Consider the following 143,444-nt stretch of genomic DNA (forward strand, 5'->3'; position numbering starts at 1 on the left):
TTTTATCCAAGGTAGAGAGAGTTCTGCTAATTTATTTGACTAAAATGAGAGCTGGTTGAAATCCCTCAGCTGTGCATTATTGAGTAACGTTAATTTTCTTATTTAAACAGAAATTTTGAAGGACCTTGGGGAGAGGTGGTGTACTGGAGAACATCTTACTTGCTTGGCACCTGACAGCTAAAAAGTTTGGAGGTTTCCATGAACACGAGGCCCCTTGTGCTATTAACTACATAAGGAACAGCGTTATGCACTGAAATAGGAAATGCAATTTTCTTTTGATCAGCTTCCAAGATTAATAGCTGTGCAAGAATCTAATCCTTTCAGAAACCCAGCACAAATATTTCCCTCTTGCATCTTACAATAGAAAACTATTCAGGCAAAGTGGCTACACAAAAAATTAGCAACTAATTTGAGCTAATTTGGTGATTATGATCAAGCTGCAAGAAAAGAATTGTAGACAGAAGAAGTAGCTGAGAGTTCCCCCTTAATAAATGGCAGCCCAAAACTACCCCTGGCACTGACAACACACCGTAAGCCAGGATGGGCTCAAACCCATGGCTGCTGCTCTCATCAGCATGGTCACACTTTCAATATTATAACGGGGAGTTTCTGATGAGCTCTTGTTGGTGTTTATAGCACGAGCCCAGGCATAGCTCATTCTACAAGAATACCTTTGGCAAAAAAAAATTAAAAAGAATCAACATCTGTTACAGCTTTTTGACAACTTATTATTGCAGTTAAGTGGTTTCAGACAGGAGACAAGGTAATTTCCCAGAATTATCCATTGGGTCAGGACCCTCCCATCTGAACACCTATGGAGAAGAGAGCTCCCACTGTTCCAGCTCTTGCAGAACATGAGCATGAGAGGGAAAAAATGCCCTTCCCCCCCCCTTTATGATAAAAAGGAACTTCCATACTTCTGTCCTTTAAAACTTCTAGTGAATTTCTTTGTAGTAAAAATACACGGAAAATCTCAACTGTCAAGCCTGGTCCCTGTACTGGTCCCTATTCTGGCTGTGAAACCTGGAATTCCCCGAGTGCCCACTACTCTGCACTGGAGCCCCCGGGATGAGCATTGCTCTGTGGCTTTTAATTCTGTGTTATGAAGGACCCCCACCCGATTTATGCTGGCTTGACACACACCACCCATGACAAAAGTCCCTCTTCCTGCTCTTTTAAGGACTTGTTTCTCATCCTCAGAAGCAGTGCTGGGTGGTTGGTTCACTCCGGAGAGAGTCCAAACACCATCAGTAGTGCACCAGGTCCTCTGCTTTTTCGGGAACCTGTTCCCACCATGGGGCTGTGCAGGTGGCTGTGGGACAACAGGCCTACATTCAGCATCCTTCAAATCAACGCTGACTTTGGTGCTGTTAGAGCTGAGCCTTCGCCCTCCAAATCTTGCAGCTACACTGATGCAAGGCTGGCATAAACGAGATCAGAAACATTATTCATCGCTTTTAGAAGCCACTCGGCTGTATTTTTCAAGAATCATGACACACTCAGCTGAATTTTACCAAGAAATCAATTATCTACTAGCTATTACATTTATCAAAACAGGTCTCCAGCGAAGTAAATCATCCCCACCTTGCTCAAGCTGCTAGCACCAAGCCCATTACACAAGCACACCTCCCATTAGGGTGGATGGCAATATATGAACCCGGTACAGCTGACAGACATTTGCGGAGGATAATTATGGAGATTGCTAGAATATCAGTTACTCTGACATGTTAATGGTTTCTTTTTAATTAGATACACAGGCACAGGGGTGATTGCAAATAATTCAGTTGTTGCTGAGCTGACATTTCTCTACCAGGACAGGTCCCCAGACGCACCTCGCTCTGCACCAAAGAGCAGCCCACGGAGCACGAGAAAGTCCTTCAGCAAGACCAAGGCTGGGAGCACCATTTGTGAGCCAAAACCCAGCCCTACACGCCTTGTTCATCCCAACCTGCCCTGCTCATGGCAGTACCCCTGCCTGACCCAAACTGGAGACGAGGCGGATGGGGTTTGGGTCACGATACGCTGATAAACCACAGAGTTCCCATAAAAGTACAGTCGGTGTGGTGTGCGAGCTGCAGCGGTCACACCTGTAATTACTTAAGCTACAGTGAGTGGCAAAATGCCTTGATTTTGTGAACGGGGTGTCAGCAGACCCTGCCTTGCCTCTGCAGGGATGGGGTCCCTGGGCAGTGGGGAGAGCACGATGGGCATCAGCCAGGGTCCCAAGAGCAGCCTGGCTCTCGGGTCTAGCTTGTAAGCTCCATCTCCACCCTCGGGAGGTTGCCTGCCCAGTTTCCATGCCAGAACCCAGCAAAAAGTGAGAGCAGAGCCACTGGGCACCACCTTGTCGCCTGCCCTCAGACCTGCTGCTCCTGCCTCCGGAGCAATGGGCATGGGGGTGGTTTGGGCAGGAGCTTGTTGCCTCCTCTGGACTATTTTTAGAAAGCAATTAGAAAATAAATAGGTAAATGCTCTTTTAACCTCAGATATGAATACCTCAAAGAATTACCTTGCCATTACATGGGATTTATGTTTCCAGGCATGTGGATTTTCCACAACCGCCCAGCACCAGCAGAAAGACTCGCTTTGTCGGGTCTCAAGGTCACCAAATTGTTGGTTTACGAGGCTCCAACTGAAGCTGCAGGTGTCAATACACATGAAAGGAAGATATTTGTATACGGTGACACAAGGCCTTTCCACACAAATATTTCAAATGTTAATTCCTTATTTAAAATCCGTTCTGCAGACCCATTTTATTTTCACATCCTATGAGCCAAATTTCACAAAGTTCAATCCCTTTCCCAGCAAACTGGCCGGCGAAGCAGCTTTCAGCTCACTCGAGGCACCACAGCTGTGGCACTGCCACAGACCAGAGCTGACATTTTCCATTTTCCCAGAAATTTCTTCCTTGCAGCCCAGATTGAATGGCACTGGGTAAAAGAGCAGCGAGCTGCAATGTTTAACCCTTTGGTTTTAGGAGCAGGATGCAAAGCCCCCTGAATTTCCAGAATGGAGGCTAGCTTTATTAGTTTTCCAGCATCCCATGGCAATCCCATTGGATCCATATATGGACCTCTACACAGAGGCCATGAGTGCAAAACCTATATGTGCTTTAGCTTCTCTCTCTATTTATTTTTTTTAACTTAAATGGGAATAATGGAGCATGGCATTGAGGACGAGGGGCTGGCCCAGTAACTGCCCTTTGCTAGGATTTAAGGAGAAGAAAACCTCCACTCCTCTCCACGTTGCCTGCCACAGCCTCCACAAGGACAGGAGCTGCTCTGCTCAGCACCAGCCATTCTTGCTCAAAGACAATCTTCTGTTGTGCAGACATATAATTACTACATGTGGCATTCATAAAAACAATATCTTTTTTTAAAGCAATTTGTAATATCAGACATTGCAGCCCATTTTATTTGATGGAGCCTGACAACTTTGACCAAAAAATTAGATTTCTTTAAGCTGCAAATAGTCTTTAGCGGAAGCGGATTCAAATACAAACTCGAGTTGCCTCACACTATGCTGTGAATCACAAGGGAAACATAATTCATTTGCAGCAGTTTTCAACAAGAAAACTTGGCAGTCTTTCAGCAAGTTTCATAATTGCTCTATTTTAAACTTCAGCTCGGAAAAACGCTTGAGATAGCTCCTAGTTTTATTGAAAGGTTAATTTCACACCTACAGAAAAATATCAGCTTTCCATTAGCTCTAACGGAGTGTTAAATGCGAAAATTACAGGCCCCTCGCACAAACGTGCGGGGCCTGGCGCGTTTCTAACCCGCGCTGCTTTTCCATTCTTCCCGAGCAGAAGCAGCAGCGCAGTGGCAGAGGAAAGCAGCCCATGTTTGAGGCCAGGCTCCTTTCCCGTGCCTTCTTATCGCCCGTGGGCTGCTGCGAGGCGATGCCAGCACCACAGCTGGGAGCTCAGCGCGCAGGGTGCTGCTGCACCGCAGCCCACGCTCATCCCAGGGCAAAAGGGGACGTTTCCCCGGGACAAGCTTAGAGCCAAAATCCCAGTTCTTCGCATTTGTAGCAGTGGTTTTGGTTATCCCTGACGGGTGCAGACACTTCCTGGCTCCTGCAATCGTAACTTCTCGGAGCAACAAGTGTGTGAGTGCTCGCTGAGGGGGCGGAGGAGCCGGGTATATAAAGGAGCGAGTTTGTGCAATCGCATGCTCAGGGAAAGCCAGCAGGAAAAAACATAGCTTCTGCCTTCGGGAGAACTATGATTCAGTCACTACTTCATGGGGTGGGGTGGGGGGGAAGAGAGTCACGCTGAATTTTAAGTACCTGAAGTTCAACCTCACCATAAACTGTCGAGGGAAGAGGGGGAGGCAGGGGTTAATTAACCCCAGCGCATCCCGGTGCCACGGCTCTCTGCAAGGTGCACAGAGGAGTGGATGGCGCTCCCTTGAGCGGGCAGGGTGCCCTGGCATTGCTGCAGACTCCCCAGGGTTAGGGGACATGCTGGGAGCACAGGATTTTGGCACACACGTGGGTTCCCAGGATCCCCAGGAACAAGTCAATCACTACCTCATAGAAGAGACCTTGAAAGATCATCAGGTCCAACCTTCCACGGGAAGAGAGAGCGCCTAGATGAGATTCTCTTTCCAAATGCATTTGGTCAGGACGATAGATAAAGATGTGGAAAGCAGCAAGGGGCAGCAGCCCCCCGCCGGCGCTGAAGCAGGACTCCCCGGGCTGCGTTGCAGGCCTGGAGGCACCCTGCCTCTGTCAGGCTGGCACAGGATCTGCCAGGGATCTAAGTATTTCTGCCAAGGAAGGTATCAGTAAAATAACTGAGTTTCCTCTGGTTGCTTCCTTTCTTGTTCTGAACAAGTTTCTAGTTTCTCCCCATAATTATAAAAATAAATAACTCGGATGTCTTAGGTTCTCTTGTCTAGAAGCAGCAGGAAGGAAATGTAGCTTCTGAAAGAAGCTGCTGCCTTTGTAAAAATAAGCTTTCTTTTAACGTTTACAAGTTATCAGCATAGCAGAGGATCCTGGCAGGGATGAGCCGTTCTGCAGGAGATGGATGGGCGACTGCTGAACAAAGGCTTGCACAATTTGGCTGAGTTAGTTGAAAGTAGGAAAAAAAAAAAAAGTTGAGTGCCCAGCGAGAGCACCTCCAGGCATCGCTCTGCACATCCCAGGTGAGCACCATCGCTCATCCAAAAGGCAGATAACCTTTCTGCTGCTATCTGACATTCAGTCTCTGGCCTTTAGAATTGCTGCTCTCCTGATCTTCCTCGTGTAAATCATCACACTTCCCCTTTTTATGATATTCTAATTAAGAAAACTGTGATAACAGTAACTAATTATGTCCATAACACATTTTGAAGCGATCTCTCTGCCTGTCAACACTCAGAGCTGGAGTCTAAACTTTGGCAAGTGTCCCAGAGCCAAAAAAGGGTACGGAGCAAGATGCCAGTAACCTCCTGTCATTAATCTCAGATGAAGAAGTTCCTATGAACAACCAGAGACTTGTTTGCCGTCAGGCTCCCACATCCTTGTACAAGTTTTCTGATACAACTCCACTCTCCTAATAGCTCACTCAACCACAGTCTCTGTCGTTTTACTATCTCATTTTCCTGAGCAAACAGTGCCCTATGGAAACGAGCATAAGGATTGGGTACTGGGATGCACCACCAGCAGTATTTCATCTTTTAGGAGACACTGAACTACACCAGCCCTTTAAAACATGGCAAACAAATCAATGCAAATAAAAAGCTTCCCCAGACACACACAAAACCATCAAGTTCTGCAGCTGGAACCTCAAGGTGACAACATCTGTCATCCAGCTGGCAGGGGCTGCTAGGCACGTCGCACCAGAGGAAGGCTCCCCAGGCTGTGTTTTCTCCCTGCGGTCAGAAGGGAGAGCTTCCAGAGCTCCAGGAGAAGCCAGGACACAGGGATTTCCATGTGGGGGGGGAATACAATTGCATTTTAGCATTGCGAGACTGCGATGCTCTGCAGCCCGTGTACCTGCTTGAAAACAAACAAACAAACCCCTTACATTTCATAAGTTCCAGTAACGCTGTAATTAGCAGACACTCTCACATCTGCCTTGCTGGGACATCACAGAGGTGGTGGTGAATACACCTGATGGGAGACCCCACAAGCTACCGTCAGTGCCAGCAGGCTTCCCCTGCCTCCATCTCCTGCAGCAGCAACACCCCCACCTGCATCAGCAACACCCCCACCTGCAGCTGGAGCCCCTGCCCCGCTCCCCGTCCTGACTGGGACTTCTGCCCCTCACCACGAAGCCCTGCAGGCGTCTGCAGCCACCTGTCTTGGGGACTGCTGTATTTAAAATGCTGTAGAAACGCCTCCTGAGTTAATAACAGATATGGGGTCCAAGTCCCCCATAACATCTTTGGTCACTGAGTTTATACCATTTTTTTTTCCCCCCCGGTTTAATTCCTGAGAAAGTCATCTAACACATTCCACATTGCAACATGAGGTGTGGGCTGTCTGAATGCCCCAGCCCTGGGCTGTACCTGTGAAGTCAAAGGCAACCTGTCATCCCGATGACCACGGGGTGAAACTGGCTGCGCTCTGACCATTTAGAGGCACTCCGCACCACCTATAGCGAGGTTTAATCTTATAGCTATGTCAGACCTATGACTTACATCTTTTCACAGGACATTGATCACGTAGATACACACGGCCTACAAAATACATGCACGGCACAAGAGGTAGCAGAAATAAATACTGCGGCACCAACATCCTGTCTTATTTCAGCCTGCCAGCTTACAAGCGACATCGAAGAGGAGAGCGACGAGCACCAACTTCGCAAGGCCTCTTTGTATAATGCAATTGTATTTGACAGTGCTGCCGGTTGGACAAACCTCAGCAGTTTTGAGCTGAACTGTTAGGGTGGGGACTTGAGCAGCTCCGCAGTCCTGCTCAGATAGCACCTGGTAGCGTGCTCGGTGCTGCGCTGAGCGTGCTGCAGTTAGAGAGGGGCTATGGGTCACGTCTTGGGGGTAAACTTCTGCCACGTCTGACACAGCGGGGCCCTTCGTGACATGTAGAAAGCAGAGTTTATTAAAAGGACTAGATAACGAGCCTATTAACGGCGTTAATTTCACTTAGGTTATCATGGTTAAAAACCGCACAGCTTTTGCCAAGCCTGCAGGTGCAGTGCAGTTCCCTAGAAGTGGCAGGGGCGAATCACGTCCAGGCAGAAGCAGCCTCTGGGGTGGTGATCAGGGCACTCGTCACATCCTTTACAGCTTGCTTTAAGGAAGAAATATAGACCCATCCTTCTGTGACACAGGATGCACACTGTGAGCTGGATTTCAGGGGCGACACTTCATCACCACTTGGCACACAGCAAGCTCTGCCCACGAGCTAACACGTTTCTGTATGAACTAGGGGCAATATCGGGATGCAGACTGACCAAAAAAAGCTTGCAAGGCAGCCATGAAAAAATAATAGCCAGCACAAAGATGACCAATCGTTTCCTTCTGATGCTGTTTTCCAGATATTATCAGCAGATTTTTAGTTTCATTTATACCATTGCAATATATATCGGGGATACTTGCATGTCTCCTTCATGTTCACCCCAAGAACAATTTTACATGGTCAGAAGTTTTTGCTAAGAAACCTTTTCTGGGGATTTTAACCATACAATGGGATGCAACTCAGCATCTGTTCCCTTGGCAAACTACAAGCTCACATTTGTTTGGGGATATCAGCAGCTTTATTCATTATTAAGGATGATTCGGATGCCAAAGAAAGATTGGCATGTCTGAGAGATGCTCACAAATTGTCCATGAGTTTTAACACATGCCTCCCTATTTAAAGTTTACACCAGAAATATGGCATCGACCATCCTCTTGTCCTTAAAAATATTTCTAATTCATCAGCGGATGGTTTAGATCAAAACCAGAAAGCAGGAACAATTCCAGTGAACTGTCTGTGAGCAGTCCCTTGTCTGGAGGATACCCATCCATAAGTGATGAGCTGTTGATCACACTTTTTAAAAAAAGAAAAATACAAAAGTGCCTTGCAAATGACTGCTTATTGAGAAAGAGATCTAATTTGCAGCTTATCACCTGGCTGTGTCAGCTCCCATCAATAGCTGCCACCGCGTTACTGATGGATGGCACTTCTCCTCTAGCCCGTGGTGCTGCTGTCGTGATCCTGGGGGAAACCTGGTCAAAAAATGATGCTGCCGCTATCCAGAGCATTAGAGTTCTTTGCGCAGAGGAGCACAGCCAGCACTGCTGAGCCCTGCAGGCTCCAGTGGCCCCATTTCAGCCCGGATACGTCCAACTGGCCCAACGAGCAAGGCAAATGGCCACGGTGGCAAGGCAGGGGCAGCGAGCCCAGCTCCCTCTGCTGTGTTACAGAGGGAAGAACCGAGGGCTGGGCAGGTTGCTCGCGGGGACAGCCCTGGCCACACACCACTTCAGCTCTCTTATGTTCAGGAATCGAGGGAGAAAGAGTGAAAGCATTAAAGCAGCAGCTCTTCCCAAGACAAACAGCTGAGCTCTGCAAGAGGCAGAACATATTCAGAGAAGGCACCAAGAGACCCTCCCTGAGAAAAGCATGGGGCTGACCCCTTCCACACAAGGTCCCAGGAGGTCCCATCTGCTATAACCTCACACCGAGAATCTCTTTTGAGACACAATTTTATGCACCTTTTTCAGCCATATGTTTGAATATTTTCCTGCATATAGAAATCTGCTTCACTATCCTTTTAGGATAAGCTCTTTAACTGATGACCTCCACCCATATCGCCTATCTTCTGGCTGCAGCATTAAGACATGAACAGACTCAAAGTCAGCACGAGAGCACAGCTGCATATCCTCAAGCGCAAGCCATAAGCTTGCATTTGTAACTTTAAACGCTTGCATGCATGCACAGCTAGCTCTGATTTACTGGGACTGCAGCCCCGGCTCAACAAACCCAGCCAGCTTGCATCAGCCGTGCTTTAACGTGCTCAGCTGCGTGCTGCAGCAGCAGATCGAGATGTCCCTGCCTCTGACAGAGGGAGGAAGAAACCCCACAAACCCCACAAAGCCAACCTTGGATGTGAGTTAGAGCATGCTAAGTTAATTCACTTCAACCGCAGGGAGGGCAAGGGCCGGCCTCTCTCCCAGCACAAGCGTGTCCAAGCATCTCATCTAAAGTTAAAGGCCTTGCTATAATTTTTAGTAGGTATCTTGAAAGGAGTTGTGTGAAGATGCAATATTGCAAAGTCTAGGTTATTAGTATTTACCTTTCAGAAAGCTTTTTCAGAAGCTGTTTACACAGATGGGAAGGAGAAAAAAAAAGTCATACACAGGGTAGGTGCAGAATCTGTTGTGTATGAGACTCAGATCTACGCAGTGATTTGTCTGGGTAAAGGTTATTTAATTTAGTGAGATATGTTGTGCTCAAGTGTTTCAATTAGAAACCTGCTCTGAGCTGAGGATCTTTGATTACACAAAGAGGAGAGCAGTAATCACTTGGAGTGCTGCACACAAGGGGTGAGCAGCCACACAGAATCGCTAATTTGTGACTTCTTTATGCACTGCAAAACCACACACCTTAATGCTCTAGATAGGCCGCTTTATGCCACGTGACTAAATGCTCCGTGTATGAGCAGACAGCCATTCTCAGCCAGGTCATTTATCTTTCAAAACAGCAACCCAGCAATCTCGCCCTCTCTGGCTGGAGCTGCTCTCTCTAGGCACAGGCGTCCCAAGGTGGCTCCATTTCAACCTGCATCATATGAGAACATGCTGTGGGCAAGTTCAAGCAGACAGTGACACTGTAAGTTTGCCTCTCAACATGCAAACCATGACAATTGTTGTGCGCTGTGAAAGTACCAACACGTCGCCATGCACAGCGGCCACAGGAGAGCTGCTTCTGGAAACACAATGAGTCTCCTGTAGCCCAGGATCAGACCTCTATTTCTATAGGTAAAGTGTGGGAAGCCCGAGCTGCTCAAGGACTGATAACACACTAGAAAAAGTCAAACAGAAGAGGTACATACATGCATAACTATAGTTGGAGCAACATTTCTCTATATCCACCTCTCTATATCACCTCTGTCTGACACAGATGCTGTGGTGGTGTCAGAAGTGGTCTCAGCCTTTTTTTGCCACACTTCACACAAAGTACACTGCAATGGCCGTATTGTACTGAGCTGCAGACACACAGCATCGCCCCGTGATATCCTCAGGCATGAAAGAGCCCGGCATTGAGCCGGGGACCCAGCTGTACCCGTGGGTAGGACGCACGCCCGCCCTCAGCACCTGGGAGCAGAGCCCCACAGCCTGCTCCTGTCGCACAGACAACTGCTCGCAGTCCTATCACAGGGGGAGAAGAGAACTGAAAAGCCACAAACGCCTTCTTCAGAGGCGAGCCCAGACACTGCTGTTCTCTTTATGGCAGTTTTTAAGTGGTATCAGCATGCACCATGCTCAGCGGTGCAGCTGAAGTCTGTTGTGTCTGGGATCAGCAGACAGAGCTTTGCCTGCTGTCTTCACTGCTACATTAGCATGTCTTACATGAATTCATCAAATTAAGAGCCCTGCAGTAAAGCAGAGGAAAAAAAAATTATTGGAAAAGAGCTTAAGTATTCCACGCAGCTTTGCTTTGGCTACTTTGGCCAGCAGAGCAGCAGGCACACAAGGGAATGGATGGGCCGAGGTCTGGGCAGGAGGGCTCCCCGAGCACCACGGCACAGGCAGCCAGGAGCTGGGCTCCGACGTGCATGGAAGCTTGGAGGTGGGGTGGTGCACGTGCTGTGGGATGCTTGTCCCAACCAGTGGGCACTGGGGAGGGTTTGCAGCCTGCACCATGAACACAGGCAAGCACCTACCAGCAGAGCACTGGGAGCTGGGAGGTGGCTGGGCTAACAGCGCAGCACCAGGACCAGCAGCCTCTGTTCTTCTAAATAACATAAAACCTGTAAGTTTTTGGTCCTGTATTGCTAGGCAGGTTCCCCAGTCCCAGACCATACCTCCCCAAGGAGCCATTAGCTAATGAGTAATTGAGAGACCTGATTTCAGAGCAGCATCCCAGAGCTCACTCGTGTGCGCATCACGTGGAAGGCAGGGCTTGGCTCCCACCACACACACCTGTGAAGGGGGATCTCTTGAGAGTGAGCTGATGGCTTCTGTGGTAATTACCTTCAGGGAGATGCAGTTACAATGCAGCAGCGTATTACAGAAAAAAACAGCAAAGCAGCAAGTCTCTGTTATCAGCAGGGCCCCCTTTCTCTTTATTCTCCCTATAAATTAACAGACTCTAAGGCGGAGGAGTTTCTGAACGAACAACACATCAGAAAACATCCTTCATTAAATATTTGATGTCTTTTGGATTCTAACTAGCAGGGAAGGAGAGAAGACGACATTAAGTTAGGAAAACGGATGGGCTTGTATTCTCACACTCTTATCACAAAGAAACTAGTCCTCAGCTCACAAACAAACAAACAAAAATACATTTCAGAGACGCTAGCCACAACTGCCGCTGATGGATGTCCCTGTTCTCACTGAGATCAACACCGTAGGCATGAGGAATGACTAGCTCAATACTGGATTTCAAGAGAGCTCTGGGACAGGAGCCAGGGTGTGGAGACCTGTTGGCCTCAGCACCTGGCAGACCGGGGGGAGCTGCATCACGCAGAGCAGCAGCAGCAGGAAGGGACCAGCAGCAGCAGGAAGGGACCAGCAGCAGAGGTTACCCCATAGGGGGTAACCCCCCCCAGACCCCACACTGGGCAGCAGAGACCTGCCTCCTCCAGCAGGCATCCGATATCTCAGGACATCAGGGCATCGCCCCTGCCATACCACAGGCCTCCAACATCCAGCCCAGCCCAACCTCACAGCTATACCCTGCGAACACACCGAGCTTTCCTCCTAACCCAGCTCTGCTGCAGGGGCAGCTCCTGCCGTGCTCTGGGGGTACAAAGAGCCTGCAGCTCCCCTGTGCTCCCAAGGGCTATAATAAATACTGGAGAAGAATTAAGCATTGCTGCTTCATTTGATATGCTTACCCACTCTTTCCCTCACGTATACTTGAGCACTCTCAGCATTGCTTCTCCTCGGGGTGCATTCAGCAGAAGGCTTTAGGTGCTCATTAATTAATGCCTAATTTGTGTGGGCCTCTGCTTACAATTCTTATGCAAATTGCTCTCAAATTGCGTTCTGTTTTCAGCTGAGCTGAATCCGAGCACTAAAATACCAGAAGAGGAAAGACAAATTGGGGAATAAATGTGCAGGTAATAAAGCTTCTCTATTTCTCAGAGGCTTTGCAGTACCCTTGGGTCATGTGTAGTACAAGCATAAATTTAGAGAAAAGATAAAGAACATTGTAAAGGCTGAGTCTCAAAAAAATGCAAGTTAAGAGCTGCTGATGGGAAGAAACTGCTGCTAAACACTCATTGATGTGTCGGCTATTAATGTGATGTTTTTACATAAACTGATCTTCCTCCAGGAATATGATAGATTTTTACCCAAGTAGAAAAGAGGAGCTTCTCCATATCATTTAATCACTGTGTGTGTTGCCCAGCATTAATACAGGATTTGACAAAGCCACCTTTAATACGATCTCTTTTTAATTTGTGGTCTTTATTACAGCTTGTTGTAGCTGCCTAATTAAAGTTTGTCAAGGAAGTAATCAGCCTTATTTCCGTAGTGAGAGCAGTCTAATAAGAAGGTAATTTTGCAATTTGTTTTCTTTAATTGATTAGACAAAACCCTATAAAAATCCTCATAGTCAGGCACAAACCCAAGGAAATGGTGACACCAACTGCAGTGTGTGAGGAAAGGGGATGTTTCACCTCTGGTGGTCTGTCCCTGATGTGGTTTTCATACATGTCAAGCACAGGGATATTTGCAGCTCTCAAGAAGCAAACTCTCTCACCTAAAGCCTAACCTGCATGTCTCTGTAAGTGCACGTGGTTTCCAAACAAACCCCAAAAGAGCATCAGGTGGAGGCTGGACCCAAGCACAGAACAACTAGCTCAAGAATAATCCACCAGCAGATGCGGGAAATGGGTCAGCTTTGGGCACAGACTTCCCCCAACAGCCCCAGCGTCAAAATAAACCACGCTTGTACTCCTGGAAAAAGGAACCAGAGAAACGACTGGAGGGCTCTGGGACACTGCTGGAGGAGAATGAAAGGGCTCGGGGCTGGGCTGTAGATCTTTTTACTTGTCCCCACTGAAGGAATATTTGGTTCATCTCCAGTAGTACCCAGCTTTGTTTTTCAAACTCAAGCAGAGGGCTAGTGTACATCGATATATCCAGACAAAAAGTTACGCTGACTTTAGCTGCTTTTCAAAGATCTCATAGTTCGTTTTGTAACACTGACTAACACTTACTGAGCCTCACAGCAATCATTTGCAGTAAGGCAAGACTTTTGCTAAGGATCATTTACCGTGACACTTGTTCTCTTTTGCCCCGGTGACAGCAGGGTGCCCAGAGGCTGCTTAGTTTTGGTGGGTCGCGAGGGTGGGGAAGCTCCTGAGATGTCATTTATTGATCATTCAGGACAAACACAGGTTTGGTTTTGCCCACTGATGAACTTCTGCATTTATTCAGCTGCTATTTTTACTGGAGGGTTGGAAACTATCCCACCCGAGGAGCTGCTTTCCTCCGATGAGAGGTCCTGGCCTCATTGATTTCAGCAGCAGCTTCATGGGAGCGTGCGCTGTGCCTTGCGTAGCTCTGGCCATCAAAATCCAGCAAATGGCAACTCAGAAAGCCAGATCAAGGGTGAAAGGGAAAGAAAGGAAGAAGGACGAACGAGGCACCGCTCCAGCTGTGCACAACCGGCCTCTGCTACAGGCACCCAGCTCTGAACTTGGTTCAGTTTGGGGGAGCACGGTTTCACCCCCTCGGTATGCCTGGGAGGCTGGGGCTGGCTCTTGTTATGGCTACACATAACATAAACTCACTCCTACAATAATAATGAATAAAAGATAAGTCCCGTGGCTTTGAATCTATCTAAGTCTAATGGCTGATTTGTGCAGCTGGGGATTGGAGAGAGAGCCCGATATATCTGGCTGCTGAACATCATTTGCTGTTTACCTTTGCTGGAGGAGGACTCGGGACCAGGGCTATAAACACTCGGAGGGTGAGGGAGCAGCAGATGAGCGAGGAGAGGAGAGGAGACGTAGCTCCGCTGGAAACCTTGTAAAGCACTGGCTGCAGTAAAAGTCAGTGCAGGAATTAAAAGCTGTCAGTTCAGCAAGCCATAAAAACCCACACCATTTCTTCTTTATCTAGCTTCCCTGACTGAGCCTGAAACAAAGAGCTTTTCTTTTTTCCAGGAGGCGTTTCAGAGTGCTCCTTTGTGGCTCACAAACCATAGCACTTCGGAAGGAACATAATTCTGAGACAAAGCTTTTCATCCGCTCTGAAGCGAGCTCCCGAGGGTATGCACCACGTAGCATCTCTCTGAGTCAGGGCAGCACTCCTGAAGAGGAGATAACTGCTGTCTTGGTAGGCTGACATGCAAACCTGTGCCCCCTCCGCGGTGACCTGCAGAAATCACCGCAGGAGTGCACGTGGCAGGCAGCTGCCAAGGTGCTTTTGCGGGCATGCAGCTAGACCAAGGTGGGAGCGTGCAACCCAGACAGGCTTTATTTTACATAAAAAAGTAACACAACACTTTGAGGGGAGAAGAGACAGGGCAACATGTCCCTCAGCAGGCAACGTTTCAGGCCTCAGACAGAAGGCCTTACTGAAGGTGCAATAACAGCAAGCCCCTCAGGGAACATATTTCTCTTTCCTAAAAGTTTTATGCAGTTTTGCAGGCACAGTGTTTGCGGCCTCAGGGTCCTGGCAGAAAGTTCTCCATGCAAAGCTCTGCTGTGCTTCACCCCCCGAAAGTCAGCGGGCTGGGGTGTGAGAGCTCCCCTGCAACCTGGGAGGGCGCCTCGGTGGTTCGGCTAAAGCAGAGTTTCAAAACCTTCCAAGTCCAGCAGGCTCTACTAAAGCCAGATATGAAGTAAGTCTCATGGGGAGAACCAGTAGCTCTAGGTGAGCTAATCAGAGTACGAGAATGAAGCTGCCTCTCTGAGACAATAGTTGGAAACAGAAGCTGAAGATCTGAGGCTGAAGCTTTCAGCCCAGCTCTCCTGACCCCCATGGCTCCTCTGGCAGTCATTTGAAAGCTCACAGACCCGCAGAGATGACTCAGGCTTCTCCAAACAGAACTTAAGACATAGATCTGAAGTCTGCAGAGCCTACCTGAACAGTACAGCTGCAAAAATCCCAGTCCAGGCCCACAGAGGTCAGGTTTTGACTAGCTGCTCTTCACGCTGCCTTCACTTCCAGGAGTGGGATCGGATATTGATACGATGCTCACACTTGCAGAAGGGTCTGTAGTTTTCATCAATTTAGCTGCCAGCTCGACTCCTGAGCACTCGTGTGGGCTCTGCTATGAGAAATCGATGATGAACTCCCATCGCTTCCAATAGGAGCGAGCTAGGAACAAAATAAAGCACAACAGTAGCCTTTTAAGGAAGCTTTTAGCCAGCTCCCCGAGGATGAAGCCAGACATGCTGTCTACGCCAGATCAGCTTCAAAGCCGTCAGCTGAGAGTGCTCGGGGCAGCCACAAATAGCCTGAGCTGATAAAAGAGCACCTTCCACAGCCGAGCTGCAAACTTCTGCCTACTCCTACCTGTAAGAAGATGCTGGGGCTCTTCCGAGTGCACCCCCCCTGCTTTTGAGCATCGGGCAGGACTGTCAAGGGCAGGTACCCAAGGACTGGCACACAGTTCCAGTTCTGCTACATGCACCGAGCACTCACTGTTTTCTCTGCACCTCTGGTTCTTTCCCCACCGTTCCAATATCTATGCTGTTGAGGAATTACTTCTTACTCTGGATTTTTGCTGTGCTGCGCACAATAGGCTTTTGATGGAAGCCAGGCACTCTGGATGCTAGTGCACAACAGGGACTGCATTAGAATATGAAGGATTTGCACATGGTGAGACGACTGAGTGAACTGATCTGACAAAAGGCTCTTAAGTCATTAATTCAAGTCACGCAAGATTAAGAAATGTTTCAGCAATAACAGAAACTGTGTTAGGACCTTAGCGATTTCAAAGAACACTTTCTTAATTGGCTTCACAATATTGTTCCTTTTGCCTTTTTGTTGTAACAGAGGGATATTAATAAATTCATGTTTTCAAAGTCATCAGCGGCTCTCAAACAAGCTTTTCAGGGCTATGCCATGATTTCTTTACTTTGGTGATGGGAAAAGCCTTCTAGGGACTCTTGCATTCAATCTGCCTTTCTACCCTGGAGAAGGAGCATCTGCTTTTTCCATAAGCTTTCACAGAAAAAGCAAGGGGCTGGGGGAAGAGGTTGGGCTCACATTAACTGTACAAAGCTGCGATGCCCACATGGATGAAGCTACCAGAATTAGGCCTCGCTTTGATCTGTGAATATTTACCCTCCAGGTCAGGCCAGGCCCTTGCCCTGGGACCAGCCCCACCACCCGAGCAGCCCTTTCCCTGCTGAGCTCCATCCCCAAACCCATTCACATTGCTTCTTTCAGCTCCATTACAAGCTGCAGAAAGACACAGACCTGTCCTCTCTAAACAGCTGGCTGCCGTCCTCCTGCCACAGCTTGACCAAAATCCAATGCAAAGCATCCTCTTCGTTTCTGGAAGCACTAAGAACCTTTTCATGCCAAGGAGTTAAATCTGGTTACACAGCTGACGTTAATTTCCCTCTTTTAGCACCAAAGGTTTTCATCCCATCCTGTTTTATATATATTTTTATGTACCAAAGCTAAATCACTGTCACCTTTTCAAGCAAGGGAGAGGAGAAAAGGAAAGGGGTTGCACTGTTTTGCTGGTTCGCCCAGAGGCCTGCTAAATTCTTACCGAGGATGCTCTGTTACTGGCGTGCGAGAACGCTTTTTGTGCCCCGGAGGACTATTACGGAGGGCTAAATGCTGGCTGTGAGGCAGGACCTTACAGGAAGGAATCAAAGCAAGCATGAGAACGATGAGCATTTAGCACCAAGGCCCTGGCCCTAACCACGCAAGGTGGTAGGTACCACCCGGTTCCAACACCTGCACTTCATCAGCTGCCCTTTTCCCACTCCCCTAGTCCTGACCATCCCTGAGCTTATCTGCTCTCTCTCCTCTTCACATTTTCAGGAAATAACAGGCCCAGCTGACTGACACGTTGAACTAAGTCACCCCTCTGGTCACACGAGCACACCTCTGCCAGAAGACGCATTGCAAAGGCTGGACTTGGAAATTCCTTCCGCAGTGATCGCTCATTGAACGGGCCAGCTGGAGGAGGAAATAAAAATAAATAAATAAAGCTCCATCCAGAAGGCTCAGCCTTAAGGCGAAAAGCACGTGGATTAACTCAATTCTCACTGAAGGCTGCAGCAGATTGCCCCACGGGTGGCAGTGGCACACCCCACCACGGGTGCTGCTCCACGGACCTCCCTGGGGGCTGCAGGGCAAGAGTCGACCCCGGGCTCAGCCCCTGGCACAGACACGAAGCCCTCGGCCCTATTTCACAGCCGTTCCTGCCAGGACACTGCCCACAGACACTTTCCCTGCACAGAAGCGAGGTCAGGCGGGTTTGGACAAGACTTTATTCCATTTGAAAGGGAACAGCAGAGGGGATTCAGGCACTCGGTGTTATCTCTGTGCGTGTTTCACTCCCACTTTCCTTGTAAAGTGCAAAGCTATTTCTTCCTTTAAAGCACCGGTCATTTGGTGGTTTTCATGTTTTTGATCTCCTGCAGCAGGTCAGACATTAGAGTGAGACTGACCAGCAAGATCATGAAATCTTCAAAGTCAATTTTGTTCTCTGTCTCCTCATCCAGGGCAGAAATTACTTCCTGGTATTTTGGTTTGTTTTCCTGGCCCTATGGAGAATTTTAAATGGAGAAAAAAAATAATTAAGCATTAAGTTCCTTTTTTATTGTATCATCTGTAAAGAAAAAAAAAAAAAAGCATCATTTTTCGTTTCCTATATTTCTATTCAGGATTTTATGTTCGCATGCATATTAGTTTTTCTAAAGTTATCCCCAAAAACTCAAACAGAAATATTATTGTAATCGGACAGGAAAACAACCAGTCCCCAAAGTTTCCTGGATGCAGAATACATCTTTGAGAAGATACCTAACCACGACTGAAAATCTGGCAGTGATGAGTGCAGCTGGTAATTGCAGCCTTTCTACCACTTGACAAAACTCCTGTTCTTTTTGGTTTAGAAAGAGAGAAAAAAAAATGCAAGAAGTTTGCAGCCACCAGTACTTCTGTAGCTGGTTTTCCACCACAGCTGGCTGCTGGTTTTACTGGGGGGTGGGCGATGGATGGCGAGGTGCACATGGCTCCGTAGCACGGGGTCAGCGCTCTGGCAAACTCCCAAATCCCTAATTAAATGCAATGGGTTTCTTACCCCATAAACACACAAATACCTGTCATTATATGAGTTTTTTTTTGTTTTTGTTCATTTGTTTGTTTGCAATTGCCCTACTTTATCAGCAACAATATAAGCAGGCACGTCAAGAGTGATTTATTGCTGATTCTCCTCCTTTAGCCCCACACCAGACTCAGGCTCAGCACAAAGCAACTAATCCAAAGGCGTTTTTCCCAAGCCACCAGCTCCTCACCTAGGATCACCCCGTGGATGGATGCGCACACAGCCCGAGATGCCCACTCGCCCAAACTCTCACCTGTATGAAACTCAAAAACTGGGTCTGCAGCAGGTTTTTGGTTTCAGCTTTGCTGAGTTTGCCCTCGGGGTCAGCAGCGTTGTTATACACCAGCGCAGCAGTAGCAACAGCTTTTTCAAGGTCTGAGCCTTTTTCTAGAGCTAGGGGGAAAAATGTTGCCAGCCTATCAGGAGAAGCAGCGTTTGAGGTATAATTGAAAGGAATGTGTCAGAAACATCCTGAGTGGGTGGAAATCAGCGTAGTTCCATTAAAGTTAATAAGCCTGAAACTGTTTGCACCCACAGAGGACCTGGCCTAGATTTTATTTGGAGTGGGCCAGCAACACACCTCCTGTCCCGTGGAAACACACCCGAAGGCAGGTTTCACGTGGCCGGGGTGGGCACCAGCAGGGATGTAGGGTTGTGGGTGAGACCTGCCCGGCTGTCCCCTCCTGGGGACCTGCTGTGCCATGGGGACAGGCCACTCCAGACGCCTCTTGGGTGCGTGGGGACCCCCTGGGCCCTCTAGCAGGGGAAATGCGACCCAACAGATGTGCCTGTGTCTGAGTATCAGCGACAGAGCTGCATGCTAGTGTTGCCATGTATTCAGGATTCTGGCTAAAACATTTGGCTGGGTTTATCCCCTCACTCCTAAACCACTTCCTAAAGACCATACGTTCCCAGCAGGTACCAGAGGTGGTTTGGGCTGTGATTTTAAGGGAAAGGCAAGCAGAAGAGGAGACATGGATGAACGCTGGGGCATCCAGGGGCAGTGAAGGGTCCCCTTACCTTTTATTGATGCCAGCTGCTTGGCTATAGGTATGCTGGTAGGGAGAGAGAAAGGACACACAGTTATCACCTGGTGGATGGAGCATGCATATGGTTTCTCCATAATAAGCTTTCTCCCTTTCATTTTATGTAATCCCCCAGAAACCTGGGGCTTCCCAAAGGAGACTGTCTTTCCTTCGCAGCAGGAAGATCAACATCCCTCACAAGCGGCGCACAGCATCACACAGCTCCCAGTTCTTAACCTAAGCAAGTAGCCTGGAGTTTTTATTAAAGATGATAATTAAATAACTTGATCACTGGAGAGAGGCACTGCAGCCTGCGGTAGGTCTCTTCCTGGAGCTGTTTCATGTTCTGAAGAAGTTTCTCGGTTTTGAGCCCAGCCCCAGGGAAGCACAGAGGGCTTTGCCGTTCCCTGCCCAGGGGTCCTCCCGCTTGGGAGCAGACACCGATAATAAATTTAACATTTTTGCAGATAAATAGATCCAGATAAAGCCTTTCACGAACAAATCACCAGAGATACAAAGAGCAGAGCAGTCACTTACCGCTTGGGCATCCCCGCTGCGGCTGGAGGGCTCTTCTGGGGGGCAGCAGGACTGACGGAGTAGTGCTTTGTGCTGGGGACGCTGGCCTTGCAGCCACACATCGTGAGGGCAGGCTGTTTGTGATCTCTAAGCAACTGGAGTAACAGCAAACAGGTGGATTCAGGCTCTGCCCCGTGCAAGCAGCCTGCCTGCAGCCGTGCCCCATCAATAATGTAAGTGCTACCTGCTGGTCACGGGACCAGCAAATACGTGGGTCTGAACGGCCTCTGTGACGTTGGCAAGCGGAGTGGCTCTGTATTTTCTGGGAGAATTTAACAGAAACAAACCAGACTCAGATGGAGCCTGAATCTGTGGGGATGTAAAACTGCACCAGGACTAACTCAGCCACCAAAGCAGTACCCATTATCATTTCAATCAGAAGCCTTCCTGGTGTTGGGCTAATGTAACTTGCCCTGTGCTACGGAGAGAGCTGCTCCTGTAGACAGTCAGAAACCAGGTGTCTCCCAAATCCTGACCCAGCATCGTCCTAGGAGAGCACACTCCTGCTACGACATTCGCTCCCCCAGCGCAGCACAAAGCGCTCTGCTCCTGCCCCAGCTACTAGCACAGCAGCACCCAGCACCACGCCTTGGCTTCGGTTTTTCCCCGAGCAGACACCGCCTGCCTCCAAAAGCAGCACCGAGCCATCTGGCAGAGCAGTCGCGCAGCAGAGGAACTGGAAGGGCTCTGATGAACTTTGTTATTTATTGGCATGGATATGGCTCTCAGGAAACCCACAGCTTGTCACACCACCCATCTCTGGGCACGTTCTTGCCGAGCATCCTTTGCCTAGAGGTGTCTGGACAGGGTGACGGTGACCTAAAGGGCCGAGCAGCTATTTTCATCCTGGGGGGTCTGTTAAAAGGTACTGACTTCAGCTACCTCGTCCAGCACATCCTTCCTGGGGAAAAGATACAACGCGGTGTCAAAACTTCCCAGAATGAGACTTTATGTAACAGGACACGCAAAGGAGACTGCAACAGATGGCCTAGAGAATTAAAATGTTTTCCTCGTTTAGTAGAAGCTAAATTACTGAAGGCTAATGAATAAGGATGTTCACCACCTTACTGTTCCTGGATTTTAATTATCTTAAAAAGCATGGGAAAAGAGAACCTTTAATTTTCCATCTAAGAGTGTCATTACTCAAACAATTCAGAGCCTTTTTCTGAGAGGTTTAAGCTGTCTTAGATCTCTAGTGCGTTCTTTAGGACTGGCTCATGAATAAAACAGAGCCTATAATTGCAATGACGCAGCCAAAACACATATAATCAATGCTCATTATCCCATCAATTAACACACTAAAATTAAACAAGAATTCAGGCTTAGTAATCTGCCATAAGCTCTTAAAAAAAAAAAGTCTTGATATCACGTTGAAGTGATAATTCCCTTTTACATCTGTTGAACCATACAAGAAGGCATGAAAAGCCTTACATCCTGGTTAATCCACAGAACGGGGGTGTTTGGTCTCAGCATCCGAGGTAAAAAGGAGAGCGAGGAACAGCCCCCGTCGCGTGTTTATCAGCTACAGGCAGTGCTGGGAGCTGCCGAGCAGAGCCAGCTCCCTGGGTTTTGGGCTCTTTCCATCGCAGATCAGATTTCAGCTCAATTTTATTTTATTTTTTTTTAAATTTAGCTGACTTTTGGGAGCCTGTTCTCCAGAGCAGGTGATTTCCTTTGCTGGGGCATTAGCAAGCCCAGGCAAGCCTGGGAAACTTTCTCTCTCTAGGATGTATTAATTAGTGTACACAGGAGTGTTAGTGCATTACAGACACAGGGTAGCACAAGGATAACCCTTGCTTTTGCAAGCGTTGATCAGCTTTGAAGACAGCAAGATTTTGGCTGTATGTGTTGGTGCAGTATTCTGGTCAGCAAGGTGCGAGGGAGCGGGGCCATCTGTTCTGTATCTATTTTGATCCACTCTATTTATGTTTGAGATATCCAGGTGCTTCTATCAGGCAATTTTTAGCACATTTCACACGTTAACAATACTGTCTGCATAAAACATGCAACCTGATGCTTACGACTACACAATCTTTACGTGCAGTTCAGTTCGGATTTTGCAAGCGCTGCAAAAAGCCTCTGCCTCCCCTTCCTTTTTGGTGCTTTCCCAGAGTTTTCCCGTCCCTTCTAAGAACTTCCTGCCATTCAGGACGACTTATGTTGCAACACACTTGTGTGCATGGTGTCCTGGCTCCCTTAGCGATGCCCCTACAACAGCAGCCAGAGGCAGGTGTGAGCTTGCCCGTGCTGGGGCAGGGGCGGTGGCACAAGGGAGTGCCTAAAGCTGCAGATGCTCTCGTGCCCTTTTCCAGCCAGCCTTCGTTTTTGCAGCAAACTCCCAGGAGCTGCAGAAGAAGGGTTGCTAACTTGCACCCAGGGAGCTAACAGCCTGATTTCTTTGTGACCAGAACGTGGTCGTTTTGATCTTGCCTGACGTGAATTTTTTCCCCCAAAGGGTGAGGACTGGGAAGCCCCCACGCGATGCTCCCAGGTCTCACTGTGCAGGCTGAGCTCCGTGGGCTCAACCCCAGCACCGTGGTGGCTGTGGGACCACGGCAGCCTGCTGACCCCCAGCACTGCAGCCTGCTTTGGGGACATTTCCGTGGAGCCTGCACCTAGAGACAGGGACACTTCGTCTCTAGAGGGAAACAAAAAAGGCAGCTCAACAGAAGGAGGGTAAAGCTGACACCAGCCTCCTGCTGAGGCTTCCTGATTGCCTTTATTGAGCTCACACGCTGCTAAGCATCCAGAAGAAAACAAAACCCAAGCCTGCGCAAAACCTGAACCTAGGAGTGACCAAGGAGAGGTCCCCACCCGGGAGGCACGGACACCTCAGCCCACCTCCCTGCCCCATGCAGGAGATGGCTGCGTGTGGCGCTCAGCCTGGGGTCACGAACAAATAAAATGTTAATGAATCCCACTGCTGAGGCAGAGCAGGTAAAATGCCATTTAAGAAAAGCTATTAGAAACAGGCTGTCTGCAGGGAAACATCGTTTGTCATCGCACGCCCAGGCACTTCTCAGACGTGGCACATAGCACAGGCCAAAATCTGCTCGTGCTTCCCGTGGGGCTGCCGGGGAGCTCAGCGGCCGCAGGGGTCCCTGGCACGCAGGCACCCAGCTCCCTCGGTGCCCTTGAAGATCTATCATAGAAAAGATATAAGGCACGGTCCCAACAGTTTTGGTATGGCATTCGTTTTCAGTGTGAAGTCTGAAAATATTATTACCAAATAATCTTCCCTCTGAGACACATTTGGCTAAAGGAAGATTAGACTTTAAAAAGGCAGCTATACTCATTAAAAATGGAAAATCTTATTAAAGAAAGACACAACAATAAAAATGTTAGAAAAGAAACTGGTTGCTAAATGCAACAAAAGGGATGCCCCCCTGCTCGACTACTAAAATTTTATAGAAAAATGCTAACAAAATCCAAATCTTCACACTAAGGACATATGCGCTGATGGACGATGGGACAATCAGTGCCAGATATTAATATTGAAACACGGATTGTTGCTGCTCTTAGAAAATTCCAGGAGGAGAAGCTCTTGGGTTTAGTAGCAAGAGGGAATAGAAAGTAATCCTGGAAAAGAATAGCTGAGTCAAGGAGAGCATAAGGTAAGTAGCCCATCCATTCACATACATGCAGATTTTGACCTGCAAAAAGGGAGCAAAGCAGGCAGCAGAGGCAGCTGGTACCCAAAGCCATGCTCCCTGCCCTCTCCAGCCCCTCTCCTCATCCCATGGAGGGGATGAAGCTGCAGCTCTGCAACATCCTTCCCTCCCCAGTCAAGGGCAATGGGGAAATCCCCAAAGAACACGTGAGCATACCTCTTGCTTGGTTGGGAGGCGCACGGAGAGAAAGTCCTGCGCTCCCACCTCCCTGTCGTGCTCACAGAGGTACCTGCCTCTCCTCCTCAGCGCTACACTTGGTAATGCAAATATGCTCCCATCCAGGGTAACTGAGAAATGGGCTATAAAGAGAAACACATGGGAAAACAGGAGGGACAGCACAGAAGCTCAGCTAACATTTTTTTCTCCCATGCTGACCTAGTTATTTAACTAACTGGCAGAGATACTCACTAATGATGGAGAAGAAAAGCAATCGGTCTGCCAGCAGCAGTTTCACAGAGGATGCTAGAGTTTACTTAGCTATTTGTCTTAAAACCAGGATACATCAAATAAAGTCTTTGCTGTCTTGCTGCTTGACATTCTGCTGTACAGTCACTATTCCCTGTTCAAATAAACTTCCAATTCCTCAGCGATTGCCAAAGGATGTGATAAGACCTGAATCCAGATGAACACAGAGGAAGCATTCAGAAACATTTTCTTATGTAACACAGACAAGTACATGTATCATTTTTGTTTTCACTTGTGCTACCGCCAGAGTATATTAATCTGAGGAGCTGTAGATGAAGAGATTTTCCATCCCTTCTAATTCACAGTGAAGACTAGTCCCTGAAGGATGTGTCGGACAACCACCAGCTCATCTGTTCTGCGTGGCAGCAAGGCAGTAGTGTACCTGTGGCCAACCAGTAAAGCAAAGGACAAGTCCTTCATGAAAACATGTGCCTTTTTTACTGCTTTTGTCAACTATAGCACTAGCTCTGCCCTTCACGAGACAATCTTTGCAAAATCTTAGATTAGGGGTTACACAATTAATACCCAAAATAAGTCTACGTCTCACTTCCACCAGGAACAAACCTCAGCAAAACTCAAGTTTCTGACACTCAGCATAGAAAAGTTTGGAAATGGGACCCTAATCACCTAGGTGGAAAAGTTGATGAAGAAAAATTTGGATCACACAAAAAGCGTACTCCTCTACCTCTAAGAGAGAGGCCTTGAGTACACAAGTTACGATAGTCCCAATCAACTAATACAAAGTGGATTTAAAAAATAATAAAAAATTATGAGGGAAAGTAGGATGAGATGTGAAGAGCCCATTCCCATCCCTCCCCACTAGCACAGATTTCAATTTCTTTTCGCTTGCCTATATTTAACTTTTTTCCAAACTTAAAAATGAAGGAACAAAAGAACAGAAAGCCAAAATAAATTTTTTCAGACCCAGAAAATTGAATTTTGATCCCATTTGGAATACAAGGACATTTAGTTATTCAAGTTTGTCTGTTCTTCAGGTTGAGAAGTGGCTTTTCCAGCAATCCACAGAACTGGTGTAGTTAGCACAGCGCAGGGCTAGTCCTACTGACAGATGGAAAGAGAGGCATAGAGGTGGGCAGATATTAAATTGCACAGTTTAATTTTTGTTTAAACTTATGATAGTGACCTTTAATGACAAGTATCTGTAGAAGTGTTGTACTCCACTGAACATTAAAACAAACCTCATAAAGGTGTTGGAAAACAGTGAGAATATGACCAATAAGGTCAAGCACAGAGATAATATTCTATCCATCTTTTTAGTTATTTTGCAGTGACATTTTAATATTATCATACTCTGAAAACATGCATTGTATGCAATAACTTTATTAGGGTCAAATAGATATCACAATATAGATTCATCCACCGAGTAGCCATAAACTGGTTACAACAATCATAGAAGAAACTAAGCTGTTTTAAGCTAATATGCTTTCAACATTACAGCTCATACAATAAGATTATATACTGATACACTTTTATTTAGAAATGCAGATGATCAGTTTGGATTAGTATACTGTGCTTCAGGCTTTAATTTCTGTCAATGCATCCCATATGCCGTAGCGAGGAAGGGATTAATTTTCCAGGGAGAAATCGGAACTGGCTATGAACCTGGCTCTGGCTATTTTAGGGCAAGTTCCTCTGAACCTGGGTTATTTGGTCAATCCAGTTACATTCTCCAGTAGCACCAAGCTAGCGCTCAGAGCAGCAACAGAACAGAGGGATATCTAACAATCTCTGAACAGCACGGATAGAAAGACTGTCTTACAAGAAGAGGGTAGAGAGGAATATTTAAGCTTTGTAAGGTCACAACAGTACACGCATTTTTCATGTTTTGCTGTACTGAGCAACAGGGCATCTTCACGTGGTTTTGTATACTGATATCTGCACCTCTGTTATCTTAGTTAAATAAATACCTTTGTAAACATATAACACAGTTACTTGGTCCTTATTCTCCACAGCTCACATTAAAAGATTCACAAAACATCCATAGAAATAGTGATTTATAGAATGAATACTTAGCTCAGTTAAATGGAATAAACATTGGTTAGGTACCATATATATTACTGAATGCCATTTCAAGGAAAAACATTTCTGTTACAAAGCATTCAGAACTTGGGTAAGCCATATATTCAACTCTGCAAAATATATAAAAGATGCATACTTCTTTTAAACGGACATTTAACAAAGTGTAGTGGCAGAAGTTGAGAAGTTCCATTTTCACAGTCCAGACATTTGGTAGTATGAAACTGCTTATCCATGCACTAAATTACAGATGACTCGCTTAATTGAAATAATAGCAAAATCTTATGAAACAGAAGATATAATCAAAACAAATGCTCTGAAGAGTCACAGACAGGCAGTTTTGAAAATGTTACATGCATGGATATACAGAATAATCAGTAGAAATAACAGTAAAACACTTCTGTTTGTCACCAAAATGCAGAAGGAAATTCAGTTATATTACGCATATTAAATACTACGGACTTGTGGCTACAAAATGCTTCTACCATCTCAACACATACAAAACTACCATAAAGTTATCTCTACAGAACATACTACAACACGGACTCCAGGTCACCACCCGCAATGTGCACATCCTGACATTAGTCAGGGGCTAAAAACGTCAGCCCCAGCCACAGGCCACCTCCCGTCCACCTCAGAAGGTAGGGCAAGATCTTCGATCGACACTGAACACTGCGTTGTAGTACTAATTTGTGTGAAACCCTTAAAAACCTGGTGCCGCTGAAACTCGAGACCTGTTAAACGCTCTGTGTGTGAGGGATGTAAGAGCTTGTGCTTCGTGAAACCTTAGATTTGATTAGCGAAGGAGGTTGGCCCGCTCTGGCCGTAGCTCTGGGGCTGGCCGTAGTCACCCACCTGCCCATAGGAGCCCGGCTGGTTGTAGCCCCCGGCCGGCCCGTAGCTGTCTTGGTTGTAGCCACCCTGGTTGTAGCTGCTGGACTGCTTCTCCATGGTGTCCGGAGGGTGCCGCTGGCCCGAGGAATGCCAGCCCGTCTCCTTAAACACAAACCAAATGTTGCCTGCCCACAGGATAAAGTTCAAGAATCCAAAGACCTGGATGGGAGAAAAGGAGCTCATCACCCCGCAGCCACGGTGCCACCACCCAGCCTGATGGTTGGGACCCTGCGTGGTCCTTGGAGAAGTCAGGGCCGTTCCCAGTCAGTCCTTCTCCCCAAATCTGCCAGAAAAGATCCTCAGCTGCGGAGCAAACACCTAAATTCACCTCCGTTAGCTCTAGCTCGCTAGGTTAAGTGCGTTTCCCCTGCTTTTTAAGAACAAGGTTGGGATTTTCGACCAATTTTTTGTTGTTTGAGAACATAATTTAGCTTAAAGAAACATTGGAAAGATAAAATGGGAAGAAAATATTTTTAAGAGAGAGAAATTAATTGCTCAGCTGACTTTAAATAATTTTGTTCTTTAAACATTTTCTAAATACTGAAATGACATTTAAATATGCCATTTAAACACAGAGATTGATTTATATTGCTCTTTTTGAAGATTTTTAAAGGAATCTGTCAGGCACAAAACCTTTCCTTCCTTAAGGACAGCACAGACCCCTTTTCCAAAGTGTTGAAGATGGGTGGCTTACAAGCAAGCTGTCTGACAGACACGCTCGGAAAGGCACATTGCTTCCCCCAAGCTCCTGCCCTTCACTCCTGTCCCACGGCACCTGCTCTGAGTCAGGCTCTACCTTTCCCCACAGCAAGCTTCTACTTGCAGTGACAGCATTTCAGCTAATGGGTTTGCATCAGCTAATTTAGGTCAAAACACGGGTGAAAGAGCTGAAAATACGTTTGTAAGGTAACGGTGAAAATAATCAAATTCACTTACAACGGAAGTGTTCAGGCTCGACATAACAGGACTGCGAACAGGCAAGCATTTGTTGGACTGCTGTTTGCAGGCTGACATCAGTAATAGCACCTCGTCTGGGTCGGTCGCAATCTTTACATCTGACAGTCCTTTAGCCCAAGCAGATGAGCCCACTAGCCACAAGAATGAGAAGACCACTGTCACAATGAAATCCTAAAAGACAAATCAGTTGGGAGCATTATACTGGTGTGTCCATTGAGAAGAAAAACAATTTAAAAAAATCACCAGAAAACTGAAAGCTTGAATCAGAGGAGAGAGAAATAAATAAATAAGAGCTTGTTATTTTGCAACAGGTCCTGATTACCATCATCACCTACAGCACTAATTTTCAGAAGAGCTTGGTGTGCCCTGTGGCTGCCATCAACATCTCCAGCCAGAGGGCAGATCCTTACAAGCACGTGGACGATATGCAGGGTGCTGAGCTGCCTTGGAAATCTGGCTGCTTGGGAAGTCTGGTGCAATTTAAAAATGCAGATGCCCAGGAAGGAGCTGGGCCCTCCTGAGGGCTGTCCCTGGTGTGGGTTTCCAATGGGAAGCGCTTCCATCGGCAGCGGCATCTGAGGCAGAACCTGGAACTGGCTAATCCTCAGCTACCAGATGAGGAGCTTTCTCACAAGCTACAGGTAAGGCCAAATGTCCCTGTTGCATGAACTGTGCAGCCGCTCATTATGACGAGCAAACAAATAAACAGAAAGCCTTGCCAAGCACAGAGACTGCTCAGCTCCTCTGTCCCGGCAGCGCTTTTGCTCCTAATTCCCATCGATGAGAGAAGAGGGGAGAAGGTGCGGCGGTGCCTCCAGGCTGCAGCGACTCCCGGCAGCTCTGCTCTGAACCACTCTGCTCACTTTTCCCTCGAAAGGCCTCAGGAGCACGCACAGGCATAAACTTCTCCTTGTCTTGGCCAGAACAAGTGGCCAAGTGACACTGTTGCTGTGTGGGTTTGGGGGGGAGAAGGGGGAGGAAGTGTGATTTTTCAAGCTTTCTTGTGTCTTGCTAAAACAGAAGAGCCTTTCTGCTGTCATCTCTCATCCCATCTGTCAGCCCACAGCAGATGGTGGAGGTGCCAAAGTCTAACATACCGCTGACTGCATTGCTGCGGCTTGATACCCCAGCTCCCGTGGGGGCTGCTCTCCCTTTCCCCCTACAAAGTAAAGGTGTGCGAGAAAGGAGGAGAAAACGGTTGTTAAGAACACGGCGTTTAGGGTCTGTATCCAAAGAAATAAGGGATCCCTGGGAAAAATCAGTCTCCTTTTCTACAGAGACCCTGACATTTGGGGATTGGGCTCTCCGTGGCACGAAGCGTGGACGCGAGCCTCTGCGATGGGAGAGGCAGCAGCCGATGAACCAGCCGCAAGAGCGAGTCCCGAACAAAGGACCGCTCCGCTCACGCAGATGGGATTAAATTAAGCGTGCTTGGATGCTTCCCAAAGGATACATCCTTTTTTTAAACAGTGCCACAACTTACTCTCTGCAGGCCCGTGTCTGCCACGGCACTTTGAGTTCCTCTGACCTCCCTTGGTGCTGCCCAAACGGGCCCTCTGGGAGAGCGTGCTGCGAAGGCCGGGAGCTGACAACTATCTTAACGCCCAGCAGGACCCGGGGTAGGCAGAGGCACGTAGCCCACGGTGTATTCTCTCCTCGGGGAGATTTCCAGCAAGAGAAATTATTGTACGCTTTGTGTCCTCGCACTAACGGAATGAGAAATTATTTCCTAGAGGCAACAGCTCAATTTAAAATATTTTCCTAAAAATTCCAGCTGGTAGAGATGCCAAATACTTGCCAAGCTATGAATTTCGATGGTGTATGCTTTTTTCTTGCTATGAGGCTTGACGTGTTACATACCTGGCTGCCAACCCCACATATAGGTTCCCATGAACCCAATAGACTAGGATGCACCAGTGGTTTGGGGAATACTTCTGTTAAACAATGATGAATTCTCTCTCAATGTTGCCATGCTGTTATATTTTGCAAGTGAAATCAAGTTCTGGAATCAGTGCATTAACAGTAAAATAAACAAACAGCAGGTAGAAATTCAAGGGAGAGACAAACAGACCAAAACTAATGCAATATAGAAGATGAAACTTGCTAAAAAGAGGAAAGTTTTAAAGTAAGAAAAGCTCTCCAAGCAGGTGCCTACAGCAGAGGGGTTCAGACCTGCTCTCCAGCTCACACCGTCAGGCTCCTGGCTGAACCCTTCCTGCTCACAAACATCACTTGTGAGCTGCTCCAGCACTTCCAGGTAGCACACGCTGAACCTTGGTGCTGCAGTCTGAAGGATTCAAATTGCTTCAAAAACTGCAGGGACTCGGGTCAGCGTGGTCTTCAGCCACTAACACAAACCTTTCTGCTCCAAGTGGAGCAGGGAGGTTGGAATTTGATGGTCTTTAAGGCCCCTTCCAACCCAAACCCTTCCACAATTGTGACTGGAGAATTTTCTCCGTCTCTTCCACACTGCAGGGAATAAAATTTATGATGAGAGCAAACTTGTGTCTTCCCTATTTATTTTGAATCTTTGCTAACCTTCAAGCTTTGGCTGGGACTTGAACCTTTCTTGTTTTCAAGTGGGTTTGGATTCCTGGCTGAACATTTTCACAGCTCTGGGTGGAACAGAGTTACAAGATAATGACATGCTGAAAATAAAAGTGAATTTCAAGCTAAGCTGTTCTGTGGCTTAATGTTTATCTGGGGAATTTCTCCTTGGTAATTAAAGCCAGAGTGCCTGCATACTAAAACAAATCTAGCATTTGAATGTTTAATATCCCCATAGCATGTTTCCTTTTTTTTTTTCCCCCTCCTTTGGAACAAAGTAATTTTTGTAGTTGTTGTCTTGAAACGATGCCTACAGATCTCTTTGGTGTGTATTGTGGTATGGTTACTGTATACTTCTAATTGTGAAGTTTCTTTTCCAGATCTCAGCTGAGATACTTTGGTCTGCCTACAGGTGCCTTTGGGAAGAAAGCAAAATAGGAACATGTAGGAGAAAGCAGAAAACAAGATTTAAAATATGCAGAATATCCAAGGAGGGAATTTTTAAGAGCTTGAAGTATGCACAGCAAAAAAAATCTTGCTGCCTTATTCACACTGAAACTTCCTATTACCAGCTTTGCAAAAAATGCCTAATTGGGACAATTTTATCTATTATATGATTTAGAATAGAACTGTGAATATGCCTTTTCCTCTCGTGGTAACCAACACGTTTCTCTTTGCTATCAAACCACCGGCTTTCGCCAAATTCCTGACTTTGGGGGCAGCAGTGAGATGTGGATCCAGAACCCCAGCACCCCGCACGCCCTCAGCCAGCCAAGCCCGCCTGCAGAAGGCACTGCTCCGCGCAGCAGCAGGTGCCTTCCCCTGCTCTGAGCTGCTCAGCGCCTTCAGCAGTCCCCAGGGACCTGTAACCCACATCCCTGCCTGCCCTGCTGTCCCTCCCGGCCAGCGCGGTACCAGGCAGGACAAACCACTCCAAAGCCTGGCTCTCACAGTCACGCAGGAACCACCCCACCGACAGGGGTCCACAAGAGCCCCAGCCTGGGACAGCAGCCAGTGGCCGCAGGTGACAAACACCTTACAATTTAGCTCTTTTTTGGTAGCAAAATGTGCTTCATCTTTTCCGATGTCACTCGTACCTCTCCCCAAGGAGCCCCGAGCACACGGGTGAGGCGCGTGCTGCTGCACCCCAGGGCAGGGCAGCGGGCTCCCCTTGCTCTTTGTTTGCCCCTTGGTCTGCCCAAGGTCCCACCCAGGGTTTCCTGCAGAACCCAGCTTTGAGCCAGTTACGCACTTCTTGTCGCGGTCTGCGGCCCTGGGAGCTCTCTGAAAGCAGAGACACGTGGGGCTCTTTGGGAGGCACCCGCTGTTGCAGCAAGGTCAGGGAGCTTTGAAAAAGAGATGACAGAAATGGGCTGAAACAGCTCTTTGAAATGCAAAGAGCTACTCAGGTTATTCACATTTTGTTGTTGTTTTGTTTTTTACTAAAAAGGAATTCGTCTTTGTTTTTACAGGTGGCCCTCTATTCTTTGCCTATTTATTTTCTAGAAGGCAGAGCAAAGCAGAGGAAATTAAACATGTTTAATCAAAGACACCTCCAAAGAGAGAATTAGCAGCATACTTTACTCACTTGGTCCATGAAACATGTAAAGAACTAAATGGCTTTCTGCTTAATGTGATTATTCACGGGACTCCAGATGCGAAGGATCTCATCTCCTTACCTGTAAGCATCTTTATGCACTGCAATCATGAGATTATCAAATCACTACAAAAATCAAGTATCTCTTTCCAGGGTTACATTAGTTTTTTTTTTTTTTTGGCTAAATCACTTTATGCTCTTATATCAATTGATTGGGATACTAATCAAGAGATATAAACATACACACAAATGCATCTGATTTTTCCCTCTGCAACTTTAATCCCAGGTAAACTCCCTTCATTCCTTTAGGAACTGGCAATCCAAGGTCTTCTCTCAGCTTTATCTATCCAGGATGAAACCACCCAAATTATCTGTCTGTGGAGCCAGCAAGGCAAGATGAGGGCGCACACGTTAGCTACAGCTGTTGCTCACTGCACAGTGAATCCAGACAGCCACAGGAGGAGCTAGCGGCTCCTCGTACTGGGAATATTTCCCTGCCATGACATCTCACTCCTCTCTGAACATTAAAATATTTTTCCACAGTTAAAGTGCTGCTCAGCTGAGCTCTCAGCACAGGCGGTTGCTCTTCTCTGTATTTGTGTGAACAAGGCGAATGCAAAACGTTTGTGACTGAAATTCTCTCCATGAGTTTCCTGTGACCAAGTGCTCGTTTCTTTCTTTACAGTCATATGGTCCGCATTCAGTCAGGCCTGCTGCAATTTGGGATGCATTGATAGTGTTTTACTGCCTGTGCAAGGGATTTTTGATTTTATTGTTTTTTTCTCCTCTCTCTACTTCTATCATACTTATTTTTCAAATCCTAAGAAGTTGTCAGGAAGAAAGGCAGCCAGCTCTGGGAGGGTGCAGCCAAAAGGCAGATGCCACCCCAGACTGAGCAGATACCAAGCCAAGAGGAAGTAGAAGGCTTAAAATGGGAAGGGTTTTAAATACAAAAAGGGTTTTAAAATTGTGATCAGGCACTGCAGCAGAAGCAAGGACAGACAAAACCATCTCCGAGGTCATCACTAAGAGACAAAAAACCTGGTAGCCTGGCAGCGCTGCCTGACCCACTGATCCGCTCTGCCTAGGAGGGGTGAGCGAGGACGGCTCTGCCTCCCACACCGATGCGCTGGGTGACTGCTGGTGCAGCTCCAGCATGCACAAAGCAACCCAGATCTCTGCAGAGATTGTCTTTGGCAGGAACAATCTCAATCAAATATCTGATTTGTTACAGGTGTGATCTCGTTGGGTGCTTCACTGCAGGATAGCATCTTCCCAGAGCTGGGAGATGCGTCGCCTACCTCCCTTGCACAAGGTGTTACATCCCTCAGGTGAGCCCTGCAGCCCTGGGGAGCTGGTTTGCACTCCAAGTGTCCCTTCACCCTTGAATCCCTTCTGGCTAAAGCTGCTTTCTTCTTCTCTGCCTTAGACCCTGCATTTTCCTTAAATCTTCACCCCACAGGACTCACACCTTGCCCCAGGCAGGCTGCAGATATCTACAACCATTGCAGTGGGCAGCCTCTGAGGAGACCACAGGGGATGTGATCCAGTTGAAAAGGTTTTTTTTTTTTGTAAACAAAACAGAGCTGGCAGCACAGAGGAGATGCTGGAGCACACAGGACTCCCTTCCTGGCAGGAGTAACTGGACATAACCCTAAGCCACAGCCCAGCACCTCTTAGCCCGGCTCCTGCCCCAGCAGGAGTTGCTTTTGCTGTAGGGCACAGAAGCACCTTTACATTCAGAACAAATAAGGTCATTTAGGCTTGGTTTAAAGACTGGAAAACTGCAAACAGCGGCTTTGGTAACAGACACCAGTTAAATTTAACCTGTAGATTCAATTACAATCCATTACACAGAACAAATTAAATCAATGCCACGCTGATGCTGTAGCGGATTGCACTGCGCATCCTGTGACAAACACGACTGCAGCAGCTGTGTCAGGAAAGTCCTAGACAATGGCAAATGGCAGCATCATAAGCTGACATATTAGCATTATTTACCTTGTTCCTTTTTCTATTACGCAGAATAGCATGGTTGGTCAGAAAATAGAATTATTTTCCACAATAAAGTTAAAATGGCATCTCTCTGCAACTAATCCGTTGATGAGACAGTTTGAAATGAGATATTGCTTGGTACCAACTGAATCAAGCAAAGCAAGGCACTATTTATTTACTGTTTCTAAAGGGACCCCTTCATCTTGCCCAGTTTACCTCTCCTTTTTCTGTGATTTCCCTTCCTTCCTCCTTAATTTTTCAGGGTGAGGGGGAAATTCCCAAAGACTTCCAAAGGAAGAAGCTTCATTCCCTTTAACGCAGATTGAGAACCTTTACTTCTGTATCAATTCATCACTTTTCAATGATGCAACCTTAAATTACTCACATTTTCTTGCAGCAGAAAATCTCTCTCTCAAAACTGCCAAGATTACCTTCCTACAGTATTATCTTTCACCTGCTGTTACTGGAGCTATTTCCTTTATCAGGTACAGACTTTTTGAGCCGGTGATTTATTTTCCTTCCTATTATGTTTTCCTGATGTTATTTTTTGGTGGCTTTCAGTCATTTGAGAAACAGGTCTCACCCAAACACCTAGTTCCTGGGAGTGTTAAACTTCATATTTTCTGAAACAGAGAATCAACTTTTTCCTTAGCTAAGCCCTGAGTAAAACTTTGCCTTCTGTTTGAATTGCTCTCTTTGCACCAACACTTGAGCATGGTATTTCCTTTCTTTAGTGTAACCTTATTCTTGTGACCAAGGAGGAGAGTACTCCCTGTAGCAGTGTGATGTGCCCCTAAAACTTGTGCATGCAGGGACCTGGCCAAACTTGATGCAGCTGAGGATTTGTGCACAAGTAAGACCAAGGGGTCTGTCACAGGTCGTGATGCACTAACAGGTAAGGGACACCTCAAACAAAATAGCTGTCATGCGTTTCACAGCCTTGATTTATAAGAAAATGAATACATAGCAGCACTCGCTTCTTGTCATGACCCTTTCAGAATCAGTAAAAAGAAAAATAAAGGCACAAACAGGAAAAGGTTGATGGGTGCATATAGTGATAAGTGGAAGGTGAGGAAGCTCCTAAACCAGCATGGAGACAAATGTACTGGGTGCTCATGGTAATTGTGGAAAAGCCTCCACATAATTCTCTGAAGAAAAGTCAATCGGCCGCACCCAGCAGTAATTGCACACTTACAATTAGAGGTCCCCTGTTGTTTTCACGGTACTTGTTCTGGAAGAAGATGTAAACCACGGTGGCAGCCAGCGAGTAGAGGAAGGCGAAGACCGCAATGGTGACGAAGAACTCCGCGGAAGAGGAGAAGTCCCCTATCAAGGAGAGCTTTTCTCGGCGCTTCCCTTCACAAGTGGGAGCATCAAAATTCACTTGATGCAACCTGGAAAATATTCCAAAGAGCAGCAGGTGAAGCACAGAAATAGAGAACCATTACCTGAATAAAGATACATCGATATTTGCCGCTTCCCTGTCTCATTCCTGATGCACATGGATCTCCTGCTTGAATAACCGGCCCCACGAGCAGCCTTGTAGGCTGTGCTCTCTGGAGCTGCTCGTACACGTGAGGTTGCTTCTGGGTGAGACCCAGAACCTGCACACATGTTTTCATCAGACTTTTAATCAATCTGAGAGAAAAGTTGCTGTTCCAGTGGTTTGGTACAACTCACCTGCTCTGGGGCTTTGCCATGGCAACAACTGAAAAAGGGTGACACGAGAAGTGATTTGAGTCTTGAATTCTTACCATCAAGGAAGAACAGAACAGGTCTTATCCTCTCTATCAGTACCATGGGATACCTACATTTGGAAACTCAAAACTTGTGTAAAACAGCTTAGTGCACAACTACCTGCAGCTGTTGGGCCGTGGGGCTGTAAGCTGTACAGAGCCCCCTGTGCTGAAAGTTTTTAAAGCTGAGCTGCAGCAGAAATACACAACTCGAGTCAAAGAAACAGCCTGCATGCCTTGGTTTTAGCAATCAAAGCTTGTGCTCACACACCGTTCGCAATCAGCCACCAAGCTAATAGATTTGTGGGTGTCTGACAGCTCCTGCCAGAGCCTTCTTTGCTCCAATAATTTTAATTTCTGATTCAGAAAGAGAAATGGGGTCCCTTGGGTGTATGCGAGCGTGTGCCTTGGCTGGTACCACTGCACGTCCCAGATTAGTATCAGTGGGGACATGGGGCCCGATGAGGGATCATGCAGTTCTGCTCTGAGCTGGGAGAGCAGAAGGGACAAAGCCAGCAGAAAGTCAAAAGCAGCAATTAAAGAAGTTATGATCTGGTGCTGAGAAAGGATGAGGCCTTTTGGGAGATATTCCTCTGCTCAAGGGCAATTAATGTGCGCAGCAGTGAGCCGCCGGCGGCAGCAGCCGTGAATGTATGACTAAATAAAAAGTTCAGTCCCTAGGGGAAAACAAAGAACCCACGGCAGAAATCGCAGAGGATGGATTAATGGACATTGGAGGATTGCACGACTTCTGTTTCCTGGTCTGAACTAAATGTATCCAAGCATGTAGGCAGAACCTTTTCATCAGTGGTTGATGCATAATGCCAGTTATCTGCCTCAGGCACTTTCCTCCCCAAGCTCCTGTCGCTGTAGTAGCATGGGGTGGAATCACGAAACACGTGCCTAGATCACAGAAACAAGCAGTGGCTGCCTCATCTTCCCTGTGAACGCAGCCAAGTCTGATGAGAGCCGCACACATGCGACTGATGCCTCTGAACACATCCGACAGCTTCCTGATGTGATTGCAAAGCTTTGTGGCATCAGTGCATGTGCGTTTTTTTTTTTATTAGGTCTTATTACCCTTTCCTAAAGGTGGAGAAGAGGAAAACAAAGACTTCCTAGTGCCTGCCATGCCCGTTCTGCAGCCAGGAGAGAAAGTGGCTTCATTTTAACCATTGTCAGGACTACAGAACGGGTTGAAATGGATGATGTGCACGGTCAGAAAAGAAAGCTTTCTCTGCTTTCCTCATGCACAGCTGCTTGGGTGCTGTATGGACACAGAACCAAAGTGGGAGACGGAAACCCGTTTCAAAACCCCTTGAACTCAGTGGAAGCCTGTGCAGTATCTGGATCAGCACAACCCCCCCGCCCCAATCCCCCAGAGGAATGCAACACCATGCACAGAGGCTGTGCCAGTGGCCCTCCTCTGGTCTCATCCTTCCTCCAGGACTTGGGGCCAGGTCCAAGCCCTCTGTCCCCTTCCACCCAGAACCCTGGGGTGGGAAGGACACCCACGGTGGTGTGTGCGGTCCAGGGCCCCTTCAATAATTGACTGTATTTGCCCTGCCGTGCTCAGGTGTCCCTGCTGTGCTTTCAGGGCCTTGCAGCGGGCGCACAGGCCGCATCTCAGCTGAGGCAGGCAGGCGCAGGCCGTCCCCTCGCGGAGGGCCAGGCCGTGCTGTGCTGATGGAGCTCCATGGTGCTGTGTTACCACCCCACACTGCAAAAAGACTTCAGAGAATTGCTCCGACCCTCAAGTTTCTTTCACAAACACTATGGAACCAGGCCAAGCTATGTTAAATACAATCCCACTGCTCTGGTGAACAAAAGAACAAGGCAATTCTGACTATTTTACCATGTAAAACAGATCTTCAGGGCTGTTTTCTTCTTTCCCTGGAGTCCTGAAATACCACACTTAGCAACATAATGTTTTACACACACCAAAGGTGAAATAACTTGAATAACATTCCTATCCAAGAGTTGCTGCCCAGTCCTGCCCCTTGGGCTGCCCTTGTTCACCACAGCCCCATCCTGCCCACCGTCAACAGCCCACCAGCCTTGCTGCAACACAGTGAAGGAACCAGCACCACTACCCTTTTCTGTTCCCTATTTTCTTAGTTCTTAGCTGCATCTTAGTTCTGAATCACAATGTTAACATCTTACTCTTGTCTTTCCAGCAGTACTTTTCTGGCCAAGCATCTGTCAGTGATACCAGATACCTTGTATTCACAGAAGAACTTCTTCCATCAAGTTATATTTATTCACTAGCTTTTCTTTCTAGACTTCTCCAGCCTCTAACAGGACGTGCAGTAATTGGTGCCTCTTGGGGACACCACATCTCTGCCCAAACCACTGAGATCTCCGTGCAAATGGCCCCAAAATAGCCCATGACACAGACCTGGGAAGAGGAGGCTGTGGCAGGGATGGGAGGTGAGGGAGGCCCTGAGGTGGTGATGGAGGATGTTGGCTTTCAAGATGCATTTTAAAATTTCCTTTAAGACAGAGGAGGGCCAGTGATAAAAAGTCCAGTTTTACTAATCAAGTCTTCTTTAATCTGGAAGTTCAAATTTTTCCACCAGTGCTGCTGAGTCAGCCTTTCTGGGGGCAGGATTGCTCAGTGATGACTCAAAAAATTAATTGCTTCTACCTCTGCCTCCCACTTTCAATGTAATTCTACCTGTTATGCCTCCTATTTCCTCTGACTTATTCTTCTTTCATCTTCTCTCATCTCTCATTCTTTCCACCCCACCTTTTCTTCCGAGTCATCCTTGGCCAGTGTCTTCCGTCTGCTGCTTTTCCATCTCCAGCACCGCCCCTGCATTTCATCTTCACCTCTCCATTTCCTAGAGGAAATCAGGAGCCCTGAGAGCAACTCTTTGCAATCACATCCTTTGCACTTTGTTAACATCTGAGCAATGCTGCTGGGCTGCATTAGCAGAAGTGATTTTCACTGACTGATAATACAAATAAGAAACACTTCAGTGATAAATTTACCTAATTAGGGAAAAGTCACAGAAATCTTTCCTCCCAAGTTCCTCAAAACCTGAGCCGGACAGTGCTTTTTGCCTTGTGCTGTGCTAAGTGTTGCTATTAATTGAGAAATAAAAACAGTGACTCAGGAACGTGACCTTACAGCCCGCACTCGGCAGAGCATTGCTAGGGGCAGCCTCACTGCTCAGCACTGCTAACATCAACCCTTCACCTGCTGTGGCTGTTTGCTAACAGCACCACCATTGCCAGGCTTTCTGGGTCTGTTTTCCCTCCGATTCACATGAATCAGAAGCAAAGTCCACCAAAGGCAGTCAAGTTGCACTGATGAAGTCACAGTAATTAAGGGCTTGTGAGATTTCTACCACTTGGCAAACTTTCCGCTGCCGTGGGAAATATGATGACAAGACAGCTGTATTGTCTGGCTTGACAAGATCAGAAGAGGGTAGGAATGTTTTACAGTGGAAAAAAAGGATTTTTACATTGTTCCCCGACAGCAAAGAGTGGTTAGGTTTTCAGACACTAATTACTCATACTCTGAAAACAATACACGCAGCCAGGCACGCTGAACAAAGCTACAGCTGCTACATGTGCGTGGGGAACAGAAGTTGTGCTCCCTCCATGCAAATGTGAAGCTGCCTTTCCTTGCTGAACTTCCTTAGTACAATATTCAAGACAATTTGCTTTCAATTATGGCCCCTCTCTTTCTCCAGCAGCCTAGGCCACCTGATGATCCTGGAGCACAAAAGCAGACAGAGCCAACTGCTCCAAAAGCCCAGCTCGTCCCACATCCCATTCTACCAGCACACAAAGGACAAGAGCCCAAGCAGGAGCGTGCACAGGGTGATCTGATCTCCTCTATTTCAGAGAATCTCCTCCTTTAGCAAGGCACTCAGGGCTGAGCCTTGAAACCAACAGAACATGCAATTAACAGCAAGTGCGTGCTCAGGTATTATTGATGAACAGGCACAGATTTCCTCTCCCGGGCTCTGATCAGTGCCTGGATTAATAAATAACAGACAAAGTTCTGCCTCTGAAAATTCTCAATGGGGTTAGTGTTTCTCCATTTCTTTACTAGGATGTGGTGGAAAAAACATGACAAAGAATCTGTTTTGGCAGATTGTCCTATTTTCTGAAAATAGCATCTTGTAATCCACCCCCCCCACACACACCCGTCTATGACATGCTTGAACAAAATCTGCAACACCCACACACGCGCTTGCAAAAGCTCAAAGATCCATTATCCTTGCATCGGGCTTTCTTTCCCCCTCACTTATTTCTGGCAGTCACACTGTCAATTGTATTTACTGTCTGCAAAGCAATCGGAGAAATACACCACTAGAAATTAGTTACTGTAGGTAGCGCCCGCGGAGGAATTTGTTGCAAAATGTTTATCTTGGCTGGTAATCTCCAAAACAAGGGATAAGTGATATTTCAAAATATGGTAGTGAAAGGCTGAAATGCACGGGACAAAGCTGCTCTAGCAAGACAAGAACGTGATGGGAATTTTTGCTTTTCTCTCTCTGGCATACAAAGTAAAGGCATTTTTTCTAGTCACCCCTAGAAACACCGCGGGTCCCTCATTTTGGAGGACTGTGCTGATGTGCTTTCTCACCAGCATCTCCAGCCAGCCAGTCCCTGGACATATGCACCCTCTCAAGGTGCCAAATGTGGATTTTCTGTAGGTTTAGTGGAAGAACACTAATAAACAGGACCCTTTCCTCTCACAGCAGAGCCCATCATTCCCTGGAGATGCTCCCTGCATGAAGAAAAATACTTTAAAAGTGACCTTTAATGCTCAGGTGAAAGCAGAAATCTTCCTGAGAAGGAAAGCCCTTCTCTATAATGAAATCAAGGTCCACTGACTCTTCCAGAGCCACAACATCATTCACAGCACGCCCTTTAAGGAAGGAGCAGTGCACATACTGCTGCTTACTGCAAAGAACATTCCCCCTGGCATTGGACATCCCTACATTTTTGGTGCTAAATCTTGACTATCCAAAAGGCTGCCCACACAGCAAGGAACAGACTTCCTTCCAGCTTTCAGGAGGGTGGCTGGATCTGAGCTCCACACCTTCCTCCTCCTCTTCCTCCCCCAAATCTGCTCTCTGAGGACATACTGCTATAGGAGGGGAACCCTGCAGCAGCAAAGCCATGCTGTGAGCTCTCATACACACCACAAACGCTTGCAGAGGGAGCCACTGCTAAGCAGTTGTCCTCCATCTCTCCATTTTTAAATTATTTTTTGCCAATTATAACCATTATCCAGTAATTCCCTTGGGATCTGAGTCTTTGCATGCAGGCCTCCCGGAGCTGTTGAAGTCGCTCTCTTTGAGGCAGCCAGCCCATTAATGCCACGTTTGATCTGCTTAGTCGTTAATACCAAAGTTCTCTCCAGCCTTTCAAAGTCAAATACCTGAAGTGTTAATAGACCCCTGGGCAGCTGGGGGGATGTGAGGGGCTCAGCCCGGCAGCAGGACAGCAGGTACCATGGTGATTGTTCCCTGTCCCTTTTGCACCTGTGATGTTTTGGCAAAAGCTGAGTTTTCCACCCTTTCGCTAAGAGTGACAACACTTTCTTTCTGAGCCTGCACTGACAGCTTTTTTTTTTTTCCTGAGATAAGAGAATTAGCATTTGCTTGAGCATTCGGTCCCCTACATTTCCCACTGCCCATCTGCCACAACATATCCCAGCACTGCCCGAACATACCACAGCCATTGAAAATTTGTGAGGTGCTTACCCGTATTTCCTAGGTGTCCCAGCAATTTTCCGTTCCTTGCTTTATCAGTCCCCCAAAAAGTCCCTCCCCTCCTTCAGTCTCCCCAGTGTCCAAAGGTGCCTTCAGACCCTCCTTTTTGGCCTCCTCCACTTCCAGAGCAGCTGCGGTGCTGCTTGGCAGCCCTGCTGCTTTTCTTTAAGGAAGCAGAAATGGACTTTAGGACGCTATTTTCTGCCACATCTATCACTACAAAATCAGTTCATTTCTCTCTGGAAACAGGAAAAAAAAATCTCCATCTGACTCAGCAACCCAAGCTTGGTCTTTTGTTTCTTTGCTTTCTAGAGAAAGAAAGCAAGCAGTTTGCTGATCAAAGAGGGTTTGAAAGTATTTCACTTTGAATTTGTCCTCTCAATTTCTCCCCCAAAAAGCCCTGATCTCTTTAGGATTATTCAGCACCATCAGTAGTTTCACACTTACACACGCACTTCATCTTGCAGACATTTATTCTTAACTTCTGTCCCGGACATTTGAACATCCTAAAGACCTACCAACCTATATTCTCTTCTTCATGTCCAGTCAAAATGCTGGAAAATATTTCCCCCTCCATGTTTTGTCTTAAGTTGCCAGGTTCCCAGTCCCCACACACACAGCAGCAGTGCAAACATGTGGCCAGTACTACTTTGCTAGGCCGCTGTTTTTAACAGGACAAGCTGCCAGGCACAGTTGCTGCCTCAACACCACACCATGTGCGCCCAGAGGTGGCAATTCCCCCAGCACCAGCAGCAGAGTGGGCACGCCACAAAGCCTGCCCAGAGCCATGTGGCATGCACATCCTCTGCTCCAACCTCCTCCATCCCCCATCTCCTCTCTCTTCTCTTTAGCACAGCAAGACAGGGGGCATCCAAGGTGCCCAGGTCTCCGGGAAGGGAAAGAACAAAACCATTTGGAGGATGGAGCCTAAAAGCTCTGGAATAGGGACATCCTCATTAAGACAGAGACCTGGCCCTGGTGGTGTCCACAGCTTGGGAGCCCTCTCATGGGACCTGCTTCCAGTGGTTGCGTCCACAAACTTCTTGGAAAGCAGCAAGAGCCTCGCCACACGCTCCCGCAGGAAGACGTCCCAGCCGCGCGCCACTCATAGCAGCGAGCCTCCCCAGACTGCGCCCGTAACAGCAATCCAAGCCCTAGTACTCCATCGTAACACCAAAAAGGAAATCCATCGTAACACCAAAAAGGAAATAAAACGGCTCATTATAGAACATGCTGCTGCAAGCACTCGCAAAGCTGAGTGGGTGATCCCAACCCCAATTCCAAGCCCACATCCAGACCCAGATTTATCTCCCAAGAGACTTTCACAGCTCTCCTCGGAAAGGCACACTTTCCCTTTCCGTGCAAGCAGAGCACAGCAGTCAAAGACATCCTCCACCAGTCTTTGCAAACCCAAATGCTTTCTCAGATCAGGCTTTGTGGTACAGACTGCTGGGATTTCCCTTCGCTAAGCTATTTTCTCAGGGCAAACTGCTTCCTAGCCACCAGAAAGCTTGGCTACTGTCTCTGAAGGAAGGTAACCCTTGATTATCCTTTAGAAATGTCACTGGGCCCACGGAACAGCACGAATTGGGAGGCCTGGAAATGTCACAGGCACACGTTAGCATTGCTGCACCCACAGCTGTCCAACTGTACCCAGTCCCACAGTGAGGACCTGAGGGAGCCCACAGCTCATCTGTCCCCCATGTGCTCCCTTCTCCCCCGGACAGACAGGGGAATCAGCTCAGAAAGCAGCGAGCCTGTCATAGCCAAACACGAGCTTCCATATGGAGAAAAACCTATGCAGATCTCAACTTCTAAGGTTATATTGCAAGGAATAGAAAGCATAAGGCAAATTTATAAAAGACAGATTGATCTAATGAGACCATTCCTGGGAGAGGGTGCCCCAGGCCCCTGGGCAGTACATCGACGTGGAGCAACGTGGGGGCTCTGAGCCCCCCTTCCTGCACCCCGCCAACACGATCCACAGCTGCTCTCACCAGTTCATGGCATTTACACCACCTCCATCTCACCTTGCCTCCCACAATCTAATGGGCTACTAACTCCGCATAAAGTCAATCCAAATTCCTGGGTACCACTGGGTGTTCAGCCAGAATCACCCAAAACCATAAATTCTTTGTGCCCTGCAAGAAGCAGGGTTCACATACAGTTTAATCTAGGTCTATAAACCCTGAAAGCAGCAATTTCAGCTTCAGGACCAGCAGACATAAATACAGGAGCAATTACAGAAGGTGCAGCAACATTCATTCCTTTGTATTATATTTTCACATTAACTTTGTATTTTAACTATAATTTTTCCAAGTATATTGTCCTAAGGCATTAGAAGCAATCAAATTCAGTCCTCTGGAGTTTTACAGCATGACTCCAATAAAACTCCCAGTCAAGACATTTTCATTCAAAGTAGAAGTCAGTACCCTTTCTCAGGGACCCTACTGTTCTGGGGAAACCTTCAGGGCTGCTGCACAGCAAATGCAGATTTGGGAGCAGGGGAAGGACTTGTCTGATCACTGCCACCTGGGGTATGGGATCAAATACCAAGCAAAGCCAAAGGGTTTCTGCTTTGGTTATGTCTGTATTGGCAGCATGAAAATTGGCAAAAAAAATGCAAGGGAAGTGGTAAAAAGACTGACTTTTAGAAAAAGCCTTTGTGGCAGGCACAGATATAACACCATCACCATACAATGCTGTAGAGACTACTCATGAATATATATTAAAAATTCAAATAGGAAAAAAGCTGCATATGTTAAGAAATCCAAGAGTGACTTCCACTTTAAGATCAAGTTACAGTTAAAGTATTAAAGACTTTTTCTTACACCAAAACATTAAACATAAAATAGAGCATCTACAAAGCAAAATAAGCCGGTCTGTGGATCAATACCATCCACACTCATCGAGAATCCAATTGCTTTGAGTGTCAAAAGAAAAGCTTCTACAACTCAATGAAGATTTAAGGAGCAACATTCTCCCTTTTCTGCAGCAGACACCACCTCCAGAAAGTCGGTGACATTTTGGTAATTTCAGCAATGGTCAGTTTTGCAAACTGTCCACCAACATGCATGGAAAATGACTGGGTTTTGAAACAATACTGAAAACAAAATAAGCTGACAAAGACTGCTGAGAGGAGAGACTTCCATAGTTGCCTGAAGTCAGCACTGCAGATGACTACTAAAGTTTAAAAACCTCCTATTTATCAGCAGCTCCTTGTCTCCCAGCAATGACAGACATTTATAATCTTTTGGTGAAAGTGTTTTCCACTGAATTCTGAAGCAAGACTTACTACAAATGGGTTAAAAAATGAACACTGGTACATTCTGGCACAGAAATGTGCTAATATTGACAGAGGCTTTTTCCAAAGAAAGATAGCTGTAAAGCACCGAGATCGCTACTTTCTCCTTAATTATCATCTGTAGCTTCTAAGTAGGCAATTTAGGCCTGACTGTCATATTTCAAAGGAAAAATTAGCCTACCCATCGCATGCAGATGAGGTGTACGCTTTAAAGGGTACTCAGTGGAAACATCTTTATTCAAATGAGATGCCTAAAGAGTGAAAAGCTCCCGTAAAATACAACTTCCTTTTCCTTCAGACTCAGGGACTACTTCAAGAGACAGTTTTACTAGCACTCTGGAAATATAATGTGAGATTTAAAATAAAGAGGGAAAACAGCATTTGTTTCACTCACTGCTGTAGTGCAAAGGCATGCATAGACGTCTCCTCCCATCAGGCTTTCCCGTTAGCACTAGTAGGCAACCCTGCTCTATCCCACTGACTTATAAGCCAGTTTTATATATATATATATATATATTTTTTTAAGTCAGAAAGTTAGAGCAATTATAGGGAAATGTGGCGCTGAGCCACTGTTTCCTAGAGTCTCCATCCCCAGCTGGATGCAGACCTGTCCAGCCCAGTCTATCCACTCCTGGAGTTCATCCCCATCATCGCGCTGCAGCCAGGGTCTGAGCAAGGCACTTGGTCAAGACAAGGATCTGCAGAAGCGAGCTATCCACAAGGCAGAAGATACGATACTAGCAGATGACCTCTCTGCCTGGCAGCACAGCATCCTGAAAGCACTGCTCTTTCGCAAAGTTTCATTTAAATCAGCTGCTGAAGCCCAAACACTTCAGTGCAGCTCTGCCAGTTACAAGAAAAATGCTAGGCTTCTGACATGAACAATAAAGTAGCAAAAATTCCTCAGTACAAACTCAGTAAAGTAGCAAAAATTCCTCAGTACAAACTCAGTAAATAAAGCCTGTCAACTAAGCTGGCAATCAAGAAAAAAAATGTTTTTAGAGGATTGGTTAAAACACACCTTAAAAAGATGAATACCAGCAAGAAATATATGTGCACAGCAGGTGTACTACTCAACCACTTGCTGTCAAAGCAAAACCAATTAATAGCCAAGTGTGCAACGAGGCTGAGATCAGAAGAAAAACACAAATAAGTTTATAGGACCTTCACCAGAACCCTTTCCCAAAGAAAAAATACTGCTTCAGGGCACTTGGATGAGTGACAAGTCCAATCTGAAATGGTGGCGGATTGTTCAACTGTAACAAATAATTCCGAGAAACTGATTTTTTTTCTTCTTAAAAATCAGTACTGGGGTGAGGGTTAAGTTGTTGAACATCCAGATATGTGCCAAATTTGCAATAGATACTGTACCAAGCACAGAGCCTAATGCTGAAAAACTTATTAACATGGGACCAGAGATGTTCCAGCCCCCAAAATACAAACTTGTAAAACTTGAATTGCACATACAGGTATCCAGTAGAAAGGCTGCCTTGTGTTCTGAAGTGTGAAGACGTAAAGTAATCCTTTGTGATAAAAGCAGAAGCCAGCAGAAGAAACAAGGAAAAAACCTAGGGTGATCATTAGAAATAGCCTTATGAAGATCAGCTTGGACATGAAAAAGCCTGACAGAATCGTGGAAAAGCTCGGCAGAGCTCCAGGAAACACTGCTGGTGGGGTGGTAGGGTTGGACTACAGGTTTCTTTGCACATTACAGCGTGACTACAGGGTCATGGATGTGGGCTGCAAGAAGCTTACACGAATTGGTGTACCACTTTGCCACAACTCTTCTCCAGAGGTTAACATGCTTATTTGCATTTCCCTGCTTCCTTTTCAAAGAGCAAACAAATCCATGCCCAGAATTAAACTGGAAAACACTTTATACTGGATTTAGTTTACTTGCTTGAAACTCTTGACACTTATCAACTAGCCATGGTCTAAGCTGCGCACCTTCTAGGAGAAGAAAATGAATATCCTCACACACAGCAATGAGAACGAAAGCAGCTGCTAGTACAGCTGCACGCTTTTCTACATCCTAAGTCCTGCTGGAAGGTGCAGCTTAAAAAGCAGCGCTCAGGTATGTGACTGCTTCAGCACCACCGCTGACAGCTGTGACAGTGCTGTGGTGTCAGATGCTCGGCAGCATCCCTTCTTCCACCCACACCTGCTCCAGTTGTCAGCCAATAATCAGAAAACTGAAGGCACTGGAAAGGAAAATGCCATGTGAATACGGACTTACTCAGACCCAGATGCAAGAGAATTGGTGGGAAATTCATCCTACCTACACAAAGCCTACGTGCCCATGCAGGCAGATAAGCTTCAGGATCACAGACCTGATGAAGGAGCCTGAGCTCAAAGCATCTCTGATTTTTTCCAAGGGTATCAACTGCTCTGACAGGAGACATTGCCTTTTCCAACCAAGGCCGCTCCTGTTTTTAGAGCATCCCCTCTCCATTCAGTGAAAGGAGCACTAGAAAAAAGTGGAAAGATCAAATTCATGAAAAAACAAAACACCCAGAAACATTTAGATAAAACTTATTAAAATGAAATCAAGTTCCACAGGCAGCGCTGGGCCAGATTTTCCATGCACAAGTCTGTGTCTGCTACCCCACGTGTTTTTTGCATGTTCCTCATGTTTGCACGCAAAATGGGCAGCCTGCAGGTACATTCACGCCACAAGAATATATCCAGGTGCTGGCTCTCACATCCCACACTGCTCAGAGAGCACCAGCCACAGCTGGCAGCCACACCAACAGCTCAAGGGCCATCTACAGCCTCAGTCCCAGCTGGATCCCTCCTGCAAATAAATCTGATTTTGTATCATGTGCTACAATTACTCAGCAGCATCTCTAGTTTCCTAATAAGCAAGACCGGGAATTGCAGATCTGGCCACTTCCTTCCAAAAGCAATGGTCAGTGTGCCTGTTAAAACACCGGGAGATATTTGCTGACTAGTTTTCTCAGTTTTATTAACTTTTTGTATAAAGTACTACTCAATAATCATGCAAATTAAAACCACTTTACTGTAGGGTGTATTCTGTAATGAATGCTGAAGAAATGACCTATTTGGAAGTGAATCACATTACAGATTCATATAACTCAATTTTCAGGATCCATCTCATGCATACTAAGCAGAAATGAAAGAAAACACAGACAAGTTGAAGGCAAAAAGTAAACATTTGTAATACCAGGAAATAGGACTTCTGGGGTAATAAATGTGTGTCAAGTCACAACAACAGTTCAAGGAATCAAATTCAGTTTCTGCTGTTTGGAAAACGCTACATTTTAGAACATGTTAAAGTAATAGATGCTATTACATCTGGTTTGTACATACTCATAAGCAAAACAGCATGTGATTTCCCAAGGAACCAAAATAATTTCAGTCCTAATATACTGGGTCTGAGATTGGATTATGCTTTTTTTTTTTTTCCTTAATCATCTCAATTCCTTAAAGAAATCACTTATGCAGAAGTGAAAGGTTTCTAGAGTGGTCCTGACATCTTTAAAAACAGAAGACTGTGGGTGTTCTTTTGAAGTAGGATCTAAAACACAGGAGCACTTCATACATATTTTTAACCTCACTATAGTTTTCAAATGTACTTGAACAACAAAACCTCCTCCTCAGTTACTAGTGGTCCTACTTTAAAGCATTAAGGCACCAAGAGATGCAGACAGGCAATCAGTGTAATTTCAAAAGAATTTCAAAACTGTCATTAAAGTTTCCTTCATTTGCAGCTTAGTTAATGGCTACTCCACAGTTAATGACTACTTTATCCCCTTTTTTCTTTTTTAGGTCAGTGTGCCTTTTTTTTTTCTTCCCTTGCCTGCCATGGCTCCCTGTGCTGTCCTGGCCTTTATGAGGCTCTTCGTGCCCACAGCTGCTCTTCTTCACCGAGTTCCTATTCCCCCGTGGTTCCTATGGCCCCATCCACACCAGGTCCAGCCAAATTAATTCCTCCTGCCCACCCAGAGTCTAAATAGTGTTGTGAGCAAAATTCAGGAGCCCCAAACTGGAGCTTCATCAGGAGCAACCTGCAACCGAACCGCCCCGACCCAAAGCGTACCTGAATGGGTAGGCAAAGGCTATGTCGATGTTGAGGTCACTCTCTGACTTGTTTGCACAGTCCACACTGAGGCGCAGTCCTCCAGAGTACCCACCGCATGTTGCAAATGCAAAGATTGCAAAAAGCTGTCGAAAAAGAAACAAGATTTTTATTTTATTTCATTTTGGCAACCACCGCAAGCAGATCCGTGCAGCAGCAGCTGCCCCCTTGGGTGAGGTTATCCATCACTCCATGCACTCACAGCTTTGCCATGCAATATCCCTGCACCCTTCCCAAAAGCCAATACAAAGAACCATAAAAATTGAAGCTCTGTTGCTTCACATAGACAGAACCATCACCGTTTGTCTGTGTCGGGCATCTCAGCCCTCCCCTCCAGCCCCAAAGCCCACTTGGGATTCACAAGACAGTCAGCTATTTAAATCACCCGGCTGATGGGCAAGTTTGGACTAGAAGAGAAGGATGAATATTGACTGAGCATAACGAGTCAGTGCTGACACAAATAAAACGTGGGCAGAACTATTTATAATGAGCAGGCAGGGATAGCAGTAGTAGACCAAGACAGTTCACATGGCCGTCATCCCATTGTACAATGAAACAGAGTCATGTTGCCCTTATTCCATTTAATGTAAAACTTGGGGAGAAAAAAAGATGACTTTTCGATATTTTTCCTAAATTACTACTATAACTCAAGATAGACACAACAATGCCATAAACTGAAGCTCAGCAAAACAGAAAAAAAATAAAAATAAGACATAGGATAAGCTCAGGCAAATTGGGCAGGAATAAAGAATTAGGGTGGTTCTGATGCAAACCCACAACACATCTTAATTTTCCAGGAGAAGGTAAAGGAGGGATTGGGCAGGCCACAGACACATCAGTATTTATAGTTATTTCAGGTGTTCAAACAGAGGAAGAAGAAACCTCACTGATGCAGACTGCCTTGGAATATCCAGAGCAAAAGCGGGGAGAGCTTACTTACACAACTGTGATCTAAATTAAAGGACAGGCTAGGCTTTGTTCCCATTGCATCAGTATAGACCTGAAGTAAGTACATCAGCTTTAACTGAGCTATTCTGAGATCTGCAGTGGGTCAGATATGGTAACAAGTAACCCCCCAGTCACAGTCACAATTAAATATACTAGAGGCGAGAAACCCAAAGGAAACAAAGTGCATGCATCTGGAAAAATATCCAATACACAGCTTCCCCATCACAGATGTACACTTCAATACCATTCACCCACCTTAAGATGGCTAAGGTTGGAGCCAGCAGGGAGCAGACCATGCTTTGAGAGAAGAAAGGAGGGCAACCAAAGACACGGTGCACGGATCAGTGCACACGACTGGAAAAATAAGGCAAGGTGCCACCCTGCTACTCACTTCCACTGCATGTCACTAAGGGGCAGATTTGCAAACTTTACATGTGGAACAGCACTAAAATCAGTATTAATCATCTCACTGCAATTTGTGAGGCAATGTCAGAAAACAATATATTAAGGAGAACAGGAGAGATTAGGGCTGACCTGCTTTCTGGCCTAATTAATGGAGTCGCAAATGCAAGTGTTTTGCAGATGCATACGGAGCCGCAAAGATTAATGGCTTGCGATAAATAGAGAAGCGAAGGGCTGCAGTGCAGGACAGGCCTACCGTAAATGAACAGCCATCACCTGCAGCTCTCAGCATGGGGACAGGGAGAAGAAAGATGTGCAATTCAGTGCACCTCCTTTAGTGGAGTATTGGAAATTAGCTTGTGTGCCACCATGTTTATTCACCAGGGCCAAAGTGCCACCCCAAAACCCACAGCCCAGACTGCTCCTTCTCAGAAAGGATGTTCTCCTTACGGAGCATCTTCAGCAGCAGACTCAGGCCCTCACAGCCTCAGTCCCTTCAGATCCAGCACCACTTACCCTGAGTGCCACGAGGCTTTTCGGATGCCTCCTCTTGCTCAGCAAACCCTTCCTGCTGCTCCCCCTGCAGCCACATCCCACCAGGGCTGCCCACCACTTTCTATCCTTGCTCAGCACACGCTATGCTACGAGCGCCCAGGCAGCACCCACAGTGTGGGAACAGGTGGGGAAGGGAAAAGAACCAGCTGGAGATCTTTATACCCAGCTCCAGCGAGGGCTGTGCCAGCCCCAGCCCAGCTCTCAGCTGCAGCTGGGTCAGATGCTGCTCGCAGCTGTGCGCTGAGGCCACGCAGCACCTTTTGGAAGCACATTTAAATTTTATTTCATGGGGGAGCAGGGCAAAGACTTTAAATCTTGAGTATTTCCCCAGGGTGTCTTGGCCAAGCAGCAGGCATAATTCTCCTCTTGGCAAAGCAACTCTGTGTCTTTCTTTCCCCCCCCCCAAGTTTTGCTGCTTTATGTTGCCAGTGGAGCGCCTGGTGCATTAAGGCAAGATTTACTTGGTGGGTTCTGTGCGTGCTGTAATTCTGCGGCAGTTGCAGGAATGCTGTAAACACTACTGTATTTTATTATATCAGGATTTGTGTAAATGGCAGTTGTAAACCCCATAATGGGAGCTTTATGGGCCAGATTCAATAAAACCTCCATCTGCAAGATAATTTTATTGAATCTAGCCTCTCTGAAATTGAAAAGTTTATGGAGAATGGGAAAGCGTTTCCCTATGTTCCTATTTACTCTTTGCCTATAAATCCACGCTCAGCCCTTGTCCCATCTGCACCGTGCATGCATATCGCTTTTCCCCTTCACATCAGATCAATCTCCCAGTGCGTGCTTACCTCTGGTTATTTGTTATGTGCCCTCTGCCCTGAAGGCCAACACCGTGCCTGCCTTCCCCGAGGAGCAGCTGGGAGAAGCACCGTGCCCCTGGGGCATCACATCCCTGCCCGTGCATGTTGCCCACCTCTGGCCCAGCCCCGGCTGGAAGCCCCTCCGTGAGATTTTGGACACATTTCTAACAAGGCAGCACGTCTCTGAAGATGGCAGTGCCTTTCTGAATGGCACATAGATGTAGGTATTAATACTTAATTAATCCCCTGCTTTTCTAACGATGATATTCTCCCCATGACCTTGCAGCCTTGCCCGGTGCTGTTGGCATATTTTTGTAGGGAAGCCAGGTAAATCTCACAGCCTAGCTTAACAGAAATTTATTACGGCACTGTGCAGTCATAATGTCTTTCCTGTTGAATCAGATTAGCACGTTTTAAAGATCAGCTGGACACTTAGCACACTGAGAAAAAAACAGCAGTATAATTCCCAGCAGAGCACGTGCAGCTCACATCCGTCCAGGGCAGGCAAAGACGGGAAGAGCAGCCCATCGGCTGGAAGCCCTCTCTTCGATTCCAGCCTCAGTGCAGTGCCGGCAGCTTCTCTATTTCCGCGGTCAGGAGCTGCTGGCCACCCCACGACGGGTTCCCCCTGCAGCCACCCGACCAGAAGCACCTATTTGCACGCACGCATCCAGGTTTTCATTTCAGCAGCCCCTGGAGCGAGGCTTCGGCCCCGCTCCCCTTGGTGCCTGGCGCTGGCACCCCCAGGAGCTGGTCCCAGCTGTGCTGGGGCAGGTGGCAGTGCCGCAGCACGGGACCCCAGGCACCGCTCCTCCTGCCCCAGGAGTGACAGACAGGACGGTTTCCTATTGCTTCTCAGTGCTTGGCTTTCAGACAAGTCCCCTCAACAGGTTTGCCGTGAGGATCAGAAGAAAGCAGAGCAGCTCCCGACGAGGCGAGCTAAAAGGCTTATGTAGAGCACGCTGCACTAAAACATCCTGTCGGGAGGATAACGCTGTCATTTAAAATTGATGAAACTTTTATATAAGCCACTTGCCTTGCCTGGGATCACACCAGCCCCGTGCAGCAGCCCTTGGCAGCTCGCTGGCAGATTTTGCGGGGCTGGCTGGGGATGCACCCCACGATGAGGGCTGGTCCTCAACGCTTCCGCTGGGCCGGGAGGACAAAAGGGAACTGAAGCTGCCGGAAACCCACCAGGAGAGCTCCTGGCCCTGGGTCCTGCCTCGGTGCTGGGAAACCGAGGGGGAATTCTGACACTTGTGAAGAGCAGCAAGCAATTCTTGAAACGCCTCCTCTTTTATTAGTCACTTTACACATCGAAAGCATTTCACAAAGACATGTATTTCTGGCAGGGCTTTTGGAGGTAAGACTTCCCCATAATATACACACTGAGAAGTGTTTGCCAGAGCTCCGTGGCTTTGTGCCTCCTCTGCTCGCTGGGGCCAGGGGGAGGGAGCACCCCAGTGCCCTGCAGCCAGCATCGCCCCGCGTGCTGCCTCCCTTCACTTGGATTATTTATTTATGGAGCACAACCGGCAACTGAACATCATTATTAAGACTGCAAAGGGGAGATTCAAAGGCACTGAATGACTCTACGGGAAAACATTTACTGCAGAGCTGATGGCCCAAAATATGTCACCAGTGAAAGATTGGGGAGCGCTCTCTCCTCCAGTTGCCTGCCTGCTTCTTTTTTAAAATCTGGCATTTTTCCTGCGTGGATCCAAGCTGCAGACTTCCTGGAATCACTTCTCCTACGTACAAGCCTTCGTGCACTGGAGATTATCAGATTATTGACTTTGGGATTCCTAATTATATCAGTTTGACTGGTTGATGAATTGGAGGTGGATAGCACTGCAGCCAACGCAGCGCTGGGGGGGAGGCGATGACTAGCAGGGCTCATTTTCCTCCAACGACTATCCAGGGAGCGAGCTGAAATATATTCTCCTCCTGCTGAAAAATAAAGCCTAGAGCAATTGTCCACTAATTGCCAGGATTTAGTGTGCCCTCTTAGAAATAACCAGCAGCACTGCAAAAAGCAAGCCTGTGCCTGCCCAGACCTGGCTTGCTTGGACCAGGAGCCTGGGGATTAGGGAATATTTGAGGGTGTGGGGCTGGAGGAACCCCACGTTGGGAATGTTGTGTGCCCCATCATTGCCTCACTTTTAGCACGTTGGTGAAAGACGGCTCAAGCAGCTATCCCACATCCTCCAGGATGTGGTGGCAGCTGGGACAGGACTTCTGGGGTCACTACTGGGGCTGGGCACGCACAGCTTGTCCAGATCTCACACAAAGCACCTCATAGCTCTCACTTGGGTACCAGGCTTCATTTCTAGTGCATTCTGAAAGGGGAATGGAAATGCAGCTACAATTGTGTCGGAGGAAAATACTTGCATCGACAAGTTTGCCTGGCTTTGCACTGAGCTAAGCAAATCAGGCTTTTCTCACACAGTGTGGCGAGGACTGCCATTGCCTAAAAACACCCCGTCCTCCATCGCTGAGGCTAGCAGGACCCTCACAGCAGGCTCCAAAATGTCCCCATGTGGCCAGGCTTTTCCCTGGGCCATTTGGGGCAGCAAATCCCTGGACTGGATTTGGTGGCACCTGCGGAGACCGTCCTCAGTGCCGCTGGGCAGGAGCCCTGCAGCGGGCAGGGGCCCTGCAGCACCCTCTGTTTCAAGCACAGCATTTCACTTAATGCCTCGTGTTTTTAAAATTAAAAAAAAATACTTAATTTGATTCTTAATGGAAAGATTTATGGAAATGAAATCGGGGTATTTTTAGTGAGTGAGGACCATGTTATAATAATTCAGTTCTACAATACTTTAATCCCAAGGAGACAATTTTCTCTCTTTTTCTTTGAAGAAAATCTTTATCTATTTTACTCATCTTTCATTGATTATTCTAAAAATCCCATTTAGGCCCGCCACATAATGGTATGGTAGTCTTTTCTCATTATATTTTAATGGAATAAAACCCAACTGTATATGAGAGGATTAGATAGCCATTCGTTGAGGTAAAGAACATTGTTCCTCCAGATGGCCAGACAGAATCTGTGTAATGCCTTTCCTATTTATTAAGTTCAAAATGTAATGCAAGCTGATGAGATGTTTCATCCAGTGTTTAATGGGTCAGCCATAAAGTTGAAAGCTAATGCTAAGGTTGGCAGCTCGCACGGAAGAGTTAACTGGCAGAAAATAAAGACATATTTCGACATCTTCTTGGACTTGGTGAAATGAAAAGTTGTCAGGGAACAAAGCCACTTGCACAAGCAGGGCAGAGACGTTAAGCTCTTCCAGCCCCTCCAACCACTTGCCAAAGGTTTGACATAATTGAAGACATCTACAAGGACCTGCTTCATTATTACTATTACTATTATTAGTAGCCTTATTGTATAAATTGCCTTTTGCACATGGGCAGTGACAGGTCGGCAAGGAAACCACAGAACTAAATGCGCCGATACTCACCGCTGACAGATTTACGAGTACCTGAGTAACTAGTGGGTGTGCACCTGCTTCACTGGGGATGTATCACACACAGTTGTAGCTCTCCCCAGCCAACGCCTGCGGTCCTTTCCCCCCCAGCAGCCTGGAAGTTACAGCTCTTCCTCTGCTGCCTTCCTAACTCCACATCCCTACCCTCTTCTTTTAAGGAGGTGGGAGCAAAAGCGAGACAGATTTGTTTAATTTGTGCATGCGATCCCTGAATAACTCATGTTGTGACATATGCCACTTCAGCGGAGACGTGCACTCCTTTTTGGGCCTGAAGACTTTTCCAGCCTGCTGGCACAAGAAGGCAGTTGTGATGCTCTCGGCGGGGATGTTCACTGCCACGGTGCCCCAGCACCAGGAGTGGCCACCCCCAGGCTGCTCCAGTTCACGTGTGAATGCAACTCTGTCCCTGCTCCCTGGTGAAAACACAAGATTTTTTTGCAGGCTTTAGAGTCTGATTATGTGGGATTTGCTATGTAATGAGTGTAAACATTTAATTATAAAAATGAAAAGGTTGGACGGTTGCTCGTTTCCTTGCTTGCCTGGTGGGTTTAAAAACATCTGGGTTTAAAACAGCCCACCATATAACATAACTGCATACGGAGCGTGATCCAAACCATTACTAAGGCGGATTTACTCTCTCCAATAAACACAGGGATTTACCTTAGGGCTGAGCGGTGTCCACACATGAAGCACTCTGAGAAAGTGCCCCAGAACCTAATGTCACTGACACCCCTGACGGGGGTCCCTTAGGGGCTCAGCAAAAGCCATGATGGTCCCATACCTCCTGCAGCATCGGATGGCAGTGGGATACACATGCAGCTTGTAAAAAAAAAAGTGTCGTACATGGTAGCTGCACCGTCTGCCCTGGGACAAGGCACCTTCCCCGTCTGCTGTAATTGCTTCGTCAGCCAATTTGCATCTTTGTTCTTTCCACCCGCCCCAGCGCTGCCTGGCAGACCTGAGTGCCGGAGGAGCATCTTCCTGCTCTGATTACAGCCTGCCACATGCGGCACCGAGAGGTGGGAGCTCTCCTTTGACCAGAAAATGCGCTGACGGCTGGGTGCCCGCAGCGCAGCGCAGCGTGGGGGCTGCAGCGAAACCCTCCCCGGGTCAGGAGCAACTCCACATGATTACCACAGGAAAGGCGCCTGTCCTTCAATCACGCTGTATTATTTATGACCTAATGATTGCCCATTGACTAGCAGGGATTATACGTTGGCTGAGATGTTTCTGGGTGAATGAAAGGGCATTAACCTCATTATTATCACGGCCGTGCTCATCAGAGGCCATTAGCAGCTTCCTCTCGGCTCCCGGCGCTGCTGCGAAGCCACTTGGTGTCATCTGCTCCCTCTCCACCCGCCGCCCCACCAGCACGCATGCCTGCACTCAGCTCTGTCTCATTTCTCAAGCAGACTTAAGGAAATGGGTGAGGATTATTTCGTTTGGGAAGGCATCCAGAGAACCCTTGGGACGAATAATCCAGCGCAACAGCTTTGTCCCATGAGGATTTGAGAGTGCTTTCAAACTGCTAAGCAATGAGGCCTCACGTCCTCCTCACATCCCCAGCAATGCTCCCTGAAATGATGGCTGGACGTTTTTTTTCAGTCTTCCAGCCTCACAACACCCTTACGAGCAGGACCACGGGGAACAAGGCTCTCCTTTAGGAAGTCACGGCTGCGTTTCCAGGCAATACGTGTGTGCAGCCAGTCCTGGCCACCAAGACCCACGGTGGGTGTCCTGACCATCACAGAGGTGCCCTTCTTGCTCCAGCCCAACCTCCCCGTGGCATCCTTTGTGACACAGGAAGGCTCGAGCTGTGCCCAGGCTCCTGTGCAGGACCAATCCCCTCGTCTCAGAGCAATTTTGGATGGAAAATTCCATCAGCGCCAGCTCCGACCTCAGCACCCGCCTCTATGCAAAGGGCTGGAAGAAGAATTTGCTCCTGGCTAGCTATCAGCACACATGGTAAAAATAATTTCTTTTCTAATAATTAAAACGATGGGCTATAAATGAATGCTTGACTTGTTGAGCTCTGGGAATTCACAGGGAACATTTTGAGCAAGAACCGTTTTCAACATTAAAAGCTCCCTTCCCTCTTCTTTTCCTCCACTCCTCTTACACTGTCCCCAGAGATGGCATTGCTCTCCTTCCTGACACTAGATCATAAAGAGCAACACCAAAACATTAATGTTTTTAGGGAACAGTAATAACAGTGTCCTTAAATTGAAAAAAAAAATAATAAATATTCCATATCTCACTAGCTCTTGACACACTTCATCTGGCCAGCTTAAGCTGTCCCTGTTTCCTCTCCATCCCCACCCAGACCATATTCCTCCACACCTCTTCCTTGTCTCTTTTTCTTTCCATGCCTTCTCACTGGTGTTCCCTGAAATCTGCAGCTATACCTGTTTCTAAACACACACAAAAAAAAAGATAGAAAAACTTGGCAACCCCCTTGCCTGAACGCTCCCCATTTTCTTCATGTTTCAAAATACTTGCGATTCGGAAATAATCAGGCATGCTTTTCTTTCTCTCAACTGCCAGCAGCTGCTGTGTATCTTCTGTGCCACTTCCCAATGTACTTCAAATCCTATCAGAACCCAGAAAAAAGCAGGCACTTGTTCAAAACCCAAATGCATCAATATGGTTTTGGCTGTTGCAATCTTTATACCTGCACTGCTGGAGATGATTATCCAGCTTTTGCATCTGCAGATTCAGGCCTGTGGAATAAAACCAGGGCCGATAAAATAAGGAAGCAAAGAAAACACAAACAGAAAATGAAAAAAGCAATTGAACATGCTATAAATTCAGGATCAGGTAAAAGCTAATTATGGTCATGTTCGCTAGGAAGAAGAGGGCACAGTGAGGGAGATAGACTTATTAATTATTTGTGTTATGGTAGCACTTAGAAGCCCCAGTCCTTTATCTGGGACTAGCTGTGCTATACATGGCAAACACTCAAATATCTCCGGGTAATTGCACACATTTTTAAGAAAAATGTGCAAATGCTCTGTTCTTTCACCTTCAGCAGCCTCTGCTTTGTTGTTGCTGCTGGAGGAGTCTAAGTTCACCCCTGGCCTCGTGCCGAGCAGCTCGCTGGATGCTCTCATGGGTCCAAGAACAAATAATTCAGCACGGAGGCATCCTCCACCCATAGCCAAAGTGGGCAAACAGCAGCAAAACCCTCACTGCGGGCACAAGGCTTATCCATCAACAACCCCATCCCCCGGCCTGGGGGGCAGAGCGCTCACTGTTGCCAACAGGGATGTTTCATCCTCATTGACTCTGTGCAAGTTTGATTGCTTTTCTAATTAAGATACATTTTATGGTAATCTACCAGGCCCCTTAGACTAAATCACTCAGTTAATCTGTTGTTAGTGCCCATATGTTTACAGCTTTCGAGCCTGCTGCAGCATATTTGCTTTGCCAGGGTGCTGGGGAAGTTTGGTGAGAGATGAGCTGCGGCGTGGTCCTTCAGGTGGTGGGACAGCTTCCACCCGGAAAGGAAAGGAAAGGAAAGGAAAGGAAAGGAAAGGAAAGGAAAGGAAAGGAAAGGAAAGGAAAGGAAAGGAAAGGAAAGGAAAGGAAAAAGGGATACACTGCAGAGACAGAACCCCATGCTGATCACCTGTCTCTTCCCCTGTATGCACAGAAGGGGTCAGCACATTTTTCTCATTTTCCTTTTTTCCCTCCAAAATCATAGTTGGACATGACAGCAGAGGAAGGCTGAAGACTTTCACAGTATTGCCACGTCTCTGACCCCAGACACCGAAGCAAAGAGGATTTTCATCGCAGGCTCAAGGGCTCTGAGCATCCTCTCGGGCAAAGGACCGTCACCACTTTGCAAACCAAGGGTTTGGTTTGACTAGCAAGAGTCAGCCCCCTCCCCACCTGCACCAGACACTGAATGAAGCAACAACTGAGCGAGTGCTGTACCATGCTGCCCCTGCAGGACCCCAGCCTCCCCCCCAGCCCCCAGCCCACCACAAGACCATGCTGCATCAATGAGGGGCACCACGCTGCTCTCTGAAAGGACTCGTGTTCAGCTTGCTGAAGGAAAGAGAGCCCAGAGACAAAATCAAGAAAGACCAACCTCCGGGTCAAGTTGCCATCTGCCATCCTACATACAGGGAAATATTTTCTGAAAAAAACGGTCATATAATTGTACAAGAACCCTTAATCAAGAATGACACGACGAATAAAACACCACCTGCCATCACCAGCAGTGACAGGCAGCTGCTATCCAATACCAACAAAAATACCTTCCCCCCCGTGGAGCACCTATTGATCTGAACGGGATTAACAGAGGTGAGGAAAGTATTCATTAAGTCTTCCAAGGACTTGGCTAAAAAAAGAATATCTGGCATTCAGGAGGAGATATTTAAGAAATCAATCTTTTAAGAGCTTAAGGAATTTCTCTAGGAACTGACTGAGCTGCTAGGTGCCACACAGCCAACGAGACGCGTCTCAGAGGAGAAGCAGCTCCCCAAGATACCTCCCCAAAAATAACATTTTAGCTCCCCTAAAATAACATTTCTACCTCCTTCCAAACCCTAATACACCTGCCAGAAAGAGACAGCAGCTCCTCCACCCTACTGGCACAGCTCTCGTGGTTTCAGCCCTGGAGGTGTGTGAAGCTCTTTGGGCATGGTCAAGAAGAGGTGGCAGAGGATGCTCCGAGGGGGGCTCAGATGGGGAGAAGCCACCCCCAGACCTGCCACCACCAGGGAGCAAGAGGTGGAGGAGGACCACACCTTGCAGTGCCAGGATGGGCGAAAGGCGACAGACTGAAAACCGTGAGCATGGAAGATTTTTGTATGTACAACATAGGGAGTAGGGCAAGCTCTGCTGTCCCCCCGAGTTTGTCTTGGCCGTATCCTGTAGAGAGAGCATGTGGGGGCTGGAGGGATCATTTCTGCTCAGCCACAACGTCCTCTGCCAAGTAAAAGCCTTGCAGCGATGGACGTAACCACACGGCTCACAAAGGGCCTTGCACTCCTTCGGCTGCTGGTGAGGGTGAGCCCTGCCCTGCCTGCAGTCACGCCAACCAGCCCTGGCCACTTTTCCTGCTTCAAATCTATAAAGACAAGCCGAACCATCTTCTTAATTAACCACAGCATGCCCAGCTTTCAGGGAAGTCTGGCACCCCTGCTATGATGAGTTACACGGCACAGAAACCCCAGCCCTTTCGTTCTGCAGGGCTGGAGGCAGGAACCACGCTCCTCGGCTCACGTCAGCCAGCCCCTTCCCCTCCAGGGGCACCCAAGCGTGCTCCTCGGCCACCTTCCTGCTCACCTGGAGGTTGCTGCCCTGAGCCACACGCCTCAGGCTCGGCAAAGCTGGAAATGCTTAAAGCAATCCTCAGGCAGGCAGGATTATGCTTAGAAAGTGTGTGAGATACGTGCTGCTCACTCACGCCCTCCACACCTGAGAGATTAAACGACTGGGAAAAAAAGATTAGATTGGGAAAGCGACAATTATGGTTACGCGCCTTGGCCCCCAACACTGTGCCGAGCACACACGCTCATGGGAAGCTATGCAGCATAAATACACACGGTGCTTACGAAACAGCAATCATGTAAAAATGGAAAAAAAAAAAAACCTGAACCGGGCGCACGTTCGTCCTGTTTTGGGGTGGGAAGCGGAGCCCCAAGGACAGGCTCCCTGCTCCAGCAGCCACCGCGCAGCCCCCAGCAGGGCTCGGGAGCTGGCTGCAGAGGGGGCACAGCCCCCAGTGCTGCCTGCAGCTGCTGTGCACACAGGTGGGAAGGCAAGCGCAACTCCTCCGTCTGGAGAAAAAAAAAAACAACATTGGAACAATTAAGCTTGCCCAAAAGCAGCTTAAAATGACTAAGCAGTTATTGCCAATTTGAAATTTTGCTCTGGAAGAGTTCAGCCTGCGCTGCCAGACACGTCCTTACCTTCTCTTATGGGTTTAATAAAGCCAGTTACTCTCTTACTGGAGCACACTTCAAGCATCTATTAGCATGCCCTGGTATCAGGAGAGTAGGTGGATTATTCCGGGTATGGTGTGTGAATTTTCCGAGCAGGTAAATACTCGAGCCTGTTCTCACAGCAGCTCCAGCTCGTGGAGTTTTTAAAGACTTGTGAAGCACCGACGTGATCAACTCCCAGGGATATGATTCAAGTACGAAAGAATCAAAGTGCCGATAAATTAATGAATATAAAGCAGCGAATTCAAATGTTTATCATGCAGTCTGGAGGTGTTACAGCTATACATCTTGTTTTCCTCAGCCTGACTGTTACAATCACTGTCTGGCATTGCCCGGAAAGCACACGGTGAGCTATGGTGGGGAGAGAGAAATAACTGCGCCTCGCTGTTATTTACAGGTAACAAAGAGGTCTCCAAGTTAGCCGAGAGCGCGGAGGAATGAGGCTGCGGAGCTGTACAAAGCAGAGGCAGGGAGCAGAAAGTCAGAGCAACAGTCTACTGACCTACATTAACGATATTACACTCTGAAAAGAACGCTATGCTCTTAATTATTTTAAAGATTTTCTTTATTTCGGTAATACGTTTCGGTGAGAGCACGTTGCTGCCCACCTGCCGTACTTCAGACTGATCTCTCCAAGGTAATGTGCAGTCAGATATTCATGCTTCAGGTTGATCAATACGAAATAGCTCTTAACTGATTTTTTTTGTATCAAATATTGCTGCATTATTTTCGAGGAGCCTTTGGTTAAAAGTGCCAGAAGAAACATGACAAGCGTTACGTTTGACATTCCTTTAATCCTCACTCTCCACATTTCTGCTGTAAAATGAAGTGCAAAACAAGTTTTCAAAGCAGGCACCCCCCCCTGCAATGCAAAATACAAACCAAAAATATTTCAATGTATCTAAAAACCATGGAACAGTTGGGCTCAGCATGAGAGTACAAAGAAACCAAAGCTAAAACCAATTCGGTGGGCTTTGCAATTCCTTTAAAAACCCACTTCTCCCCCAAAACAGCACAGTTACACAAATAAATAGATATGCATATAACTTACCGGAGCAAATATCACCATACACATTTACAAAAGGATTTATAATCCAACTTGCGTCTCCTGAAATAAAGCAAGGTTTGTCTCATACTAAAAATAAAGGCTCCCAAAAGCTTCTCGCAGTGGAGAGGGAGAGAGAGAGGGAGGGAGGGAGGGAGCGAGCACCAGCTCCTTGCCTCTCTTTTTATGAAGCAAATAAGGAGAGCAAGAAAATCAATGCTGAGAGAAAGTGAGCTGATATACCAATCAGGCAGCAGCCTCAGCCTTATTTGCGGAGGGATAGCAAAATGGTCATATTATTAGACAATGACTACACGCAGCCTAAGTGGAGAAATCTAATACTTTCCCCGTGGCGAGAGGCTGATTGCTTTGTTGTGGTGCAGGTACCACCACGGCGTGCTGAGATGCAGCCCAGTCCTCCCCACGGAGCATGCAGAACGGCTTTGTTCCGCGTGCACGCCCTGGGGAAAGGAGCACCTCGCCACTGCTGGGCTGAAGTTGGGCTCAGCTTAACGAGCCTCCGAAGCTGACGCTTGCAGGTTGCCCCCGGAGCAGCGCGTCTTCGCGGCTGGCTTTTGGGGGCTCTTTGCTGTGTTTTTTTGCAGACCTCCCTGCTGTGCCTCTCAGACAGCTGCCTGCAGCTCCAGCAAGGAGCCCATCCAGAAAGGGGATCAGACCTTTCAGGTCACGTTTACCGTAACGTGCACTGAGCTTCTCCTGTGCCCTCACAGAACTGGACCTCCAGAACATCTCCCTCAAACTCGTGCTTTTTCCAATTCTTTTGTGTCAGAGAAAACCTAGGGGGAACCCACGGGTTCCCTTCCACCAAACGGGAAAAGTTCTGCGCTATTAATTTACCCAGACCAAACCTTCACCGTGCCCCTGTTTGCTGGAAGGAGGAGGAGGAGGAGAGCGCAGCAGGAGCTTAGCTCACTGCCTCCGACACGCAGGCATCTGCTCGCCAGCGGCACTCATCTCTGGCAGCTGCACACCGGGTCTTTGGGATGCTGCCACGCCTGCCGCCCCGGCACCGAGACACAAGGACCCCACAGCCCGTCCCCGCAGACCCCTCACCAGGTTTCAGACCTTGGCACGAGACAGATCCACGGCTCCTTCTCTTTGCAAGGAGCCCGGCTCTCATCACAAGCCCATTGCCCCAGCGGTGTTTTGTGTAAGTGAGACCGTGAATCACACTCCATGCTATTTTTCCCCCCCACCCCCCAGCCCTGATTTATCACTGTTTTGCCCTCTTTTCCAGACTCTGCAACAAACGCATGTGACTTAATAGATGAAACACAACGTGAACTTTCTCTTTTATTTGGAGACAGAAGTTACACGCTGGCGTACAGAAACACCTGCTGGCTGACAACAGTTCTCCGCAGAGCAAAATTTGAGCGCATGTACTTTTCCGTAGCAGTTTGGAATTCAGATTGTGCCAGGAGAGCTGGAATTCACAGGGAAAAACATAAAGATAAAAACCAAGGGGACTGAATGCACCTGGTAATTCAATTTGTCCATTTGGGGCTGGCACTCCCAGCACTGGATGCTCACAGCCCGGGCACAGAGGATGCTCACACAGCCCCTGACGAGCTCCGAACCTCTGGGCCTGTTTCCCACGAGTGGGAGCCGCACCGCCACGCTGCCAGATGTCCCTGCTGGCACCGCGGCCCTGCCTCTCCAACAGAGGCGGCTCGCTGCCAGCCAGCGCTGCAAGGAGACATCACGGTGCCGAGCGAGTTCTCCGGGGAGAGATGCTGAGGCGCTGCTCCGCAGCTTGGTGCGTTCGAACGGAGGGGAAAAGCATCTGCCCGCTGCTGTGCGCGCTGCCTCCCCGAGTCGCAGCCACCCCGCTCAGACAACCACGGTCTTCTGCGTCGTGCTCAGGTCTACGGCTGGCACCGAAACTCGCTGCATCTCGCGCGGACCAGCCTCCTGCTGCACGGCGTGACCGTAAGCGAAACGCAAGCACCCCTCGTTCTCGTTTTCTGGTGGGATCATTTTATCTTCCCTCCCCACCCCACCTCTGGATTATCAAATCAACAGCTACACAATTGCTGCTACTTAAAAACCTCAAAGAAGTCTCCGGAAAAACCTTGAAAAGCGTCCAGTAAAATAGCTTTGCAGAGGGGCCCCCGGGAGCTGCCAGGCCTTGGCCCTCCAAAACAGATGCCCACCTGGGTACCTGCGCAGGACGCGAGGGTGCAGGTTTAGCCAGAGCACGATGGGTGGCAGCAGGTGACGCCCCATCCTGTCCCACAGCTCCTTCAAACAATGCTGCAACACAGACTCCGTGATGGAAGGAGACCCAAGCTTGATTTTTTGTTTTTAATCCCAAACTGTGACACGCCATGAACGGATCGGGTCTAACACTGCTGACAGCAGATGCATTGGTGCTTGCTGATAAGGCAAAACTCTCATCAGGATGCAGCAGGCCCCACACTTGCTTTGGCTTTATTAGATTCCTTTGGAAAACTTCGTTTGAAATATTGGATGGGACACTTTACATCGCCAAGCATAAAACCAGGCTCTGCCAGTGTCAGCACTGCTAGGACACGTCCCTCTCCGTGCTGTATCAGAGCTTTCCACTTTTGATTAAGCTGGGAGTTTCAGAGCAGACTAAAATGCTTCATGGGATTTGAGCTCCAAACTCCTTTTAGATACTTTAGATACCACCGCAGAGCTGTACACATCCAGCAGATTTCTGCCAGCTTTGCTGCACCACTCCAGGGTCTAAAGAGCCTCAGCCCCTGCCTGCAGAGGGTTCCTGGCCGGAGCAGCTGGAAGGGATGCAGTGACACCAGTGACCGTGAGGGCTGCAGCCTGCTCAGAAAATCCTCCTCCCCTGGGACAGAAGCAGACTTGGGAGGCATCCTCAGGAGGACAGCATGAGGCAGGGCTGCTCTGCTCCCATCTGCACTTTGCCATCTCCCCTCACATCCCCCAGCCCAGGGCAAGGTGCCTAAAGCCCACGTGCTATGATGGGAAGGGCAAGGAGGGAGCCCAAAAGTACAGGGTACACTTAGACCCTCTTATTGCTGTGCTGCTTTACTCTTGGTACATGAGCTCATACCACCCCAGCAGCCCTGTTTTACACATCCCACCACGCAGGACCTATGCTGAAAACCTTCCAGCTCATGGCACCACGGTCCTCAGCTCTGCCCGCGGCTGCATCATGCCTGCCTGGCCAGGCTAAAGCAGGAGCAGGCAGCTACATCAGTGCCCATGCCACATTTGCAGGACCTAATTAGCACTATCAGAGCCTCCATCCCGGCTGTGCTGTAATGAAAACATACCTGAAGCAGCCACTGCAGATAACCCACCAGCCCAGGGAATACTCACAAGGGCTGCCCTTTTGCCAACAGAGATTTTTCACATTTCCCTCTCAACCTCTATTTAAATTTGGGAAGACAGAAAATTAACAAAGTCTGAGATCTAACTGGAAGCCGTTTGTTTTTCCCAAGGAAATGGAACGTTTCCTAATGAACCTCCCCTCCCCCTGCGCCGCCCGGCTCTGGATGCAAATATTGCTGCGAGTTTATCAATCTGCGCCTTGTTTCACGCTGTTTGCAATGCTAATGAGTAAACCAATTTTGACATATTATGTAAGCCAGTTTCTGAAACAGAGATTCTTGGCAGGCCAAATGTAAACACAGACACCCTCTTGCATCCAATTTAAATGAGCATGTTGCTGAAAGCACTGAGGGCTTGATTCTGTTGACTTATTCCTGATTTACTCCAGTGCAAAAAAAAAAAAGTGGAAAAACAAAAAAAAATACCCTTCAATTCAATTACTAGTGCAGCAGCAATTTGCAAAATGGATCTAATTTTGTAACACGGAAATATGCTGGAATAAGCTAATGCAGGGTGGTGACTGGGGCACCGTGTGAGCATCAGCACAACACACGGCCGGGAGCACACATGCCATTCCAGATGGAGCTAATGGAGGAGATGACAGCTCTCCCCTCCCTACCTCACCAACCAAATCCAGGTCCAGGTAGGGGACAACCCAGAGGGTGACTCCTTTCAGCCTCCTGGCTCTTCCACCATGGCTTTGCAAGAGGACCCTGCACACCTTGGCAGCTCCATGAACCACTCGTCACCTTGTCCACCCAGCCTACTGTGAGGTCCCCAAACTGGCACCTGGCCCCAGCACCGGGACAGCTGGACACCCTGATGGATGGATCGTATCCAACCTCTGCAGGCTGTCCGAGCAGCAGAATGACGTGCTGGAAGGCACACAGGTTGGATAGCAGGCGGCAGTGCCCGGCAGCGCTCTGCCCAGTGACAGTGGAATGAGCTGATGCAGATTTAGGGGTAGCAGAAAGAAGATGGGATGCATTTTAAAGGCACCTTAAAAACAGCTCTGCTAGAGAGCTGGACAGGATTCATTAGAGTGAAGATGGGCTGGAATCAAATCTCTAATTTGCACTTTTCACAATACCATCTGGAACATTTGCATCTGCCAAGAGCACAGCGTATTTCTGCGGAGAAGCAGAAGCAAATGGGGTTGCAACATACCTGGAGGTGGCCTTTACCCCTCTAATGGATCTGGACATCTCCAGAGTGTTTTAAAGCTAAAACACAAGTGTGAAGCTGAACTGTGCTGCTCCCGCCACAGCAGAGGAAAAGAAATGAGATGCTCTGCTGTGAGGTTGGGTGTGCTGCTGCAGAAAATATTTATTACACGTGTCAGAGATCCTGCCAGACATCACAGCTACAAAGCCCAACCCCACGTTCAATCCCATGTCACTTCACGACATCAGGACCAGGATGCCATTAATCATACCCGGCTCTTTTGCATCATAAAACAAACGAAAGCGTGAGGAAGAATACTTTTAGCCTCCAAGCAAATATCCCATCCTGAGCTTTCAACGATGACAGCAAACCTGAGAGCTTTTTCCTTCATGCTGCGTAGCACTTTCAAGCTAGGATCATAAGCAGCCGAAATGTCACACATTTGCTGGCTCATCAAGTTCCACCCTGCAATTTTGGAAGTACACAGTTGCTAAAGTAATTCAAGGTTTTAGCATCAAGTTTTTTCTCATGCCATGACTGTACATGAAAAAGAAGAGGACAGTGCTCGAAAACAGGGCAGCTGACAGGTGAGCATCACTTGGGATGGAGACAGCAGGGAGGTGAGATGCCAGCACGCACCGCTGCAAAGACTGGGAAGAGAAGAAGCCCTGCGCACCCTAGAGACCATGCAGGACCTTGTCCAAACTAGTCGGAGCCCAGCTCTTTGCCAGACATCTCCCACCCCTCTAAGCATGGACGCTTAGAAGTCTGGCTGCTACTCCTGGCAGCTCCCTTTGGAAAGCCCTCACTGCCCATCCAAACACCTCCTGCATTTCTGATGGGGTTACTGCCCACTCCCCCAGCCTTCTTTTTCATGTTGCTTTCCGTGTTTTCAGCATTAAGTACTGTTTCTGCACTTCTAAAATACCAAAGACTAGAAAAACACAGAACAAAAATAACCTGAAAGCCAAACGGGCATGGATTGGATGATGAAAACAGCATGGAACAGGAGTGAATCAGATTAATTTCTATTGTAATTTTTGTAGCTATTTAACAGGAAGAATGAGAAAAAAATCTAATTACTGTCAACCGTAAGTTTTCAGCTTCCCAGCCAGCAGAGTGCTGTTATTAAACTACTGCATAATTGCCTCTTTTACTCTGCTTCCCACAGAAGTTGTGTTATTTCACTCATAGTTAAACTCATAATATTGGCTTCATAACTAATCCTGTCAATTGAAATCCCCGGGCTGGTGCAAGGATAAAAATAGCCGAGTTGCTTCATTCCTCAGCTTTCCTTCAAAGCCCATCTCATAAGCACTGGGGCTGCAGTTCAGCAGGGCAACGTCCCTCTGACCCACAGCTACCTGCAGGAACATGTCCAGCCGGGCACAGGGATGGAGGTGACTGTCCCCCTGTGCTGGGCAGGACAGCTCCTGCCCATCTCTGCCTCCTGAGGACGAGAGCCGAGGTGAGATGTTTAGCATTGCACAGCTGAACCTCACCTCTAAGCCCAAAGCTTTCTGCCCACCCTGGGACTTCAGGCCAGCACTGAAGTTTAGGTGATGCTTGCAAAGGCTGCAGGTGCACAGAAAGCATGGGTTTTTGCCTTCTCCAGACACCGAGCACTAGATATTCATCTCACACACAAGACCGTGCCAGGGCACCCAACTCCATACTCAATCAAAGAAACTCATTGAGATGAACGATCACCAAAAAGAAAAAGATTTGTCTGCGCACTTACTCAGGAGACTGCCATAAAGCACTGGACCTTTACCCATCTGAATTTTGGAAGTTCAGGCCCTGCCCGAACCCCCATTTGCTCCTTGTGCGTTGGGCAGACCCTCCCTGCTAACCCCCAGCACCGTCCTCCCCTGCAGACGCGGTGTGTTTGCTGCAGGAGAGCCAGGCTCTCGCAGGACTTCACACGGCGGCGCATCCTCCTGCCAGCGGGATGCTTCCCTTGCCCAGGACACACAGCAGGGCTATAACCTCCATCCAGCTCAGGTTTGGGCGAGGTATCAGGGCTGGAGAGGGTGAAGGAAGGTGGCTTTGGTCTCACACCCAGCCCTACTATCCCCAGCTCTGTCTCTGGAGACACCAGCCCTGTGCCAGGGATGCTCTCTGGTGGGCACGCACAGAAACTGCTGAGAGCAGGCAAGGAGCAGATGGGAAAGGATGCGACATCCAGCACAGGTGCCTGGCCAGCAGCTGCTTCCCCTGCAAGCCCAGGACTCCAGCTTCACCCTCAGACAGAGCTGCAGAGAATAGGAAACAATATTAAACCCCTCTCCTAGGGCTTCCACATGGACCTAAAGCAGCTCTGCAGTTTCTGCATTTGCCTCCACCCCATTCAGCTGCTTCCTTGGCTGCAACTGATGCACAGCCCAGAGCACAAAACAGCACAAAACACTCCAGCTGCACCCCGGGCCTGCAGGGGAGCCACAGGAGATGGCTTCAGCTGAGTGCTTTCCCTCCTGGCAGAGCCACCAAGCAGCAGTACCACCACCTTTGCTTTCCTGGTTGAGATGAGAGGATAGAAAATAATTTGTGCCATTGCACAGTCCCTCGGTGCTCTCACACAAACCAGGACCGCTCCCAGCAAGCCCAGCCTGGAGACCTGGATGCCCTCTGGGGCTGGGGCCAGCAGCCCCCAAGATTTAAAATAAACACAGCCTCATGCTGTGCTTGTTTTCTCATTCATGTTTGTGCAAGTGGACCTGCAGGCTGACGGAGCTCCTTGACTAGTAAGCCTCAGAGATGCAGAGAAGCTGTGCTGGTGTCACTGAACTGCCAGTGCCTGGCCTCGGGGTCAGGCAGCAGAGCCCGCAGCCTCCACGCCTGCTGGCCATAGAAAGGATGAAGAAAGAAAGGGCCCAGGTACCAGGACTGAAGGAAACCCACTAGCCTAAGAACTGTCCCTGCACAGTTCTCTAACGATGTCCAAGTACAGGAGGAGAGGAAAAGGCAAAGAAAATTGAAGCTGCCAGATACGTGGGCAGCAAAACCCCCAAGAGGAAGAAGCGCTGGTGATGGGACACCACGTGCAGACACCCAGAGCACCACAACACATAGGTGGTATAGGCCAGCCCGCCTCTGCTAGAGGTGACAGCAAATGCTCCCTCTTTGGATGCTCAGCCAGGTCCTCGAGAAGACATGGCAAAGCAATCGCTCTTATAAACAAAGGCCTTGATATCCAGGTGTACGTCCCTGGGCAGCAATTCTTCAGTGTCTCAAACGCTGCCAGGGGCTTCTGCTCTTCCTCCATCTCCCCAGACTCCAGTGCCTGTGGCATGTCCATTTAGTTTTGTCAGCTCTTCACCCCCAAAGAGAAGGGGGAATGAGAGTCCCAGACTGCCCTCTGCTCCTCATGACGTGAGGCAATGTGTTTTGGCGGCTTCCCATCAATCACCACAGGTCCTTCAGGAGGAACCTGGAAGAGGAGAGCACAGGCCGCGTTAACACTAGGTAAATCAAGATTTTAAAGAGTAACTTTCAAATTTACAACCTGGTTTGAGCATGCAAGAAAGCATGCACAAGGTCTCGCTATTCCCCAGATTCAAGTACTCTAGGTGAAAGGGTAAAAATGCATTTCGACCAATGATTTGGCCAGGGGAAAAGGAAAAGTTCATTTCTGCTTCAATAGCATCTGATTAGCACTGGGATTTTAGATGCAAAAGCAAAACATAGGCCTTGCCACCAACTTCTCATTTTACAGTTCAATCAAAGAAGCCAGCTTTCCTTGATGGCTGTAATTAAGGGTTTGCATGGAACACAAGGCCTGTTGTGCTTGCAGCTGAGCGGGGAGCCTTTCCTTTGGCAAATCTTGCATGCCTGGGTGAGTCTGCAGGCCACATCTGACTAAAAAGAGTTTTCAGCCAGCTGTTAACAAAAGTCTTGTTCCCAGATGTGGGACATCCCACTGCTCCAGCTCCCTCAGATCTGGGATCCGTCCCCCACCACACAACTACATCCATCACAGGAGCAGGACACAGCTACGTTGGGTCCTCACCACGCAGCAGACATGACCATGTGCCTGGGGGCAGGGACTGTCTGCACGTGCCCATCTCATGATGTAGGACACTTGGACTTCGGTCCTGCAATGGATGCCCTCCTCATCACACCCACAGCAGTAGGTGGTCCCGGGGGACAGGGACCACTGACGATTCCCCATGTGGAGAAAGAGGCTGGAGGGCAGTAGTGGGTTGGCCATTTGGTGAAAGATTCCACCTCTCTAAGCGATGCCCAAGCAGACGGCCACTTTCTTGGTCATGCACTGCCCTATCTCTTCAGCTCTAAGACACGTTGACCATGGAAGGTCATGAGGACTTCTTGTGTAATCCCAACACTCAGTGAAACCAGCCACGCCCATGACAGAAAATAGTATTATCCTTTTTTCCTCTGGCTATATCTTACCAGAATCTGCAGCAGCAGGGGTCTTCCGAACATCAGCTTCAGGAGGGTCAGGTGGTGAGGTACTGTATTTCCCCTGTGAACGAAGGGGAATGGTGCATTTTTTAAGTTCTGCGTTAGGCAGCCGCACAAGTCCTCTAGGTGGAACTTCCCTGTGGATCGCAGGAGACTGTCCTTGTCCAAGCATCAGAAGGTGTCTGTGCAAGTCAGCTCATTGTCCTTAGACTTATGCTTGAATTTCATATTCACAAAAATGTGCAAGTTATTATTTCTTGATGTGAGGAACCCCCCAGGAGCACTCCAGTTTGCCCAGTCTCACGCAGTGCACGCAAGCTCTCACCTATGAGCTCTGTGCCAGTCTTTTCCAGTAAATGAATCTTAAGCGAGCTGCCCAGTATCAGGAACTCCTTCTGAATGAACTGTGGTATATATAAATCCATCACACCCCAGCTGTTTCAGGCTACCTCTGGTGGCTCTTTGTAGCTTTCTACCCCATCCACCAGCCTGGCAATTTACTAACTCTTATTCTCCAGGCACCTCACTTCTCTTGGTAGAAAAGCAATGCCTGCTGCTGCCATCTAGATGAGCTCCACCTCATTAGCTCTCTGTTTCATTCTGAAACTTGGCTGAAAACTTATTTGCTCTTTTTCTGCTCACACCTCTCCGTTTCCCTCTCTCTGCTATTATCTCTCTAATTATATTATTTCATCCTGTAATGAATGTAGCGCTTGTAGGAACGATGCTCTGCAAAATTACCTTCTATTTGCATTTACATCTGAGCTTTTATCTTTACACAGAATAGATAAAGAGGGATGAGGAGGGATCTGACAGTTACCAGGAAGCAGCTGTGGCTGAACTTTTCACCAGCTTTTGAATTACTAATGCCTTTTTTTTTTTTCTCTCCACTCTCTCCTTCTCCCCCACTTGCATTTGTCACCTTTGGCAGGAACCCTCTGCAGCAGCCTCTCCTTCTCCAGAGGCACTGACAGGTCCCTGCTCAACACAGCCACCTGGGCCACCACACCTGCAACCACAGTCAAATTTGGTTAAACAGGCTAACAAGCCTAAAATCCATGGGGAGGAGGAAGGAGCTCAAACAACGTGATCTTGTAGGCTTCATTTGCTTCAGAAATCAACTTGAAAAATACTGCCAATCAGGACTTATAGAAAACATAGGTTTCAGGGAAAAAATGTTAAAAAGAGATCACTGTATGCTGACTAGTAAAGCATCCAACCCCACGTGGGCTATTTGTGAAACAGTCAAGTAGATCTGGTTTCAATGCCAACGTGAGAGCTGCAAGCCCCCATTAAGCTCCGAAATTCAGTATCTTGAAACTCTTCATGAGATTCCCCCACACCATCACTACCCACCGAGGGGTAAAGTGCTTCCAAATTGGATTGTCCATCCCTCCCTAAACAAATTCCCAGCTCCACAAGACGATAATCTCATCTTGGGAGCTGAACCGTGAAGCATGTGAGACAAGGCTGTAAGCCGATGATCAAACTTTATGAAAATGCCCTAGCTCTTATCAGGACAAATCAAGCTAAGACGGATCAGAGAATTGAAATCCCATCATTTCATAAATCAAACCACTGCCTGAGTGCTCCCATTGGCTGTCCAGGAGCACTCATGTTTGAAGGACTAATTGCAAACCAGTATGCTTTTCTTTGCTCTTTTCCAGAAGATAAATTAACAGAGTTATCACAAAGATGCTGTTCTCCAGGCAGCAAGCCACCGCTAAGTCTGCCCAGGTGAGCCCCCTGCATCTCATTTACCTTACCCAGTGCAGTGAAGGATTACAGACACTTGGTTTTCTCTCACCACTGTGCTTGCCTGGTTTATTGCCAGTGAAGCAGAAGCAGCCAGCTCTTCCCTGCTATTAGCATGGGATGTGCTGCGCCCCTGATGCAAGGCACTGCGCTCTGCAGTCCTCGCCCCTCCAGACCAGTGACTTGTTCTTGGGTGCTGGGGCTAACCAATCCCTGGTGTTTGCAAAAGGTTGTATGTACTCTCAGAGGCAACACAGGTATTGTTTATTATTTCTTAAAAGAAAGCCTCCAGAAACACAGGCTCTTTGAAGCCACACCACCCAGTCCAACCGTGCTGAAGCTGGCCAGCAAATTCAAAATTTATTTCTGCACCTTCCTGAGATTCAGGGAGCCAGCGTGCACACAAGCTGACTCACAGCTGAGTTATTTCAGCTGTTGCTTAAGACAGGACTTGCAGACAATAAAGCAAACATCCTGCTCAAACTAATTGCCCTCCCCAGAAGCCAGGCAGGTAGCAAGCTATCACTTCAAACCTCAGCTAGCACTCCCAGGCATCTCTAAGTGCTCATCTCCCCTTGAGGCAATTAACTCCTAACTCACTGACAGTTTCTGTCTCCAAGAAGCAGTTCCCAAATTACTGGCACAGGACTTTGTGCTTGGATCTCCAGCTCCTGTGCTCTTATTCCCTTTCATCTGCAAGGCTTTGCACGGGTTTGTGTCTGGGCGTGTGTTTTCTCACACCAGTGAATTCATTATTTATGGGGCCGAAAGAGCCAAGCTGCTCAAATGGCTGCTCATCATTTAGCTCTTCTGCATGTCTCTCAAAGGTATAATAAACATTATGGGAGAGCAAATATCAGGCTCCGCAGGGTTGCTTGAGTGAAAATAGAGATGTGACCTCGCGGGTGCCGCGCAGAGGGTGTGCCACGTGCCACGCTGTGTGCCAGACCCCATGCCAGCACCTGGCACTGCCGGGTCCCAGCCCTCCCACAGCACCCTCCCTGTGCAGCCCCAGGGGTCTGCGTGCTCCAAGGGATGCTCTGGGTCAGGCACCTTCCCAGCATCACCGACGTGCTCGGTTTTAACAGCTTTGCCAAACAGCACTAGAGGGCAGAGCTGTTTACCCTCAGCATATCTGACACAAGGTTAAAAAAAATACATATAATATATATATATCTTCAGCAGCATCTGATTTCTAAAAGACTCCCCAATATGCAAGTCTGTTAATATGCAAAAGCCACACAGCACATTTCCACCTAGAAATCACAAACACAGGCATTAACAAGCCAACATTGAGCCCAGCTTTCCTTGCTCCAACTGCCTTCCCGAAGCCTGGAAGACCCCACATGCGGGGCTGCCTCTTGCTGGCAGCACTGCCAGCCAGGGCTTCTTGCAATCGAAGACACGTGGTATCTCCAAATAACCTCCATGACTGACAGATAGCAAAGCCTGTGTTCTTCCCATCACTGATTTTAAAAAAGGACCTTGCAAATCAGCAAGCTTTGATCAGAGCCCTGAGATCACACACCACACCGACACTCCCCTGACCAGGCTTGCTGCTAAGCCTCTCAACAGCTGAGAAATGCTTCCGAACAGACACAGTGTTCCAGGCTTTATTTAGCTTTGATTTTGAGAACAGAGAGCCCACAGGAGCCCCCCCCCACAAGGTAGTGAAGCAGGGCTGTTTGAGGGTACTTCCACCCACCCACACCAGGAGCCTCGGTGAGCATCTCCACCAGTGACCACCACTGCTGCCAGCTCACTGCACCTCGTTCATTAGGGACAATAATTCCTAAACCTGCCTGCTCGCCCCATACCATCCCAAAGCCTTTGTCTGTCATAACGTTCCCTAACTTTCTTATTGCACTTTGCTGATGAGCTCCTGGTACCAACTGCCCGGGGCCCGGCTATCTGGGGAGACGTCCAGCTGATGGGCATCAAACAGAGCAGCGGGGAAGGAGCACCAAGAAACCCCAGGTGAGGATGCAGGTCCTAAGAATCCCACTCCAAAGCACTCAGAAATCTTTTTCTTATTATTTCCCCAGTGCACACACAGTGTGCTTTTCTTTATTATCATCAAAATCAGTCACCCTGCAGGTCTGCCTGCTGCCGGGAAGGGAAGCGGAGGAGCCTTATGTGGGAAAGTCACTGTTTGTTCCAGAAACAGGGGAACTTGCTTATGAAGAACCGTAACGCATCGTACTGGAGCACCTGGCCCCGCTTCCTATGATGGTACTTCATAAGGAAACCTCTCCTGAGAGGGAAGGAAAAGGCCTGCAAGATACAGCTCTGAGCACAGTGCATTAGTGGCTTAAGTGACAGCATAGAATAAAGCTACCGATCTTGATAGTCTGAAGAAATAAATCTATTATTAATACTTACAGAGCAGGAAGGAAATTATAGTTATATTGGTTTCATGTCTCAGTCACGTTTTGCCCCTTGCCACAGCTACTTTACACCACATCTTTTCCTCCCGGGCACAACCTGCATTTCCTTCCTCGCAGAGAAAAGGCACCGCATTGACTTATTTTTGTGCGGAACTTGCTTTTAACTTCATCCAGCAAAGCGGGTTGGCAGGATCCTCAAGCAGAGGCCAGGCAGCCCATTGCCCTGCCCAAGGCAGGGGCAGCCGTGCCACTTCTGGCAGATGTTTGTCTAACTTCCGACCCCCAGCAACTGCAACTCCCCAGCTTCCCAGGGCAAATCTATTTTGGTGTTTCTCAATCCTCATATTCAAGTTATATATCCCTTAAAATCACCTCTGCTCATCCCCACCACCACGGATGTAGAGAACGACCCATTCCCTTCCTTTCCGTAGCAGCCCTGGAGAACCCATCCACAACAATCTCCTTGCAGTTCCCTCCTCTTGAGAGTAAACAGCCTTAGTCATACGACTTTTTTTTCCCCACCCCCCCCACAGCCTCTATTCTCAGCTCATTTTTGCTGCGTCTTTCTGTGCTCCGCTTCCCCAGTTACCTCTTCTTCTGAGGGCAAAGCCCAAACCAGGATGCTTTCCCAAGGTCTAACCAGCATGGAAGGACTGCCTCTCCCCCGCCATGAGGCAGCTGCTGTACCCCACACCTACTTGGCTGTTTTGCAACATCACACTTGTTCCTTTCAGGCTAGGAAGCAGCAAGTCACAACCAGAGCCTGGCCTCGGGGCTCCCTGTGGGGTCACGGCCAGGCTGTGCTGGTGAGGCTGCTCCTGCGGCTCCCCAGAGGATGCTTACAGGAAACCAGATGGCTCCAGATATTTTCTCCGCGTCAAAGCCAACCCTTAAATTACCTCAAGGAGCCACCAGCCTCTTTCCCCTGGCTACATAAAAGGCCCAGGCAGATTACACACCACAATTTAATTACCCTAAGAGCTCCCGATCCCCTTACTCACTGGCCACTTTGGCTTGCCTCGTGCACACTTTGAGTCCTACCCTGCACATCTCCATTTGCTCACATGCTGCAGAAGAAGAAGCCAACAGCAAGGAAGAGCTTTAGGTCTGACTTACACAAGCACACAGCCTGTTCAACTTCCACCCGTACCAGCCACTTGGTACAGAACCGCTACTCAGGCTGCCCCCCTCCCTTAAAAGCCATGGCTCAACAAGCCTCTGCAGATGGGATTAATGACGGCCCCTTAAACTTTCAGCCTGGTTAGCCTGGAATCACCTGCACTGAGTGAGGCCTTCAGCTCCGGTGAGTTTATTTCAAGCTGCCAGGCCAGGTGTGGCTGGGTTCCCCCTGCTCGCTGCGGGCAGCTTCTGCTTTGCACAAAACTCGAGCAGCTTTTAGCTTGCAGCTGAACTTCCTTCACCCCTTATCGTGCGTTTAACAATCTGACGTGCAGCTATCTTCTTCAAACAGAGTTAGGCAGAACATTAAGATGGATATTGTTCCTGCTCCCCGAATGATTATAAACAAATTACTGCTGGAAGGAGCAGCATTATATCATACTAACATTAGATCCACTTCTTTCGCTGGCTGTGTGGTTGCTCTCTAACTGCGACTGTGCTTGGCACAGGCAGTAGTGTTCCAGCTCTGTGCTGGGCTTATTTCATAGAATACTTACATTTACTCATTTGACTTACACGTTATCTCCAGGTCTGCTGCAAGTCTCATTCAGAAGCCATAAATTACGAGCAATAAATTCACAAACCATACAGAAGGACTCGCCCTGTACCAAGAAGAACACAAAATACTAGCACCCTACATAAAATGAAGCAAGGCCAGACAAGGTTCAAGCAGCATTACAAAGCTAACGCCCCCTGATGTCCATGACCAAGACTGAGCCTGGTTCAAACCACCCCCAGGTTTTAGTGTACAGCAATTCGTGACTGTAGCCCACATGTACCTGCAAAACCTGCTTGTGGCAGCACATATAGTGGTTCTGTAGCAAAATACCTGAACAGCAGAAGCAAATTTTCATGATAATCATAAATGCTCAATTAGCTTAGACAGGTTTTCAGTGCTTGCTCAGAAGCTGTTTGACTACTTAATAATTTAAGAGTAGAGCAGCCTTTTTGTTACTGCAAAACTGGGGCCTGTCATCAGGTGATAAATAAAACACATACAAACTGCTAACTGAGAAGCATCAAGAAGTCAGAGAACCCCAGGGCCTGGACGGATTTAAGATCAGAGCATAGCTGTCATTTGGCTGTGCCTATCATCACACTAAGTGTGATGGACATGATACCTGCTTAGGTACTATCCAGGCATCCAGGAGGAGCTTGTGAAGGGGGCATGCAGGTGCCATTCCACGGGGCAGTTTCACGCAGCCTGTGCCCATCCTTGCCCCCACGATGCTCCCTGTGCCCGCAGAGCTTCCCTCTCCCGGTGCCACATCCCGTGGTGGGTAGGAAAGGCACCCGGCACGGGGCTCAGAGGTGCGGGGCCAGGACCTTCGGGCTGGGGAACACACTGAGCAGCCTGGGATCTCTTTGCCTTGCACCTGCAGCTCACTTCTTGTCTCATATGTCTGTCTTTATTTATTTCTTTTTTTATTTTTATTTATTTTGAAGAGCTATCTCATCAATTAGGAAAAAGAAAAAAAAAAGGACCAAAGAATATCCAACTTGACATTTAAAAATTGAGAATCACCTTGTAGCTCCAAACCCACATAATGAATGTACCCATTTTCTCCTCTTGTATCGTGCAAGTATTTTTAAATTCAGCTTTCATAAAAACATCTTCCATAAGAAAGAAATAATAAAAAAAAAACTCTTTATTTTTAATATAACAATTTGATTCTCTTTTATGATGTTTGCATAGTTTTGTTTAATTTTGTAGAAAACCAAAACGGAGACTAGGATCAAAGAGAGTGATTTCATTAGAGCTGATAGGTTTTATAGAGCTCCGCAAAGTTCTACCGTCGCCTGAAGATGTTTTAATGCAGGAAAGATCTTTGCATTTCCAGCCTGCCAGTTTCTGTTAAAATTAATAATTGCAGGCATAAATGGGCTGCTGGTTCTTACCTGAGCTGTGATTTTAGCACCCAGCTCGGAGGTGACATCTTCCCGTCTGCAGAGGGCAATTTGGGGCAGGCTTAGAAATGTCAGCCAGGTCCCTGCCAGCAGATGACACCATGGCCCATGCCTTGGATTAACTGAAACTGCAAGTACTTCTCTGTACCTCAGGAAGGAATGAGTGGGAAATAAGAAAAAAAAAATCACCAGTCTCAAGTTTACTTCCGCCAGTTGTGTAGTCTCTAGTTATTTTCTTAAATTTTCTTTTCATTGTTTTTGTAAAAAAAAAAATAAATCCCCCGTAGAAGGATTGTCAGTGACAAAGTTTGACAATATTGTGCAGTTCATAACCTCAGATGTACACAGGCTTAACTGAGGCTTTGTAGGCAGTGTTACTAAAATACAACTAAATTCATTCAGCTTTGGGGTAATTGATACTGTTTGTGGCTAAAACTAGTTGAAACAAAATCAGAGGTCAGACTCTGCCCTCACCTTCACATCCGTAAAGTGCTGGAAGGTAATGGGGGAAACAGGCTATTATTTACAGGGCATATAATTAAAAATTGAGTATAACATTTCCTGAGGCCATGTCTAGGGCCCGCTGCTGACATTACATTCCCGTGTTAGCACGGACACTGAGATGCAGTTCCCTCAGGAGATGCCTGGCATGGCCAAGCCAGGGCCAGGTATTCACACCGTGGAAGAAATCTTTGGCTGCTTCTGGATTTTTCTCCTTGTTTCTCTGGAGCACGATTATCCTGGAAGGGCGAAGTTCAGTCAATCCATCCCAAGCTGGGCTGGCTGTATTGAATCTCCAAGATTTTAGCTAATTAAAGAACTATAGCAAAACAATTTTGCTCTCTCTCCCTCTTTGAGGTTTGGACCCAGGAAAGCAGAGAAGCTTTGAGACTGTCACATACAGGACTCCTTCTGGCAAGGCTGGCCTTGCTGCCAGCCGTGGTTATTTTGGTGCCTGCTCGCGGCTGAGCAGCAGCAGCCCCGGAGGCATTTGATGCAAAGGAATTTGTTCAGAAACCTCACAAGCTAACAAAACATGAAGTTCCCAGCAACCCCCTCTTTGAAGAGTGTTTTTCTTAGAAAACCAAAAGTTATTTCTTTGCCAGTTCTCCATTCCCCTGAGTACCCGGCTCCACCACCAGAGGTGATGCTGGGATGGGACCACCACATCCTTCCAGCAACACCACTCACCTGGGCCTTTGAGCAACCTCCACGGTATTGCTCCTGCTCTAACATCAGCAGATACGGCTTTCCTCAGTGCCTCTGCTATCTTAAGGCCCCCATCCTCTTTGCAGAAGCGTATAAAGAAATGATAAAGGCGTGTGAGAGCCACTCCAAAGTAAAGGCACTTTGAAGCCCAGGCCGCTTTTGAGGTTTCTGTGAGCTTGGCCAGGCTTCCCACTGGGCAGAGATGCGAGAGAGAGCTGCTCCCTGCCTTGGAGCCCGGCTGTGCTCGCTGCATGCCCCCGGCTGTCCAAAAAGAAACGGAGATGCTCCATGTCTCACCAGGGCACCGGCAAGGGGGGTTTTAGGGGAGGTGGCATGCAAAGGAAAGAGCCAAGGCTGCATATTCCCCGGAGCTTACAGCAGGTGAGAACATAGTACAGATATTTAGTGATCTTGTCATTGCTATAATCCAGGCAAAGTCACAGCTGAGTCCTTATGGGGCTTTGATTTTAGAGCTCAGTCCTTGTAAACACGCTGGCTGAACTAAGGGTACGGATAAAGGCAGCGGGAGGTTTTTCTTCTGCAAAAAGCAGGGAAAATAAAAAAGGTTTTATTGAAAAAAAAAACACATCACAAAAACAGGCTTCTATTTAAGCAATTTCTTTCCAAAATTTTGGAGAGGATTTGATTTCCCCTTGAACTTGACATCAAAGCAGACATTACGTTTGGGTTAATAAGCACAAGAAGCGAAACCAATTAAAATATTACTGTCACTGAAGACAGACCTGGCTGGGTATAACAGCCTGCCAGATTTCTGCTGATGTGGTGATGAAACGCAAATATTTATGAGCCGAACGCTGCCTCCACCATCGTTCAGAGCCTTCTGTGTGCTCCAGCACCAAGTCAGGATTACAGCAGGGGAGGCTCGTAGCAGATCAGCTCTTCGCCTCAGCCCCCCCTGCCAGGGGAACAGCAGCAGCCACACTTTGTCCCAGCGCCTCTCCTCTTCATCACAGCGTTAGGCAAATGCAAACGAAAGCGTCAGGCAGGGTAATACCGCTAAGAGTGAAAAATCCGGAGATAACTTTGAAGTGATGAATCCAGCCGCCGCACAGAGAAAGCCTTATTTATCCCACAGCAACGGGGCCCGTGCACTATTAAAAGGAGCAGCCTTGAGCTCCCGGCAGATAAAAAGGAACTCTTCTCCTTTACAGCCAAGGCACAAGAAGAAATTGCTTGCCAGCCTCGCACGCAAAGCCTGCAGCCAAGCCAACAGCTGAGCCTCAGTTCCTTGGTAGCAGCCCTGTGTCCTGGAAGAAATACCCCAGCAGTGCAAAACTTTACCTGAAAATTACACCCACCTAATGAAGAACATATTCCTCCATGTCTATGACACCTATTACTACAGCTCAAGAGGGATTTGTCCTGTTGTTTCATAAATATCACCATTGCCTGCTATTATATATCCAGTAACGCCCAAGTCACAGGTTTGAGTTTAGACACAGAAATGTTCATTTTCTGCATGATTTGAAAGCTTCTACATTATCAGCTACAGCAACAAGTGCAGTAGTTACGGGCTTGTGGCTGTAAGTGAATCATTGTAATTCTTCTGACATACTCTATCGTGCACTTCTTATGTACAATGCCAAAAGCTCCTCGGCTCAGTTCATGTCAAAGCACGCTGCCCTACGACTGACAGTCTTCTGTTGCAAGCTTCTATCTTCTTCACAGCGTGGTGCTCCTGAGAACCGAACGGCAATAAGTAGCTGGGGGTACCGAGGCACTGTTGTATTTTTCAGGAGGCTATGGGTCTCCACCGTGGTACAGAGTAGGAATAAGTCAGATAAATCCCTGTCAGGAACAGTTTGGGCTGATCCTGCCTTGGGGCAGGAGGATGGACTCAATGAACTCTCAGGATCGAAAAGGATGAGAAATAACTGAACCACACAGAAAAAAAATTACCCATTGGATGGACAAAGCTGAGTAACTACTTCATTACCTTTCTATCTTTCTAAATGACAAGAGATCCTGTAAAGCCACGTATGGTCTTGGTTTTTGGAAAGTACTTTTGCTGAGGAAAAAATTGCTCATTTCAAGTAACCTATTCCCAAATCCACTTTCTGGGCCACATACTTGCTCCTATGTAACATTCACAGAGGGAGAGTAGCTACAAATCTTTCAGGAAAATGATTAATTTAATATCAATTCTACTATGATCTACACTGCATCCTCAGAAGGCTGTGGGAGGATACAGCAGCCAGAAACGAGAAGCGAGCCAGTTATTAAGTTCAAGCAACATGTTAATTAACCTCCAGGAAAAACACCTCCAAAGCTTTAGGGAGGGGAAGGAAGGAAGGGAAACCACTCCTCCCCTCATGTTCCAGGTAGGTTCAACATCCAGCTGCAAAATGAGCCTGAAATAGGGCGAGATATAGGGCGAGATGCTGCAGCCTTGCCGGGGACGGTGCAGGACTCAGCTCTTGTCTCCTTCCCGGGTCCCCCACTGCCTTCTCCACACGGAAGGAGAAGGTGCAGCTGCAGTCTCTACAAAATTCGAGCAAGAAACCTCACCTTAAACTAACAGAGGGGAATTCCAGCTTGGCCTACAGGGAAGGACCGCAGGTTAGTTGAGATGCTGAGCCAAAGATCCTTTACAATCTCAATACCAATTTGCCCACTGCCCTCGGGACAAGGCACTGCCTCCCTGTTCTGCCCCAAAGGGCCGGCCCCAGGACATCGGCATGCCCATGGGTTTTCATGGACTCTGATTTTCTCTCTCCCTGTTTCACAACCAGCAGCAGCCACTTTGAGCAGACCAACCTCTGCTGCTAGCACTGTTCTGAGGAACCAGCACTGGACGTTTGCTCTTTTTGTATTCTTCGTCCACGAACACAGCCCCCTCTGGGCTTCCAGTGTGACCACTCTGAAGGCAACCTGCACACATCTGTCAGGGAACGGCTGGGTGTGATCCTGCCTCTTACACATGGGCGTTTATCTCTCATCAGTCTTCACTGATGGAGGAGGTCAGCTTGCCTCCTTCCTTGCCTCCAAGTGCTTTGCACTGAGTCCCATGCAGAGCATCTTTGTACTTGCCTTTAATATTAGGGTGGTTGTGGTTCCCAGATAAGCACAGATTCTCCTCATTTGGAATTACTTCAAACTGTTCCATATTCCTTTTTTTTTTTCTGTCATAACCTTTCCTCATAGACAGCATGTGCACCGGTGAGATAAACCAGCAGCAGGTGAACGGGCAGGGGAGTGGGGATTTCTCACATTCTGGATGCTACAGGAGGCAAACACAGGAAATCGTGGGTTTCTCGAATCGTTACAACTTTGCTGCCAAGCCTCAGCTCGATCACAGCACGAGGAGCTGGAGCTCACCTCAGAGAGGGGATGGGTTGTAGGCAAACCTTCCACCATCAGCATCTCGCTGTCTCACTGCAGCAGCACAGGCTCCTTCCAAACCATCTTAAATACCATTAAATATCACTCCTAGCACACTAATTGTGCACTAATCCATGCACCTTTGGCTGTCTCTGATACCAAAGTTATAACCTATGGCCCAGCAAGTGGGGACCATTGCTCTTCGTACCAAATAGCTTTTCCCTGCATTCAAGTTCATCGTGAGTAAGTTCTCATATGCTAAATTTATGCAAATAAATGCCACTTTGGCAACTTCTTTTGTCAGCACTTTCATGACAAGTTACATACATAATGCAATGAATCCGTCCTGCTGAAGAAAAAGGCAAGCGTTCCTGAGGAAATAAGAAAAAATTAAGGAAAATATTCCAGCCTGGAACAACCGTCAGCACCTTCAGAAAGTTATTCATTGTTTCCTTCACTGGTGAGATTTATTGCAAACAAAGGAAAAGGAAAAGCAGTTAGGGAGAAGCAGAGAAGCCTCCTAATGACCAACCTCTGCACGACAGCCCCCCACCCAGGGCGCTGGGGCTGCTCTCCGGCACAAGCTGGTGTTCAGCAGGAGCACTGGCAGCAAAGCCTCCCTCTTTGCAAGCTTCCAGGGCCCTGATTCACCACCATAAACATCTGTGGCGCATTAAGCTGTGCACCTCTGAGCTGGGAGAGCGATGTCCCCTATCTGACTAAATAAATCACATTACTACTTCAACAGACATCACCATAAGGACTCCACACCCGGGCAGATCTTGTTAGCGGAGCTCCTCAGCCCAGCACCTTGGAAGAGGTTAATCCATTTAGTCAAGCCTTGAAAGATCAGGCTGCCAGCAAAGTTCAACGTATTGCACCTGGGATCTGCACAGGGCAGACATTTTTGGGTGAGATTTTATTTTATTGAGAGCAGAGCATCCTTCCCCTGCAATGGCATCTCCCAGCACCAGCCACAATTGGTGGCTATTTTGAAATAGCTTTCTAAATCATAACTGCAGGCAAGCCCCCAGGCTTCAAGAGGGCTCCCTCCCTATTTTTGATGGGAGCACAAAGTAGGTTGTTACATAGGTAAAACCAGATATCTGTGTTTGTTTTGTTTTTCTAATAAGCCATGATCTGCTGACACATATAATGCAGATTACAGGCTCTGAGTACATTTAAAAATGGCTGCTTACTTGGTCAAAAGCTTAGTGTCACAAGGTTGTCTCAGGGCATGGAGATATAGGCATATTTCCTTACATTTTGTTTAAAATAATGAAAACTAGTGACTCTCTTCAATCTGGTGATGCTGTATCCGCTGCTCCAGCTGAGAGATGTTATATCCAAAATATATTCTGTATCTGGTATCTGAAACAGCAGATGCTAAGGGTCCTCCATCCCCAGACACAGCATTTTTGACCTGGGAAAGTCTCTGCAATTATGATTCCATCACTGTTGCCCCTAATGTGTAAGAAAAGAGCAATAACTCTTCTTGGTTTGCTTTTAACCACATTTTATGGGATTCAATGTAAACAGAGCCACCTGTGCAAAACCAGGAGACTCCAATTACAAATAAGCTCGACTGCTAAGATGACCCAGCTGTAATAAGCACAATGAAACACAGCCCCCCCCAGCCAGAGAAGGATACCTCAGTTTTCCCTGTACTCCACTTTCCTGATGTGTGCACGTGAAAGGCTGTCTGTCAAACCAAAGGAGAAGATGGACGTAATGTCAAATCATCATGTGCTTTTATATATTCATATTCCATCTGAGCAATAAGTAGAAAAGTGAGTTCAAATGCTTGATATTTTCACCTTTATTGAAATGGAGCATTTTTAAAAAACAAAACAAAACCAAACCACCTACTGCATATTGAGAACAGTTTCAAAGGTTCAACAAAGTGATTCCAACGAAGTCCACAGATCACAACAAATACACTTGGGTGTAAGTGTTTTTTAAAAATTCACCTGGAGTGGCTAATGTTACTGTCTTCGTCCTTCACAAAAGCCAGGTTAGCTCAAAAAGACATCGACGAATATTTTAGACCAGGAAAACTCTTTATTGACCACTACTGAGAGGTGTACAGAGACTTCATCGGGACTGGAAACAGCTGTCATCTTCATCCATGCTTACACATTGTAAAAAATGTAATATATATATGTAAATGTATATACCATAGTATATAAATATGAATACAAATGATATCATAGACTTCATAAAACAAACTCACAGCAGTACAAGTCTCCCTGCTTGCCTCTGCACCAATAAAAGTACCCAAGCTGCTGTACCGCTTACTATACACAGTTGCTCTACTGCATGGACAAACAGCAATACGTGCAAAATCACACACAAACGTATTTTCCACCCACCAGGATAAACAAAAAGGTTTCCCAAGAACACAGATAAAGTGACTTTGATATTACGGTGCCTGGGAACGCAGAGATAATGAGCTGTCACAGCCAGGAGCAGCTCGGCACCAGCGACGCAGCTCTGAATGGTCACAGCTCCCAGATAATACCGACTGCTTCAGCATTTCTGTCAGGATCAACTTGACACCTCAGGCGGTTTGGAGAAGAAGCACTTAGTCAAGATACAAGATCCAACCACATCCAGAGGAAACTAATTAAACAGAAAGCATAAAATACTTCTAAAGCATTAAATGATGTCTGGAAGGACACCTCAGTACAACTGAACTGACTGGAATTCAGCGAAGTCTCTGTTCTTCTGATCCCAAAACACTGGGAGTTTTAGAGCATTCAAGAAACGTGTTTGATTGTTAATCTCTTGCAGTGAAACCATCGTTGGAGAAGGACATCAGCAGCAATACCTTCTGAATGATCCTTTCATGTCACTCACTGATATAATGATGCTACACTTACTTCCATTGACTAGAAGATGCACTTATAAGGGATAAAATATTACTTTCAAGGAGCCTTCATAAATATTTAACTTTTTTTTTTCATTTTACAGTTTTGGAACTGGAACCACTCTATTTTTCAAGGGGCAGCAAGGATCCCGCCTGCAGCCAGCACAACCTGCCAGAAGCCATACCTTTGGCTCTGCAGCAGCGAGCAGCACCCAGGGCTGGCCCCAAAGAGCAGCCGGGGCTCATCCAAAACTGCTGCTCCCCAAGCACATCAGCCCGGCAGGCCCTGTGCATGGAGGTGCTTGCACCCAAACAGTCAGCGACTCCAAAACTCCCCTAACTGAGCAAAAGCATTCTGCTGAGCTAGGTGCTGGCAGGTTTAGCCCATACGGATAAGTGCAGGCATGCTATTGTCTTGTCAGTACCATATCCCCTTATGTCTCTGTAAGATGAGCCAGATACAAGTGATACCAAACTTATGCATCCTGTTAAGTATGCATTTAATTTATTCAAAATGTACTAGACAAGAATTCAGCTGAGCTTAGCCCCTGCTGCAGTCTCTTCTTCCCAAATTCTTCGTCTGTTACAGAAAACACACTCCGGGTGACTGGAGAGGAGGGGACCAGCTGAATGCAAGGACTTGGGGACAGCTCGGGGACATATTCCTGCCTGCACAGCTAAGGCACAACTCCGGGTAGGGATGCTCCCATCGCTGCACACAATTACCTACCAGGTTTTTTCTCTCTGCAAAACAAGCACTATAATTTGGAACCTTTTGCCCTTGTTAGTAAATTGTCGCAGATTTTGCAGGAGCACGCTGGAAGGGCAGCTGTTGAATCTGGGTCACCAGAAAAGCCCATGTTTTTCCACAGCCGGCCAGAGCCTGCCACCAGGTGTCACTAACTTCTTGATTAACGCAGATCTGATCTGAAAACGCTCCTTTATCAGGGTATTTCTTACCCAAGGGGACGACTTTCACACACGCCGCCAGTACCCAGAAAAGATGGCCACCTCCCCCTCCAAAATCAGATGGCACAAGACCCACTCTTGTACCAAAGCTTTCATTACAGCTGCCCCTGCCAACGGCGTTATGTTTGCAGCCGTTCCTGCAGCCTACCAACTTTTAGAAAAAGAAAACCTAACCCGACCATTGAATTTAACTCGTTTCCATGAAGGATGTTGGGGCTAAAGGTATAAAACAACAGGGTTAAAGAGTACCTTGGGAAAGGGTAGGTGGTAACTGCAAAAAGCACAGTTAACCGTCCTGATGGCTGGAGCAAACGGTGCTGGGACAGCGACTTCCCATGTCAATCAGAAATAACACAGGAGTGGAAGCAATGGAAAGAAAACAGCTCAGATGGTGGAAAAAATCTTTTTTTGTTTGTGTACAGGCATGACATTTCTACAGTCAGCTCAGAGGGAGAACTGGAGGCAAAACATGAGTTACTAATACCTCTGCATCCATTAGAAAACTACCTGGAAGGAAAATAAATAAATAAATAAAAGGTATCACAGGAGGTACCATACCCCAGGCCCCCAGTGCAGTACCAGGTGGACCAAGGCGGAGGCAGGGGCACACAGAAGCAGCCCCCCAACTCCGGGCACGCTGCCACCGCGCCTGGTGCTCACGGGCATTGCCACGCTGTGAAGATGATCAATGAGGAAATATTCCCGCAGCACCATGACACTGCCTTGTCATGTGAAAGGCACTCCCGGAGGGGCTCAAAGCTCTCTTTTTATTCTGATTTGAGCTGCAAATGTCTCTAACTGGGCACAGACCTTCCCTACTGGTTGATGGGCCCCAGGTCCTTTCGCTGTAGCAAGCAAACCCTCACAGGGTGACAAAACAACAGCAGACTTGAAACCTTCAGCATCGTACAGAAATTAGAACTTTCTGTTCTTTGGAGCCTGGCCATATGCCCCGGAACTTACAGCATCACTCTGGGTGGCCCTCATTTCACCATAGCCTTTGAGACTGTCCCCATGTTGTCCACCAAAAGCATTACCACTGGCAGCACTGCTAGGTTCAGGGATGTTGTTGTCCACATCCTCATATAAGACCGTCCCTGAAATCTGAATTTTTTGCGTTTGCTTCATTAGGCCATGCAGATACTGAATCTGAGAGAGACACACAAGACCAGAAATGATTTAGTTTGTTTCCGAGGCACCACTTTATATGTCACCCATTCCAGGAAGACTTCAGCTTTGGATGGCCATCAAAGCCCCACATCCTCTACATCAGGGTTAAGCTAAGATCTTCCCACCAGGCTGCAAGAAACACTGAAAGACTGTCAGTTGTAGTTAAAAAGCTGAAAGTTTTCAGTTAAATATAAGGCTGCAGGTAAACATGCCTCTGTTCTGTATTGATTTCAAAGATGCTGTGTAAAATTTGCAGCCCTACCTTGCTAGCAACACAAAATCTCAAAGGTATTGCACAAGGTGTAAAAAAAACCTCATCATTTGGGACAACAAAGCAGAGATTTTGCCCAACTGAAAAGCAGAGGTGCCACCTGTGGTTTTAGGACAGGGGTATTAGCTGGTAGGATCTTCAGTGGTGAGTAACCTTGGTGCGTTGGGTTCATTTCTCATCAGGAGTTATACGTTTTGCACCTGCTCCTGGTTCTTTGCAGAGCCCCAAAGATGCTGTATTTCGCACAAGGAAATTGAGTCCATGGCACATAGCACACTGCATATTCTGCTGAGAAAAACATACCACGCTATGGAGGTGTGTGGTGGGTGATGCAGAAATGTCCCAGGTTTGGCCCTACTCCTGCTATGGATCAGGGCAGCATCTTCCTCAAGAGCCAGGATCAGGCCCCTTGCACAAGCAGTACTCACCAGTGGCTGAGCAGTTTTCTCAGGGTGGGTATCTTCTCCTCCAACAGAGCCTGGCTCAAACAAGCAGAGGCCTTGCGTTCTGCTTTGATTTTGCATTTCATTATCCCACTCTTCACAGTGAGCAGATGTGAGGAGGCTTTTCGCTTTTTGGAGCATTGCTGTCTCCAGACTGGGTAGAAAACACTGCATGATACCAGAAAACTGTCCAAATACATCCAAGTGCTATATCCTCTTATCCCTTGACCTCCTGCTTAATCTAGAAGTAATTCCAGACCTCCTCCCTTATTGAATTTTTGTATTTATTGCAGTATGATGAAGCTGAGGTTCATTAGCAGCGTCGGTAGAGGAAGAAGTTTGTCATATTATTAAATCAGCAAAGGGGATTCAGGAGCCCTGGATTCACTTCTCAGCTCAGACACTGGTTTCCTGCACAAGCAACCAGTCTTTTAATCCTCTTGCCCTCCCATGCATTAAACAGAGGTGGAAACTCTTTCTTTCTCCACCTCTCCTTCCTGTAAAAGCTGTGAGGATGGTTGGCAGCGCTTACTACGAGCCACATTTCAACACAGCAAAGGGTGAAGTGAGTGCCTAACCCACACTGAAGGGCTTTAATTGTGTTTTTATCAATGGTGAGTCGCTGCAAGTCAAGAACTGTGACAATATACCCTAAATCATACAGGATTACCACACTGTGTCAAACAAACATATAATTAAGCAGCTTTAGTATGTTAACAGTTTGGAATCAGATTAGTGTTGTATTAGGCTAATAGAGTCAGTCCCCATTAATCCAGATGAATTGCTCAACTCCGTTAGTTTATTTAGATTTTTTTGTCCAGAAATTTAAAAATATAAATCTAAGTCTCAGCAGAAGGTGCACGTGCTGTAGGGCAGGATGAATTCATCAAGATATCTGGGCACGTGGATAAACCGAATGCAGCTTAACCGGTTCAACTGCACAACGCAGAACTAAACCCCCTAATCCTCTGTGATGAGATTTTTGAGCTGTATGAACACAGCGGGTACCACGAGAGGAGACGACGTATCTGGGCGGCACAGTCCTGAAGCACCTCTCCCTGCATGCAAACAGCACTGAGCTTCCCTGGGCTTAGCACCCCTCCAGCACCAGTAGCCTAGCACCACCTCATCTTGCAGACACAGCTAAAAATGCAGGCATGCAAGGCACAGATGCAAGCAAAAGCTGCTGCCTGGCTTCCCCAAGCTATCCAAGTTTTAAATATGAAGTTTAGGGATCACACGCATCAGGACAACAGTGCTGGGATGTCTGCACATGTTCGTCAGGAATGACCACAAATGCAGGGCTTGCACCGCAGCAATATTCACAAGCCAGCCCAGAAAGAGTTTTTATTTTCCATCCATAGACTACTCTTAAGGATGATTACACAAAAGCATCCAGCTGAAAGAAACTGTGGATATCCGGGTAAGGAGAGGGAGAAAGGGCCAACCCCTGTTGCTAATGACCTTTACAGCACAGATGAGGTTTAATCCAGCCTCGCTTAATGCAGCTTGCTCTTGGCACATCATGAATTCAAACCGCTGCAGAGTGACAGGTTGCCCCATCCAGGTACAGATTTCAGACTCGGAGGTGATGCTTCAAATCCAGATGCCTACAGCCACCCCCACACTATTTCATTTAGATATATATATACATGTGTGCAAAAATATATATTCTCATTACATACGTGTAATTTTTGTATTTTATATATATTTACATTCTATGTTGCAGCAAATCAACATCAAGATTTTACTTCTTTAGTTAAGCTGGCTAAGGCAAAATCACACATTATGGACAATCTTTTTAAAGCCAATTTTATATTGCTTTACACTTGCAAAATAAATTGGATTAATTGTCCACACTTTTCTATAACAGTGGAAATAATTCATGTTATAAGTTAATTTTAAGCAGATAAACAGTGCAGTTTGTAAAAAAGGCAGTTTCTGAATTAACCATCTACATTCAAGGCAGCGTTCAGCCAGCAGGAGATGCATTTGATTTATATTGCGTGAGTACAAGTGAGCCACCCAAGCACCCACAAAGCAGACTACATATGTCCAAGTAATTAGCCAAAGAACTAATTCATCACACCCTTTCTGAGACAAATTTAGCAGTATGAAAGGCAGGATGCCGTTGCCACCTGACATTTTGTGACTGAGCTTTTAATCGCAGCAAGGTGCTATTCTCAATACAAAGCCTTGAGTTACAAAAAAAAAAAAAAAAAAAAAAGAAATCTTGGTCCATGGTGTTTATGCTACTGGGGACAAAAAGTCTGCTTAGAAATATCACCAGGAAAATGTCACACAGTGAGGTATCCGTGACGGAATGGCTTGGAAACGATGGGTTTTGTGCTGAGAGTGAAATAGCAAAACAGACTGTAGATGGGGTTGGACGATGCCGTGTTTTCCAAAGCCTGGAGCTCAGCACACAACGCTAAGAAGAAAAATCACTTGCATCTGTTTTGTTTACAACAGCATTCGGATATTTTTTGTTTGCTATCAAGCACTTATTGACAAGCAGCTCGCCGAGACGGGAATGTTTTATAACAAGCATCTTTGCACTAGCAGAAGACAATGCTGTGCAAGAGTAATATGGTATAAATACTTCACGTATGGTAGTATTTACAACATGCAGCAGTAAACAACCTAAAACGCCTGGTCATAGACACTTACCTCCAAGGGGAGCTTCGCTGCCATGTCATTAACATGCCTTTGTTGGCGGCCATCTTGAAGGCAAACAGGAAAGCCTGAGCTGCGGCAGTGCTGGCAGACAGCTCAGCTCCCCTCATTTTTACCATGGGGATGGCCAGGTGCATTTTCTAATTACAAAACTAATCCTGGACACAGTGCCTCATGTGTGGTTCACCCGGAGGGACAGGAGGATCCTGCAACTTGGGAAGACGCCTTTGGTGTGGTGCTGTCACTCTTGGTGGTGCCCCGGTAGTCAGTAAGAGGCTCCTGATGCTTGTGGAGGGGAAGAGAGGGACCCATGAGGAGGCACCACACGAACCTTTACACCCCAAACCCCAGCCATTTCCCTCGAGACCAGCTTTTGAAGGATGTTTCTTCCCAGCAGAGCTGAGAAGAAACTTCCCCACTGACAACGAGGGACCTCCTGGTGGAGCCTCAAGAGGAATTGCCCTCAATTCCCACAACACGCTAAGGGTCTAAACTAACCGTTTTCTATTTCATCAAAATTGAAATAATGCATTAAACAATGCAGCCGGAAAGAAATTTCCCAAAGAACGGTTTTTATGAGTGTGTATTTTCCCCTTTAAAACTTTCATTTGTCACAAATAGCTGTTGACAGGCAGGATGACATGTTCTGTACAGAAATTTTTGACATTGTCAAAATTCTTCTTCTGAAGCTTTCAAAATGAACAGTTTCAGTTGAAAAATATTGTGTTACAAGACTTTAACACATATAAGAAAGAAAGTATAATGGATCAAAATCAAAATCCTTCAATTGACCAGATCTGAGGTTGGGGGTGTGGGTATCTTTTTCAAGGCAAGCACACTTTCAAGATTCCAACATTTCTTCATGACTCAAAGCAGACGAAATTTTGGCAGCTTTGTCTTTTTTTTTTGGAGGGGTAAGACGTGAAGGCTGCTTCCCTCATGGCTTTGCCAAGCATCACTGAAGAAGAAATGACTCTCACGTGTGGGGAGGAAGCACCGATCCGGCTGTGGGCATCCACCCCACCCTGACATCCAGGGGGTGTGGTGTGTGTGAGCAGACCAAAGCCTGTTGCTCCTTCACCAGGGCACGACAAACCTCACAGCTCTCAGGCCTCTGAGATCAGGAGATGCTGTTAGTGCTGCTGCAGCCAGGACACTCGAGCGGTACCACAAAACCCACAGCCAAACGTTTCATCCCAAATGGAGGGAGGGGGCCTGGCTGCCATCCCCAGGCCCACTGCCTCCCTTTGGCACTTACGGGTACGAGTTGAAGACAACAAGAGTTTCAATCTGCTTTCAAGGGACTGATGCTTCTTTTGATGAATCAGATGGGGCCTTGGTTCGCTTTTAATGTTTAGTGAAGGATAAGGTAGGTAAGCAGGCTATGGTGTTGTCAAAACGCTCACACACCCCACAACAAAGATGAAATAAACCATTTCAATCTCAATATTGGAAGCTTTAACTATCTTTTTATTTGTGTTTATATGCAGCGATGACATTCAGGTAAGACTAATGCCCGTACTAATTGCCACAGGCTCAAAAGCAATGTTTTCTAGGTAACAAAGCACTTACAAAGACAAATCTGTATCACAGTTTCATTCATACTCAAATCCGAGGGAATGAGTTGGCATAATTGTCAGCTCCATCTTTTTGACATATTTGTAATTTGATCTAAAAAATTAATGCAGACAAAGTAAAAACATTCACGGCAGAGGATAAAGAAACGCACAGCCCAAGCCTCCCACTCCCCTCAGCTGGAGGCGATGCGTTCCCTTGAACACGGTATTTATCTTTGCCTTCCTAAATTATTTGCTGGTATTACTATTTATTTTTTTCCTACAGACATGCCAAGGTATTACTTCCAAAATGACTGGTTTCTATTCTCGGTTAGCTGCAGTTCCCACCTCCTGCCACCTGCCAGCCAAGTCGCGGCGGTCGCTTGGAGCAGAAGGTCGGAAGCGCACGGGATGCTCTGCTCTGCTCTGAGCAAGCCCTGGGGCCTTCAGCGGGAACGTCAGGGCTCCAGGCATCCTCCAAAAACACACCAGGAGAGCTGCAAAGGAGCTGAGGTCAGAGGGAGAGGAATGGAAACTGAGTCACGGGGCAGCTGCTTTTCTGGGTGTGCCCCGAAGAGCTGGGGGAGATGCGCTGCCCATCGACCCAGCCGATGCTTCCTTTCTCCTGCCGCCCCAACAAACTGGTTGTACGATGAATACATCACCACGCACACGGCTACGGCCTCTGCAGAACATATTGCTTACACAAGTGCCAATTGTTTGGCAGTTGGAAGAAATTTGGCCAAGCCCCATTAGAAGGCGCTGTTTGGAGCCGTGCTGATGCGTCATCCCCTTGCCATAGTATTTTTAGAGCGATCTGCGATTTCTTGCACTTCTGCCGAGCACTGGCCCTTCCCAGGCTTAAAAAAAAAAAAAAATCTGCTTTGGCCACGATGGGCATACAGCAAGGAAAAGCAGCCGAGTTAGTATCACTGTGCTCTGAATTCACAGCAAGTGCTGCTACCCTCTTGCTGTAAAGCAGAGTGAGCAGACAACCCGAGCAGTTGGATCCAGATCTTCTTTCTTCAGGTACCGGCTTTAAATACTTTGCAACAGCTAAAGCAGCACAAGGATTCCACATTCAGTTCTGAACTTCTCCCTAACCTTTGTGGTGGCATTAGCATAAGGCAAGGAGACATATTTTGACTCCCATCTGTGCAAATCCTCCCCGTGCTGCAGAATCAACATTCTGTCAACCAATTATTTTATGCTGTATCACAGCACCGGGGGGGTGGGGAGGAGGGGGGAAATCATCACACCTACAATCAAAAGAGCAAGGTTTTGCAACATAGCATGTACTAAAGATGTCTGTCTTAAGTCAAACTAGCAGCCATATTTTATTCAAGAAGCATGTAAACAAATCTGGCACATTCATTATAAAAAAAAAAAATTGTGTACCTAGCATGTTCATCACATTTCAGATATTCCATTCCTCCCTCCCCACTGAGCTCCATGGAGACAAGTCAATCACAGTTAACCATCTGGTAATCCTTAGCCCAGGCTGTGCAGCTGCTACCTACCATTTTTAATCAGGGCTATGTCTTCCATTCATGCTAAATAGGAGGCACGAACAGCTGCTTGGCCAACACTTTCAAGCAAGCTCTCTCTCTCTTTAGTATTCCTGGCTTCTCTTCCTTTCAGCTCTACATTTTGCCCATGTTTTACAAGCTTTCACTTAAAAAAAAAAAAGAAAAAAGAAAAAAAAGATGATAGTAGTGAAACAAGAGGAAAATGTTTCTAATAGTTCAATCTTTAAAGGGTATATCTGCTCTACGCGTGTTCCTGGGGGGGGATACAGACTGTGATCACAGCCGCTGCTGTGGAAGTAAAAAATCAGCGTGCCTATGGAAATGTGTTGCTTTCTTACCTACAGAGCCCTGAAGAATAGCTCTCCATTGCTCATTTCAGGTAATGAAGGTTTCAAGCATGTAAAAGGCCAAAAAAGAAAGTTTAAATTGCAAATACAGGAATTCAATTTCAAAATGAGCCCTGTACTTTCTGCGGTGTGCACCGAGAGTTTCCTACAGGCTTTTCTGTGCCCTAGCATTCAAGCAGAAGCCTCCTTGCCTCCAGGAGATGGAGGTCAAGGACACTGCCAAAGGCTTGTTGTCACCCACACCACCACACCGGGCTGCCTCACCTACTTTGCTGCTCCCCTGTGAACCATGCCTTTGTTTCTCCTACCCTCCAGAATGACTTCGAGCTTATTTTTGAAGAGGGTCCAACTTCCATAGCACCCAACTGTCTTTTCTGAAGATCTGAGTATTACAGCATCATCACGGCAACATCGCAGCTGCGATTGCTCCATAAAGCAGCGCTTACCCTGTGCAGATGACAGATACCTGCCCAGCCCTGCACTGGACACACATATGCAGTCCCTCATTCTGTCTACTCCGTGCATCCAGAATGATGACTGCAGAAGTCTCACCTCAATAACACGAAAAAGTCAACATTTACCGACGGTGAATCACAGATTTGCTTCAAAATCAAGATGATGGTCACAGCAATCTCTGGTGATGCCCTCTAGGGCCACCCCAGCAGGATTTCCACCAGGATTCCTCGGGTGCATCCACTCAGGTGTTAGCTGCGCCTGTTTGTTTAAGCCAACTCTTACAGCAGAGGCTGCTCTTGTGAAACATTTCTTTGCAATTTTTTCTTCCCCCAAATCCTCCTGCAGCCAAAAGACACATCACTTTGTCACTTGTAGCGGCCTTTTCAGAAAAGCAGTATCCTGAAATAAGGAAATCACCCACTGCCTCCACATAACCACATGATTGTGCAGCAACAACAGTCAATTTATACCCAAATGCTTTTGTTATGTATTTTGTTATGATAGCGTTACGACAGAATAGAATATTGTTACTTGTTCAACCTAACAATAGATAAATCCAATATGAAGGTCATGCTGGAAATAAATAATAATTTTTTAAAAAGACACAGTGCTACAGCTATTAGTAAACATTGTCTTTATTAATGACATGACACTGAGGAGGTAAAATCTTGTATGAGCATATCAATCAGTTTGCCATAACAGAAAATAAGGAGGACATTTTCAGTACAGAACAATAGCAGAAAAGTCAACACAATCATAGTCCACCATGAATTCAGCATTTAAGAGTTTGCCACGAGTAAGAAAAAAAAGCAGATGACTGCATAATGTTTCATCTCGTGGAAGGGAAAATTCCTCCAAAATACAAAACACGTTAGAGCAAATTTTAAGAGAAAATAAAAATGATCTAGAAATGTGGTAGAAGGACCCTGTTAAAAACAGTTTAGGATAATGAGTGCCACCAACCTGAAAAGGTTAATTTCTCTTTATGTATACACACACAAAATTACAACAACTGTTCTGCTTTAACAGCATTTTAGTATTTCATGGGGATAAAAAAGGTTTTGACTGCTTTATCTAAATGCATGGACTCACTTCCACTCTTGCATCAGCCATCATGGGTTGGAAAATCTCATAGTTTCTCTGTTAGTCCTTCTGGGGAGCCTTGTTTCAACCCACAGAAGTCCTCCCCACGAGTGGTGGACCAATGACGTACATCTCTAGGCAGTGATCAGGCTGACGGCAGTGATCAGACTGACAGCAGTGAAAATGGGGCAAAAGAGAGGAGCACAAGGAAGAAAACTGGACAGTGGAAAGCACAAGCAGGAATGATCCTTTGGGCGGAAATACGTTATACAGTGGAACAGTTTTCTGCCTACTGACGAGCTAAACTGAACTGGAAACAGGTGCTGCACATATACATCAAACAGCTACATCAAACTGGCCCTTGCTGAAGGCTGTGTTCTGCTTATAGGCCAATGCTCACAATCTACCTTTCCCTCTGTATATCCCTGCGTGTTCTGGACGTGAATAGCCTCTCCTTGTAAATTTAGGATAGAAAACACAGTACAAGAGAATAACAGATATGTATGCCAATAACAGGCAGCACCAAACTATCTGAGTATTAGGAAACCATGGGAGCCAGCAGATTTTATGGTAGTTGCTCTGATTGTGCCAGCTACAAACCTCTCTATGGACACCACTGCCAGCACCAGTGCTTCTCCAGAGGGGATAACGGGACAAACTCCAGCTCAGGAGCACCACCCGAACATCTTCCATGTAAACTGCCACGTGCCAAACAAGTGCAGAAAACACTTTCTGTGACTGCAGCTAAGAGCAGCAGATTTCCTCAGTCATTGTGAGGCTACAAAAAGCTAAGCTGTTCAGCCCAAATACTCTTACATGTTATCCTTACAGCAATGCCCACATTGTAGCTGGTGGGTGCTATTTCTGGCAGAAAAGCTCGTTCTCTGATGACACTACTGGTACACCAAAAGGGACCATTTCTGATAGGGAAATGTTTCCCTGAGCCTTTGCACTATTACAGAGAGAGGCAAGTGATGGTGCCCCTTCCCTGGGCCAGGCACTGTTCTTATAATTAGGAAAACCTTATGGCACTTAGAACATGTGATAGCTAGGTAAAATCACCGAGGTACCATTAATCCTCAAAGCAATGGGTGCCATGTGGTATAGGACATAGACAGACACACATCTACCCCTGCAACGAATCAGAAAGGTTAAAAGCTTCTACACTTGCACAAAATGTGCAGATCTACCTCAGATTTGGAAGAATCCAGTGGGCAAATACTGGATTGTGCTGAGATGCTAGGCAATACAAACAAACAAAAACCACCACCACCAAAAAAACACACAATGATGGGTTTGGATTTAATAACTTCTTCTTGGTTTTTTTGTTTGTGTGTCATAAAACAACATCTTCCCTTGGGGCAAAATCTCACTTTTACAGTATTTGGTCCCAAGAGAAGAATGTATTTTTCCTTAGATTTACTCCTGAATAAAAAACAGCCTGGCATCTTTGTTGGTTTAGAGGCAAAAACAAATCACAACCTGCCAGATGTGAGCTATAATAAAGGTGGTGGTGATGATGCTGGCTCCCCCCCTTCACACACCAAGTGTACTGGTTATGAAACAGAGACTGAAAGGGAATTGCAGCATCTTTAATTAAGAAAACAGAATGAACTGGAAATCTGGAAAAATAACTTGTGACTAATATGCAGATTTTATCAGCTTGCGGATCTGAAGCCACAGTTTGCTGGAAGTTGTATCCATTCTGCTAATTTTCTCAGATTAAAAAGGCACTTGTGTTCTCTCTAACTGAATGCTTTGCCTCCATGCTTTTTGCAGCATATGCTCAAGTTTGCAGTTACTATTGATAGAATGGAAAAAAAAATACAATTCCTAAGATTTTTTAAAAAATTCTTTAAGGTCAACACTGCAGAATTTAAAACACAATTCAGATAATCAAAATCAAACTTGAGTCCTGGGACCTTCCCTTGCAAAATTACTACCACAGATGGAATTTAATTTAAATGAAAGGACACAGTAATGCTTAGGCTGTGGTCTCACTGGAGCCTGTGTACATGCATAAAAGCTGGCAAGTACAATAAAACAGCAGAAGTGCTCAGACTATTCTAGACTGAGTGTCCAGTGGGACACTTGAAAACTGTTAATTTGGAGAAGGATAAACATGGTGTTTTAGAGCAAGAAGAGAAGTCTGCTCTGTGATATTAGCAGGAACCCTGGGAGCATCTATGCTATCAGCAGGAAGAACTTGTTTAGCAAAAGAGCACAGTCTGGGACAGCAGAGCCCCACAAGTGAAGGATGTGCTTACACCCTCACACCATGCACTTCTTGAACCCACCAGCCCCACTGCTAAAGCAAGAGACACTGAAGTCATCAACCATAGTCTGCAGAAAGGGACAAATCCCCTCTCACACATGGGCTTACCACCCAGACCTGGGGCTTGTAATGACTCTCAACCACAGTTTTCAGCAGTAGTCAAGCCCTTGGTTCCCTCAACACCACCACCACAAAGTGAGGAACAAGGCCATACTCACTTTGGAGCCTGTAGCCACGGAACAGGAGATGGGGTGTAAAATTGGGAAAGTACAGATTGGGGCATTGCTCTGCCCGCTGCTGCATTTCTTCCTTCTGCTATGATGTGAGAATATGCAACGCCGTTCAATCAGAAAGTGCTAAACAGGCCAATATGATATGACCCAAATATAGTACCACAGTACGTAATTATGAATAGGAAAAAAATTAGTCAGGCAATAAACTAAAGGCACCACAAATAGGAAGCATACACATCTACCTATAGGAAGGCTTATGTTACCCATGACGACTGTGACAGAGTTAGGTTTGGAAGCAAAATTTTCATTTCATAAACATTTTTCAAAAGCAGCACCATATGAACACAGATGTAGATATACAAGCTCATACAATCTCGAAGACGAAGTGACTAAAGCTATCATAATATGTATGACCGGATAAGAAACATGATACTGTCACTCAGCTAACAGCATGATACATGAGAAAGTAACACAGAAAATGTATTCCTAAGGAGTGTGAAAATACATTAACTCTTTGGTGCTCTTCACAAGCCATTATCACCTACAGAAGGCACACCATAAAATCCAAATCCCAAGTGTCAAAGATTAAAGATGTGATATACAGCCATAATCAAATTTAATTACATTGTTTCATCCACAATCACCCTGTAAATGAGTTGGGATCAATAAATGAATTCCCATCAAGTGGAACAAGCTGCACATTCAGCAGCATAAAAGTTATCCCTGTCCACAGCTACAGAAAAAGGATTTGTTCTCGGCATTATCGGGACGAGATCACTTCTAGATTGGCTGAAGCTGGGGACAGCAGCATTGCCAGTCCACTGCTTCCCAAAGGCTCCTTGCAAAGGGCAAGGCTTTCAGAGTGGCTGCAGATAGCTTACGTACCCACCGCAGTGGTCTTCATTATATTCAGTATTTGAAGCATAAAACATTCAACAAGAGGATATTTTAACTCCTAAAACCAGTCAATTATGTTTGCTGAATTACACTGCGTGATCGAGTTGGTAAGGACAACTAAGGAGTAAGTGTGCAACAAAAGCCCGGTTTAAAATAGGTCACTCCTTTAGAAAATTCTGTAATTACACACTGCAAATGCATTTGCATGTCCAATGAGTAATACATGTTTCTGGCAATGAGAAAGCCTGGAAAAGCTTAATCAAAGCCGAGCTTATCACAGCAAAGGCTAATTGGCTTCCATAGTGCATCATCCAGCAGAATCTAGCATTAGTGCAAGCTCCGCCAACCATTAGTTGGCAGAAAATCCCAATTTATTTTGATAACAGAGGTCTTACCTCGGGGGGGTTTCCATGACCACATAATCAGGTGGTGCATCAGTGGCCCATCCCATGCCCTCCAGTCAGCATCGCCCAGTTAATCAACTTGACGGCCAGGAAAGAGGGGAACCGACCGTGATTCGGAGAGTAATTTGGGAAGGGAGAAAGGTACTGGGTGATACATAATGAGTTGAAATCTTTTTTCTTTTAAGGAAGAGTGCAAAATAGAAACTAATTAAAAAACTGCCATGAGTAATGCAATCCAAAAAATGCAAAATAATTGATGGACTGAAGTATTTCCCTACAGCAAGCTGTCATCTTGGTTTGTGAATTGTAAGGCTGATTTCCCCAGTGTTATGCAAAGGAACTGACCTTTTTTTTTTTTTTTTTTTTTTTTTTTCCCTTTAGACTTCATATTTTAGCAGCTGAATCTTCTTCACACTGAGGTGAGTTTTCGGGCAAGGAATAAACCTAACCCATCTCTCCCGGGCATGATCTGCACGTGCAGGAACGTGGTGATATTCTGGACAAGCACATCTTCGTGCTTCCAGACTTGGATTTCCACTGGAACAACACACGACAACAAATAACAAAACCTAAAGAAAACCAGACCTTACTGGGGGAGTGAGGTTAAACCCATTTCATATAAAAATGAATTTATTCATTTAACACTCCATTTGAAATCACCTTACATCTTAAAATTATTGTGATCAACCTAGTAGAAAATACCGTGAAGTGTTATTGGCTTGGTGCACATCAACGGGGAGGAGCTAGAACCAGAATTTACTGCCATTCTGAATGACCCACCAATACAGCACTTCATTGCTGAGCTCAGCTAATTAGCAATGCCCCATTGACAGGGTCAGGTCCAGGCCCAGCCCGTCCCCTTCCCACGGGACACACAGCTCCACCACTGCATCCAGAGCTGGCCGAGGCATCCCCAGATTACCTGTGGTGTGTGCACTGTGAGCATTTGTCGTTCAAATCCCTCAGCCACAAAACTCCAACTACAACGGCTAAACGCAAGCAAAACAATCTAATTTTGTGCTTCGGAAGACCAACTAAGTAGGAGTCCCCTCACCGCCTGTAAATCCAAGGGCCGGACCTGGGCGCTTAGGGCCGCGTGTTTCCTAGGTGATAAGCCTTTCATTTTTCTGGAAGACATTTGAAATAGAGCATAGGAAGATTAATCCTCCCCAGAGAAGAGAGAGTTCACTGGCTAATTTCTCTTGCATTTAGATGTAATAATTAGGCGTATTGATTCTCCCGCTTTGTTCCTCGCCATTATAACGAAATAACAGAACTTCAAGAAAATATTTGAAAGCGCGTTTCACGTTGTCTCTTCAAACACGGGCCACCTAACACTTACGCGCACACTCAAAGGGAAAAGCTGGAGGCAGACTCTCGCCTTATTTTATCTCTGTAGTTCATCAGGCACCAACTTCAGGCAGCAAAGCACTGCCTCGGGCTCTACTCCATTTGCTGCCGCTGCCGACTCCGAGTGGCAGCACAAACGAGACCCATCTGGTGCGAGCAGGACGCGCGCTGCCTTCCTGAGCTATCGCAGCAGCTCGTTATCGAGGGGGCCCTCCAAAAGTTAAGGAGAAAAAAAAAAAAAAAAGAATCAGGATTTGTAATGCTTGCAATTCCCCTTGAAGAGCCTCATGGTAGCTTTCTTGCAAAATATTACGCAAATGGTATTTCTAGTTCAAATCTGTAGGATTCTTAGAAGACAATGCTGACGTGTCAGCACTGAAGAGCGCTCACGGGCTCCATTCTCTCAGACAGCAGCACAAGCAGGGTTTTCAAATACGAGTATAAAATTGTCCATGAAGGGCTCAGCACCCACAGGAGGATAACATACCCCCGAGACGGGTTTTCTGGGGTTCCCTGATGCCTTTAGGGATGTGCAGTTTGGCTGAACGGATCAGGGCCCGAACTGTATCTGTTGTGCACCCCCGCACGTACACATGGGGAAAGCCAAAGCTGTAACAGTTATTAGTAGGATGAATGAAGATATTAAACAGGGAAAAAGTTCTGAGAAAAGCCTATTTGCCATTTAAGCCGAAAAGGATTTTCTCATATCTAATTTGACATTACCAACTCAACAGTTTATAAGAGTTCTCTGATCTCTGCAGCATGCCTCAGTTTTAAATAATTTTCTGGATTTTTTTTTTTTATCAAATAGCCTTGACAAATATTAATCCTGTTAAAATACAAGGAAACGCATATGCATTTTAACACATGCTGGCATCAAAATACCAGTAAGCCCGGATGATACAAAATCCTGGTTTCCCAGCTGCCGAGAGGCAAGTTGGACACTCGCCCCCCAAAAAGGGTGCAGATGTGCTGCCCTGGGGTGTAGCACCAGCTGTGTGAGGTGTGTATGAGCATTCAGGTCCAAAGTGAGGACCAACCTATGCAGAAGCAAGGTATGTGCAAGCATCCAGGTCCAAAGCGAGGACCAACCCACGCAGAAGTGAGGTATATTTGCGGAGATCGCTGGAGCATCTTGCCACAAGAAGGGAAGTCACAGCCTTCTCCGCCTTCTCCCTTCACACAAAGCTCACTCAGACCCTTGTGACTAATTTAGCTCCAGCAGGTTGTTAGCTATTAACATTTAATAGGCATCTCCTGTACCCAGTGGTCACTCTGACAGCAGGGAACCGATGTTGATGACTGAACGCTTCAAACGGAAACCTGGGATGTTTCCTACCTGTCAGGAAGAACAAACATCTGAAGAATGTGTTTCTCTGATATTTATATTTTCTTGGAAATTTAGGTTGCCTGTATGACTCACATTCATGTTTTTCACTTGTGATATTTTTAAATGCTGAGAACTCGCACTGATTGAGTGCAAGAAGTGCAACTTTTCTCCCGTCCTACCCTAAAGGGCCTTTCAGCCAGGTATAGGTGACGGTAGGAGCTGGGAATGGGTCATCTCCATTTAGGAACATCGGTCACATGTGAAAGCTAAAATTTGGCAGATTTGAAGAAGCACATCAACCCATTTTCTATGGGAACACCATGCATATTTGAAAACAAACAAAAAATCCAGCCAGAATAAGGGTTCCTTTCTCTCCTTTCACACAAGAGTATCTTTACAGTCTAGATCAGAGCTAAATAAAACAAAGTAATTAAATAACCAATTAAAGGAGATATTCCCAAGATGCATGCACCCACGCGGCTTGTTCCCATGAACATCCTGTTGCTGCACATCCCTTCTCAAATTCACCGTGCTTGTATGAGGGCATCATAGAGAAACCTTTGCCCGCCATAGCTGCACCCAGAGCCTCTGGTCTCAAATTACAAGTCTTACTGCTGGCCACAGAGAGCCTAAAGTCCCCAAAAAGAAACACAAGGAACAGGAATAAAAGAGGGATTCAGGGCTTTGAAATACTCCCTGGAGTCCAGGTTCTCCTTCAGCTCAGAGAGGGCTGATTGGGTTCCCGCTGGAGCAAGGCTCACTGTGAAATCATGTTCAGGATAAAACGTCTTTAAGAGCAGGCAAATGTAAACAGTGCCGTTCTTTAAATACAAGTTAGTTGCTTTATAGCATCATTCAAGAGACAAACACAAGCCTCAAGCTCCGACAGACACAACTGGCTGCCTAGAGGAAAATCACAGGCAAGATTTTACTTTGTCAGGGAAGAGTTTTTTTGCTAACGGTTTTGTGAACACATTTCTTTCTGCAGGAGGCAGCAAGAACAGGAAAGTTGAGGCAGACCAACAACACAGCCAGTCAGAACAGTGACAAAAACTGGAAATTTGAGAAATTGTAAGAAAGGGCTCTCTGCCCAGCCAGGAGGGAGAGAGGCAGCGCCCCTCACGGGGCTCAGGAGCACACAAGGCCCCTCCAAACTGCCCATGCAAATAAGCACCAGTGCCTTGCCAAAACACCTGAAGCAGCTTCTTTTAAAAGAAACAACCTGCAAGGGCCTGAAAAATTCGCTAGTGATTCCGCTCACAAGGGCTAACGTTACCACATTACCCATTTGGTCTATACAACAATTTCTGCAGCTGAGTGCCAGGGAGCACGGTTTTCTTTGCAATAACCCAGTGCTCTGCCAGAGACGGAATTTAAATACATTTCCATTGAGATAAGTTATCTCTTCCCCTCCCCACCAGCAGCTTTTAAAAGAAGTGTCTTGAACTTACAGCACTGCGGGGTTTTTTCTCCTCGGATTTTTAACTCACTGGCATCATGAAGACCTTCAGCAATTTACAGTGTGAAGAGCACTCTGCAGATTGCCCTGCTCTAAGCCAGCCCGTACATTATGGTCACTCCATTACTTACATTGCATTACACCGGGGCAGCCGTGCCCGGGGCCAGCCCAGGCCAGATGCTTCCCAGTGCCCCACACCTGGGCTGCCCAGCTCCTCTGCCCCAGCTGCCCCTCCGCAGCGCGGAGCCGAACAAAACGCGTTGTACCCTTGGAGCTCCAAAGAGGGATAAATCAGAGAAATGCTGCGGAGAAGGCAGCCACATCATCAGGCTGCGCTAATCAAGGTGGTGCAATTAGAGGAGGAAAAAAAAAAGTTGCTGGAGACATCCTAATTCTGTTGAATGATGGCAAGGAACATCAGAGAGCCCAGAATATATTTCTCCCTAATTTTTGCCACGATGGTCTCAGCTACGTCTTCTCATCAGGCAGCGGGATGCAAGTCAGACTCCCCAGTCACGTGTGGTTTTGGGGACAGTTTTGTTCAGAGAGCGTTTTAGCAACTACGACCAACCAACATGCAAAGATTTTGCCCTGCCTCTGGGACTTGCTCGGATACTAATAAAATAGCATCTTGGCCAGAAAAATCTCGTGGGTTTTCTTCCCACGCGTTCAAAGCGGAGCGCCCCTGCAGCCCCTCACCTAATTCCTGCCGGCTGTTTTGGTGAGATCGCTTTTCCCTGGGCCCTTCCCATCCGTACATGCCACGTGCTGGCTTCAAACATCACAGATAATACAGGTGTTAAACAACAGAACAGACTGCAGGAAACTCTTTGAGGGCACCTGCATTTCTTGGTAGCACGGCACACCGATAGCATGCCAGGAGGCCAGTGCCTAAGGCACACAGGAGCGCTATACATGGTGCGTTGCATTCGATTTTGCTGCGTGCCACCATATGGAACAGAATCTCAGCGTCATCAAACGTTTACCTAAACTCCATTAATGTCTTCTGCAAGCCAATATTTATAGCATACACACCAGTAGCTGCTGTCAGAGTGTGTATAAATGTTAAACTGAACTGTTAAAGAAACATAATGACAGATGTAGAGATGCTGAAGAGTGCAATCTATTCTAATTTATGATAATTTATTTCCATCATCTGGAGCCCTATTCAGAAGAGAAAGCTGAATGCATCCCAAAGCGCATCACGGGATGGAGTGTAAAAATCCCCAGAAAATCTCTTTTAAGAGAGTACTCTTGTCCTAACACCCAGTACTTGCTTAGCAATCTCTCTGTGCAGGAGCGGTACAGATGTGGGGTGCTTGGAGCCCTGCCTCTCGGCAGCCCAGTAACACGCAGATTTTATTGCGAGTTGGGAATAGCTGGGAACTGTTCGTCCCGTGAGGGATGTTGGATCATTGCTGAGTCACTACTTTTTGGGCACTAAGCTGCGCAAAAAAATATTTGTTAGCTTTGTCAGAGCCTCTTCAGCTGCATTAACAACCCATACAACATCCACGGTGGCCAGTGCTAATGAGCACAGAAACAAAAAGATGGAAAAGCATTTGTATAAAAGAGCAAAGCGTTTTGATGCTGTGGCAGAAAGAGCTTCTCCATTTCGCTGCTCAGCAGCACAAGCTGTGCTGGTGCGGTTCTGCTCCGAGCCCCTCCTCGGTCTCCTGTTGCTGCCGTTCTGCTGTGAAAACCATGATGGAGGGGATGAGAAAAAGCAAAAACAAAAACAAAAATGACAATCTCTGCCAGCACTTGGTCCCCGCAGTGGGGTGTGCATTGATCCAGCCGCAGAGCACCACAGGCAAGGAGCTAATTTTCACAGCACTGTGACACCGTGCTCGGCGGCAGCGGGCGACCTTCTGCTGCGCCCACCCCGCATCCCCTGCATATGTCGATATGTCAGCCGCAGTGAAGCCAGCCTCTGCCGCCTGCCAGGGCCTCGCAACCTGGGCAGGCACGGATGGATCTCGTGCTGGGATGGGCACCCCTCCGCACAGCCGCCTGCCACACGCGACAGGCTGCGACGGCAGCGTGCGCACCCAGGGAGCCAAGGTGCAAAAGAAGCAGGGCTGCCAGACACGGTGCAGCTCTGAAAAACTTCGTTTTTGATCAAAAAAGAGGGCTAAGCACAAAACAGAAGCATAAACTACAGCACCAATACGCACACTGTCTAAAAATTCAGTGCTTGCCAGCTGTAAGTTTTCCACCAAAGCCGTTTTCTGCATTTACACTTACCTTTTTACAAAAAAAGTTGTCGTCTTTGCTCCAAAAATGTCAACTCTCCTTTGCAAGTCCCAGTGCAAAGGGCTCAGGAGCACAAGGCCATGCTGGACATGGTGCAGCACCAGGAGCGAGCCTGGCGCATCGCAGTGGGCTGCGGACAGGAGGAGGAGGAGCACACGACCTGGCTGCTGCTTCTTAATGGAATTATTCTAAGCTGAAATATTGTAGCTTCTGGCAAAAATATTTCTTCATTCACTATCTCACTAGAAAGCCCAAGATTCCAATGGAAACTTACATAAAAAATTACTGTTCCCCCCATGAAATGAAGTTCCTTTCTCCAACCAGCTCAACCAACAACTCTTTGATGCGGCGATGACCGCTGCTTCCCTGACACCTAGGTATGGCCCGAATCACAAAGGCCAAATACTCCACAGCTCCTCGGTCTCCAGCCCCAAGCTACAGAACAGGAGAAAGCTTACTTCGATGCCTTTGCCACGAAAGCATTGCATGCTCCTACCTCACTTACCTCCCGTCATCACCAAAGCCCAGTCACCAGCAGCGCAGAGGAAGCAACGTGTAACCACGTCTTTATTTGAGGGCCTTGCCACGTGTTTAAAACCAGCCACAGCGGGGCTGCTTGGCCACGTGCCGCTCGGTGTGCACGTTTTGTGTTTCTGTACGGAGAAGCAGCAGCCTGCCAAACTCTCTCGCACTGTGCGGTTGGCTGGGACGAGTCAATGAACATGCCCTGAGCACAGGGAAGGCAGCGCTGCCTTGCTTCTGCTCTGACGGAGGGATCAAACTTTATTAATTTTTATTAATTATCCCGCTTGAAGCTGATTCTGTTTTGCAATGAACCACTCTCAGCCTCAAGTCTTTCAGTGGATAATTCCACCCATGACATTCTTCTCACCGTACCATTCACAGCAGATAAAAAAAGGGAGAGACTACATTTAAAAAGAAGCTCTACTGAGACATCACTAAAATATTCCCAAATAATCTCTTGGTCCATGTGCCTTTGGTCACCAGCTGGCAAAGTCTGTCTGGGATGCACTCGCTACTTGACAGCATGCAGCTTTTGCACTTTTATTCATACTCAGATGCATTCCTGCATCCGCGTGCAAGATTAGAATAAAACGCTGGTAGGACACAACAAAAGACACTGTGCATATCAGCTTGCTGAGATCAAAGGCACACAGCAGCACAGAATTTAATTAAAATGTTAAAATTAAACAGGAAGGCATCCATTGTTTAATTTTTTTGGCAGGCGTGTTCTTGCAAAGCGGGACCTAATTCCACTCCAGCACGCCAGCTGCCCTTGGAGATGGCAACCAGCAGAGCTCTGCGGGCTTCTGGCCGTGGGATGCGGTGGGGAGGGGAATCTTCTGCTCACTGTGGTTTGGTGGGGAGAGGTTTTGAAGCACAATTTCAGAGAAAGCACCCAGAGAAACTGCTCCGCTCTAAAGGATAATTATGCAAGTGAACACACTTGGTGGTAATAAGGCAATTTCCAGGATCAAACCTAACCCCACCGTGCAGTCCATAATACATACGCGGGTGTAACTCCCCTGTAGAGTCCTCAGGAGCTGTGACCTTGCCCTGTTCAATCGCTCCCAGAGCCAGCTCCATAGGAAAACTGTTTCAATGGGGGGGGAAGAAAATGATGCAGAGCAGTGGCACTTCTTCACGTGCATCTGCACGAGGAGTAGCAGGGGAAGCGGCTACCTGCTTTTAAACTTGCACACAAATTTTTTTGTTTTTTTATTTATTTTTTTTCCTTTTTGTTTTACTTTGAGCATACCCCCAGCAGACACACAGGGAGAAGATCACTCTGAAAACACTTCATGCAAGGCTCAAGTTTGCTTGAGAATTTGCTTGAAATTGAGATATTTGCTTGAATCCTGGAGCATTTTGACTTGGATGCTGAAGGCAGCCATGGACCATAATACAGTTCACGTGCCAGCTTCCCCCAAAGGCAGGCTGAACCAAGAGGCCAGGCGTCTCCTTGGTTTTGGGAACTCAGCAATGATGGGTTTGCTACTTCTATCGTGTCATTTCTGGTGCCAGAGAGGCTTTTCCCCTAGCATCAGGAAGATCAGCACATAGAATGCTGCACATGGGGCTCCAACACCAGCACCCAACCAAAGGGTTTGAGCTGAGGCTTAGCACTTCAAACCAAAGATAATTTGCATTTTCACCACCTGAGAAATAACGCAAGAGGGCAGAGCATGAACATCTAAGGTGAAGTCTGAGGACAGACACAAAATTCTTCTTGTAATTCAGAGAGCTGCTGAAGTGCTGCTACTCCAAGTCAGCGGCTGAGGTAGCAGGGACCACGCAGCTGTTAGGCAGCACTGCTTTCAGAGACCTCCTGAGCAGAATTTCACCCTTGGTACTTCGGGTTCCTGTGCACTTCCAGAGAACACTCAGCCAGGCCGCTTGCAGCGGGTACTTCTCGTGGAATAAGGATCAAGTTGACAGGCCGGGAGTTCTGCAGGACGGTCGAATCAGATTTATTTCTGACAGTGGCTGGCTCCGGGACTGTACACCCATCTGAACATTTATAACACGTTATTGAAGTCTTCCTGCTCCACAGTTTTTTGCCTGCTTCCTTAACACAGAGGCATGGGAGACTGTCTCCCCGGTGCCTAGGATGCCCGCTGGGACGTTAGCAAAGAGGCGTCCCCAGTCCCTCTATACAGGGTGTTGTGACCTCTGACTCTGACACTACCCCCCCAGAGTTCTGCTGTGTGATGGCACCTCTGAGCAGAGGCTGGGCAGCCCCAGAGCTCCCCCAATTTCTCCAACAAGCCCCTGGCTGCTGCACACCCTGCTCCCCACGGCACAAGCTCCCGCAGGCGCCGCCTCCGACGCAGCCCTCTCCCAGGTGCTACGGCGTCTTGGCAGGGGCACAGACTGAACAGCTTGCGCGCAGCAACGCTGCTCCATCCGTCAGAACATCGCAGAGGAAGGAAAGGTGTAACAAAAAAGGGCGACAGGCGCAGTGCTGCAGCCTTTCCCAGGCAGTCTCCTTGCACCGCGCACCTTCCCCACTGCTTTAGGACTGAAGCTGGCATGAGGCTCGTGAGCCCTTTCTGCTCTGAGGACCGCAACGCTGCCTCCCACTGCAGATGGCTGCTGCTCCGGAGAGCCCCTCTCTCTCGGGCCCACGTTAGTCTAACCTTCTGCTGAGCTTTCTCCCCTCGCAATATTATAGAAACATTCGGTGCTGGCAGTACCCGAGCTGTCCGGTGTGGGATCGCGCCTTCCCATCACAGCCACAGCCTCCGAGCGTGGCCGCCAGGAGTTCTCACCTCTCTGGGTGTCTGAGCTCAGTTCTGAGCAATTAGCTAAAATATACAAGTAGGACACGCAAAAATCTTCTGGATTTCTCTTCTGGAAATCTTCCCTAATTGACTGAACGCTATTACCGAGCCCTTTTAATGTCATAATTTGTGTCTGCAGTTAGAACCATTGAAAAATCCATCATTTGACATTACTTAAGCATTTTCTTAAGAACAGGCAGCAATATCAGCTTTTCCAGCTGAGCGGTGAGGTATTCTGAATGGGAAAAACATTGTTTCCAAAGACAAACCTGAGAAGTTTCTGCCAAAAGATAAAAACTGTGCAAATTAAACAATGCAAAAGCTGGCAGTTTGTCTATATTCAGTATTCCCTTGCTTTTGCCAAAAAGAAAGCAAGCTGTCACCTTAGCAACTATGCCACACTTTGCAGTACATATGTCACTTTGAACAAACACCTTAAAAGCAGCACCTCCACCCTCATGTTCCTTTCCACAACGTCCTTTGCAGCACGTTGTGGACCCCCCCCGAGAGTCACAGCCTTTGAGAGCCCTCTGGCCAGATACTGGACAGACAGACAGACGGCCCAGTGCTGTTCTCCACTGGGTATCCCATGACCATAAAACATGTAACCGCTTTTATTTGGTGCCAAAGGAGAAAGCTGGTTCAGGTGTGGTGCTCTGCCCTTCATGGCCAGCCCTCGCGGAGCTCAGCATCACCCTTCTGCACCCCTCGCCCCGCAGCAGGAGGGGGTTCCCTGGGTACAGGTTTCGGGCCGTCATCGGGAAGACTCCTGCCCCTGGGGACCACGCTTGGAGCCACGAGCTCAGGCTCACATGGGGACCACAAGATCCGAAGGATGGAAGCTGTTTATCGCGAGCACATCCCTCCCTGCCTGCAACATTTGGATCCGGAGATGGCAACAGGCAGGGCTTTTACCCGGGGCTCCAATTATGCAGATGCTGATTTACAGGAGTGATGACTGAAACATCTCCCTCATAAAAATTGGCAAGGAGCCTTTAACTGTGTATGTCTAATGGCACAGCCCTCTATCTCCGTGCATCTTCTTGCTAGTTTGAAAGTCAGATCATTTTTGTTCTTCCTTTCACAGAAACCTGGTTTGCATATATAATCAAATTTAGCATTAATGAGTCTCTCTCCTCATCTTCTATTCCTAATGCTTTGAGCAGCCACACGCAGATAATACCATCTGATTCTGCCATCAAGAAGGTGGCTTACCATAAGGAGATTTTACCAATTTCACTCGGATTTCTTTCTAACTCCAAAATCTCCTGCTTCCTTGAGCGTAGTTCCTTGACCACATGTGCTAACCCAACGTAACTCTTGCGTGCCTGGTCCCACTAAGTTTGGGCTCGACCTGCCTGAGAATTATCAAGATTTAAACGAATACTTGGGTGACCTTTTACAATCGATACTTCCATGATTATAACATGAGCTCAAATGGAAACGTTAGGCACATCTTGAATGAAAGATGCTGTTTATTTCCAATGTGGTCTGGCATTACTGACGTTTTCTCCTTCCCTCCTTGCCTGTACCAGCATCTGTACCATTTTAAAAACAACTTCCAGACACAAGATCAGCACGATTCCCAGTTTCTGACGGGATCTATGCACACAAACATCCATGTGAGCAGCGTGCAGAAGAGCCAGCTCCGCAGTCTGCACAAACGCGGGATCACAGAACAGATTTCCTGCTCCTCCACTTGTCTTCCGAGTTTGCAGTCTTTAGGGCTCCCATCTCTCTCCTGCTACCATATGGCAGCATATGGCTTGTCGGAGCCAAAGGTTCCCGAATCACAAGACTCCCAGAAGCTGAGACTTTAGGACCACAAGGTAAAACACCATGCAGAAACTGTGAGAGCTTCTGCTGCCTCTGCCCCAGTCCCACTGACAGTGACATACGCTCTCACATCTGTCTGCAGCAAAAACTTCCCAGATATCTTTCCTAAATTTCACGTTTGTGAAATGCCATGTGCAACAGAGCCTGATGTCTAATGGCAAAATCTACCTCCCAGTTCTTCCTAATTAAAATAACTTCTCCAACAGAGCTTGCTGCCTGCAGAGCAGTGGTGCCCTGGTACATGCCCAGAAGTTGCATGCCCAGTTTCAGGGCCCACCAGAGCCTGTTTGCAGGGCTCACTGCTGTCGGACGCTCACATGCCCTTGTTTCGAAGTGGCAGGTTTTGTCCTTACTGAACCACAGTGTATTTTGCATGCATTATGCTAAGCTGCCTATAAGAAATCATCCAATTAATGACAGCTTAACAGAGAAGGGTTAGTTACACAGTAATTACCTTTCTGACGTTAAAATACCATAGAAATGGATTTACAGTTTTTTGATTAAGTAGCAAGTTTTATTGATCTGACACTCTACATACAAGGTCTGTGAGATAGGAACTGGGCCAGGTTTGCAAAAAGAACCTGCTTTTCAAGGAAGACTTTCAAAAACCAATCTTTTTTATTTATTTAATATTTTTGTGTATCCTATACATGGAGATGGACAGACCCAATACAGAATGCACAGTCTGGTCCTGGTGTTGCTTGAGCATAAGCAACATCAAATTTTCAATAATAAAAAGATATTATTGTTATTAAGTCTTTTCTCTTAAAACAAGGGCAGGGAAGATCAAACACTTCAATCTTCCAGCCTTGCATCTACAAGGAGCATTAGGCTCTAGCAGGATTGCCCCGCTCCACCACCAACAGTACTCCTCACGGATCACTCTTTGCCCATGCCAGACAGCAGCCTTCTGGTTGAGCAAAAACCAAGCAAGCACAAGCAAATTTGATGAAGAGGCTCAAACAGCTTTAATATATCTTAGGCCCATAGCACACTTTACAGAGCAAATTACTAATCATGAATGCCTTGTGCAGGAGTCACCTTGTTCCCCCCCATTCACTTTCATCACCAAGATCTCCAGGTTTTTCCAGGACACACTTGGAAGCATGCACCTACTTCAGTCCATTCATATGCATGCAAATATAATCCAACAAAAGCGCTCCACAGCCAGACGAGCAATCAGCAGTAGAACAAAAGACAAGACTTATTATCCATCTTTCAAGACTGAGAGACCCTTTGCCTTCCAAGTACGCATCTGTTTGCAAGGCAAGGGTGCTAACCTTTCAGAGGCAGTAGAAACAAAGCGAGCTTGACTCTTGCCAAGATGATAACAGCCTGACCTTCTTCCCATCTCCCAAGTCAAGTGATCTCATCGCAAAGGCAAGGAAGCAAAGCCAGGTCAGCTTGGTCCATGTACACACAGAGTTTTGAAACCACATTGGCATTTCACTTGTCTGGTTTCCATCAGAGCTGAATGGGGATTTGTTGTCCAAATGCCAGGCACTGCTTTGAAAACCTTTGGTACATCCCATGAAGAATCATGTGTGGTGAGTACCTACAGTCATGCAAAGACTGGAATGTATTTTTTTTTTCTGCACAAAGCAAGAATTGAAACAACTCCTCGCACAGATTCGGGTTTGTTAAACTGCTTAATGTCCACATCCAACTTGACCTATGAAGAAAAGCCCCAGCAGTGTTTTTCAGACTGCTACACCACCGGTAGATGAAAACCATGGATATAAAACTGCTCCCAGGTACATACACACCGATGTGAAAGGGGCACAGCAGAAGGACAGTCCTGTAAGCAACCAGAGCAGAGGGCGCGCATGACTCAGTCTTGTGAATGCATCCATAGGGTTTGTCCTGCAACACAAACGTCTCCCATTTGCCCCAATAAAAGCAGCGCTGGATTAGACAGAGCTCCTTGTATGGTCTTTGTGCCCCAAATACCCCCTCAGCTGTGCCCATGCCTGGGCAGGGCTCCAGGCTGGCAGTGGTCAGCTCCTGCCCAGAGCAAGGAGCTTGTGATGAGCTGTAAAGCACCTGCAGAGCCGCCAGGGCTATGCCAGTGCCCCTCCACTTGCAGAGCAGTGCAGGCTCTGTACCTCTGCTACTTGTCAAGGATTACAGGGAAATGCATTACGGACATCACCGCAGCTCCTGGTATTTTACGTGGTCACTGGACAAATGCCGGGCTGTTTTGCATCCACAGGAATGGAGTTGTTTGTGGCAAGTCACTGTGAAGCAAAGTCCTTAAAAACCTCAGCCTAATGATTGAAAGTATCCATATTTACAAAAAAAATTTTTTGCAGGTAACCCCATGAATCTATAAGAAGTACGTCATATAGATGTCACATTGCAGATGCACAACGCCCTGCTTTTCAGCTGATTTGCTTTTGTAGGGCTCCAGAGAGGCAACAACTGTGGGATAAATATAACACACTCGATAAACTTGCTTTTCTTACTTACTTTTCACAGACCCAATAAAAGCAACCTAAGCACATCCAGATATCTACATGATGGAAATTAATCCAGGGAGATGAACATATTTCTTCTCTTTCATCTTTCCTTTCTCATTACTGTCAGGTACACATATAGGGGAGTCATTTCTCAAGTGGAGCTTTAATAGTGTCTATGGCACTGCAACTGGTCGCAAAGGACTGTAGTGCCACAGCAGATAGCCATGAAATAAACTCAGTAGTATATCCTTGTCTGTTATTCCATGGGTCTTCATGTGAGACAAGGAAACGACGGGGAGGAAGAATAAATTTGGCTCTTAAACTGTTTTCTCCTGCCCCCAACACGTGCCATGAAGCAAGAGTTGACTCAAAACTGGAAACACCCTGAGCCTATCTTGTACAGCTGTGTGCAATTTTCCAACTCCAGAACTGTGATCTGTATGCTGTAAGTACACTATTACCATGGTAGAGCTCTGGATTTTAAAAACAAATGCAACTCTGAGGCTTAACTCTTACAAGTCCCCCCCCCTTTTTTTTTTTTCTTTTAACCTTTCCTGGGCCTGAGCCAACATTGTCTCTACACGGCTTCTAAATGCAATTTCTTGGCTGGAAATAAGATTACAATGTACATGAGAAATACAAATGTAAACATATTACCGTACCATGAATATTCAGAAGACTCAGCCCTGTTTCAGCATCTTCTCTCTGGGTGATAATCAGAACAGAAGTCTGACAAAGGCCTGACCGAGTCCCTGCTCCTCAAGACACCGGTCCGTGACTGCACGGAAGCTGCAACTCGCACACCAACAGATTGCTCCTGCAGCAGTCACGCTTCCACACCTGAGGAGCCTACAGCCACCCCAGTTGTCTCCAGATCTGCAAATATTTGCACTTGCTTGTACAACGGTGCTCCTGGAGTTGGCATATGAGAGGTTTAATAACAAGACACGTGGACCCCCTGAGCCACTTCCTCCATGGGCCTACCCAAATTGCCCAAAAGCACACGTTCAAGATGGGACTGCTTGGACCAGCTGAGGACATTTTTGGTCCACACCACCTCCAGGCCACCAGCCTTTCCGAGGAAGACCAAAGAAATCATCAAGGAAGTCCGAGGAGCCCTGCCACCTGTGCTGTAACCCTCCCCGTGCCATGACCCAACGCCCAGCATCAGTGCGTCTCCGGCTGGGCGTGAGCTTTGCTTCTCCCCAAATGCAACCTAGGACCCAGGTGCGAGGTGTTCAGAGGTGCCACGAGTAGCACGGGGGCTACAGCACACAAAGAGGGGAGAAGTGCCAGTTTTCCTCCTTCTTAGACCGTCGAAAGGGCTTTCCCCACTCCTGGGTCCTACCTGCTTGATTTCACACTAGAAATCAAAAACCTGGCTTTCTGGGAAACGCGAATAAAAAAAGCGCAAGTTTTCCAAAAGCACGAGTTAACACCTCCCTCTGAGATGGTAAATAAGCCAGAAGAAGGCAATGTTACAATCACTCGCTGTTGCTTTCCCAGATCCCAAAACTCCACGTAAAGCTGTGTTATGATTCAGCTGTCACGTCACTCGCGTGGCACCGGTCACACCTTCCGATAGGTGATTACTGCGAACCTCCGAGAAACTCATCAGCGTTAACAAGAGCAGGTTTAATAAATTCCTCTGTCACCAGCACTTTCTGCATAAAAACCCCACTCACACATCATTTAACACCCGAAATGAAACAGCTGTAAATTCAGCAATTAGCGGTGTAATTTGACTGTTCTGATCAAGTGCACTGAAGGCTGCAAGGCTGCTGGGGGATGTGAAAGCTGCCACAGAATCTGGTGGAGCTTTTTTAAAGTTTAAAATGGCAATTAGGCTGAAAATTAAAAAGAAAGGAGTTTGAGGAAAAGATGGCCACTTATTTGAGACCAGAGATGGTGGGGAGAGTTGAATGGCAGTCGGTGGGCATGGTTAGAGGAGAAGGATGATGGGAGCAGCACAAGGAAGTGAAGAGAACTGGAATTTGTGTAACCCAAAAAGCCTACCGAGTATATAACTAGATGCAGTCTTACACACTCCTTGCACTAAGATGCACTTAATTCTACTCACAGATATATTTCAAAAGGGGGGAAAGAGTAATTTCTGAGACCATCTTAAGTTGTAATGCACTCTGCATCCTCCTTCCTCGTTCCCAAGGGACTGATCCACGCCAGCAGTGTCAGAGCTGTTCCCACACAGACACGCGTGTGTTTACAGACATGCAACCACAAGAGTTTCACATGTAGTTTTCAACCATGACAAAAGGCAGGCTTATATTCAGCTGCTGGAAAAAGTTACAGAACTAGGAAATCATCGAGAAAAGAGCCCTGAGAGTTCCCACTTAGTGTCTCAAAGACGCCAACGTGCTGGGGGGGGTGGGACAGTTTCCTGGCAGGGCTCAGGCTGTGCCCCCCCAGCGCTCGCTGCCCAGCCACCACCAGCACAGCTTCAGCGGGAAGATATTGAAGACACCACGCTCCCAGCAGCTATTTGCCAAAAAAAAAGCTTTGCTCCCCGTTCTGCTTCGTGTTTGCTTTCACAGCGAGCTGCAGGGTGTGCTGCAGGGTGGCTGAAGCCCCCCAGAACCATGTCTGGTGCTCAGCCCCTCAGCACCCCGACTTCTCCTGGAGGCAGGAGCAGCAGTGCCGGCTGCCTTTGCAGGAGCTCTGGGGACCTCGTCCACCCTCCGTAGCCACCACACACAAGTCACCCCACTGCAGGGCCACCTCGAGCCCACGGCACCGCCATGTCCCCATCACCCTGCGCCACGGGACCCGGGGCTTTGGGGCTCTCAGCGTGGAGAGGAGCTGCTGGCGGCGTGCGGGGACCAGCAGCTGGCTCCGGGGAGAGCAGCTGCCCCCCAACACATGCCAAAACTCCCCCTCAGCAGCACCCCGCGGGCAGGCTGCACGCAGCGGGTGCCAATGTGCGGGTAAAGGCACCCGCGCGCGGACGCGCCCCCCAAAAATACGCGGCTTACATAATTCCCCAGCCAGTCGGCGTTAGGGGAATGTGATTAATCCTCCATGACATGTTCTGAACTTTCCGTTCGGGGAGGCTCTCTCCTCCCGCAGACCTACTGGCGATGAATGTCATTTGACCTGCAGACTTCACTACGAATGAGCATCAGAGCAAGCAGCAGTGACATTGCTCCGCAAACCAATTATCTGCCTCCTTCCCCGCTCGGCCCAGAGACAAGTTTGCTCAACGCATAACGAGGGTTTTTTTTTCCACCCCCTTTTCTTAAAAATTTGTTTACACCCGGCACAAGGATAACAGGCACCCACAACCCCCCCCCCCCTTCCCCCCAAAGAGCTGTCCCACCGACCCCACCACCGCAGGACGACGGGTCCGCATCCTCAGCCCCCCGGCACCCCCCGTCCCAGCCCGGCTCCCACCTGTTCCGCGGGGCGCACCTTGGGGACACCCCCCCGAGCCCCCCCCCACCACCACCACGGCGACCCCCCCGCGACCGAAGCACCTCTCCCCATCCCTCCCCACGCGGGACTCACCCACTCGAGCACCCTGAGGAAAGCGAGCGGCTCCTTCACCACGCGGAAAGTCCCCGCGGAGGCGAGCTGCGGGCAGAGAGAAGGGGTCAGCCCCGCGCTCCGCACCCCCCCGCCCCTCCACCCGGCCCCGCACCGCACCCCGCGGACCTGGTCCACCGCCTCCATGGCGCCGCAGCCCCGCGGAGCCGAGCGGAGCCGCCCGCCAGCCGGGGATGCGCTGCGCGCCGCTGCCCCCGCGCACGCCGGGCGGAGCAGCCGGGCGGGGCCCCGAGCCCCCCGCACCGCCCCGCGGAGCCGCCCCGAGCCCCCCGCACCGCCCCGCGCCCCCCGCACCTCCCTGCGCCCCCCCGCACCGCCCCGAGCCCCCCGCACCGCCCCGAGCCCCCCCGCACCCCTCCGACCGGCGCCCGCGGGCTGATGCGCGCAGCGCCCACCCCTCACTCCGCCACTCACTTATTGCTATTATTATCATATTATTATTATTCTTTTTAAATATAAATCTCTCCATATATATTTTCTTTAATTTTTAAACATTTTCATTTCAAAAGGAAAAGGACGGGGAAAGAGTTAAAAAAATAAATAAAAGATGACTCCCCGCGCCCCCCGCACCCCTCCGACCTGCGCCCGCGGGCTGATGCGCGCAGCGCCCACCCCTCACTCTGCCATTCACTTATTGCTATTATTATATTATTATTCTTTTAAAATATAAATTTATGTATTTTTTTTTTAATTTTTAAACATTTTCATTTCAAAAAGAAAAGGTCGGGGAAAGAGTTAAAAAATAAATAAAAGATGACTCCCCACACCCCCCGCACCGCTCCGACCTGTGCCTGCGGGCTGATGCGCACAGCACTCACCCCTCACTCACTTATTGCTATTATTATCATTTTTTAAAAACATATATATATATATATAATTAATTTTAAATATTGTTATTTCAAAAGGAAAAGGTCAGGAAAAGAGTTAAAAAAATAAATAAAAGATTCCCCCCGCCCCCCGCACCGCTCCGACCTCCACCCGCTGGCTGATGCGTGCAGCGCTCGCCCCTCACTCCACCACTCACTTATATTATTATTATTAAATATATATATATATATTAATTTTTAGACACTTTTGTTTCAAAAGGAAAACGTTGGGGAAAGGATTATAGAAAATAAAAAGATTTTTTGTTGTTTTAATTTTGAAACATTTTTATTTCAGAAGGAAAACGTCAGGGAAAAAGAAAAAAAAAAAGAAAAAAAAGAAAAAAGAAAAGAAGGAAAATATTAAAAAAAAAAAAAAAAGGAAAAAAACAACCTGCCAAGAAGCTACTCATATCTGTGCAGCAGCAGCCGGGCCAGCCGTGTCCTTCTTTCCCCTCTTGATCTCCCCGGGCAAACTTGCCTGCCGCCCCCGGCCCCCCGCAGCAGCCCCGCTGCCGTCCCGCTCCCTGTGCGCTCCCTCGTGCTTTTGTAGCATTTCCTTGACAGCAGAGCAGCGTTTTCCATGTGTGCTGTCGTCGTGCTGGCCTCGTTTCCCAACGTAACCCCAGTGATTAGAATATATCCTGGGCGGCACAGCCTGGCAGGAGCAGCAGTTCTCTGCATAGGTCCGTGCTTGCCTTGCCCTCGCGTGCTGACAACGCTTCCAGTTCCTTGTGGCTTTAAAACATCGCCACGAGAGGTTTGTGATGGGGCCAGATCCTGCCCAGCAAGGGCTCAGGACGGCACTGAGGGCACAAACCCATCACCCTGTGTTCCAGCACATATCCAGTGAGATTTAGATCCCACTTCTGCAAGCACTTACATACTCAATTCGCCACCACCCCAACGAACAGCTCTGCCACCAGGACCCCAGTGCTCTAACAGGATTTGGGCCCTAAGTAGGTCAGGGACAGCACTACCTACCTCAAAAATACCTGAAGATTTCTCTCTGTAAGCAACCAACCAGCTGCAGGAGTTTAAGTTAATTAGATTTGTTCAAAATAAAGCTCAGTTAAAAAATCCATATGTGCTCTAGGAGCAAACAAGAGGCATGTGGGGGTAATGAATTTCTGAAAGTTTAACTGGAGCTTGATGCAGAAGATTCTGTGTCAAAATTGTGGAACTGTAAAGAACCCAGTCATATCTTATGACAGCAAAGGGAGGGGGCCCAACTTTTATTTTTTAAAACTATTTCCCCATCAGAAATAGGCTTGGGGTCAGAATTACAACTACATTTCATTTTTTCAAGGAAAAAAAAAAACACAATCGTTGTCACCTGTACCCTCCTTCCTTCCTGCCCTTGGAGAAAAATAGGAAAGAAAATTTGATTATGAAATATTATGGAAGCTTTTTTATTTAAATTAAAAAATAACTTTTTTCTGGGAATATGAAACACTTCTCAGCTATCGTAGTAACTGCCTGGAGGTGGCTTGGTGCTATGGGAGGCAGACTTCCTTGGCTGTGGCGAAGAGACAGAGCACCCCTAGGTCTCCAGAGGGCACAAGCAGGCAGCAATACACCAGCCACCCTCTGCCTTCCGGCCACAGCTTCCCCCGCTGGTGCAGAGAACCAGGGCCAGGTCCCTGTGAGCCACCTGCCTGCAGCTCCCACATCTGGGGCAGAAACCAGTCCAGTGCCCAAAAAGTGCAGCCACGCAAAATACTGAAACATTTAGGAGAGTTATAACTGAGCAGTAGACCAGGGAGAGGTGGGCATTTTTTTTTCCCTTAATTTTATTGGTAGAAATGAAAGCTCAATTTCCATTGAGTGCCCTGAAGAACTGGAAGCCTAATTCACCTACTCTCTCATTAACTACCTTTTCTTATAATCCTGAGATTTTTAGGAGCACTTGAGCTTCTGTTTTCAGAAACTGTCAGTCTCGGACACACAAAAGCAGATATTCTGAAGACCCTCAGCACCACCAGGATGGGCTCTGCTGACAAACAGAATGGTTTCCCAGCTGCTCTCCAGCTCTGTGAGCATCGGCGTGCAGTGGCTTTGGGAGCTCCCTTGTGCTGCATTTTCCATCCCCTTTCCACCACCCCAGCTGAGTTCCATCTTGGTGCTGTTCAGCGCTCAGTCACCCCCACCTCAGCTCCCCCCTGGCTGGAAATCCTTGCAGAAGAGTGGCAGTAACCTGATTTTACAGTCAACACTCGGTACTTCTTCTAGAGGTTAGTAAGTCTTCCCGATGACTATTAGCATCGGTCCTTTGATATGGCAGAGCATGTCTCTCTGGCTTTCCCAGCTGCTCTTTGCATGCAGTCCCAGTTAGCTTAGAAGAGCATCTCCTTGCACCTTCTTGAGCCTCACACTACAAAACTTGCTCTGCACATGACACTTTTAGAGACCCACACTTTTTTGATAAAATATGAAACACTGAAATGTACGTTCAAACCAGCAGACATGATAGGTCTGCAATTAGTTGAGAAACAGCAAGAACCTACACCCTAAGACTACTTCTTTTACTAAATTATACTCATTGCTTTCACACCTGGATGACGGCGCTTGGCATGCATTGATCAAAAATTGCTGCAAAAGGTGCAATTAGAAATCAGCATGAATGAAAAAATGGGGAGAGCAGAAGTGTTTTATAGGGACAAGATCTCACACCATGCATGTGCTGCCCAAAGACAGGCGCCTCCCACCCTTCCCTTTCAGAGATTCCCCATGGCTCAGGATTAAGTGACGCCCATGGGAGCTAAAAAGTGCCCACTGTGAGAGGGGGGATGCCAACATCAGGTGGCACTGCCTCTGCTGCAGGTGGCAGTGGCAAGAGCCATAAAGGGCTGATAGGTGCTGTAAGACAGTGGGGATTTACCTTTGCTTGGGACATCTTTGGTTTTAATCTTATAACCGTCTGCTAACAGGGAAATGATCTCTGGTTCTGCTAGACCAGACATTAAAAGCACACACACACGTATACGCACACACCTATAAAAAACAAGAACCTATTGAAAAAAAAACAGATGAAACTGCGTTTCTCCTTGTAAGTGAAAGAGCACAAAGCCTACGGCCCGTGGGCCCGTCCAGGCTGCAGCAGTGAAGGCCAGACGGTGGGGTCACCCCATTTGAAGGGATTGAAGGCAACTGGTGATAGCACCAGCACTATTTTTTTTGTGAGCAGTTGGGTGTGGAAAGGAGGTCTCGCACAGGCGCGAGGAGGACCATATGGTGCTTAGCACACCAGATTTCTCAGCTCCAGCCAGGCCTCAGTCTCACACTCTACCTGTCACTCTTCCCAAGATCCGCACTCCGGAGGGTCATTTCATCCTCTCGGGGTCCCCATCAAATTTGTTCACAACCCGTTATCCCCAGGAAGGGAGAGTTGCCTCTTGGATCTTTGTTGTTTCTAAAGCTACCAGCCCCTTGGAGCAGGTTACAATATTTTTCCCTGCGGCTGTGTTTTGCACCAGGGAGCTTTTAACCTCTTCCTGGCAATGGGGGGTCCACTCTCCCATCCTAATGGGAATTGCCAGTCATTTCATGGTTTTATTTAATTTCATGTCTCCACTCTAACAGTTAGGCAATAAAATATAGGGCTATGGGATAGCCAAAAATTGCCTCTCAAGTGACCAGAAACCACACATGGGTGAACAGTGGGAAAAGCAGCAGACATCTCTGCCCTAGACATCTCCCTCTAGCCCATCTTCCAGCATCTTCAGGCCTCCCCCTTGGTCTGTTTCCAAATTCTAAGTGTCCGTCCCTGCATATAAATAATCTCTAAGAAAAAATACTAGGTGTTTACTCCTGCATATATATAATCTCTAGGAAACCTTGTTTCCCCATGAGCTTCATTTCTCAAATTTCCTCATCTCCATAGAATAGCACCAGGTGGGGACGTCAATGCCTACCAGCACGTTAAAGTCAATGAACTAAAAGGCCATGGTACTGGAAAATATTCCACCCTCAGAACCTAAAAAAAAAGCTCACAAACAGAAATCCCCATGTGATCATTACAGAGCAGAATAGCTCAGAAAAGACATGCCTAAATACATCGCCATATACAATACAAAGTTTACAGGACTCAAATGGAGCAGTGAGAAAATTGTTCACTATTAAGCTAAAGATACAAAAGTGTTTTCTTCTTTAAAATTAGTTTTGTTAAATCAGTATTTGTTTTTCCAGTAACACAATTTCTCTAAGCAGGTAGCAGGGTCATTTTCATAGTGTGGGATGCGTATTAATAGAGAGCACCTTATAAAGGTTTGGTGGTTAAATCAAGCAGCAGATGTTTAGCCGCATGGCTGATGTTGACCCAGAAGTATTAATGTCTACAAGTCAGACTATCTTAATGCAGTTCTTAGATCTCACACAAGACTTAAAATTATTTTTCTCCTGATCTCTAAGAGTGGCTGTACCAATCATCTTTGGTGTCTTTTCGGATTTCAGTTACTTGCATTTGAGATGAAATTGAAAGTCAAGTTTTCCTGAGTCCAAAAGGCTTGTCCGACTGCGCTGAAACCTTTGTTCAGTGTACAAAGCAATTCTGGTTTGATTTAAAAAAATTAATCAGTCATTTTCCTTTTCTGTCTTAATCCTTCACTGACATCAAGTCTTGTCATTTTTGATCCTTGCTTCCAGAGTGTATTGTCTGACTTTAATCAAAAGCATTCTGTAATTAGGTTCCAGCCAATTTAACTTAGACTATTTAAAAGTGAAAAATAGCCCTGCTTCCTGGTAAAACCCAGCTGAGTGTCAGAGGAGTTGAGCAGGGACAGCTTCAATTCATAATTATTTTGCTGGCAACAAAATCCTTCCCTTAAAAGCACGGGAATGCAGTTTACCCTGGGCATCTTTCGGATGATTTGTACACAGGAACACAAACAGCAGAGACAAGTGTGAGGAGCACTGCTGCAGTCAGATTCTGTCTCTCTCCAAAAACCTGGGTCTGGAGCTCTAAAAGGGACGCTGTCAGGGCTGGGATCCTTCAAATACGACCTAGTTTTCCATTGCATCCTTTACCAACGAAAAGGTTTAAATGCTACATTTTCTTAAAGAAAGAAGGAAAATGTCAGTGCGCTGGTTCCAAGGTACAGCTCCAGAAACTAGAGCTGCGCTGGGGTAACTGCAGAGGAAGGGGCTTGCTCTGAGCCCTGGATGGAAACAATGCCCTCAGCTGCCCCAGACCCATAAGCGATGAGTCCGTGCCCTGTCCCCACACCCCTGCACAGGGCTCCAGAGCAAGAGCAACCACCTTGCCAGCTCTAGGATTGATGCTTGAATGAGAAATACCACAAACTTTGTCTTTGGGTACTGGTGTAAAGCAGACACACACCATTTACATCCTCAGAAAAGGATGAGGTGGGTATACTGCATGCACACCTGTATCCCAAGAAGTATTTCCCCTCTCCTTCCCTCTCTAGATGAGCATCTATTTGCCTCCCTTGCTCTGGGATTTAAAGCCCTGCAATTTGGCAGCACAGCAGGTGCAAATCACCCAAAGAAGTGGAAAAAAAGGAAACCAAGCTCACCAAAATCCCCAAATGCGCACCAGAACAGCTCTGGAATTTGGAAGGAATTTTTCATGGTTGGCTGTGTAACATAGCTCATAGAAAAAGTAGAGAAAATGAAATTTCTCAAACACCGCTGCTCTCCAAGGCATGCCAAGCAACTCCCCGTGCACACAAAGCCTGGAACAAGACAGCAGCAATATCTCCTTCTCCTTAAGAACTGCTACTTGCCTTTTACCCTGCTGCTTGACAAAGCACGGGAGGAAATTTCAGTCTTCTCCAGGGAAAGTTCAAACTTGTATCATCCTTTCCAGAGGGTGCCCCAAGCACTGGGCTGCAGACAAGCCCAAGCTGAGATGCAAAACATCTGCTGTGCAGCTCCAGCAAGGTCAGAGCAGCAAGCAGGATATTACAAATAAACTTAAAATACTCAGCGGATTTTAACGGTGAAAGCCTGGCCATGGCAGACGTTAAAGACTGTGACCCACTTGGATGTTCTTGCAAGAGAAATCTCATTAGTACTTGGTGGGTGGATAGAAGAGTTGAGCGTGGTGCCGATTCCTGTAATTTGCAACGGGATTTCGAGAAACTCAAGCGAGCAGTTCTCTATCCCACTTTTTGGGCATCAGAAAGAGAAAATGGACAAGTGCAAATTATGGGAAAGTAAAATCCCAAAGATCTCAACAAGGGACTGCCTGTAACATCCCTTAATGTCACACCTATTGCTACTTGCAGACAATTCACACAATATCTTTGCTTTCCTCATGCTGACTACACTTCTCCAACTGCCTTCTCAGGCTCCGGGGTTGAGCAAGTAACAGTGCTTCAAACCTCCAGGTTTTCATAAGGGGCTTTACTACATTTATCTGGATTTTTTGCTAACAATATGAATAATCTGCATTCACATGCTGAAATCAGATTACCTGTAGCACCCCAAAACAGAATTATCCATCATAAAGAAGACTGTTTAAAACAATAGCTGACCACCAAAAAGTAACTCAAAATCCCTTTCTCATGTTACACTTTACCTGAATTTTCTTCAGGTCTGCGATGTGGTGAAAGATGTTACAGTTCATCAGCAACCAACGTGACTTATCTCTAGAGCTGTTGAAAACATTAAGATCGGTTCCCTCCTCCCAAGCCATTTTTTTCAAAATTTTGTTTCATCATATAGGATCTGACCAAGAAACTCGAGATTTTTGAGGTCTGTTAGAGTTCACTATTCCTTGCAGCCCTGTCCCTTACAAGACGCTTGCAGGGTGCAGCACCCCAGCGTGGAGCTGGCTCTGCCCAGCCCCTGAGACGGGCAGCACCAAAGCTTCCTCTCCCCACAAAAGGCTTCCAGGTCCTGCTATACCCTAGCTTAAAAAGCTGAGCCCTAACAAAGCTGAGGCCTAACAAACAAAGCTGAGGCGTAGCCTTGGCTCTGCCACAGACCTCCCGCTTCTAGCCTTTAGGAAGCTATTTAAGGTCTTCTTTCTTGATAAATTTTCTTCACAGTATTACCTTGCTTTTTCTCCCAGGGAGGGAAGAGATTCCTTATCCAGCATTTGCCAACACCTACCTCACTCCCGTTCAGTTTTATTGTTACACTAGGAGACTAGCTACATCATTGAAAGCCACCTGCTTTCTTCATAGATAATGGAACCTTACTAAACAATACCCAGATCTCATCAGGATAAATTAGCTCTCCAGGACAGTTAAAAATAGCCTTCTAGAGCTCCAAGTCCCTGGAACAACAAAGTACATACCTTTTGTTTTGAAGTATTTAGAGACCCCACCACCAATTCTTCGTTGGAAAAAAGCAACACTAGAGAACACTGCAGTACAGAGAGCAGGAAAAAAACACTAACACCAAAAAACATAGTAAAGAGATGCTAACTAACAAGAACTAGCATACAAATTAAAACACAAAACTAAAGTGGAAAAAAAAAAACCTTAAAAAAAATAGATCCAAAAGATCAATTAAAAAGAAAAAGAACACAGCCCAGAGCAAGAACATCAAGTAGCTGTAATTAGGGTGGGCTTCTATTGAGTTAATCCCTCCCAGAGGCATTATTAAGTCAATTAGGGATGGGTGAGGAAGGCTATGTATAGCCCTCTAATGGCTAGTTCTGCCTGATAGAGCTGAGGGTTTGGGGGGAGAGGGAGGAAGAGGCAGGTGAGGCTTGTCCTGAAGCAGCAGTACAGTAAAGCACTAGGTGAGTCCAAAGTATGGCAAGATCTGCAGAGTATCTCTTGTTTCAGTCTTCTTTATAGTTACGTACTTCTTAAGAGAACTTCTTTTCTTGCTGAAGTTCATTTTTCTTAGAAATAAGAGAGATCTTGAGACCTTTAAAACAAGAAGAGAGCAGCAGAAGGGAGTACTGCAGTATCATTTTTGTCTTCTTCGTTGAGTTTTATCACCTATTGTCTCCCTTTTGTATTTTGGGGTTTTGTCTATGCTTTCTGCTACAGTTTTCCGAAGTATTTGAAATCTTGCAAGAACTTTTCTTCAGGTGCAGAAGGAGCTGTGGACTATGGTAGCTCTCACAAAATCAGTCTGGGGAATGGAGGAAAAAAAAAGGATCGAGTTTCTGAAATAACTTATCCAGGAGAAATGATGAGCTCCAGCTGTCTGAGAGCATTTGGTAGGCCTGAGGAGGACTGGGCAGATAGAGAAGAAAATAGAGGGTTCCTTTCCCCCCAGGCTGTTGTCAGCAAAGGTCACGTAGTGGCACTGTACTGATTTTCTCAGAATCTGCCTTGGCAGAAGCAACTTCTAGAGCAGCCTGATCTTTATGAAGTCCCTTGAGTTTGTTTCGATGACCTGTGTACACTAGAGCTTCTTTATGAACCTGGAGATCTGTGGAGAAGTCCTTTGTGAGCGTGTGTGCATACACATATATTTGTGTGCCTGCCTTAGTGGGTGACAGTCCTAGCACTTAATAGAATAGAAACAGCGGCTTTGGCAGTGCCACTGCATAGGGATGCAAGCTGTAAGGACGCGTGCAACCAGAGAACAAAATCCAGCTGTTCTGGCCTTAAGGAAGGAGCTCAGCATGTGTGAAAATGAGGGCAAGGTCTGGGTATTCATCAGAGCAGAGCTATGAGCCAGCAATGTGATGTGGCCATGAAAAGGCAGATGCAGTTAAGAACCCTCTTAAGGGTGGTATTTTCAGTGGGGATAATGTAGTGCTTGTATCACTATTTAATTTGGGATGTCATGTTATGTTATGGTCACCCAAGAACAAGAAAAGTGAAATCAAAGGCAAAGGTGTACAAAGGAGAGTGCAAGAGCTTAGCTGCTTATCCAAGCAAAAAAAGCCCTGGGAGGGAGCATTGTGCCCATCCGCATGCCCTGGCTGTGCAAGAGCCCTGAAGGCTAAGGGCTCAAGCTTGATTCCTTTGCCAGGAACAGCTATTCCCAAGCACCTTGGCCAAGAGGCCTTAGCTGTGTAAGTACATCCTTGGATAGGTAATATAACACCAGAGTTTTTAAAAATCTGGATATGGATACTATATAAATAAAGCAAACGGCTCTTGGGTCTCCTACTCCTCCTGAATTTAACACAGACCACCTGTTGATGTTAAATGTCTTATTATTGGGACATACTGATTTAAAAGCAAGGCAATACCTAAGACCAGAAAGCCTTTACATTGTTGTATTAATACTTCTAACAATTGAAATATTTGGATATATGCAAAAAGATACAGTTCAAGCAGTTAAAATGCTTTTTAAAATATCTTTCAAAGCACGTTGATTTAACAACTTGCTCCATTTTACGTTGAAATCCTTACTACCATGAACAACCATGCAGCAAAATAAAGAAAACAATTAGCCACTGACTAAACACAAATAGATTCCTGTTCTTTCTGTTTTTAAAGGATAAATTATTTTTGGTACAACTCTTAATAGCATTGAAAATGATCTTCACATTGCAAGAAGAGGAAGTAGACTCCTAGGAAGATTTTTCACAACTGTCAAGCAGGACATCTAATGCAAAGTCTGTTCAGCACTGTTTAGTGCAAATACGAATGCACTGGGATTTGGGGTTGTTGAGTTGTCTTTCAACTAATTCTTTTAGAGCGACTCAGTTCATTGTGAGGAAATCATAATTTTTCCTTTATAAAGCAAAGCATCCACATCACAGAAAAAGGAAGAAAAAAGGAATAATGACAGGCTATGGACATTTTATATAATGCAGTTTAGTGTTAAGGATCATAAATTTTGTAGTTTAATGAGTAGCTTCTCTGATATTTGAGCTATTTTTTGTCTTTCATAATTCAGAAGTGATATAATCCCATTTTGCAAACCAACACTTCATTCCTAATCCTCATTTGTATCAAGCCCTTGTTACACCTTTTCAGTAATTCAAAAAGGACCTAAAAATAAGTGTGGTTTGCTGGCACAGCACATTCAGTATGAGTAACAATCAGACCCCTTACCGAAAATGCATCAAAAAGAAAAATTGCATATATTCTGTGATGACAGGAAAGATTTTTGCAAATAATGGTCTAATTATATGCGTATTTACATGTTAATCTGAGTTTGCAAAAAAAAAAATTGTGTTCAAAGTGAAAGTCAGGAACGCCTAAATATTTTATAAATATTAATTCGTTTTTATTGTGCAATTTGTCATGGCGGATATCTTTAGCCAAACTTGCTCTATTGACATGTGGCCTTGGCATGCCTGGCAACACAATAATGATCATCCCCACTTCTGGGCTGCGTGCCTGCACCCAGCAGGGCAGGAAGGGTGCTTTCTTCCACCTCTGGTTTTAAAGTTTGTAGTGGGTTTCGGATGTGAGCTCCAGAGGATGATTTTCAAACCACTGCTAATAATTTGGCCACCAACACCAGGCTGGGACGTGTGTCAAGAAGCTGGAGCGGGCCAGATTCCTGCCCTGGGATGGGGATGGTTCATTCAGTTAACAGAAGGCCCTATCCTGGCCACCTCCAGCTCAGTGCAGCACAAGGCATGATGCCAGCAGGCTGCCCTGCTCCACGATGCCCAGAGCCAGCCCGGAGGATGCTCGAGGCTTCCGGACAGGCAGCCTGGAGCAGCTGCCCCCGCGAGGCTGAGCTGCAGCCGCTCTCCTGATCCCGGAGCTAAATCTGGAACAAGTCCTCTGAGATCAGTGGCATTTCCCTCGCATAAAGCCATTGTGTGCGCAGGCAGATTATCCCAGGCCAGATGTCATTTTCTGCAGCCGCTGATGGCTCCTGCACTGTGGGGTATGGCTTGTCTGCACCTTTTCTCAGCTTTTTACTGCACTTACCTTAGCTTCAGAGTGGGAGAATTCAGTCATCTCTTGTTCTTCTACCTTATTTTCCAGGAACTCAGTTTCATTATTTATAACTATTATTCTGGCACGTTAAAATGTGATTTGCTAAAATAAAGCTTAGATTCTTCCCAGTCAGATTTAGGATGCACAGAGATCAACATTTTTGATTGGAATTGTTCCTCGAGCCACCACAATAATAAACATTGCCAGGCTTGCGATTAAATCCTGAGACCCATCAGCACCAGAGCATGCAGAACAGCCCCTTGACTCAGCCAAACACGATCACTGCAGTTCATCTGCTTTAACTAGGTCTGGTGCTGGCCTCAGTGGCACAAAGCTGTATTCTCCCCTTGAGCAGACCCTCTGAGAGCAGCGAACAAACATAAGGCCCCAGCTCCCATAGGCAGCGTCTCTCTGCCTCTCCTGGAGGACACGAGCAAACCCATCCTCACGCTGCCCAAAGCCATTGCCTGGACAAGTTGTCTTTCCTTCCTGAATAAAGGAAAACCTTGCCTGGATCTGCATGGGCATACAAGTTTCAAAGCTGGCTGTGTTTAACTCTGAGAGAAACAGAGATGGGATTTATTACTGGTACTCAAGTAATTTACAGCCCTGGTCATGTGCTAGAAGCTGTAGGAACAGAGAACAAAAATGCTTTGTTTGAAGGCCTTGCCTAGAAAACCCAGTACAGAGCGGACTTCTAGCAGATCTGCTGTTTGGTTTTCTTCCGTTGCTTTTAGCCTAGGTGACTGTGTAGTTGCTGAGACAGGAGAGATGGTTCTGTAGGAGGAATGCACCCTTTTGCAAACAAGCCCTTGAATCTGCACAGATAAAAGCTTCTTGCTCAGCATGTCTGCAGTCAGACCCTGACATGCACATTTTGGGAGAAAAGCATGAGAGAAGGTGATGTAAATGTGACCAGATATCATCAAGATTTAGAGATTGCAAACATTTGCATGTCATTTCCACGCTCTTGGTCCCACTCTAATCACCAGTGTAACATCTGGACCTGTATTCTTCAGAGGCTTTGAAGAGCAAAGCAATTGTGTGTCAAATGAACTTCCCTTTTGCTTCGGTTCAGACACAGAAAGACATCAAAATAACACCAGAGATGACAAGTAGCTAAAGTATACCTCATTTTTCATTATATAGACTCCCTAATCACACTATGCATATGCTTTCCCTAATGCATTTTATAAGCATGGCAAGCAAACCTCTCTTTGGAGCTATTTTGTGCAGGCAGAGTTTAATTCTGGGGAGAGAGAGGAACAGAGCAGACATCTGTGCTCTGTTACATAGCTTGAGTTTAATTTTGAGGAGAGAGAAATGGAGCAGAGGTCTGTGTTCCCTTGTACAGCTCCAGAGTTTAATCTGGGGGAGAGAGAATGGAAACCAAAGCAATGATTTTTCTCTGAAAATTCCCACCTATTGTGCCAGCTGAGAGTCAACCTCTAACCCTATTCCTCCAGGTCCTGCTGTACCCTGATCATGCACGACCTCGAGGGGAAAGGAGCAGAAATATCTGGTGTATCCTCTGGCATATGTCGTATTTCACAGCATGAGTGTAATGCCTGGCCATAGTACTCTTCTATAACCCAGCATGCAAGTCAGAAATCCTAGTGCTTTCAATTACTGGGCATCTGAATGGGAAAGCTGCTGCCGATGGGATCAGGGCTGGCAGCACGCAGTGACCTGGGGGGACCAAGGAGCAGCTCCAGGAGCTGAGCTCTGAAGCAGGCAGAGCTGTGAGCTCGGTGGGGATGTGCCCCGGGTGGTGGTGGTGCGCCAGGGTCCTGCTCCCCATACCAACGTGAGCTGGGCAGTTCCAGCTGCTGATTTCTGCAGTGATGAGGCAGGGTGGGAAAGCGTTACGTGCTGCCGGAGTGGCTGCATGCAGGACGGGTGAGCACAAGCCCAGAAATGCTGCTGGCAACAGGGCTCCCATGAATTTGTCGGAGCAGGGCTGGGGCTCTGAGCTCCTGTGTTATTTTCAAGATACTGCACCTCTAAGTTGCCACTGAAGGACACAACCTAAGTCATCTCTTGTGCTTACAGGTATAGCAGTTTGACCCCAGAAATCTCATCTGATGTGACGATATGCTGCTGGTTCTGGAAACTGTAGCAGGTTTGGCTGATGGCATAAATGCCAGGGTACGCCAGTCATGGCTCTCCTTTGTATTGATCATGATTTTGTTTGTCAAGATATAGATCTATGAAGAGCAACCCAATTATCACTCATCCAAGATAAACAGCATGACTTGTTATCACGTATAACATACAGGAGCTATCAAAAGGCAGGAGGTAATACAGCATGCAGGTTCTCTGGCCCCATGAGGTGGAGAGTCTTCCTGATAAGAGTACCCTAAATTTGTGCTTCCCCACGCACAGAGCATGGTTTCAAGGAAATTAACAAAAAATATCCTTTGGATGGGCTGATGCCTTTGTACTCTGAATTTAAGAATGAGGAGCAATGCTGCAAGTGAACATCCCCAATGCATTTAAATCACTACGAGAAGCACCAATACCCACCTGAGGATAAGGGTCAGAGCTCTCCACCTGGCACCATGCTATCTGGGACTGGGGATAATTTTGCGAGTGTCAGGCCCAAAAATGGTTTCTCGTGCCAGCTTCTAGGTTGTGAATATTTGGGTTTGCCCTTCACACAAGATTTATGGGATGCCTGGTACAATGTGTTCCCCAGGAAGTGGTGTCTGGGGGAGGCGCAGGGGAGAGCTGCAGCCCTCCTACTTAACCTTTCCAATGGAAGAAGAAAAGTGAACAGGGGTGAGAAGTCTTTGCACCCCTCCATCCTTTACGTCCTTCCAAAATACAATCCAAAGAGCTTTTTATTTTAGTCAAAAAGACATTGAAGTGTCCTAAGAAGTATCAAAGCGGATGAACTTGACGGATGCCCCACAGTCACTAACTGGAATCCAACCAGTAATCTTACCTGCTGCAGTTTTCAATGATCACCATCAAATAATAAATAAATAAATAAAAGTAAAAAGAACATACTACAAGTACATGAGTAACAAATGCTTTTTGAAGTTCTCTTGCGCTGGGGGGAGAGCACAGCACTGCCAGCCTGAGGGGGAGCTGTGGTGCCAGGGGAACTGCCGTGCTTCAGCATCTTCCCCAAACTCCTCAGTGCCTGTAAAACTGCTTGCTTAACTTGCTGGTGAACCGTGCCCTGAGGTAGTAAAATGCTTTAGGGGGTTAACTGTAAATACTGGTCTAAAAGCTGTGCTCAGGAAAGCGTACAGACTTTTCTAATTCCTTAGTCCCGTGTCAGGTTCTGGCAGTTATCTTGTGCTGGGCGTTACGTTTACAGGTAGTCCCAGGCTACTTTTCAGGTCTCCTTTTGCACCTCTTACTTCAATTTTCCTCTCACAAAATGCAAACTTTTCATGAGCAACACTCTGAGACAGAAGAACTCACAACTGTTTCCTTACAGAATAATCTGAGCTCGTAACCTCACATCAGGAGAGTTATGCCCCCGCGTTTAGTATGGGACCCTTCTCCTCCCAACCCTATAGGCAGAAGTTTCCTTTCAGAAGCAAAATCTGTATTCCCTTGCAACAAAATTCAGCAATCAAGAGTTTGACTAGCTCTTAGTGTTTCCAAAATGGATGGCATAATTAAATGATTTAAAGCCTGCTGTAATCAGGAGTGCACAGTCAATGAATATTCAAGCTGTTCTCATTGTTAGGGATGATAAAGAACCGTCTCTTTTGGTGGGTTATTTTTTATTGTCTAAAGAGTCATCCAGAAGATGGTGCCACAGTTCTGCCTGTAAAATGAACGCCAGACCAGAGAGAGTCCTTGCACAGAAAATAATACCTCATCGAAATTTAAGAGTAAACTTGTTTTCAAGGGCAGCTCAAAGCTCCAAAACTGACATTTAGTCTGTGTTAAGGCTCTTATTGAAAACTAGGGCAACGTATCTTTATTGCTTTTGCTCTGTGTCACTCCAGGCAAGGTCAGCCAGCTCGACAAGGAAGAGAAAACCCATCCCATCTCCCCGTTTCCTTCTGAAAAAGGGATAGATCTTTGGGTATTTGTTAAAACACTCTTCCTGGGGAGCAGCAAGCCATCAAAAACTATAAAGAAGATGAGCACAAAACAAGCCTCTCTCTCTCGATGCTTTATGAGGCTTCAGTGGAAGTAGGAGGTGCAGCATAAATAGAGAACCTAGCTGTTTCTTTTGGTTAAGTAAGAAAGAAGGGCATTTTTGAGGTTTTGTGTCACCGAAGAAAGTAATGATGTCAAGTCTGCAGATCCTTGTAATCAGATTAAATAATCTGATTTCCATTTCACGAATCTTTGCGCTAACACAGAAGGAAAAAATGAAAATTGAGATTGCCATGAAACAAAATCTTTGCTCCTACCAAAAGCATGCATTTAATTTTTTCTTCCATTACAGTTTTCTGTTGTCTGAGGTCTCTTCTCTGTAGCTCAAGCAATTTGTCATCCGATTAGTCTGATGAAGCATAGAGAAGTCATTTGAACTGTAAATTTTCTGCAGGCAAAATAAAATGCAAACAAGAAGAGCTTCCTGTGCCTGCCAAAGTGATGATACTCAGAATACAAATAAGAAAAAGCCATGCTGACAGCATAAGCTATTTTTATATTCTGTCATTGGCTCCCGGGCATGGCAGTTTGAACGGGACTGCATCTGTATTCCCAAACCCAAATAAACCATGTAGTCTTAAGTGAAGTTCATGTCTTACAGAATAGCTGTTTAATCACAGTGAAAGGATACATTGCAGGCAGGATGAATCACGACGTTGATTCACACTCGGGCTGTGCGTTTGCTGCTGGGATCAGCCCGGACAGGAAAGCTAAGGAGAGGAGGGATTCCTGCCATCGACACGGGGAGCGTGGGGCCAGCGGGGAGCTCGTGCTGGCTGCAGGACCTGGGGGCACCTCACGTCGTGGTTCAGTCCTGGGGCTTTTGGGAGTCCACCTTGAGCCCCGCCGTGCTGGGTGAGTCCTCGTGGCCACGCTCAGGACACGGGTGCTCTGCCACCCTCCTGTGGTGACATCCCAGTTTCTGCAGGCAGCCGGTTTCATCGCCTGAAAGCTACCCCCAGGACCAAAGCTCATGGTGTGACAGCCCCCGGTCAGGTTGTCTGCATGAAAAGGGTGCTGAATGTCTGCAGATGAAGAGGGATGCTGGGCTCCCTCTGTCCTTCACGCAGCCCTAGCATCTCTCAGCCTCACCCTCACGTGGCTCCTCCGTGCAAAGGCAGCTGTGGCGTCCTTCCCTTCTTCAAAACCGAAGGCATTTAGAAAACAGAAACATTTTTTTTTTTTTCAACACTTTTAAGCTGCTGAACTATTGCACAAACACATGGCATGTACTCGTTACCTGCCAGGATGTGCTTAACAAGTCTGGCTAATTGCGGTAACATCTTGCTCTTGCACACCGTTTGTCAGCGCTGGATCCCAGAGCCTTTCGGGAGGTCAGGAGCATTAGCAACAGGCAAGATTTCCCACCGAAAGCAGAGCTGAAAGGAGCACTAATAGGACTATAGCTGGCAAATAGACCATGCAGTCACACAGAGGCCTTGATCCCACATGTTGGTCCAAAATAATCCTCTGGAAAATGTTACTGGAGGAACAGGAGACTTTTGTGATGCAAAAGAGCTTCTGCTCATGAATTTCTGGAAAGTACTTTTTTCCTCTGAATGAGCACAGAGAGGAGACTTCTGCCAAGCCTGGGAGCGTTTTACAGTCCAGGCACTACTAATTCACCACCGTGCAATATTATTTAAGGAATGCGATTAATTCTCACCTCCTGACTTAGAAGATGACTCTGATCTCTACAACAAACCTCTTGGAAAAGCCAGGCTGCTGCCTGCGTTGATACAGGCAGTCACACCACACTTCGCATTTAACCAGCCCCAGAAGAGCTCGGGGAGCTTCCCATGTGGGTCACATTCGGCTTGTCCCTTCCCTGGGACACCGCCTGTGGCCCTGCAGTGCTCCCTGACACGCCAGGGACACGGTACAGGGACCACAAGCAAGCACCAAGCTGTCTCCCAGGATGGAGCCCCAGCCAGCAGCCATCCAACCCAGGCAATTAAACCGGGGGCAATAACCCAGCCTGTCATCAAATTTACACGTAGCTCTTCAGGAGAAGTGGCTGGACGCTTTGTTTTCCCCTGGCATTTGCTGGGCCGACTGCTCAGCAGCTGCCCGGGCCATGTGGCTTTCTGGCACATGCGGGGCACTCAGTCGGGCACCATTTGGGGGGCACCGGTGGCCACGTGGCGGAGGGATGATTGATAACCCGATCGGAGCCACGGCTGTGCTCCCACCCATGCTTGCTGCCAGGCCCTTTCAAGAGCGAGATGCCTCTGCGCTGTGCTCTGCTTTTGACAAGCGAATACAGCATGATATGCGGCAAGATATGTCCGTCAGGCTTTTCACAGCTTTGGACAGGCCTGGCTGCTGCTTTAACCCAACTCCTGAGCAGCTGAGCATGTTCGGGGATGCCCCCAGTGCACCCCTAAGCCAGGAGCTCTCTTGCAAGCTTTCTCCCACCCTGGATACCCAGGAACTATTGGCCTTGATAATAAGACTGTAAAATCCTTGCCCTGCTAGGATGGGGGCATGAGACACATCCTGTATCCTGTGTGAGTGATGCAGGCCAGGGCCTCTAGCATCAGCGCTCTCCCAGGTCCCAGAAACCTTCTAAAAAGTACAAAAAGTCAAGAATTCCTGTGCAACCCTACCGTTTTGAGAAAAAGGGGCTTCCTGGTTGGAAAGACGTTGATCCGTGGATTATTATTATTTTTAATTTATTTTACTTTTTAATCAGCCTGTTCTCTGCAGGAGGGGGTGGGAAGCTGGGTGTTAGGCAGATCTTTGCTGGCATTGGGTAGTGGAACTGCACCTCCTGCAGTTAGGAGATGCTGAGGTAGCGGTGACTTGGGCAGCATGGAGGTGAAGGTCTGCTGGAGAGCTCCGAACTGCAGATTCATTCTTACGGAAATCTACCTTGCTCAGGTTTGAAAGAAAGGAAGGGAGAAATAATATCCAGATTATTAGCAGTGACTTTTGCCTTTTTTATTAGGACTTCACCCTGCTAAAGAAAAAAAGGGAAGGCAGAGTTAATGTCATGGATAAAACCGAAGCCCAAACCTGATTTTCATGCTCTATTTATTGCAGTAGATCAGAGGTCTTGTCTGAGATCCTTGGGAATGTAAAGAACAGTGAGTTTGTTAGAGTAGAGAAGCAGTTGCATATTTTCTCCTGCCTCAACACAAAACTCAGCTGTCTTCTCAGGCTGAAATGAGTCCTTGTTCAGAAGCTGACCTCGGGAGCAGAAGTCTTTCATGCTGGCCAAGAATTCGACCCCAAATGCCTTACATAAAGCCAGCTGGCTGGGCTGGGGCACATCCTCTTTGCTCTGCACTGGGGGATGAACCACCCATGGGTGCAGAGCCTGGTGCTCAGGTGCCAGCACCCAGCTCTCCAGCAGGGAGGACACTGGGGTGCAGCTGGGTGACCCAGAGCCCCCAGAGGTGGATGTGCCTTGAGCACCAGGCACCAGAGCCACGATTTGGTCCAGGAGCAGCCAGCAGGCACTTCACAGACCTCACCGCCACAGGCTCGTGGCACAGGGGGTATCCAGAGGCAGCACCCCAAAAACACCTTCCCTTTTCTTTACCCAAGCATACCCCAAAACGGGGTCTCCATTTCCTCTCTCCAGACAAGTGACCTCCCCAGAGATGCTGTTGTTTTTTTGGCTGCTATTTCCGACATGCTGAAACTCACTGACGCGCCGGCTGGGCCTCTGCACCCGCGAGTTTTCTCTTTCCAGGATCCAGCTGGGTGCCTTGGGGGAGTTAGAGATCCTCGATCGTGAAACTAAAGCGAAAAGCCCAGCTCCCAGTGCGAGGGCTGTGTTTCTAGCCCCAGTTTTGTCTTTCGGGGAAAATGGCCTCACTTAGCAAGTTAGCTGCGAGAGCGCGTGGGCCGTGTGCCAGCACCGCCATCGTCTCGCTATCGGCTGCGTGCTGAATCACTCACTACACAGTGACCTTTCAGCAGGTTATTGGAATTATATTGAATTACTTGGGGGAACGCTGGGACCAAGGCATCAGCAAGTGTCCTTACAACCGGGGGATTGCGTGGTGGCCTTCCCTGTGCCTGTTCCACCAGCAAAGAAGTGAGATTTTAGATTTTTTTTTTTTTTGTAGCGGAGCTGCGGGTTTTTTCTTGTGGGATACCTCATGCTGAGGTAGATGTGAGTCAGCTGGTCTTTCCTTTAGGTGTCTGCATTCATTTGCACAGAAGAAGTAGCTTTTAGTTTGATATTTGCTTAAATGAACATAACAGAAGGTGAGGAGGAGAGAAAATAATTAGCAGACTCAATCACAGAATTGCTTTCAAAGCTCTTCACAGGTACTAGAGAAGCAAAGCACCCAACTGATGGGAATATTTTGAGCATGCTGATGTTAATCACAAATGGTCTCAGACTGGTTCAGTTTAAACCAGGGATCTCTGGCTGGAGATGGAGCAGCTTTCCCAGCTGCACAGGCTCCTGTGAGCAATGCCAAGCAGCCGCTTTATTGTTTACTGGCACATCAGCATGTGGAGGAAGGAGAACGCCTCGTGAGCCACAGCAAGAGCCACTAGAAACATTTCTCGTGTGCAAGTTTCATAAATTTTTTCATGACTTTCTGTCCTATGAACATTTCTCAAGTGCACTTGAAATGGAGCTGAGCTGAGACATAGGGCTGTGCTGACAGCGGAGCCTGTTCTCCACTCTTCCCTACCCGTGTAGGCAGCATTAGAAATCAGGACATCAAGTATCTCAAATATTTGTTAGCTCACTGCAGGCCCTAGGATTCATAACCCTGGACAACACTTCAATGCCAGTAACAGCAACGTTTCATTTCCTTTTACTGCTGCGGTAACATTTGAGTGCTGAAATACACGCTTCTGGTCTCTAAGCTCGTGTGGTGGGTAATACATCTAATAATCCACATTTCATTTTGCAATTTCCAACAGTAGGAAATTGTGTTTGCAAGGTTGCACTTGTACAACACCTCCCCAGAGCCCTCCCTGGGTAGGGGTTTGCAGCTGCAGGGCCTGGGAATGGGGTGTTTTGCACCCCCAGCTGGAGCTAAAACCCAGCATCACATTGCCTTTCACCAAAAGTGTCTCATTTGTAACCCGCTTATGCAGCACACACTGCAGTTGGGCTCTTATGTGATGCAGATACATACTTTAATCTAAACCAAATTTCTAAGCATTGCGCTAAGTAATTGCATGCGTATTATATAAAATCTTACAAACCTGATAACACCGCTAATGAAGAGCAGCTCTTATAAGTGGTGGCACTTGGAAAAAGCAATTTAGTACTTTTAATATTAACTGAATTTCTTGTTGCAAAGAAATATACCGTTTCTAAGCTCCCCCCTTAGCAAGTGTAACCACTTAAATCTGTGCTGCTAAAAACAACCAGCACTCTTTTTATTTGAAAGCGAACATAACACCGATAACTCTGATTCTTTCAGTGCAATAGGAAAAAGCAATACCTCAATATTTGGCCGTCCTGCTGAACCCGTTCCGTCGCATTTCCCTGCAGTTTGCCGAGCTGCCACTTGATGGGGCCGCCCGTCTCTTTTTGTAGGATCCGTCCCTTCTCCTACCAAGGCTCTGGCGCTGGGGAGGCTCCGGCAGGCAGGGCAGGGGCCACATCTCACCCCCTTCTGCCCTCCTGAGTCCCAGCTCCTGAGCCTGTCACCCCTTTTCAATTTCTCTGCCTCTTCCTGCACTAATCCGTGGTTGCAGATAAAATTGCTTTCTAAATCTCTCTGCCCTGCCCCAGGAAAAGGATGGTGGCAGCAGTGGCTCTCCTCTCTAAGCTGTGGGTGAGCACATCTGAAAACTTCCCTGCAAGCACAGCCAGCAGCCAAGGGAAGTTAATTTTCCCCTCCCCTCGATGCACCTGGCTCAGATCACCCAGTTTTGGGTTCCCCCATTGAAAAAAGCTGTGAGTGTCAAATGTGGAGGAGGAGAACAGACCAACCCCAGGTGCCTGCCTGACCCGGGGCATGCGGCTCCACCTCTGTCCTTGTTATTCCCAGTGGTGCCACAGTTTTCCCACCTCAGTTTGAGGTCTGGGGTGATCCCCTCCACCAGCGGGCACCTCCACTGACCTCTCTCAAGTACCAAGAGGGCTGGGGGGTGTTTTCTCAATTTAGAAGCACTTTGAGTTATCTCAGTCCTTTATTTTCTGCTGAAGGAGGCAAGCAGACTGCAGAAAAGCTTTAACAGCACTGGGAAATAACTTCGAGCTGGTATTATTTCCTTACGTTGTTGGAATATTGGCCAATATTTCATCAGATGTGCTTTAACCTAATATCTCCTTGGCTGAATTGGCAAGTGTAGGGCCATCATACAGTCTGTTAATGAAGAATAACCATGTGAGGACTGTAAGGAAAAAGAAACTAGACAAGTACCCGTGCACAGGCTTTGGGAGAGGAACAAAATGTTTTTGCACACCTTTTTGGCTTTCCCATGTTCCTGACTTACTGTACCGTATCCACGGTCTGGGTGAGGGTGAGGGCTTCAAGCTCCCTGCTTGTTACTTGGCATCCCTTTTGGAGCACACCACCCAACGGGGCCCACATCGCAGCCTTAACGCTTTGCTGTCTGTAAAAAAAAATCAAACAAACAAACAAAAAACTTTTATTGTGCAAACATGCTGTATGCTGGCAGGCAAAGGGGTGGTGCTAAACTGCATCAGCTCTGAATACGAGCTGAAACACGGAGCTCTTTTCATAACGCTAGAACCAGCGTCGTGTGATGAGCACGGGGAAAGAGGCTCATTACCAGGCACGGGGAAGGACGAGGCAGGATGGCAGCAGCACCACCAGGCCAAGGGATCACGTAGGGCTGGAGCAAACAGGCTTTCCCCTTCCCTACGTGATCAGCTACTTGCAGCCAAGCACTTCTAATTGCTTCCACCGAAGTTTATTCCCTTGAACTACTCAGCAGTGAATTGTTCTGAAGTCTCCGAGGAACTGGGGAAAAGAGGCATTAAAGAGGTTGTCATCTCTGTCAGTCAAATAAATGGCTGTTTTGTGAACCAGGGGAAGCGTGGCAGGTTTAGCAGGCTTGGACACCAGCAAATCACTTGCTGTGGTGTCCCCAGGGGAAATTATTAGTTATGATAGCTAAGAAAGGGCTCGTGAAAACTGGGAGATGATTTCCAAAAGTTCAGGAAGGGTGAGAACTCAGCACCCTTTCAGCAGAACACCGGGCCGAAGAGGTGGTAGAGGCAGTGTTCCTCACAGGCCAGTCCAGGACTGAGCCCACTGCATGTGCTGGCAGCCTCTGCAAACAGCACGTGCTAACGAAGTTCAGCAAGGAAAGAAAGCTGGAGGCACTCTCACCACAGAGAAGGTCTGACCGCTGGGGAATGAACGTGGGATGTAATTGAACAGAACCGAAGCGCCAGGTAATGCATATAACAAGCAACTCCGCTGTAAGTCGAGAGCTTGTTATTTGGAAGCAATTTCTCTCCTTGTATCAGCTGCTAACAGACGGGGAGACGTGAAGTTGGGATCAGGGAAACGGGAATCCAAGCGTGTAGTCGCTGAGAGCTTCTTCTAATGCTGACACTGATCTCGACGGAGATCTCTACAGGAGGTTCAGCTGAGCTAAACCAAAGCTGAGCTCGCCCCGCAGCCCTGGCCACGAGCAGGACGGTGCCCAGGGGACCCGCTCAGCTCAAAGGGGGCTCCTTGCCTCAGCAGGGGACATAGGTGGTGGCAGTGTGGCACAGCACAGCACCTTGCCTTGCCCCACCTTGCATGCCTGGGAGCACCTCTGTGGGGTACCCCAGGGCTTTGCTGGCCACGGGGCTGTGTGTCCCGCGGGGAGGCTCGCGGCTGCCTGCCAGCACCAGGGAAATTAGGGTAATTGTCAGAAATAAGCAGCTGGAGGTTTACTACCAAAGAGCAATATTTGGTTGATTAACTTTCTGGGACAGAGAGATGGCTGCAGCTGAAGCTTCGGCAGAGAGGGGCAGAGCCAGCGCCTCGTCCAGACCTCCCGTGTCTGTCCCCACGGGATGGGGACATTGCAGGGTCACATAACTGCGCTGTCACCTGCAGGGAGCCTGCGTGAGCCCACGGGGATTTCCTAGGGAGGGAAATCATCCGAGCATGTTTGCATCCAGCCCACGAGAGCAGTGTATGTGGGGCTCTGAAAGCAAAGCCCCTGCCGTGGTGCTGCTGGCTTTGGCCCTCCTCCCACACTCTTCCTCGCCGCGGCTGGGAGCAGGAGGGTGCAGGAGGACAGGCGGCGCTGCCAGCAGGTCTGGAGAGGCTCTTATCAGCACAGCACAGCTCCCAGCCCAACGTGTTCAGCCTGTCCCCAAGCGCTTTGACTTTCTCTGGGTTTGAGAGCACAAGCAGAGGGCTCCCCCTTTGAAATAAAGACTCTATCTTTATTTTTTTTTTTCTGTTTTCTCTTTCAAAATTGTCTCGTAAACAAGGGATTCACCTAGATATTTTAAAATACACGCAGATTTTCACTGTACCATTTTCCAGACTGAGCTGGAAATTAAGACATTTAGAAAGGTAAATGCAATCACCCACATTGTTCCAGGGGCCAGCAGCCAGGTGCCTGGCCAGCCGTTGGTACGTGTCTTGGTACGTTGTCCTACTCTTTGTAGTACTATTGTGCTGCATTTAACAAAATAAGAGGCTAATGCACTATTTCATTTATGGTTTGCACAAAATTTCCTGCTGCCAGCCTTGAAGTTAGGTCACAGAGCACTTGCTTCAAATTGGCTGGGCTTTCAGGGCTTTGAGAGTTTCATACAGGAATGTCTTTTTTTTTTTTTTGTCTTTTTTTTTTTTTCTCCTGACTGTTTTAATGAAGCATCACTGAATAGTCAAGGGAGCTCGAGCACATAGCTAGTTTAAGCACTGCTTGAGTTTGTTGGTTAATCAATATTATGCATACAAAAATAGCAACAGCACGACCTATTTCCCCACTCCTTTTTGTTTTGTTTCCTCCTGCTCCCTCATCTGTCAGAAGCCACCTCTTGACACTTGCCAGCTCTTTAGAGTTGGGGCTCTTTTTGCTAGTTATGTTTGCAAGTACAGTGCAGTGAGATCCTGCCTGCGCTCAGAGAGGGAAAAAAAAAAAAGGGCAGAAAAAAAAGAAGCCCTTTTTGCAGGAAAACTTGCACAAATTTGCTAGAAAACTTATCCAGGGCAGGTCCATACCTCAGTTCAAACAAAGTGACTTGGTTTGAGATCAGTTCTCCATTTTTTCTGAGCTTCTCGTAGGAGACTGCTGTCTATGGGAAGCATTGCTGCCAGACAGCTTCTTGTGCCTGCTTCCCACAAAAAACACAGGCTAAAAGCCCTGCAAAAGACCTCTCGGTAGCTGTTACGGAGAAATGAGGACCATGGGACTGTGAAGGGTTGCTGGGATTTCTCTCTCTCCAGAAAGAGCAGAAGGGGAAATCTTTTGACCATAAGGAGGCTGCATTGATTTTAAACACGCTGATTTGCTACAGAAAGAGTCTGAAGGTGGGAGGTGAGAGGGTCTCTCTGCCTTATATCTGCAAACTTCTTTTTTTTCTTACCAGAAAGAAAATGCAAAAGGAAAGCTCAGGAAATTCAGATTTGGTTCAATTATGCCCTCTGCTGCTACAGGGCTGAAACAAGGTCCGGTATAATTTACAGGAACAGCATGCAGCATGCGATTTGAAAGCTCTCCTTTGGCTTAGAGGCTTGGAGAGCTAATTAAAACCCTTTTTGCTTAGAAGACTTTTCTGGCTCTCTTCTGCTCTCTCCCCCCATGTAATAAGTAATGATCCTTCATTAGACCAACATTATGCAAGAGGTATCATTTCACTACCTTGCACAGCCTAAGAATGATTGCTGCTGCCATCAGTATTGGCAAAGAGACTAATCCAAGCCATGATGTATTAGTGAGGGGCCATCAGAGGAATGCTGGTGTAATTTATTTGAAGAAGTGCAGGAGAGCAGCTGGGGAGGAGAGGGAAAAGAAGAACCACCAAGGCTTCATCTGAAGGGGCCCTCTGC

The 143,444-nt window shown here is 47.1% G+C and overlaps 2 protein-coding genes and 2 long non-coding RNA genes across 8 annotated transcripts; all 4 read right to left on the reverse strand.

Annotated features, from left to right (window-relative positions):
• Positions 1–559: 559 nt before the first annotated feature.
• On the reverse strand, positions 560–12,140 carry LOC125184090 (uncharacterized). The gene is made up of 3 exons (XR_007167391.2): positions 11,999–12,140; positions 2,510–2,638; positions 560–1,420 (listed from the first exon to the last, which is right to left on the reverse strand). It is a non-coding gene; the product is annotated as an uncharacterized lncRNA (long non-coding RNA).
• Positions 12,141–14,795: 2,655 nt separating this feature from the next.
• On the reverse strand, positions 14,796–20,240 carry SNTN (sentan, cilia apical structure protein). Of its 3 annotated transcripts, none has more exons than XR_010833990.1 (5): positions 19,974–20,240; positions 19,432–19,466; positions 18,665–18,804; positions 16,545–17,851; positions 14,796–15,387 (listed from the first exon to the last, which is right to left on the reverse strand). XR_010833990.1 is itself a non-coding variant. In XM_013180396.3 (4 exons), exons 1-4 carry the CDS (start codon positions 20,072–20,074, stop codon positions 17,693–17,695), a joined length of 435 nt encoding a protein of 144 aa, XP_013035850.1. In that variant the 5' UTR covers positions 20,075–20,240; the 3' UTR covers positions 14,796–17,692. The 3 variants fall into 3 exon arrangements, 1 of the variants encoding a protein (XP_013035850.1); XR_010833989.1 differs by having other exon boundaries at positions 14,796–15,437; XM_013180396.3 differs by having other exon boundaries at positions 14,796–17,851.
• Positions 20,241–26,286: 6,046 nt separating this feature from the next.
• On the reverse strand, positions 26,287–117,851 carry SYNPR (synaptoporin). Of its 3 annotated transcripts, none has more exons than XM_067003152.1 (6): positions 117,819–117,851; positions 117,672–117,737; positions 49,014–49,138; positions 35,371–35,569; positions 28,016–28,207; positions 26,287–27,238 (listed from the first exon to the last, which is right to left on the reverse strand). In XM_067003152.1, the coding sequence occupies exons 1-6, from the start codon at positions 117,834–117,836 to the stop codon at positions 26,972–26,974; spliced, it is 867 nt and encodes a 288-aa protein (XP_066859253.1). In that variant the 5' UTR covers positions 117,837–117,851; the 3' UTR covers positions 26,287–26,971. The 3 variants fall into 3 exon arrangements, with proteins under 3 accessions (XP_066859253.1, XP_047929859.2, XP_013035823.1); XM_048073902.2 differs by lacking the exons at positions 117,672–117,737; positions 117,819–117,851 and adding exons at positions 38,661–38,754; positions 50,919–51,092; XM_013180369.3 differs by lacking the exons at positions 117,672–117,737; positions 117,819–117,851 and adding an exon at positions 62,263–63,024.
• LOC106035501 (uncharacterized) lies at positions 64,338–76,548 on the reverse strand. The gene is made up of 3 exons (XR_010833928.1): positions 76,455–76,548; positions 71,185–71,257; positions 64,338–70,201 (listed from the first exon to the last, which is right to left on the reverse strand). It is a non-coding gene; the product is annotated as an uncharacterized lncRNA (long non-coding RNA).
• Positions 117,852–143,444: the final 25,593 nt, after the last annotated feature.

The sequence above is a fragment of the Anser cygnoides genome, chromosome 10 (genome assembly GCF_040182565.1).
Source record: "Anser cygnoides isolate HZ-2024a breed goose chromosome 10, Taihu_goose_T2T_genome, whole genome shotgun sequence".
Lineage (NCBI taxonomy): Eukaryota > Metazoa > Chordata > Aves > Anseriformes > Anatidae > Anser > Anser cygnoides.

Bases quoted from the DNA above. Each gene is read 5' to 3' on its own strand.
- SYNPR (XM_067003152.1), bottom strand. The intron at 28,208-35,370 runs GTAAGTGTGCAA...TTTGTCTTTTAG, and splicing joins ACAACAGGGGACCTCTAATT to GATTTCATTGTGACAGTGGT. The intron at 27,239-28,015 runs GTAAGTGAATTT...TCTCCCATCCAG, and splicing joins CGAGCCTGAACACTTCCGTT to GTCTTTGGATTCTTGAACTT.
- SNTN (XM_013180396.3), bottom strand. From the start codon at position 20,074: ATGTGTGGCTGCAAGGCCAGCGTCCCCAGCACAAAGCACTACTCCGTC. The intron at 18,805-19,431 runs GTAAGGGGACCC...TTTTCCCCCTAG, and splicing joins GCAGCTGGCATCAATAAAAG to CTCTAGAAAAAGGCTCAGAC. The intron at 17,852-18,664 runs GTGAGAGTTTGG...AATTCTCCATAG, and splicing joins AGTTTTTGAGTTTCATACAG to GGCCAGGAAAACAAACCAAA.